The sequence below is a fragment of the Juglans microcarpa x Juglans regia genome, chromosome 4S, assembly GCF_004785595.1.
Source record: "Juglans microcarpa x Juglans regia isolate MS1-56 chromosome 4S, Jm3101_v1.0, whole genome shotgun sequence".
Classification (NCBI taxonomy): domain Eukaryota; kingdom Viridiplantae; phylum Streptophyta; class Magnoliopsida; order Fagales; family Juglandaceae; genus Juglans; species Juglans microcarpa x Juglans regia.
Window position 1 is genome coordinate 2346217 of NC_054601.1, and position 141904 is coordinate 2488120.

Sequence of the window (141904 nt, forward strand, 5' to 3'; positions counted from 1 at the left end):
TATGTTAGAATGGTGAAAATTAATGAGGAGAGATTGAATATGAAGTTCAATTAAGCAAAAGCGAAGAGATTCCACTTCCCCTTATACCTTGGTCAAACTTTGTCCTTTTAAGGCTCAACATTCAAGCATCACTCAAATATAAATATTTTTTAATTTTAAATATTCAACTTTTTAATATAATTATTATAACTTTTTTAAACTTTTAAACAAAACACAAAAAACAATTCAATTTTTTAAAATTCTAAAACAAAAATTATATCTAATAATACTTTAACTTTATAATATTTTATTTAATTTTTTCTCTCATTTTTTTAAAATCCCAAAAAATATCTCAACTTAAACTATTTCACTATTATTTACAAATTTTTCATTTCATATAATCTCAACATCCAAACGATACCTTTAGCCCTTTCGCTTCGTATATCTCCCCCCTCTCCTTTATCTCCAATTTTTAGGTTTATGTCATTTCACAACTCTATAAGAGGCTTCTCTTTATTTCTTTTGTATCTGACTCGCATTCTCTCAAGGAATGAGCCATGGTCTCAACATCTTTTTACACCAAAGACATGGCTTAATTGTTCTCTGTTTACTGTACTAGTTTTACATTGCATTCGGGTCTTCTAAGACTTATAATTGAAAAATGATAGACAATTATTTGCAAACAATTATAGATTAAAATAATATAATTTTTGAAATTTTAGTTTAACTTCTATTTTGATTTGATGGGTTTAAATATTTTAAAAATACTATATTATTAAAAATTATAAATGAACTAATTCGGTTGTAAGACTTTCACTGCTCTAGACAATTTAATGCAGTGTCTATCATTCTATGGCCCTTTGCTTCTTGAATTGTAACAAGGCAGCTTATAAAAATCCCTGACAAGTTGCGTTTTTGTTTTTGTTTTTTTTTTATGCAAAGAGAAATTATTTGAATAAAATTTATCTTAAAAATGTTTAAAAAATATTATTTTTAAATAAAACTCAATTACTTATTTATTTAAAATTTATGCCTAACATCATAATATTTTTTAAGGGTCTTGTAACTATCGGTCCGATCTGGGGACATGACATCTGGCCCCCCAATTCCCGTTCCTCCTCTGGGTGTTACGTGACACGGTTGCGCATTAGAGATCACTCCAAATATTTTTTTTTAAGCGATCACTCCAAATATTTAGTGCTTTAAATTGCTGACATGCGTATTTTTTTTTTTTTTTCTGAACGGTACATGCGTATTGATGGTATTTAAATGCGTCTAGTTTTCATCCTTTTGAGTGTAACAGGTTAATGGAAATGCCCGATAAATAATATTGATTTTGTTGTCGAGACATATAATAGTAACGATATATACATTTTAAAATGTGTAAATTTTATACACTTTATTTAAAAGAAAAGATAGAACCCATCATTAAAATATAAAGTTTTTTTATGTATATTTTCATATTTACCTATTTTTTTTAAAAGTAATATGTAAAATTTACAAGACTGTATAAATCATTTATCCATTTGATAATTCATTCTTTATCCCGTTAGACTGTCAGTGCCAATCTTGTTTGGATTCAGAACTCACCTCAACTCATTATTACAATTTTTATAAATTTTCACACAAAATATAATAAACAATTCAATTTTTTCAATTTTAAAATAATAATAATATTAAAAATAATATTTTATTCAATTTATCTAAAATATTTCAACTCATCTCTGAATCTAAACCGTCGAAGCGTCTTCTTTCTAAGGTTTCTCGCCAGTCTAGCAGACACCAAATCAGATTCAATCCAGCAAAACGTTGCAAGAACCACTTTGGATCGGTCGGGCTGTTGTATTGGCTTTAACAACCTCCAATGAATGGCTGCCACATTAGCAACTCTATTCCAAGGATTTTGAAAATTATCACACCCAATAATTATCATACCCGGTTCTGAAATATTTTCATCGTTCAAGCCTTCATTAGCCCTGCTATCGTTCAAGTAGCAAGAGTGTCGTCCATAGCCTTCATCGTCGAATTCCGCCGGTTGGGAGTTGTTTATCACCGTCGTTCGTCACTCTCTGTCCCGTGCCACCATCCCCTCAGCCACTAACATGATAATCTTCTAATTTTTATTTTTTCGTATGGGTCTGTAGACTTTGTTTTGAAGTTCACATCCCATTCGTAACTCAATAGATTCTATTTATACAAGATTGAAAATGTATAAATCAACAAGTCAAATATGTAGACGATGTAACGTTAAATTCTATTTTTTCCAAAAAATGCTTTTTTCTCACTGTTTTATGGATTTTGATAGGGTTTTTCAAATTCTGGATAATTGGTTTCGTTCGAACCTTTGTGGGTAAAAGTTGCCTTCTTTTCTACTTGTAAATCCCTTTTGTATGGGTCTGATTTAGACATAGAAATATAGGTTTGGGTTTCTTTTGATTTTTTTCCATTTTTCTCAGCAACCAAATAGAGTTGCTACAATAAAATTAAGCTTCTATTATAAAAATAAAAAGTTTTAGAATGGGCGAATTCATATGACACAAAGCCACAGAGCCACTCTGATTTATCTGAACCCATCAGCTTGCTTCATAGTCCATATTTCTTAAATGGCTCTTCCTTTTTCAAACCCTGTAAGCAATTATCTCTCTCTCTCTCTCTCTCCAACCAAATACACGAAAGAGATTGAATTTTCCTGAAAAGTGCAGATAAAGAGGATTTAGAAAAGGGACAGAAGAAAAAACATGTGAAGAAAAATAATAGCTTTGCATGCAGGATTGTGAGCATGGTAAGAAAGAAAGGTCTTTAATTTCTACCCAATTTAACATGGGAAACTAAGATGTGATGATAATGGATGGTGTCTGGTGTTATTTGAAATCGCAATGAAATTGGGGCCCAAGTTCTCAGAAACTGTGAAGGGAAAGCTACAGTTAGGGGCAAAAATAATTCAATAAGGGAGGGAGAATATATTCAGACAGATTTTAGGAATTAGAGAAAGACAGCAGATTTTGAAAGCTTCACAGTGCTACTTATCCAATTTCTTGATGTTCGGTCACATTGTAGTTCAGATGAAAAGCTTACGTGTCACTAATATATTAGAAGGCTGTATTTTGGTTGAGAACGGATGGACTGCTTATAAGATTTTCTCAAATGTTGCACAGATCAGGCTCTCATTTCCCTCGCATTTGCCGATAAGAAATGCCAGTTATTCAGCTAATTAGTTGTCCAAATGCTTTTGTACAAAGGTGAATATTGAAAATAAATTGTGTGAAACTGTTTTGGTCAGAGATAATTACCAAAACAGTAATGTTAGTTTGGATTTGAAAAGTGTTTCATTTTATTTTATTATTATAATTTTTTTAAATTTTCGTACAAAATATAATAAACAATTCAATTTTTTCAAATCTCAAAATAATAATAATATTAAAAAATAATATTCTAACAATATTTTTTTAATTTTCATCTTTTATATATCTCATTTCATCTCATTTTTTAATACAAACCAACTAGCAACTAATTTTGCATTATACAATTCTTGTTTATATGTTCCTGAAATTGTAATATACCACTACGTACAAGTACTAGTAATTGACTACAATTGAAATTGCGAGCACCATCTTCATCTACCAACTTTGACATCTTGGAACTTATTTGTCTAACAAATTATATGGAAGTTTAATGAATTGAGGGCTATACAGATTTGTTATTTATAAGAAAGCACATTATTTATTTTGAGATTTATTATAATTATTAAAAAAACTTAAAAAACAAAAATATTTTAATGTGATTGATGCATAAAATCAAAATATGTTAAATAATATTTTTAATGTGGATACGTCATAGCCTCCGTCATATATATAAACTAATATTAAAAAAATATATGTATTTTTTAACATTTTACTATTATAAACTTCACAATAACTGATATATTTATTACATATAAAATTGTCTAAGTAAATTACCAAAAACTATAACACATGCAATAAAATACTTAAGAGTTTCCATTCATATTCTTGGAAAAACTAGACAAGGTAGTGTCGAGAAATTAAACGATAGTCGTGAATTGTATAAATATTGTATAATTATTTTAAAAAAGAATAGATAAGACTTATTATTAAAAAATTAAATTTTTTTCATATTAATTATGTATTTATTATTTTTAATAAAATAAATACATGCTGTAAATATCATTTCTAGGATGTCGCTACTCGCTAGGAATGCTCGTGCGAATTATATGAGAATGGAGGTCACGTGACTCACGTCGCTCATCGCTGATCCTCTCAAACAATGTTTGTTTGACTCATGATATTGTTCGTACGTACGTTTGTGTTTTTTCACACACACAACGTATCGTAGCTGTCTGCAATAAGCAAAACGTCAAAATCTAAACCGATCAATTCAACTTACGTCGTGTTTTTTTGGAATGCCTTCGTTTTATTCGATTATCGAGAAATTACCTTTCTCTAATTAATTCTCAAACTTATTGGTACCGTTTGGATAATAAAAATATTTTATTTTATTTTATTATTATATATTTTTTTAAATTTTTATAATTTAATATTTTGAAATATTAAAATAATAAAAATATTTTAATAATAATTTATTTAATTTTTAATTTTTATTTTAACTTATCTCATCTCAATTCAACTCAACTCATTATTTAAATAATACTTAAATCATAGATAATTATGTAAAAATAAGGTAGCTAATGATAACAAATAAATAAATATATATCCCAATAACTTCTACATATTCTTATTGCTATATTTAGTTTTTAAAAATTATGACTATTTTCTTAAATAGGTAAAAGAGTTGTGCTACCGAGAATGTAGCACGAGGATGGATCCCAATAAAGTTGAATGTCTTTTTCTATTTCTATTTTTATTTTTTATATATATTTTTATATATTTAAATATTAAAAAAAAAATTCTATTCATCATTTATTTTCTCATCATTTTATAATATAATATTATATAATAGATTTATAAATAAAATATAATAAATAATCTCTAATTATCTAATATCATATAATGAGATAATAAAAAAATAATAAAAATAAAAATGATAAGTATCATTATCCTTTAAAAAATTAGAACCCAAGCATTTTCATGTATATAAAGCTTCCTTAGGAGTGAAAAAAAAAAAAACAAAGCAAGGCTAATGGGTGACCCACATAAATCCGGGTTTACGTGATCAGTACCATTTAATGAAAAGGGTCGGAAAGCCAACGGTATAAGAAGAAGTACACGTCAGTACGGCACGCGTGAATCCCCAACAGTAAACATGGCCATTCATGATTGGCTATATCTTTAAATTTAACCTTCTGACCGGAATACCGAAAGAAATGCGTAAAGAGTCTAAAGACCAAAAAAAAAAAAAAAAGTAAAAACGAAAATGGTTTCTCAACAGAAAAAGTAGAAACGAGAGGAAGAGAGAGAGAGAGAGAGTCTAGGAACAGAACAGTTCGATAGAGGGAGAGAGTCGCCGTAATTTTTCGATACATCTTCGGAAATCTCTGTGATCTCTGGTGGAAAGTGTGCGTTCGGTAGCCGGATTCTGATTTGATATTGAAATCGATTTTTTCTTTCTTCTTTTGGCGGTGAGCGGAGATGGTGAATTCAATGGTGGAACGAGCCACGAGCGACATGCTGATCGGTCCAGATTGGGCCATGAACATAGAGATCTGCGATACGCTTAATCACGATCCTGGGTACGAGTTGCACTGGATTCTAATACACCTCTCGTTTTTGCTAGATACTGCCTCTAGTGCTGTTATGTTTTGAAATTTCAATCATGCGATTTTGTTTTTGCACGTTTGTGAATTTTCGCAGCTTTATCTTTGAAGAAAAGAAAGAAAAACTGAATTCATTACTTTTTCCAAATTTTAAACGAGAACGGCACGTTGCTTTCGTGCCTCACAAATAGTCAGTTGAGATTTTATTTAAATTTTGGGCGTTTTCTAATTTTATTATGGAACAACATAGCCTTGCATAATCACTCAAATATCTTGGGCCATAATTAGGATCTAAAGTGTAAGCTGGACGATTTAGTGAGAATCTATGTGGCGGTTTAATGGACTTTTTTGCATAATTTGGGGATGAGCGCATTTGGTATACCTAGGCTGTAGTTTAATGCGCGCTCGAGTTTGACTTTTATACAGTTGAGTTTGTGTTACTAAGCTAAAGTTTGCAAACTTGGCCAATAAGGTCTAGCTTCAAAATAGTTGGGAATTCTTGACTGTATCTACCTGGAAATGAGTTGGGGGGGGGGGGGGGGGGAGAGAGAGAGATTATGTGGGTTCAAGCTCCAATTGATGCGTGTGTAACTTTACAAGAGAAAAAAAAAATCCGCACAGGCATGGTAATACCTATTCATTTGAATGTTTCGTTCCAACCCCCCCCCCCCCCCCCCCTTTTTTTTCATGTGATAAAAGGAAGCCTATACTTGGTTATTTGTGATCATATAACAGGCAGGTTCATTTCAAAGACTTGGATTCCATTTATTTGAATGATTTTTTAAGACTATTTTTTTATTTGGAAGGGGGTACTAGTTCGAGATAGGCTTGCTTGTGATAACTAAAGAACACCTCTGCCTAAACTTTATTGCATTGTTGGAAACATTGAGCCATAAGAACGTGGCATATAGGAATATATACAAGTCACAATTGTTGTTCTTCCACTGTTTGTTCGCCTGATGCATGTTGCATGATGGTATCTTATAATGAGGTCACCTCCTACTAATCATAGGACTACTAGGGGAGCCACATGAAGGGGTTTCTCATATATTGTAAATTTTCACACTACTGAACTTTTTAGAGGTAAATGGATTTATATAGGTTTCGATTCAATCTTTTTCATTCAGTTTTGCTAAATTTGGATTTTTGTTTGTTTGTAATACATGATCAGGCAATCGAAGGATGTTGTTAAAGGAATAAAGAAACGTATTGGCAGTAAGAATTCAAAAGTTCAACTTCTTGCCTTAACAGTAAGTCAACATAACTCATACAGACATGAACATGCATACGCATATATTAACTTGAAAAAACAAATGATTGATTCACAAAGAGACCTCACAAAAATAAAGCCACAAACTGATGTGACTCGTTGTGGTACGTCAAATTGTAAAGCTCTTTAGAGTAAAGTAGAACTAACATATCATATCTAACCATATCAAGTTTTGAGCTTTACTTTTGTGAAATTTATTTGTGAACCTAATACTTCTCATTTAAAAAATGTTATCTAAATGAGGTTGATTTTTGGGTCATCTTTCTACTGCCCCACAAACTGTCGAGTATAATATCAGTCATATGCCTAAATTTTATTACTGTTTCGTCTCCTTGTAGATTGATAACTCACTTGCACTAAATTTTATTCATTTGGATATTAAGGAATGCATGTATCCACATTACAATACTTCTCTTAACATCTTGTGCTTATTTTTGCTGTGAGGCAAATATTTGGTAGACGTTGCAGTCATACCACGTTCCCCATTGTTTTGGATTAGTTGTTAATGGAAATTGAGAAGGGGTATATATTCTTTTTTAGACTACATAGTTTGATGCTGTAAGCTGGCTTCTGGAGGTGGGAGAACCATTTTTAGCATGTAATGAAGAATGGCTATATCAGCCATGGAAGCTCTTCATGAACATTCAAGACAGTAGCACATTTTTATGTACACATTATGATGTACAGATGCATGTGATTCGATAGGATTGTTACGACCTTCAATCATCCCTCATTTATTCTGTCGAACCCAATTATGCTGAAAACCTTTTGTAAATTGGAACTTGCATTTCTATAACGCTCTTATGAATGTCACTCATTAATTTGGCTAGTATAGCATGCGTACCAAGTGCATTAATTGATCAAAGCATGGCCATGGGCTGCATTTTACATATCTAGACATATAAATTGATGGTTTTTGGGGAAATCTATATAGTTGGTATGGTGTGGCCATGCGGGGGTAAATCTTAAGTTAAGACCGGCTGATTAGACTGCTTTCTGTTTGTGTGTGCGCGTGCATGCGGGTGGGGTGGGTGGGTGTGGGTATGGGGTGTGTGTGTGTGTGTGGGGTGGGGGTGTGTGTGGGTGTAACATAAATTTCTTGAATCATTTCTCAGGATGAGAACTCAATTGTTGCTTCATCTATACGAGAAAATCCATTTCCCAGGGTTTTTTCTCCTATCGAAAATGTTATTGTTTGGGATATATGAGAAAGTAGTTGGCTTGGAAATATTGTTTACAGATTTTTTTTCAGTATTTCAAGTTTTAAGTATTGTGGCTTTCTATATCTTACAAGTTAGTATAGATTTATAACATAATTCTAGGATGATAGTGAAATATAATGGATTAGATGTCAGTGGAAGCACCGGAAGGTATGGGTTTTATCCAAGAGTGAATAAATCTGTTTTTCCTTTTTTTATTTTCTTTTCACCAATTGTCAAAGAGAGACAGGAAGATTTGTACGTGTGTATCTATCCTAAAACAAACTTGATGAGGCTGTCAAACTTTCCAGTGCTTTAGTTGATTTGATCTTTTGGACGTCTGCCTGAAATTCTATTTTGAAATCTCATCATTTTTAAGCTTCAGTGACATAATTGTTATATAGCTAGTCATATTTTTACAACCTTTTCTTACAGAGGACTAATTTGGTTATATTTTGGTCTGGTTGCTGTACTCTAGCTACTGGAGACAGTTGTAAAGAATTGTGGGGACATTGTTCATATGCATGTAGCAGAGAAGGATGTTCTTCATGAGATGGTGAAGATAGTAAAAAAGAAGGCAAGAATTTTTTTAGAATATTTTGGTTCCAAACCAATTTTGTATTTACTCTCATTTGACAAGTATGTTAAAAGTATATCTTTTGCATATTGTAGCCTGACTTTCATGTCAAAGAGAAGATATTGATCCTGATAGATACTTGGCAAGAAGCTTTTGGTGGACCGAGGGCAAGATATCCGCAGTATTATGCTGCATACCAAGAATTGCTGGTACGTTAACATAGAATTTTTTCTTGAAGTACTTCTCCTTTTGGAGAAGATACTTAGTATGAATGGTGAAATAAGAAGCACCTTTTATGCTTCATTAAATTAGCTTGACTTTGCCCTTTTCATTGCCATTACACTATTCTGGTGCTTCATAATTAGGCCATCTTCTCTGACATTCTTAGTGAAAACACTTATCTATTTCAGCGTGCCGGGGCAGTATTCCCTCAGAGATCTGAAAGGCCTGCATCTATATTCACACCTCCACAAACACATCCTTTGACATCATATCCTCAAAATATACGCAATCTTGACAATCAGCAAGAAACAGCTGAATCATCTGCAGAGTCTGAGTTTCCAACCTTGAGGTACGGTTTTAGCTCCTTTTCCAATGTCTTATTGGAAAAACCCCGGTAACCATTTTGTTCATCGACACATTCATTTGTCTGACTACTTTAGATGGTACTTGTTTTTAGTTGCCCATGATTGAATATGTAAATACATCTCATTGTGGGGTAGTTATCCTACTCATATAAGCATGCATTACCTGTACCAGTTTTCATTGCCATTCTTGATGAGGATGTCAGATTATATGCTTTTGTGGCTAATGCACATATCAAGGTTAATGCATGAAAAATTTGAGGAGAAAAAATGGTGGTTCCTGCTCCCTTCTTGAATTTGGTCTAGTTTTGGGTAAAAACTAGGATTCTTCTAGTTTAGGGAGAGGGAGTAAATTTTGAAATTGAATGATACTGATGTTTTAACTGTTGACTCTTATTTTCTTACTTATCAATTTTTTTTAAAAAAAAACTGTTTTGACTCTTGAAAGCATGCAGAGAAAGTTTCCTTGGATCAGAGGATTTGAGTAGTCAACGCTATTAGACTGATCATAGAATAATTCTTTCCAGTGTTGAGGGTTGCATATAATTTTTTAATTCATCCTTTTCTTGTCATTTTTACCGACTAATGATTCATATTTTTTTGTTTTTTAATTGAAATTGCTTTGGCTAGCCTGTCTGAAATTCAGAATGCACGCGGCATCATGGATGTCCTTGCCGAAATGCTGAGTGCAATAGAGCCTGGGAATAAAGAGGTATATTTGAAATGCGAAGAAATTTTAGAACTATGAATTAGTATTGTAGATGCTGAATACTTTTGTCAAGCAAACTAAATCTTCATCAAAAGCATGCTACTAGGAATTTTGGGCTGCAATCTATCTAATTTATACTGCCAATGCAAACTTTTGGTGTAAATGAATTCCAGGAAATAAAAAGAAATGCTTTCAATGGTTAGTATTTCAATTCTCGTTGCTTATAAAAAAAAGATACAATTGTCCTAGATCCATAAATCCTTGTCCCTGTTATTGTGAATGTTCCATTTCTAATCAGTCTATTTGCATACTGGATATAATCTTTGCTTCAATTTGCAGGGGCTTAGGCAGGAGGTTATTGTTGACTTGGTTGAACAGTGCCGTACATACAAGCAGAGAGTGGTGCATCTTGTTAACTCAACTTCGTAAGGCCTTAAATCTCTACGTACTCTTTGGTTATATTTGTAACCATTACAAAAGTTACCCTTTATTTTGTTTCTTTTTTCTTCTTGCTACCATGAAGTCATGCATATGTGTATTTTTGTTATTCCATCATGTTGGCATTCTGATGTGTCTGTCCCTTGGAGAGAAGGGGGGCAGGTTCAGAATGATGCAGATATATGCTTTGTCGTTGGAGTTTCCCCAGAAAAAAATGAAAATAATTATTTAAGTTTGCTTATGACTAGATTTGTTAAATCTGTAGTATTGGCACTTATGATGGGTAATGCCTTCACTTCTGAACCAGCCTGCTGGTTGAACTGTTTAGGCCGGTTAGTTCAGCTTTATTCCAGTTTCTTCTAACTGTTAAAACCTGTTTTTTAAAAAATATATCTTAATGTGATTTGTAAAATTCTTTCAGCATGCTCCCCCCCCCCCCCCCCCCCCCCCCCCCCCCCCCCCCCCCCCCCCCCCCCCCCCCCCAAAAAAAAAAAAAAAAATACACACATGCGTGCAAATGCACAAACATGCACCCATGTCGGTTGTGTGAGATGTGCGTGCTTATGTCCCGCCAGATCATCGTTGGACTTTTAGCACAACATTTTTTTTTTGAAAATTCCGTCCATTAGTGATCAAATCCCACAAGCCTGTGAATTTGGATTAAACATGGTTGTCATAATTGTAATTTTCTTTCTTTTTCAGGGATGAATCACTGCTGTGCCAAGGACTAGCACTTAATGATGACTTGCAGCGTGTACTGGCTAAGCATGAAGCAATTGCTTCAGGAACTTCTCTTCAAACAGAGAAACCAAAGCCTGAACCTGTTAGAGCACTTGTTGACTTTGGTGATCCTCTAGTTGATACTCATCCCGATGGGAGGTAATTGGGTTTTCTTGAACTAGTTCACATTCACTGCATTATCTAGGATGATGTGATAAATTCACTTTAGGTCATGCGATTATTTGACTGATCTAACGAAAATTAATTTTTTATCTCATCAATTAGAAAAAAGTTATAATAAGTAATTATGCAATTATATTTTCACTGCCTTTTTCCTTTTATTCAAGTCTGACACTGCTTGGTTTCCTTACTGTGCTTTTCATTTAACATTGAAGTTCTGAAGCTAGCATTTTCTAGATGCAAATCTTGTTCTGCCATATCAAAAAGACTTGGCATTGGGACATTTGCACTATATGTTCAAATAAAAATTGGGCAGATCTTTACTTTGAATAGAGTTTAAATGTAACAGAATTGAAGAAGCCCATTCTGGAACAAGATAATGACATTGTGATTTGTATTCAATGTCAATGAAACAATACATTAATGAGAAGCTCGTTTGGTAAATTTATTCAATTACTTTTCTATTCGTTATATAAACAGACTAAGACTTATCTTTCTTGAGAAATTGAGTAAAAAAAAGGTCCATTGTTTGAGGGTAGGAGTCCACTACGAAAAAAAAAAGCAGGCTGTAATCTACACACTCATTCATTTTTTTTTAAGTAAAACTCATCAGCCAAGTATCTGTGGAAGTTACATTCTTGGGACTGCTTGATTGAAATTTATGTCCATTGCACTTGGTACATTTATCTTGCCTTCAAGTTCCATCTCTTGAGGCCTCAATTTAAAAAAAAAAAAAATTCGAATAAAATCTAAAGATGCTTGAGAACGTGAATAGATTTTGAGTTGCGTGTGTTGCAAATACGTTCTTCCTGCATACCAAGTTAATTGATATTTGTTCAAATATTATAGGATTTCTGATGGAAACTTTTTTTTTTTCTAATTTAAATAATATAATTTGTTTTCTTCTTAATAGAAGACAATAGAATTTTAGTTGGCTTAGGACCAAATAGCATCTCCTTCTTCCTTTATATAAAAGGGTGGAGGTGAAGGTCAGATGTCCTGTTGAGAACGGTTGCATGAGTTTTATTTGTCCATGAAAGAAAATTTTTATACCTTCTGGTTATTTGAGCTGTAAGAGCAGGACTTTTTCTGCAGATCCACCTCGGGTACTAGTGCAGAGGTGCAGCCACTGAACCAGTTGTTGCTTCCTGCTCCTACTCCAACTAATGCTGCAGCTCCTTCAGCAAGAGTTGATCCCAAAATAGACCTGCTCAGTGGTGATGACTATAGCTCACCCAAGGCAGAAACTTCATTGGCTCTTGTTCCCGTGGGAGGACAGCAGCCAGCGAGTCCTATATCTCAGCAGAACGCCCTTGTTCTCTTTGACATGTTCTCAGAAACTAGCACTCCAAATTCTGTCAATACTCAATCTGCCCTTGCTGGACAAATCAATCCGTCAGCTCCGCAAATCGAACAGCAGCAGAGTTTTCAATCCCCTCAAGGTGGTTCTTACTCGAATGGAAGTGTCCCAAATGCTGGATCACCTCAGTATGAGCAATCAATTTACATGCAAGGTGCTGGTTCTGCCTGGAATGGTCAGATTACCCAGCAGCAGCAGCCACATTCGCCTGCCTATGGTGCAATTCTTACTTAGATCTATGTTTTTGCATGCTAGAAATGTGTAATGCTTTTGGAATATTTTTTCCACCAAATTCTCCTATCTTGAGGCAGAAGCACTTATGTTTGAAATTATCGATGCGTTTGTAATAAGCAGGATTCTTCTAGTTTATGTTTTGATTAAATAACTTGCAGTTATGTGCTGGGCTTTAGTTGTCTGCTTTTGTCATGTAATTGCATGAGATTGTGCGAGGGGCTCACAATTTTTACTTTTGAATAGGTGCTCAAAGCAGCGCATCATTACCACCTCCACCTTGGGAAGCTCAGCCTGTGGACAATGGTAGTCCGGTAGCAGGTGCTCAATACCCTCAACCAGCGCAAGTTACTCAAACGGTGGTTGCGCATGCACTAAGTGGTGCACATTCTCCTCTGGGACCTCAACCAATGGGGAAGGACCAGGTAGTAGGTATGTATATCCAGCCAATTACAAGCAGCCATTTGTCGGCAATCAATAGCCAGGTTGGTCAGAGCCAGCAGTTGGGTTGGCACTCTCAGCCAATCCAGGGAGGGCCGTATATGGGAATGCTTCCACAGCCAATGCAAAATGCCCAGATGGCATCAATGTATCCTCAACAAATATATGGGAACCAATTTGCAGGTTATGGCTATGGTCAGCCACAAGGGGTGCAATACCTAGAGCAGCGAATGTACGGATTATCTGTTAGTCATGATAACAATGGCTTGAGAAACTCCTACCAGGTTTCTACTTCATCTTATGTCCCACCTAACAAGCCTTCTAAGCCAGAGGATAAGCTCTTTGGGGATCTTGTTGACATGGCAAAAGTGAAATCAACGAAACCCACTCCTGGTAGAGCTGGTGGCATGTGAAGTCATGGCTGGTTTTGGTGCTGGCTTCTTATTCTTCTGTTGCTTGTTTTTTTTGTTTGCTAACTTGCTTTTTTTTTTTTCTCCATAATTTTTTAATATCTATAATCTCCAACTAGCAATGTTTTACACCTTGCAACCAAGCTACCAAAATTGACACATTGCATCCTCCAATCATCAGTTTTTTGTAAATTAGAGAACTCTTCATCCAAGTTTGACTGTTAAGATTTTATAGGGAGTGTTATTTGACAGTCAAAAATGGTTGAAGAATGCAATGTGACAGTTTAGTAGTTCAAGATGTGAAATGTAAAATACTTGCTAGTTGGAGAGTGAAAAGTGTATTTTCCCAATATATATATATATATATATATATATAAATATTTTTTTTTCGCCCGCATTTGTACATTCCTTGTAGAGACAGAAAAAAGAGGACAAAAGATCGATACCTCCCAGTGGATGAAGACGACGTTGATGACATTTCAATTTTTTTGTCCTCCAATTAGTTGGATGGTGGTTTTTTTTTTTTTTTTTTGAGTTGTGGCAAATTGTAATTATTAGACTGTGAGTGAAATTTGTCCGCAACTTTCAAGGCTAGGTTCTCTTCAAGAATTTTCCACCGTCATTGGGCTTATAGGGTCCTTCCTAACGAGGTGCATCAATTATGATTTATTTTTACACTCTATATTTATAATTTTTTTATAAGATATATAGGGTGAGATGGTAAATAATAATTAATTTTTTTCTCGCTAATTAACTATTGACTGTGGGTCTCAATCCTTAACGTACTTGGAGAAAATTTGAACTCTCTTTAAGATATTCATTAATAACTGTAAGGATAAGAGATGTGGAAGTATAGATTTAAATATATACCTAAATTCAATCACTGAATCCAAGACTTGTGATAATAACTAATCATGTATACTTATTGAATGTATTTATTTTTAAGTATATTTTGACCATTTAATTCAAGGAAACCAACTTAATTGACATCACAAACACCCCCAAAAGTAGCCCTTAGTACTTGCTATTTGCCCAAAAAGTACTACTTGTCAGCGGCCTGATCTGCATGTATATATACTAGGAAAAAGTTATTTTGCCTGTTGTTTAGAAAGTTGTTTTGTTTAGATTTATCGCTTGATAATTTATTTTTTTAAGAAAGTAATTTTAAAATTATATTTAGATGTTGAACTGAGTTGAGATGAAAGTTAAATAAAATATTATTATAATATTATTTTTTAATATTATTATTATTTTAAAATTTAAAAAAATTAAATTATTTATTATATTTTGTTTTGAAATTTAAAAAAATTTTAATAATTAGATAAAAATAAGTTTAGGTAAATTTAGATCCAAACTGGCCCAGTGTACTGGGGGTTTTTTTTTTTTTTTTTTCTTTTTTTTTTTTTTTTTTAGCACCGCTCTATATATCATCACTAGCATAATTATTGTTGGAAAATGAGTATGAGAAATGCCATGCATAGTATTACGATTTCTTAACCAGCCACTCGTAAGAGCATTAGTAGTGGTTTATGCATCTTCATATGTAAAATCATCATTTTTGAAAAATGATTTTGTATATGAAAAAAAACTTTCACATTGGTTTATGCATCTTTGAACTAAATAATAATAAAATATTATTATTTTTTTATTTTTTATTTGTTTCTTAAAATAATTTTTTTATTTATATTTTACAATTAACATCTTCTTTGTATTATCAACTTAATACAAATTTTATGTATCAAAATTATCTTAATATAAATTCTACAAAGTTGATTTTAATGGGTAGGAGAGAGAAAAAAAAAATAAAATAATATTTGAAGAATGAATAGTGGTTATTCAAATTTAAAGAATCACTATTTATAGCTATGCAAAAATTTAGAAATGCATAAGTCAATATAGATGAATTTAAAGGTATATTCTTTAAATTTAAAGATGAAGATAAAGATGAACAAGCCACTACCAATACTCTAAACGCATCAGTTTTCATTATTGTTTGTCACATGACCACTACGTACGACTATCGTCTCCACCATGATCTCTTGTATCACCATAATTATATTATTTGATAAAAAGTTACTTGGCGTTGGGATGCCAAAACAATCTCTAACTCATCTTATTTGATTATTATAATTTTTTTAAAATTTTTATATAAAATATAATAAATAATTCAATTTTTTAAAATTTTAAAATAATAATAATAATAATAATAATAATAAATAATATTTTAATAATATTTTATTTTATTTTTAATTTTTATCTTAATTCATCTCATTCCAATTCATTATCCAATTATTTCAATTCATTATCCAAACCATAACGGAAGCTTAACCATTTCACTTCTAAGTCTAATAACTTGCGAAAACGTCACAGTCACTAAAATTTCTTACAGGCGAATTAGGGGACAAATCCGCGTACCAAGCTTACGTGGTCTGCTGTTGTCAGAATAATTTTTAATTAAAAAAAGAAAAGGAAAACGCAATGGAAGAGAATTCATCTCCCCTAAGTCCGTTTCCCCTCCCTGTCGAAAATGAACAGAGACACAGAACTTCTTGTGCTCCACTTGAGCCCCCGGAGTTGCTTTAGTTTTCTCCACCAACTGCTTTTAAACCTGAGAATTCATGTTTGAAATGATCTAGCTAACTCCTCTTGATTCTGTTCTTTGTAGGGTTGTACCAATATAATCGTATATGTGAGATTTGCAAAGAATATAAACCTTGTCGATCATTGGAAGAAATTTACTGGTGGTTGGAACTGAACAGCATGACCACTACCCTGTAGAGCGTAATTAAGATGAAAATATAGAAAATTGTTAGAAAAATTCAATCAGCATCTTCTTCTTCTTTTCTTTTTCCTCATTTGGACGAAAAGTAAGTAGATTAGAACATATAAGAGAAAATACAAAAAAAGCTCACTCACTTTCTTGTATGGAGATTATAAAGCTCACTCGCTTTCTTGCATTTGGAGCCTTTTACCCGTCCTTTAATGTCCATGCCATGGCTTGCGGCATGGTACAATTCTGCTAACCGTATGAAGCTATAGATCTACAGATTATACAACAACAATGCTCTTTAACTCAAAAGCTATCGAATTATCTTTAGAAGAAAAAGTAATTTAAAGCTAAACAGGCAAAATAGTATGCCAACAAGAAAATAAAAGAATCAAACAACTTGAAAAATGTACGTTATCTCTGCACCTTCCACTCACAGTGGCAGTGGGAAAACTGGTTGCACCTTTTCTCACCGTCTTTCTCATCTGAATTGTATGAAGAAAGAAGACAAAGTTTAATCCCTTCTGAAAGTTGTGGGCAGATAAAATTAAGATGAATCAAGCGAGGAAGATGAGAATAACTAACCGCATCAGACATGAAAGCTCGATCCTGGTCATCGACTATTGGAGAGAGTGTGCCGTCATTGTCCAGAAACGAGAATGGAGGAGAATAAGGAGAGAGAGAGAACGAACACGGATAAGAGAAGAGAAGAGAAGAGATGGAAGATGTGAAACTCATAGTTCAGCTCACCACCCACGAAACAAACCGTTTTATTAAAATCCCTTCCTTTCATTTAAATTCCTTCCCACCCGCGTACTCAGCCAACCCTATCATAAAATAAAACGAACCGTTTTATTTAAACATCCACCTCGATAGTTGGTGCGCGATTCCTCCCCAAATCCGCTTGAATTCAGATTTTTCCTAAATATATACTGATTTCCGTTTCTATTCAACACTGATATACAACCGCAGTAGTACCCTTATGCCTTATTAATGTACCTGGCCAGCCATAATCAATATATATATATATATATATATCGATAATTTTGAGCGATGCCCATCACTGTCACATGATGGAGCACCAATGACATTGCAACCAATGGCTAGCTAGCCTAATGTTAGCTAGCTAGCACCAGCAAGCTCATGGCCATGATGATCATCGATATAAACATATATATATATATAGGAAATGTACTTTTGTGCTAACACCTCGTGCATTAAGTCTTATATTTGATAATTAGTAGTAATCCAAGCACAATCACTGTCGATTCACCAATTATATCTACGTACCACGCGTCCTGCCTTTAATCACTACGTACTTCCTTCACAAATCCAAGTCATGCTTTCCTGGCCAAACGAGTTTATTAAGTTAGGTATGGATGCATAGTGAGTGAAATGAGATGAATTGAGATGAAAATTAAAAGTTAAATAAAATATTATTAAAATATTATTTATTATTATTATTATTTTAGAATTTAAAAAATTTAAATTATTTATTATATTTTATGTATAAATTTATAAAAATTATAATAATAAAATGAAATGAATTGAGAGTGTTTCTCAATCTAAATTAATCAGCCTAGCTATGGATTGCTTGCACAAACCCGGCCGATATATATATATATATATATATATATATATATATATATATATTCAATGCAATACCTCCGTCAGAAGCCTTTTTTTCCATTGCAATACTTTATATATACCCTATGAACATGTTTTTTTACCCGACTATATTATTAAAGAAAATCATCCTCGAATAACTTGATATCCCATTAAATCTAAATTGAACTTGAATTATATATATGTTCGATCTAGAAAAGTAGATACAAACTCAAAATAGCTCACTTTTTCAAAGATTTATTTAAAATTAAATTGACAACATTAAAGTTTCACCATATTTCTAAAAGCAATTGATGAATGGAGGCCGGGCAGAAAACTATCGGATTTTTTGCACCTGCCAAAAAACTAGGACCAAAAAGTAGGTGGTTGAGGAGGGCCGGAAACAGAGAGTACTTCACGAACTCAACATGATATATATACACACATACTCCATTAATACAAGCTGGTATCATTCCTCGAAAGATTCCACTAGCTATATCAACCAGTGACGAACAAACACATGTATGTTCAAATGATAAGGGTCCAAAAGTCGTCTTAACCTCGATGGATCAGTTCCAAAAGCTACCCAATGTAGTAGCACTGCAACATGATGAGAAAAGGATTTTGTACAAACATCTAAAAAGCCTTGATCAATGACGCGGGCCCATGCATGTCAGATGTCCTATGATATATTATTTGAACCTGCAGCAATATATGTATGTGCCAGCCAAACACATGATGCTTGATTATGGTCACTAACTAGCTTATACATGCGCGTATGATGTACAGATTAGTTCGAAAGGTATACTATATATGTAATATTGCAGAACGTACTCATGTTTGGTTTAACTTAAGAGTAGACCTCATGTGACGTTCTTCTCTCTCTCTCTCTCTCTCTCTATAGAAGGTTAGGTCTTTGGGCATCGATCCAAATTCCAAATTTATAAAGAAAATGCTTATTTATATAAAATATTTACGATAAAAATGGCTATTTATATTGAGAATGATCGGTAGTATATCAGTATATCTTTTGCAATACTATTGCAGCACGCGCACTCTGTTTTCAGTATATATGTATGCCGACGTACGCTATATTGAGAATTGACTATTTATGTGTGTGTGTGTGACACACACATACATATATTATGTGCGTGAGCGCACGCTATTGTCATGTTATTGTATATTCATGTCTGTCTGTAAGCTTCCATACTTTTAAATTATTTGTGATGTTGCTTGAACGTCGACCCTCTTACTTTGCAAAGTGCGTCGGAAGCGGCAGGGGCACCGGCTACTCGATCGTTTCTTATAAATATGCAAACCAAATGGTAGCTAATAATTTCCATTTAAGCTATATATAGTTGCGTGCTAGCTAGAGTAGTACTTCATATATATTGTTTTTAGTACCTGAAACGATGCTGAGATATTCTTACCTAATGCACGTACAGCAAGTATCATATATAATCCATTGATCAACGCAGCAACACTAGGAAACATAGAAAACTAAATTAATGATATTCCATTTGAAAATTTGATAAGAAATTTTTAGTTCATGGAGGATCATATCCTATATATATATAGCCAAAAATTTTGATCGATGTGTGTGTGTGTGTGTGTGTGTATATATATATATATATATATATATAATGAGAAAAAAATTTATACAATTTTCCCTGGGGAATTATACACTTACAATTAAGATCAGTGATATTATATATTAGCTTCTCTCCCAATACATACCATAAGATAAGACATTTCATGACTTGACTCATGGCCGTACTTAATGAATGCATGCATGGGAGTACTCTAGTTCATTGTGAACTACGGCTTATATATAAGTAATTAGATCGATACTATATCACAGAGAAAATCAAGTTTCTATGACATTAGAAAGTTGAAATGGTTCATGCTCAAACGGTAAGCTGGACGGCCGGGGCAGATTCACAGATGGATCGGACGTGTGCATCTTGCATGCCTTGACTGTTTTAGCATGAACCTGAACCATTTCAACTTGATCAACACGCATGATTAATTAAGATGGGTCTCGGAAATTTAAAAGAAAAAGAAATTGATATAGTAGTACTGCTTCGATCAATCGACTTAGTTAGCAAGTGCGCATATGATCACTACAAGAAATAAGACTTTTGCGGCGATTTTTTGTCTGCTGGAAATAAATTGGCCGCAAAAAGCCTTTAATTGCAATGAATTTTACATCGTCGCAATTTTTTTACATCAAATTTTGAAATTGATCTTTTGCGGCGATTTTTTCACTTTTTATGAAGGACAAATTCGCCGCAAATACTAAATTCATATTTTGCAGCAATTTTTGGGGTAAGGCCAAGCCAACGTGGTGAATTTTTTCATAGCAATCCATCGTCAATGGTTCTTGTAGACAAGACTGGCAGTCTTCTCGCTATTTTCTCACCATTCACAGAGACAATGAAGACGGAAACAAAGATAGAAAGAAAAAGCAACTGAGATAAAGAATGAGCGTATATATTATATTATATATATGAGAAGTGCTACAATCACAAAGATATTATATAAAATAAATCCACAAACTGACGTAGCTTTATAGAATCCATTATATCTACTTTATAATAAAAGTAACTTTACAATTTGATATATTATATCAAACCACATCAATTTGTGGGATTCCTTATGTGACTAAAACATTTTCCTATATTATATATATATATACACATTGAATATTAGAGACAATTTATAATGGAAGAAATAGGGAGAGATCGATCAAGTTCAAGAGCCAAACATCATAGATTTTTATGAGAGAAAAAAGGCACCATTTTTCGCCAAATTTTTGGATAAGCCTCACATTTCATAACATATTTTACAACAATGTTTTATGATGAGGGTAATATTTCTATAAAATAATGTTACTTTTATATGTTATTTTACAAATATGTTTTAATTAGATAAGGGTAATATTTTTGTAAATGTAAAGAGATGGTTACTTTTATATGTTATTTTACAAAAATATTTCTCATTTAAAACATAAGTGTAGATTGTGAAAAATTGTTGTGTAAATCATTTTTGGTCGAAATTTATCTTGCCCATATCTCTATTAATGTACCATATATGGTTTGGTGCTAATCTAAATGCAGGGGAATTAGCCAAGTCCTTTGGACCAATTAGCAACACCTAATTAGTTTCTCATTAAGAAAAGTAAGGATCGAATCCCCCCTCTCATGTATAAAAAAAAAATATGGGAATTAAGCGCAATTGTAGCGGAAGATATGACAACAAAGCAAAAGTGCAATTTGATATTATTTCAAGGAAGTGATTAAACAAAAGTGAACCCACAAAATGATGTGGCTTGATGTGATATATCAGATTGTAAAGTTATTTTTATTATAAAGTAGATCTAATGGATTTCATAAAATCACATTAGTTTATAAATTCACTTTGTTTAATTTCTTTATGTCTGTAACAATTCTTTTATTTCTATAGAACAAATCAGCCATATTTTCTGGAAGTTTGCCAATTTTTTAATAAAATAATTTTGATTATTTTGTATAAAAAAATTAATTTGTAAGCCGATTAATTTGCATGTCATTACTTTTATTGATACCGGCCTTTATCTACCGTACTTTTGTCAATGTTAGTAATCATTCATTATTCTTGTCTAATACAATTATACAAACAACTTGATGGGACTATTTAAGGAAAAATATGCCAACACTTGTTTGTTTTTATATGTTGGGTTAATCTCACTAATTTGTTTTGTTGGCAATTAAGAATATTATTAATTTGGTTGCTATAAAGAAAAGAGATCGATGAGGCATATAAGTATTGGATATATTTACACACCTGATCGATCGATGTGGTTTATTTATTTTTAGATATCATAAGTCATATATTTCAAAAAATGGTATGTACATGTTATTTTTGATGTTATGTAAATTAATCCTATATATATATAAATAAATAAAAAATAAATAAATAGCAATTACGAGGAAAATTAAGAGGCAAAGAATCCAATAATGTGCTATAAATACTCAAATTATATATATATATTTTTATAAATATATATATATATATTTATATGTGGAGCCCAATTCATGCGAAAACAAATTGCATCCTTATTGACAACAAATAAGGATATTAATAAACCTCTAACAACTTAATTAAAAAGACACTACCCTAAAACAAACCTAAAAGACATGATTGTACTAAAATCTAAACCAACTCTCATCAATTAATACTGGCCTAATTTTCTAAGAAAATGATGGAAAAGACATAAATAAAATTTTTAAAAAAATAAAAGACTTAATCATAGGGTTTGATATTAATCCGTCGTCAATGAATCGCATATGGCTTGACGTCCATACACTTTCCAGGTATTTCATTAGGACGATAATCATTATTGTAAATCAAACAACAATACTCATGAAGTGTGTCGAAAGGTTTACCTGTCTCACAAGATATGCCTATGTGACGTGCCAGACTACAACAAGTCTTGCTTTTATCCTTGTTATCCCAACATTTTTCAACAGATTTCTCGGCAGCGTTGCCCTCCCCACAGCCTAACCATTGTCCCCAGAGACCACTAGCATCAGGCATCGGCAACGGTTCCGAAGGATCAACACGCAACGGTGTCTGTGGAGGAGGCGGGCTTGGCGGCAGAGAAGCTGGTGGATATTGTTGTCCTGGAGGGGCAATAAGTGGCTTGATAATTATACACTTTCCGAAGGGAACAACATGCGGGTCTTTATAATTCATACAACAAAACTCAGTGATGGTGTCCAAAGGCTTTCCCGTATCACAATAAATGCCTATATAACGTGTCACAATACAACTAGTACTGTTATTTGGGAAGTCCGAGTCTTTACGGGTGGAAGCCTCGACGGCGTTATCCTTCCCACAGCCTTTCTAGGTTCCCCAGAGACTAGTGGCATCCGGCATCGGCATCGGCAACGGTTCCGGTGGATAAACCTGCAAGCGTTGCCAAAGTGTCTGATCTCTTGATGAAGAAGAAGGAGGAGGAAGAGGAGGCCGCGGAGTTGGCGTTAGAGAAGGTGGACTTGAAAGCAGTACTGGAGGAGGAGTAATTGATGAAGAAGAAGGAGGAGGCGGGGTTGACCTTGGAGAAGGTGGACTTGGTGGCAGTACTGAAGGTGGATTTGGTGAAGTGTGCGGCTTCCCACATCTATTCTTAATCAACTGAAACGATTATCCTAGGTGTTCAAAGCTTCTCGATTTAGAAACACATGTACGATCGAAATCGTCAATAATCTTGCAACATTTTGGATCGACGGGGACTTGGGGATCAAAGTTCCTAGCAGCACATCCTAGAACAGAGTGATACTTAGAGATGCATCTCGCAACCCAGTTATCGTCCCTACATATCACTGCGAGTGGGCAAATCAGGAAGATCAATACTATGGCCGCGAATAGCACCAAACCGTTCTTCATGCTGCTGGCTGCTAAAGCTAAAACTATCAAGTTTTTTAATAGAATCAGAAAGAGGGATACTTCGGTGTTGTTAGATTGGTTTATAAGAAGATCAGAGGAGAAAGTTCAGTTGGACTGGATTTCCTTGATCCGCAGGACGTGGAAAGATCAGGTCATGTTTGTTGTCAAATAAAAAAAAAATAAAAAAAAAAAAAACTCTGGCAGATCATGTGAAGATGAAACAGTACTATTCCGATTGAACAAATATCTCTTGCAGATAACATTGAATCTAAGCCCAACTGATCCCAATTAGTTCAAAGTCCCAGGAGATAAAGTAGGAGTGATCAGTTCGTCTTTTATAACTAGCAGTTAATTATATTTGTATATAATTCCAATTAGATATCTAACAAAATTCCTATACAATGGAAAATGATACTTTCAAACAACCGTTTGAAGGAATAAATTGAGAAAATACAGCTTTTTTATGCCTTATTTTATGGGAGCGGTTTTTTTAATTAGTTGGACTAGGTTTCTGTAAACCGTACGTAGAAGATCATCAGATGTTTCTTGTCCACAATGTTGTCAAAAAACCAGGTTTATAGACTGATAATAAATGTATAGTACTTGTGATAGGCGTTTATAAAAACTAGGAAAATTTATTAGTTTTGTACATACAAAATATATTAACTTAAATTTTTATTTAAAAATATATTATTTTATATTTTAAAAAAAAAACATAATATTTGAATTTTCTCTTATACAGTTTTTTATATAATATTCAAATTCCTTATTTTTTTTTCATGTCAATCCTCAAATAATTCTTATATTTCTGTTTGTCTTTTTTATTTTTAGAAATTTGTTGCGATCGATCAAAAACAAGGATAATAATAAGTTTATAATTTATTAACGATAAAATTGGTCAGATTTAAAGGTGATAACCTTCATTTAAAAATCTCCTCTCTTTCACATGAGTTATCTTAAAATCCAAAGCGCTGACTGGCTTCACGCATGAGTTTGTTGTAATTAAACAGACTTCCTTCCTAATTAACTATAGAGTCCAATGCAGTGCAGAGTCCTATACATTCATGTCGACCATATCCGGAAAAATAAATATTAAACTAATCAAAGATTATACTCAGCATTAGATTAGAGACTAGAGAGAGAAAGAGAGATGACTCACGGTTTTTGAGAGCTCCATGATCGAGTCGTTTAAACAAACTCAAAGTCTAATGCACTATAGAACATATATCAGAACATCAACAAAAACAGTAAAATATTATATTATAATATGACCATAGTTAGAATATATTGATAATATTTTAGTGTGCATATATGGTAATATGACTTATTTTTTATTATATTTAATTTATTGTATAAATCTGCATTCAGTATCAATTAATATATATAGTTTACTTATTATATTTTCATGCATACTGCATTCGGTATTATAAGATTTTTCAAACGAAGGAATATTTATATTCATTTCATTTTTATCTTTTAGTACTTAAAATCCCAAACAAGATCTAGAAATGATAGAATATTTCTAAAAGAAATTCTCTTTTTCCCATTTCATTCCCTTTAATTCCCAAACAATCTATAAGAAAAATAATTAATATGGATCGATATTAAGTGATCAGCTAATTCCACATACGAAGTAATTTATATATATATATATATGCATGGTTAATGCTGCAATCCTTTGAATTTCTATATATATGCACTTATATAAAGATTTTTTTTTCTTTTTTTTTTCATCTTTGTTTTATTTAATAAATAAAATTCTTTGATACGTTATTTCTTTGATTATTAGTAGTAACAAGTTCATGATCATCTGCCGGGATGCCCATTTTAATTCTTAATTAATATAACTAAATATTCCAACGTTAAAATAAGTACAATCATCAACATTCAGCTTTCCTAGCTTTGCAATGGATCGATATATCGAGTTCGAGTTCGTTTCCTTCGACCATGCATATATATATGCATGCATGAGCTAGTGGGCACATAGAAAATGATCGAGTGGATTGATGAAGGCTATCGTGACCTTTAAATCTGACTCGTTTTGTTACTACATTAATTTGCCATAGAAGGTAGTGTGTAATGCTATATACAGTGGTAGAGTGTGCAAGTGTCACACAATTATTTTGAAAAAGAGTAAGATCTACTATTAAAAAATTAATTTTTTTTTATGTGAATCCAGTATTTACTCAATTTTTTAGAAGGGTTGTACGACGTTTACGTAGTCTACAACTGTAAATATCATTTATATATATATTGACTATATAATATATGTTAATTGAAGCATACGTAATTCCATCATGAACACGTACGTACGACCAGCATATGTATAGAGATGATCATAGAGTTTCTCCTCGCATAATATAATTAATCATCGTAAACGAATAGTTGATATACTTTGCACGTTTCCTGGTCTTTAAACATGTCTTCGATCCTGACATGATTTAAACGAAAATGGGGGATCATGTCTGGGTGAGGGGCGGCATTCGCAATAACGTGATGCGTGCTTGAGTTGTTTAACTCAACTTCATCCCAAGACACGAAGTTTCTAAATGATTAGCAAACAGTAATCTTTTGCATGCATTTGTTGACTTGAAGTACATCGATCATAGAAAAAATAACGTTATATATATATACACACATCAACTTTTTTTTAAAAAACTATTTCTGCGAAGTCTTGAATTATGATATTACAGTACTTAGCTTGACATCGATCCTCTCAGATATCCATATTAAGCAATATATATAACCTTGGAATTGAAATTTCTAGAGGCCTAGCGACAGGGACCTAGGGTCATGGAATCACATCCCTTAAAGAAATACATAGCTAGCATTTCTTTATAGGATGATCTTTTGTGTGTGTATGCATATATATATATATATAATATTATATATTATATGCCAGAACTATAAAGACTTATATGCATGACATGACGGGCCCTCTCCATTAGTACTGAAGAGTGAGGGTACGTACGTACCCGTAATTACAGCGGCCTTGAGATTTTAAATTTAAATTTGTGAGCTAGATAGATCGATTCGTGTATGTAGTACTACTCCTTATTATTTCATTTAATTAGGAAGTTCAATTATTCAACACAGAAACTGATCAATCATGGATATTACAGCGCTTACGGAAAATGAAAGTAGGTGAAGCCGGCGGACCCGACTCCTGATCAGTTAGCTGAACCCAAATGTGCACTATAAATATGCACACTAGCTGGTGCAAATGAATATATATATATATATTAAATATTTTTTAAACATTTTTAATTATTAAAAAAATAAAATAAAATATAAATTTACTAATAATCACTTCTTTAACTATTAAAAAAATAAAAATATATGAGTAGACATATTTAAAAGTTATACTTCAAAGTGATAGTATTATTTTACTTCAAGTAAAAACAAAAAAATTATGATCTGTGACCAAAAAAACGCAGACAGTTTTTATTATGGTAATAATAAAAATCCCGACATGATCCCAATTTAGTATTATTCAAATTAGGGTTAGGGTTAAACATTTTCTAATCTTAGATACCTCCTCGTTACTCACCAAAGAAACCTAGGGTTTAAACCATAGGAATATGCTACCACTCTCCTAAAATGAAATTGCAATCCACGCACCATTCACAACTCGTTTATGTGCAAGGGCACCAGCATCGTCAGCTAACTCTGCTTGACACGACAGACACAATAAAGAAACGACGGTCTTAACAGGGCGTGTAATTCACGCGTATGGGGAATATTTATGGTACCCAGTACTTTTAACCTTTTTTAGTTTTTATTTTTATTTTTAGGACACTGTTTTTGTTTTAAGTGTTCCTCTCTATAGAGTCTCTACTCTAGGGTTTCCTTTCCTGTCTCACAAACTATAATGGTTTGTGATAAGAACCGCACCTTCTTGCCACTTGTAGCTTCCTTATTGGGTTGCAAGTAGTCTTTCACTTTTCTTCTCTCTCTATAATTTTGCTTTTTTTTTTTTTTTTTTTTTTTCCTCTATTATGTTATGTATGTATGTCTACCTGTGACATGGCTCGGCATAGATGATTTTAATGCAAGAAACCTCATTCAAAGGGCAAAAGATAAAAACTCTCTCTCTCTCTCTCTATCCTTCTCTATCTCTCAAGATCAATCGGCAATCAAATCCTACCCAGCCAGCTTCGAACCCCATCCCGCAGCTGAGTCTTTCGTTTCCTTCAATTGCTTTATCTTTTAGTGCCATTTATTGGGTGCGCCGTGGAGATCAATCGGAGCAAGAAAATTATGGTATCGTCTTTGGTAGTCGTCAATTGAGTCAAAGGTGAGTTTGGTGGTTTAATTTGATCTCATCAATCATCTGGTTTGACATTCTATGTTTGTTTTGGGTTTGATCGGTACGAGTTTTAGCGGAGGTCCTGCTGGCTTGTCTAAGATATTTAGGTCATTTCACTGTGTTTGCTACGTTAAGTCCAGCTTTACTTCCTGTTTTCTTATCTGTGTTTTGTCTGGGGATGAATCTGAGGACTTTTGCGAGATTTTATATGTTATTTTGATTTTCTTATTTGTATAATAAGTTATGCTAACTGCCCAAAAAGAAAAGTTATGCTGACTGTTCCGTAGCTGATGAATGGTAAGCAATAAATAGCAAGAAGAATTGATTAGTACTTAGTTTTTGTTCATGGTTTTGGTGTTTGCATATGATTTGGAGAAACTAGAGGTGGGTTTGCGGGAAAAAGTTATGATTTGCAGCCTTTCTTGATGTGGGTGAGTTATGTCGATTGAAGTTTCATAAATAGGAAACCCTAATGTATTCTTTGTCATATGGGTATTGTTTTATGATTTACTTAATTTGAACCTTGTGTGAATGGGTTAAGTACTTCTTGATTTATTTAATCGTCTGAGAAGCATGAAATTATAGACTGCAAACATCTTTTATATGTTTGTTTTTATTGATAGGGAAACTAGGGTTTTTAATTTATTACCCGAATATATAGGTCATGTACTTATGTACTAGTACTATATAAAGGGTTATTATCTTATGTGCCAAAGAATCACTGTATATAGATAGTTTTTAGCTTTTTGCCATTCTATGTGCATCTTCACAATGAATTGATTTTTCGTCTTCGCTGTTGATTTCTTGGTGTACGTGCAAAACCCTAACATGCTAATTCTTTGGGACTTTACTCCAGATCTCGTGATGTACCTGTTTTATCGCTAAAATTACCTCTATATCAATGCAATTTCAGCATATGACATTGCTGCCGCCACGCAGTTATTATTATATATTGTTGTCAGTATCATGATATTATTTTCTATAGGAAATCGTGTATTTGCATACCGTGCGGTTCGCTTGCTTATAACATGGAGATCAGTGGTATTGAGGAGGAGAAGAATCCTTGTAAGAACAATTCTAATTTCGTCTCCAAGTCCGACGGATCTTTTATTCAGATTGACTCGATATCAGTAGATCTTGTCAGTGCGAAGGATCATAATAGTGATGCTGAAAAGTGTGAGCATTTTTCTATACGGTAAGCCTTGATTGTAATAATGCGATAATCTTTCTGACAGCTTCTTTTTAACTTCAATGGCTATCTCAAGCTTCAAGAGAACCAGATTTGGTTCGTTGTCTTGTTGGAGATAAAAGTAAATTGACTTTACGTCTGTACGTATTCACTTAACTAGAATATTCCCCAAAGTTTGACCAAGTAGCAGCTAGCTAGCTAGCATGGAAGTGTCATCAAGATGTTTGGTACATTACCATCTTTCTTTATCAATATATTTCTGTGAGGAGATTATTTGATTGGATATGTGATATAATTTGTTGACAAGTACCTTGAGAAACTTCGGTATGGCCTGTTTGTTCTATGTAAATGATGAATGCAGTTTGGCTCCTGGGTTCTCATTTAGGATCTGTTTTCCTTATGAAAAGTTACCATTTGAATGCAGTGGATATGTCTCCAAGGTTCGGAAAAAATATTGGAAGATATGTTGTCCGTTTTACCTAGAGGTTGATCGGAATGAGTCTGAGGAGCACACATCTTTTCTTCCCCCTTTAGATGCTCCCAAATTCAGATGGTGGCATTGCCAAAATTGTCTGAGGGAGTTTGCTGCAAAAGATTGTGGAACACTCTTTAATTGTTGTAGCACTCAATGTGGCTCCAGTAGCGGTTGTCTCCATGTGGGCAGTGCTGCAGTGACGTTTCTGCCAGGTTTTCAGAAAACTCCAAAACCAGTTCTCAGTGAAACATCGGCTGATGCCAACGCTTCTAGTAAATTGAACAATGACAACCGCCTTTTATTCTGTAATGATAAGAAAGAGAATAATGTTGAAGTTGCACAAAACACTTTGACAGGTACACTTCAATCCATCTTATTCTATCATACACCAGTTGGCGTTTGGCTGATTTCCTATGTCTTGTCCAGGCCGGCTTGACATTGACTCGGAACAAAATCATAATCAGGAACGTCTCCCCAAATTCGTAAGTGCAGCTACCGAAATTAATTCAAGCATGATACAAGAAAGGCATGCAAATGATGCAGGTAATTGCAGTACTATGAAGTGGTTTCCAGAGAAGCAACAGTTACTTTACATATTTATTGCAATAACAAGGCTTCTTCTTTCTGAAACAGTGACTCTCAAGTCAAAACGCAATGGATCTATAGAATTTGATGAGCCAGGCAGTGGGAGTCAAGGAGCTGCTGATGGGAACCTAAAGTGCAGAGTTAAGAATCCTGCTGAACATTATCTGACAGGAATGCAAACTTCTTCAGATGATCAACACACAGAGTTAACGAAAGCGCCCTGTCAGACGCTTGGGTACTTAGGCAGTATGGTTGATGTTGAACCTAATGCCGTGAATCCTCCTACGACCGGAAATCATTCTGATCAGGAATTGGATCATGAGTCTGATTATAAAGAATCTGAAAGTGTTGAAATTATGGTACTGGGCAATGATCTTCTGGACCATCGTTCAGATAAATCTTGTTATTTGCCTCGTAGAAAAAGTCGAAAGGTGCGTCTGCTGACTGAGTTGCTAGGTGAAAACGGTGATGCAAAGAATGATCCCATTGAGACAGATAATTCTCCATTCAATAGATCCAGGTCTGATGCATTTGGAGGATTAGATACACTTTTTGTTACTCGAGGTCAGGTGGCCATCCAAGGAAACGTTAAAAGGGATTCTAGTCAGACTAGGAAAAGGAAGCTGCCTCAGGATGAAGAGTGGAGACCTCCAGAAATGGCTTCTCCAAATAATTTGAAGAAAAAAGCTAAGGCATGGAAGAGAGATGCAGAAACAACTGATGCAATTGTGGGTAATGAATTTCAAGATGCAATTGCAGGAATAGATTTGAAAACTGATATGAAGAGCCATCGGAAGAAAGGTATGAATGATAGAAGTCCTACCACAGGCAAGAAGAAAAATAAAAAGATCCAAGTTGCTGATGCATGTTTTTCATTGGCACCAAAGCCAGTGAATGTGCAAAAAGAAATTCAGGAAAAATTTGAAATTTTAAGTGAGAGCAATGCTTCTGATAGTACTGTTTCTTTCAGATTTGATCACAATCCATTCAAAGGCAGAGGAATAGATCCCTTTCACGTTCCTGCTCTAAGAATGGAGAGAAAACGTAATATGTGCCAGAAAAGAAACAAGAATCCAAAAGCATATGGAGGCCAAGCTGCTCTCTCTCCATGGACCAAGGAGGTGCTGAAAAATGATACAATTACAAGGAAAAGTGTAGATATCATACAAACTGGATCAGCAACAAATCCGTTCCAATCAGCACAAGATTCATCCACTGGAAAAGGGTTGTGCCTTTCACTTGACAGCTTTTTGGATGTACAAGGACATGACAAAGAATTTATTTCTCAAGTTGAAGATGGGCGACCTTCCTTCTTGCCTTGGCAAGAGGTCAATCCCAAAGTAGACCAGCTTATGAGGGAAAATATAGAGATTACCAATTTTGAACATCCAAGGGTTCCATCTAAATCTCCACCAGCTGCCTTTTCCGGAAAATGTGTAACTGACGAAGTCAGTAGTAAGAAAACCACTTCTAGAATGCCTCTCCTGAATAACATACAAAATTGCCTCTCTCAGGTTGAGGATAGGAAGTGTTCCGGAACTCACCAAAGGGTATGTCTTTCATTCTTATCACTATCTGGTATGTCTTTCTGCAGAGTGTATAATATATGTAGACAAGAATACACACACACATAATTTTTTTAAGACATTGCATGTTATTGTTACCCAAACATTTGTTTTCCATAAAGCCGCATAAGCTTCTCCTTGTGAAAAAATGTTTCTCATCTTTCTGGTCTCTCTATTCATCTTAGTCTATATGACTGGTATAATGAATGATTCAGAGTATAGCTTGTATGTAGAAAGTTAATTTTCTTTTTCTTTTTCCAGATTTTTTCTGGTCCAAGCAACATTGACAACGCTTTAAAAGCTAATAAGCATCCAGTTGTTGAGGAAAAACATAGTGATAAAAAAGCTGGCAAGGTATCTGAGCAAGGACCCTTAGATGACATTCCCATGGAAGTTGTTGAGCTCATGGCAAAAAATCAGTATGAAAGGTGTCTTCTTGATGCCGAAAATAAGAAAGGATTCTTAGAAACCACCCCAAATACAAGAAATGCTCGGATGATGGGTTGTACTAACATATATGGCAATGGGGAGTCGAGACTACTACAGAAGGATAATACTCACAAGCAAAAATTCCAAGCTAGAAATGGAAGGAATGGCCTAATCGTCAAAGGCCAAAAGTTGGGACCCAGTAAACAAAAATCAGTTGATTACTCTTCTCATATTGATAGAAATAACCTGAATGTAAGTCACCTGCATCAAACTCAGACCCCTACAGTGTTCAGAACTTTTGTTCAGTCCCAGAAGGCAGAGCCGTCAAGTGGAGTCCAATTTTCTGCTACCGATTCCAGCAGGCACAGTAATGGTCAAAATTGCAACTGGAATGGGGGTACAATGGGACACGCGCCTTCTCATGAAATTTTGTTGGCCCTGGGAGGATATGACACACGCCAGACAGTTCGACAGAGTGAAGCAGCAGTTCATCTTTGGCCAACCATGGTTCCAAATCAAATGCCCTTTGGATATAGCATGCCTCGGAGTGGTTTATCTCAGTCTAACAATAAAGGTATGCTTTCAAAGTATTCTGATTCACTGCAGAAGGGAAATATAAATGTCAATCATGATCTTAAGTTTTTTAATCTAAACGCTACAAGCCTCGAGAAGCACAATATGAGACGTGGTTCAGAGACTTTCAGTAGGACTAATGCGGAGTACCCATTTGCTTTTAAACACAATGGGATTGAGCTTCCTCAAAGTTTGATGGGGCCGTCAGATCTGTATTCTAATGAAGCCATACCAGCAATGTATTTGCTCAGCCTCATGGATGCAGGGATGCAGTCAGGTCCTACATTCAATGTGGGTGGAACACCAAAGTTGCCTGCGAGGCCTTCCTTTCCTCATGATCGTAAGTCTAAGGAGTTTCAAAGGAAGGAAATCATTGGTTCATATAAGACCATGGATTCCATGAAACAACCATCATCCCATTATCATGGCAAAACTCACTTTTCAGAGAAGTCCCATGACTGTTTTCATTGCATTGCAACGGTTGGTGCGTCTGTATCTTCATTTCAACGCGACAAAGCTTCCCAAAGGGCTACTAATTTTACAGGTCAAGTTACATTGAAGTTTCAAGAGAAAGACAAGACAAGAAGCTCTAGTTCACCCACACAGGCCCGAGATAATAGATCAGAAAAATATGTATTCCCCACTGGTAGTTCAGGCACAAATCATGGAGCTATTCCTGTCCATAGGGTGCAGAAAAGGTTCCTTGGTGCACCTGATTCTTCTGTTTTAACCTTGCAGTATCACGGGGCATTGGACAATTCAACTCAACATCCAAAAAGCAGCTCTGTATCTGAATTATGTAGTGTTAATAGAAATCCTGCTGATTTTAGCATGCCAGGAGTTGGAAGTACATACATGATAAGAGGTGAAGAGCTTAAATTTGGAAAGGTGACGGATCCTTCACAAACTAGGTATGGCTTAATTCAGTTGAATGGCCGCAAGCGACGTAGGAATCTGAAGCGTGCCATTGTAAAAGAGCATGTACAACATTGTTTGTGACGGCCTGATCGGAGTTCCCGAATTTCATACCGCATGGTAGTACTTCAGAACCTGATCTCATTGTCTTCATTAGTTAAGATACTTCCCTTGATATATCTTTCACCTGAATTTACTGGTTGCGGTTGATTTTTTCCTATTCCAGCAGGTGAAGGCTTCAATTAATTTCCTGCTGGCGTGCTGCTGCAAATTGAGAATCAGCAGCAAATGCCAGTACTCGTATTTTCCATAGAAGCATACTTTTCGTAAAAGGTCATCTTTTTCATTTTCCATGTCCAAAGCTAAGCTGTGAAAGCCATGCTCCACTGTCAAAGCCGAGGCTACAAGGAAATTAATACATGGGATTTTTTTTTAATGTTTAATGGTCAACTATCTCAAGAATCATACATGGGATCTCATTTCTGACCTTCGCTGTATATGATACAGCTCTGTACATAACAAAAAGAAAATATCTGGTGTTGAACCAATGTGGTTACCAGTGCATTCGTATTGATTGAATTGGAAAAATTACAAGATGTCTTCTTCTAATATATACAAGAAGTTATGATAGATTGAATCTGTATAATATGTTGGGAAAACAAATTAATAGAGGATAGCTATTTATTTCCTATGATCTGCATATCAGACTCCAAATAAAGCAAGCGGCTCCTTTAGTTTTCTTGTAAGTCAAGAGCTTGTCCTTCTAAATAAAATAAAGTTAAAACTGTATATAGAGAACAACAATATGTAGCTCTGATTCACAATTTACACCTCCTAATTTTCTTCTAGCTGTCTCAATAGTACATGCTAATCGATGTCAATACATGAATACGCTTTACCATAACTCGTTAATGGTACAAGCAAATTGGGGCCTGCACATTCTAAGTTCATTAATTATATTGCATCAGAAGCTGCTTAATGTCGATGTCCTAGCTAGTCACAAGGTTGGTTTAAGTACAATTATCCTCAAAATTGCCCTTTTGATGGAAGAAGGGTCGACAGTACTGGTCCTTAATTTGTTTCCGTTCAACACGTGTCCCACAAGAAAATGAGGTGCTTGATATATAAGTTGACACGCATGTATCTAGATAAAGAGTAATTATTAGATATATATATATATATATATATATATATTCTATAAATATGAACACGTAATAGTACTACTTCATTTAATATAGGTGCTTGTTACATAATTAAATTAATGTTTATATAAATAATTTTAATTACATATCATCCTAGCTTCATCATCCATATTTCAAAAAAGAAATTTTAAATAGAATTCTTACACCACCCACATCTATCTAATCAACATGTGATTTTTTATTTTTACCCTTCTATCTTAATTAATGTTTAAATATGTGTACATTTAAATAGAATTACAAAAATAACAAATCACATGTTTATTAAGTGAAAGTACTATATGTTATAAGACTTTCGTATAAATTAACTCTATTCCAAAAATATTTAATAATAATATGATCGAAAAGTTTTAGAGTAATGATATACACACAACACATTTTCACAACAAATTTCACAACAATGTTATAAGATAAGGGTATTTTTATAAAATGATGTTACTTTTATAAGATGTTTTACAAAAATACCCCTCATTTAAAACATTGTTGTGTAAAGTGTTATGAAAAATATTGTTTGTAAATCATTTTCCTATTATATTTTGCTAGCTTTGTTGGTAAATGAATCAGTGGTATATATATTAATATACTCGAGCTGAGTTTCGGTAATTATTATATATATATATTATATTTATTTATATGCCTGTGTATTAATTAATTTAATATAAAGACGCTAACATGAATATTTGACAAACTAGCTGAGTGAAATGGCATAAATATTATTAGGATTTACGAAAAATCGATTGTAAAAGTACGTAAAATTTGACGATTAAATAAATGAAAGCTCTTTTAATAGTTATAACTTATGAACTCGCCTTCAAGGATCGACTCAAAATTAAGCTTAATTGATTGATCATGTAGTTTTGGGTGGCTATTAATTATTCAATTGATTATATGCTTCCCATCTACATAATATATATATATATATATATATATATTATAATATGTGTCATAATTAGTAGGAGCTAATTATTAATTCTAGCTGCATGCTTTCCTTTTTTTTATGTATATACTATTATGCACCAAATTAATTAAGCTTACTTAATTTCCCTTAAACACTGCATGCAACGTCGACGTACGCATGCATGCTAGGCTGCTAGTTAGCTGCATAATTTTCAGTGAATCAACGTTTTTCTCGAAACTCCATATATATATATATATATATATATGAGTAGTGCTACATGTATTTACAATTTTACTTACAAGGCTCATTTTGTTAGTTTTTTTTTTTAAATTTCAAATTTTGAATTTCAAATTTCATAATTTTTAGCATATTAATAACTGATATGTGGAAAAGTAAATTTTTTATAAGTTTTTTTTAAATACATTTAACATTTTCCTATACACATATAGGTTTTCGAAGAATATGCCCTTTTCGGAACAATGGTTCAATATTGCCCGCATATATATATATATAAATCATGCAAATTCGTTTCTTTTTTATCATTTTTTTTAGAAAAATGTTATTTTGTCCACTCAACTTATTTTCTCATTTTTACACCTCATGTATTTTAATTTTTTTAAATTATTTTTATTTAATAGTTAAGGAAGTGACTATTAGTATATTGATATATTTTTTAAAAATGTTTTAAAATTAAAAAAATTAAAATGTAATTTTGACCTAATGGTGATCAGTTGGAGCGCCGCTCATTTTTTTATAAATTTTTTCTAGGGGGCCGGCATACCAAAAAATTTAATATAAATTATGAACTGATCCGACTTTGATAGTACAATATAATAATGATCATATTCAAGAAATTGAAGATGGCGAATACCTACAAACTCTAGCTTCCTTATAAACAAGGCCTCGTTGGCAGAAATATCCTTTATCAGGGCTGCAATGTCGGTCTTCGGAACATATGCATTGTCCCTCCAAGGCACACCCGTCACCTTTTGCTTCCATCTCCTTCCCAAACACTATCTCATCGGACCATTCACTTGAGAACATGTTTTGCGGGTCCAACTGTTCTTTAGCAGCGATGAACTTGGGAAAATTAGGATACTTATGCTGCACATTTAAGAATGCCAGGTTCCTATTCTTAGCCCAATGTGGCTTAGCCCCATACTTAAAAAATGCCATTTGCTCCACTTCTTCCCATACATCTTGGTTCAGTCTTGGAGTTGAAGGCTCATTGGCACGATAATAGTTGAAATCGACCACCACAGAGTCCTCGGAATGACCAAGATATGCCCTGGAAGACTTTATGAAACGTATCAGAAACCCGTTATAGATATCCACCCACAGAAATTCTCTGGTTTTAGGTCTCTCAGTTTTTTCACATCACGGATGAAGTCTCCAAACTTTGGAGCAGGGAATATTGCTGTTGTCTCATAAAAGAAGAGGCCATTGATTCTTGGATCCCAAGCGCAGGCGGCCATGATATCTGCGGTTGGTGAATATAAACATGAACCTGAAGTTTGGATTTTGCCTTGACGACCAACTACCGGATAACCAGTGAAGATTAGGCCATTCCTCAATCCATTAGCGAGTAATTCCTTAGACCCCACTGTAGTTGCTGCTAGTGTGCATTTTCCTGTCACACTTCGTGCATTCTCCAATATTTTCTCTGCATTTTTACGCTAGCTAGCTGTGATCTTTAACTTTATACCAAGCATGCATACAACTAATTATATATTACTTTAGAAGTACTACAAATTTGTTTATTTTATATAAAAATCATGAAAAAGATCTTTGAAGTTATTATTCAGAATTAATAAAAAAAGGCATATATATGATCATGTCTTAAATAAGAAAGAGATAAATGCATGAAGCAAGTTATACAATATTTATTACCACCATGTAAATTTTTCGAGCAAAATCCGATATTTAATAAAATGTTGTAGGCCGGTTCAATTCTTGCGTTTATATTTCCTTTTCCTAAGGTCCTTAAATTTGAACAAGAACCTAAAGTCTTGATCCATGATACAGCTAGAACAGTACAATAGAATGTGAATTAAAGGAAAGATAAATATTGTTTACCTGTTGCTCTCATTGATTTGGAGATCAGAATTGAATTTGATTGAAATCCGATGAAGTCATAAACCCCATTTCCAGAGATGTTTAAGGGAACTCTGTCATCATATCTATACACAGCTTTATGCTTTGATGGATACCAAGTTATATCTGCGAATTCGTGTTTCTTTGCGTGGTCCACGTATACTTCTTCAAACCGATCGTCGTCTGTGAAATTATAGGCTATGCTTCTTTTGAATCCTCTCTCTAGAGATAATTTTACCTGTTATTCATTCTCAAATTAAGCTACATTTCAGTAACTTATAAATAGGGCCAAATTAAACATGATGAATGTACATATAATTAATTATTGCTTTTCATATTCTCATTAAATGTAAATATTTTATAAGGTACCTTGGAGATGACACCCAACAATCCCAAAGACACTTTAGCCGCATCAAAGAGTGGATCTTGTGGTTCCAATATTATAATTTTGGCATATCCTTCCGATGGTCTTGCCGGAACAACAAGTCTCAATCCGATAACATGATCATGAACAGCCCCTCCCTTTCCCCACCAAGAGCTCCCATGCGCCCCTGTGCTAATAAGCCCCGCAACGCTCACTCCCTCCCAATACGGCGCAGCCACCAAACTCAACCCAGCTTCTTCCACTCTATCTATCAGTTCACGTAATCCCACGCCGGCATCAACCGTGACAGCTAAATTCTCAGCGTCAACTTCGATGCTAGAATCATATTTTGCCGTACTTACTAGCAATGCCTCTTCGGATCCTGACGTAGTACTAATGGGGCAGGCCAGTTTTGGGATGGTATGCGAAAACTTGCTCACAACTTTCACCTTGATTTTGTTCCTGTTTGCATAGGCAACGGCCAAGCGGAGCTGTTCTTCGGTTGTTGGGTACGTGACGTTTGGGATGTGGCAGTCCTTTCGGTCTCCCCATGCACCGTAGGTGTTGTAGAGGGTGCAGCCAGAGGCAGAGCCGCCAGTAGTTCGGTTGCTGCATTGAACTGCTGGCGGCGGCGGCATGGCATGGATGTTTAGCAGGGTTGAAGTCCGTGCGAGAAGGTGGAGAAGTGCAGCAAGGAGCCGCAAAGGGAGGCGCATCTTGGCCGGCTTGGTCTTTTGTTTAATTTTTTCCAAGTAGTGCGATCGACGGAGCCTTTTTGTTAGGTAAGGGAATGTTGTATAGGGGGAATAACTATAAATTAAAAGGAGATTATTGGAAAACTATAATTTAAAGGCAATGCTTCGAAGGGAGACAACATATTTAAAAGCAAATATAATTATTACTTGGTTTGTACGTTAAAATTTGTTAGAATATTTGTTGCCAACCTTCTGTTTAGTTGGACAGCCTGACAAAGAAACATGATTAACAGCTGGCAAATGTTTAGCTGACGTGGATATTTATCAAAATAAATTATTAGATTATAAAATTTTATTTTATCTTTGAATTAATAGATCGAATCTCTTACGTACATTTTATTCCATTAGTTTATGAATTTTAATTTTGCAAAACTTTTTTGTGAAGCTAATTAACAATTTAAAACCGAATTAACATTCTTTCTTGATTTGTTGCATGGTTATTAACTAGAAACTATGAAGAAATCACGTGACTTTTATTTCATTGAAGGTTCAAACTTAATTAGAAACAAAAAATCATCTCAAAGATATATGAATATAAAATTAATTATATGTTCCTGAACTTGCATTCTTATAAACAGTTAATAACTTGTAAGCATCACAAATGCATGGTCTGTACGTAGTAAAATTCCGGATTCAAACTAAGATACTCTGGTTTTATAAATCATTACTTTAGGAGGGGGGAGAATGTAAATGTATCAGCCACGTGATTTCACCTAGTATAAGACCAAAGTTTCTGGGTTTGAATCTCGACCCTATACTCTCGATCTATTCAATTTAATTAAATGTTCCATATAAATAATTAAATCTAGCTACTTCCTTTCTTAGTTTAAGTTTTTGTCCGTTAATTAGCAATAAAGGATGATTAGGAAATAAGAATTAGTTGATAATTCCGAGAAACAAACAGTACATAAACAACAAAGATTTTTCCCAGCAACTTTCCACAGTCAGGAAAAACATGTATAGCCAGAAAAACAAAACAAACAGAAGAATATTTCAAAAGAAATAGCAGATTTGTTCATTCAAATGGGAGAAAATTACCCTCAAATTAAAGCCGCGAACGCATGGTGTATTATTATCTTTAAGGCACAGGCACGTCGAGCTTCAGCTCCCCGATGATTAAATTTCACCTCCTTTTTCTTCTTCTGATCTCCCTCGCCATTCTCTACGTACATTATTATATATCATGAGCGTTCAACTTTTACGTTATTGTTCATGGAAAAATTTAATCCTAAGAGATTCTGCACATTTATATAACCACTCATTCAATATAATTTATCAAAAAGTAAATTTTATTAAAAACAATATTAATTTAAATTTAAAATATAAAAATAACAACATTAATACACAAATTTACTTACACGCAGAAAAACTATCTTCGTATATATTCTCAACTCTGACATACGATCTCTCGATCCAAGAAAATAAAATTCTCATTTACTTTGGTGCATGCGTGGCGCCGTGGGTGGTTGAAACAAGTTACGTAGGGGTGGTTGAGCATTTAAAATTTAATACTATATATTATTGTTCTTCAATAATATTAATAAACAATCGATTATTAATATCTCTATCTGATATCCTAATCTATGCCTTAAAACTCGAACATTATAAATTTTAAAAACATCCGGACGTACTGTACGTTTAGTGCATTAATGATGTAGACAGATGTAGGAATGAAACTTCCTAGTCCTTTTATCGTCTTACATTCCGATAACACTCTTTGGAGTATTCTTTTTTTTTTTTTTTTCGGAGAAATCTTTGGAGTATTCTTGAACTATATATGTTGGAAGACTGATTTAACAAGTAATAATGTGGCTTAAACGCAACTGTAATGTCGACACTCTCTTAAGATATGACCAACTCGTTTGTTTCCCATTATTTACATTATTTTATTGCTTCCCGTTATCTACTTGGGCCTTGAATTTGATTTTATGGTCCCCTTAAATGTTAAAATATGGGACAACCACATTATCACAACAATTTCAACCCGTCTGTTTATATTTAGAGCTCTTCTACGTATAAGTAGATTCGCGAATCAATCATCAATATTGACTTAGACTATTTTGTTAAAAGAAACGCTTTGCAACAACACCGTTGTTGGTAGGGAAAAAAACAGCCCATCAACGGGCTGACTACATGTAACATGAAGGGTCTGTAATACAATAAAAGGAAAATCAGTTGATTACGTCATGTTACTACATGTAATAGCACAATTCACCGCTGGAAGGCACACTACACCGAATACGTTCTCCTCCCCAAAGAATCTAAATTTCTCTCCGAAATCTTCCCTTTAAAACTGGCCTACCGTTAATTTGTAAGGGCAGCTCCATTGTCAAGGCAACTTGCCCTTTCTTAACCATGTCAATGGAGTTTTCAACTCATAAGCGCATAAAAATTTTTCCTACCAACAAACACAATATCCAAAATTCGTATTTTCAAATGCCAACTAAAAACTAATCAGTTTCCGCACAACAACGCGCAATGAGATCCATGACCCAGACCCAGAAGCCCCAAAATCAACCACTGACCTGGAAATTGACCTCACCCAATGCCTCCAACATCGATTCCACCGTAGGCTTCTTTAAAGACAACAAAATAAAGAGAACCCACCCAGAAAAAAAAAAAAAAAAAAAAATCAATTAACCGATCACTAATTGGACCAACTCTTCCAATTCACAACCCCAACCGATTCTAATCTCATCCTTCTTCATTCACAAAAACCTGATGCACCGAAACCAAAACACCAAAACCTGATGATCGGAATGAGGGGAAAAGTTTGGGAGTTAATCACATACCATGCTAACGTGGCGAAATGAGATTGGAGGGTTGGTTATGGCTTGTCTCCAGACCGGCTAGTCTCCAAGTTTTCCCTTTTGTTAAATGTTCATTTTCAAATTCACACCGTTTCATTAAAGTCTACATTTCCACCTTAATATTGGTGTGCGTATTGGTGCGCAAATTTGCTTACAACCAGATTTTTCCTTTTATTAAACGTCTAAATTGGAAGATTCTGTAACTTGCCACAAAAACAACGTAATTATTCTCTTGCATTACTAGATTTACAACAAGGAAGGGCACTAAATTTGGACGATCCATCCAAAAAGAAGGAAAAAGATCATATGGTGGAATCCTGCAACCAAAAATGCCTTTCGAGGAGGAGGTGACCTCCTGACCTAATGTAAAACTAAAAGTAGCTTAACCGAAAAAAAAGCTGGGAAAAAGGCCAGACTAGAGGCCAAATCACCTCCATTTCTCTTGTAGTTCTTTCTTCTCCGACAAAACCCATGTCACAAAGATTGCCGCGATGAGGGCAACAATTGTTAAGAGAAGCAATGCATAGCTGAAATCTTCAGTGAGTGAATCGTACGTCCTTGAGGGTGCAATTCTAGTCAGAAAGAGATCCACTCCATGTGCAAAGGCAAGAGTAGTGGACTCCAACTTGGTAGGTATGGTAACAATGCCTCGCAGACCTTCCACTTTAAGAGCATGCGTCACATAGGACTGCACAAACAATGATGATATCAGTATGAGTAGGTTTTTACCAAAGAACTCTAAAAAAAGAAGCATGTAGTTAAACCTCATAGAGCACAAAATATATGCTATCAAGGGTTTCCCAAAGATTGAACTAGTTCAAATTGACAAGATCATTCTTGATGCAAGCCGGTCTGTGACAAAAATAAATAAAGAACCCCATTGTCTAGCTTTTGATATGGAGCCATACAACCTCCAGAAAGGCCAGCAAGCATGGATCCCTAAAACACAAAAGGAGCATGCTGGCTGTCCAATTAATGAATTTAACTATTTTGAAGTGCAATGCACCTTATCATGAGGCCAAGATAGTCTAAACATCACTGAATTTTTAAAGAGGGTCATTGCTATCTAGCAACGTTTAATAACTTCAATTGTATCTTTCCAACTCTCGAGCCAGATGCATTTACCATTTCCCCTAACCTGGATCTATATTGTCTGGCACCAATTATACATTTGGAGGTTGTATTCACAACCCCATATAGCTAGAATCCGGAAACTTAACAAAGCATCTGCCTAGCAAGAATGGATGGTCAAATTGTGCTATCTTCTAATTACTGAACCAATGAACTGTGATCTGAACTATACCCTTGAAATTACTGAAAATAAATGAATCAATTAGTGTCTTTACTCGACAAATTAGTATAAAAGAAATCTCTAGTAGTTGCCTCTCAACCAATCCAATCAGTAATCTTAACTTTTATCAATAACATTCTATACAGTAACAAGCCAACAAGCCAACAAGCAGTTTTAGGCTGGCCTGTAAATAGAGCCAGGTTCAAGTTGGGGAATAATCGACCCAAGCCCAACGTAATTCTACCCTTTTTATATGGCCAGGTTCAGAAAGTCACAGCAGCAATAATGGCAATAACGATATTTATATAACAGCAACAGCAACAACAGTAGTAAGGATAAGACGTTGATATATGGCCAACACCTGAGGAATGATGGGCAAGGAATCTGATAGAGGTATAATGCCTTCTTCTTTCTCAGCTTGTGTAGGGTTGACAGATCGACGAGGATCTAAATAACGCTTATCAAGAGCCAAAACCTGCAAGAGGAACAATATTCAGTACACAAACAAAAAGAAATAAGCTCCATCTCAAACATGTCTCTTCCTCTCTTGGCCACCCAGAAAATAAAAACAAACAAATCAAAATCTCACAGATAAGAACAGAGAAAGAACTGAGGATGTTCAAAGATTTGAACTGACCTGATCACCAATTGTACCAATAAGAAGTTGCTTTGAAGTTATACCCTTTGCCGTTGATGTCACTGCAAGTGCTTTCACAGATTGGGTGAAAAAATAAGACTGTGATTTTGTCATCACCTCTGGTCGAGAATACAAAGAAATTGGTGAAGTAAGATTATGCTTTCCAAAAAGAAGCTTCCAGACATCCTTGTTTTCCTGTGAATCATGTCCAAATAAAAAATATATAGCCGTTTAGAAATGAAAACTCATAGGACACTAAATTCAGGATTCAAGTTTACATGCATACCGCCCGAGACAGATCATAGATCTCAATGACTGACATCTCATATCTGTGTGCTCTAAGATTGAAGTAGTGGTAGACAACCCAGTTCTCACTAAGAACCTACAAAATGCATAAATACATGAAGGAACGCATTCCACATAAACTAAAAAATGGCTAAGTACAGTGAAGAACTTACTGCATGAACAGGACCCTGTGAACCATGATGAGTCATCCGATGCAATATACGACCAGTTACAGTATCGATCAGGTATACAACCAACCATGACTCCTCCGGGGTGGCCTTTCCAAATTCACCACTGGATTTTGGTGCAATAGTTGCCACAAAAAGTAAATTTTTGGATATATACTTATACATCACATCCTGGTCAGCAATAACCTTTGCTTGAGTATGAACCACCTAGAGAATGAATATTAAAAACAAGTTAACAATATTTAAAGCAAAAAAGCAACGGTAAATTCTCACAAAAACCTACAAAAGGAACTTCAAAGTTGGGGAGAGGGGGTGGGGGCTGAAGCCATAGCTCATCTGATTGGTTATAGAGTGGGATCTACTGATCACAGTGTTTTTAAAGTACTCTTTGATTACATTCCTACTATTTGATGCTGAAAACATAAGGATACGAATCACTTCAAGTCATGTCAGGCTTCTCACTATTGAGAGTGTATGCACAACAGTTATTTATATGTTCAATGGGACTCCAATAGTGTCTCAGAATGACAGACGAATGGTAGGAGTTCAGAAGTAACAATGAATTAGGCATAAGAGAATTCAGATAGTAGTAGATTATTCACAGAAAAAACAATGGTAAGACAAATTTGAATTTCATAAGATAATCACTCAAATTAAGATTCTTTGCAAACTTGAAGGTTATTTGTTGAATTAAGAAGCATTCTACATATCTAGATAACGAACAAAATAGATTCATCAAACACCATTAACAAAGTGCAAATCATGTACTAACAAGCTCATTGTGAAGTAACAATGACCATAAAAGACAGAAAAAGAACTGAAAGCCATCAACAAGAACTTTATCGGGAAAAAAAGTCAGAAAAGAGTACCTCATTCAATTTTCTCGTAGCAGTTGCAATGATCTTTTCTGACTCAGATGGAAATACAATTGACCATAAGTCCCAGGAGTTGAAGCAGTATTCATCCACTATGCCAATGCAATTGCTCCTCAAGGCATGCCCTCTTATAATGCCATTATCAGCCTCAACTGAGTACCAGTAAATGTTTGAAAACTCACGTTGGAAAATACCAATAGCCTCGGAAGTTCTTGGGTATAAATGTGCACACCGGTCAGCATCTATCAGAAGATGGAGACGCTGTTCAGTTGAATCAGTAAATGGCAGTGGAAAAACTTGTGCAACAGAGTGAGTGAGACCCAATGCGTTAAGCTCCTTTCCAGTGTAAGTATCAACAAAAGAAAGAACGCTCGGTGCATCCCAATGTGGTCCACACCGACCAGCAACAAGGACAGATGGATTCTCATCCATAGCATGGTGATGAGGCACCTGCCACTGATAAACACTAAGGCCAGTTGGATGCTTGCATGATCCTGATTTACGTAGAGAGGGAAGCAAGAGAGACCAGATGACCCGGCCATCTCCAGTGTGCAAGGCATAAAGTTTACCAGCTCTAGTAAGGACAATTAACAGTTTCCGAAAACCATTGTGGTCTCGGGTCATTTTGCTCTTCTCAAAACTTTTTAATCTCATATCTTGTATAACTGCTATATCCTCAGGGCTTGCAAGCATTAAAGTCCCCTTAAGCTTCAGGACGTGCCCCTTCAATAATAGAAACATCATATCAATAATAGATCTTCAGAAGGCTGGCAGTCAAGGGCAAATAATATCAACATTTTCATTCCAAATCCTAGGTGCAAAACTACAAAAGAGTAAAGCAACAAGGGGAAAATTTATTTGCAGATGAAAAGATGCATCCATTCAATCCAGAAAAAAATAGACTACAAATTTAGTCATGGAATACCAACAATATTATGTTTTTTACGTTTGATTCACTTTCTTAAATGTATTTTTCGGAGTTTAGAGAAGATTCATACCTTCAGCCACTCAAAGAGGTTCTGCTCCACTTTTGCAACTGATACACCTTTCTTTTCCACGGGTAGTTCTGATGTTGTTACATCTATAATTGAGGCTAGGCCTTCCTCCCTTGACCAGACAATCTCACCTTGTTGCAGTAACAACAGTGAATGATCTTCCATCACAATCAAGGCTCTAAACCCATGAGACCTGTCCGTGCGGATATACGTGTTTATGAAAACCTTTTGCACTAGCCCCCATTGATGGTCCATTGCTATGCGCTCCTTGAGAAAATCACTGTTCCAATCATGACTAAGCTTCACTGTGAGGAGAATCTTACCATCTACATGTTCAACTAGTGCAAAAGCTTGTTGACCTTCTGAAAATGATAGAGCGTCACTAACAGCTGCTGCATTGGCAATTTTGTCCACAACCTCCAATTTTCCTTCACCTTTCACTCTTATGAATACTAAATGTGTATTGAATTTTACAGCAAGTATTCCTGAGAGCTTTGAAGGTAATATGACAGGGATCCCAAAAGACTCCCCAACAAGATATGAAATATGTGTCTTCCTAAAGCTGATTTCTTCTTTCCGAAAGCTAATTGTTACTAAGTTTGACCTAGTGGCATCCAACGACACAAGCATGTCACTTGAAACTAATAATACTTCCCCATAAAAGCCATCGGGAAAGGCTGCACTCTTGTGCTTCAGCAACTCTCCACTTTTGGCATTAATCTGAAAAACATCAAACTGGGAGGAACCAACGAAACCTACAGCATAGATTACGTAGCTTTCAGGAGGCTGAATAATCTGTTGAACCTCTATGCTGCAAACATATTTAACCAATCTAACATCAATCAATTGGTGATATTGGGAAAAGAAATAACAACATTCGATACATCAAACTACAATATTTCAAACCTTTCAGCTGAAAAATCCTTGTCCCATAGAACCTCTCCATCAATGCTAGAAACAGCATGCAGAAACCCTTTACTGAAAACAAGAATCACATTGTCCTTGTCGACTTTCAAATTTATCTGCACAATACTACCTTAATTATCAATATATACACGATCAAATTTGTATCAGCATTGTATACCAGAAACCCCCCCCCCCAAAAAAAAAAGAGAGAGAAAGAGAGAGAGAGAAAAAGGAAAAAAAAATTCCAGTGCAGTATATGAATTTGTAACCAAGAAGATTGCTATGAAGAATGCATTGAAGATCACAAAGATAATGACAGGATAAGGGTGATTGAGTCAAATATAAGTTTAAGTTTGATACAAAGACTCAAAATAATCATTATTGTATTGACTAACCGGCACAGACAATAATGATTTCGAGGGATTTGAGCCCTGAAGAAAGGATTCCCACACCATCTGCCCATCAGGAAGGTTCCATGCTCTTAAAATACTTCCCTCGGAGGAAAGGGTAATAACATCTGAAAAAGTTAAATAGAACATCCATTGATCAAGTATCCTGTAGGTAAGTCCAAAGGAGGAGGAATATCATTTATGAAGTGATAAAAAAAAGAGAACCACTCCAAGCACAATAAAGCCACCAATCTTATTTTAAGATTCACCATCCAATTACTTACATAATAAAAAATCACAATTAAATCCACTAATATACACAAGTAAAGGAAAGCAATTAAAAAGCCACGTGTAACTGAGAGAAGAAACTGATGCTGATGAGCAGCCAATATTTACCATGTCTGCAATTTACTATATGTTTCTTTGAGGGAAGCAGATACAGGAGAACACAACAAACAAAGTAGTTAGGTTTATCAATTGATGGAGAGGATAATTAATATAGATAGTGCGTGTTATTCAAAGAAACATGGGTTAAGAAATTACTGAAGAACATAAAAAGAAAGTCTCACAGCATTATAATGTGAAATTTGTTGACGATCAAGTTACAATTTTTATATTGCAATTACTTGGTCATATAGTTTAAAGAAAAGAGTGAAATGGGCATTTATCTGGAAAGATAAAGAAAGGAGCAATTATAAATTGATCATTGTTACATTTTCCCAGTGCAATGTCAAGGGCATCCACCGCATCATTGGTCCCAAGAACATGTCTCCAAACTGCACAAAACCAACCATAAATTAATATTCCACAATTCCCCCAAAAGTCATTGAAAAACTATAATGAAAAAAAGAAAGAAAGTGATCCTATATCATCATTTTCAAGGCAAATTCATTGTATGATAATTAGAGCTGTGAAAGCCAAAATAGCACAAGCTCCGATACTAAAGTTCCACTTACAAATCTCTCCGTGCCGGAGATCAAGCGAGGCAACAACATTTTCTTCAGTAGACACCACAACACGTTTTCTCCCGGTCTTTTGAGTGTGGAAAACTGCGTGCTTTACTTTCCCTATATACCGCTGGTGCCTGTAATTTGCAATTATTTAGACCAGAAAAACTTATAGGACCCACTTTTTAATCCGAATGGAGGAAAGCCTTCAGAACCACACGAAGATAGATAAGCAAGGAAGCTTGGGATATTTTATAATAGATTAGGATTGAAGTTTGGCCCAATATTCGAAGTCCCAATAACATATAAACTTGACTACGAATTGGAGACATAACCGATAAATAAGCTAAATGGAATCAAGGCTCCGATTGTTCTCTGAAAAGTCTACAGATAAACAAAAATTGATCTCAAAGATCAATTAACATTACAAAGTAAGATGACTGGTTTAAGTTGTAAGTTTCGAGCACAAACAGAATGGAATCAAAATTATCATTTAAGTGGGTCAACAAAATTTGAGGAAAACAATACAATGAAATAACTTTGCTTTATTTAAAAAAAGGGGGTTGTGAGAGAAGACCTTCCCAAGGAGCTCACAGCCTCACAGTATTAAGTAACCAAAGAGAGCGGAATTGTACGTGAGTATGGAAATTTACCAGTCCATGAGGCCGACTTGATCTTCGTAAAGCGAAAAGCCATGCTCCACGGATGAAACCAAAAATAGAAGAAGAAGAAGAAAAACCCTAATTTCCATGCCTACGCTCATGGCGTCTCTCTCTCACTTTCTGATCCGTTGGAGTCAAGAAAAAGAGACAGATCTGAAGGGAGCTTGGCCGGCTTCTTCTTTTTCTTTTCCTTTTAATTTTTAAAGTAGAGCTAGACAGTGTTTGGGCCACCTAATCGGCCAATCGTATTCAAAGTCCAAGGAAAAAAAAACTCATGAGCCTCATATTTCATAAGCTCTTTTAAAATCTTATTTTTATTTAATTGTAAGTTATAAAAAAATTCTTCTAAAATAATTTTAAAAATCATATAGAAGGCCTTTTTAGGCGTTATGATCAATGTTTCCAAAATACTTCAGAAATAAAAATAAAAAGTAAAAAATTTACAAGCGACTAGGTTTTAGTTTGAATTGAAGAATACTTTTAATCCATCTCATCATTATAATTTTTACATAAAATATAATAAAAAATTCAAAACTTTTTAATCTCAAAATAATAATAATATTAAAAAATTAATTTCTTAACAATATTTTATTCAACTTTCATATTTCATCTTAACTCGTCTTATTTTAACTCACTATCCAAACTTAATCTAGGTTGTGTTTGTGTAGTGGAGTGACTTTACTATTATTTAATATTTTATCATTACTTTTCAACTAATTTTCACTATTATTTATTATTTTTTAATATTTTATTATTACTTTTTCACTATTTTTTTATTACTATTCACAAATCATTTAAAATCACTTCATTATCCAAACGTAGCCTTAAACAACTACTTGATTTTGTGACTTTTGTCCAAATGAACTATATTGGCTTGACTCTTGTGGAGTTTTGAAATCTTGATTAATTACCCCATTAAGCATATTAAGGCTTGGATTAAGAGTGCATCTCATCATTATAATTTTTATAAATTCCTACATAAAATGTAATAAACAATTCAATTTTTTCAAATCTCAAAATAATAGTAATATTAAAAAATAATATTTTAATAATATTTTATTTAACTTTCATCTTAACTCATCTCGTTTTAACTCATTATCCAAACTTAACCAAAAACTTACATTTGTTATAGATTCTCGTCAAAAGAGGTTTGAGTTTTTTTTTTTTTTAATTATTTTTCTGAAAAAATAGTCATTTTAGGAGATGTAACATGTAAATCTCATAACGTTTGATATTATTAAGTGTGTTGTAAAAAAACGTTATATAATTTCAAATTTTTCTAACAAAGATACAACCTTTTTTTTTAAAAAAAAAAAAAAAACAACTAACAAAGATAATTTTTCTGAATGAAGATACAACCATTGCTTCTGGAAAGTATCAAACAACCCATAAGTCTATGAGGGCCATATTTTATTCCCCGTCTTTCAGATTTCTCAGTACTGATGACTAATGCACGGTATCACATGTAAAGCTGCTTAAAGTGCCTCCTACTACGGAGTGCTACCTTTCCAAGAGCATCTACTAGAATTTATCTCTTGCTTACCAGCAATAGGTTGTGGAATGGATTATTTTTCATTAACATGAAAAATGATTTTGCCATACTATATAAAACAGAAAACGACGATTGTTAGCTAATGGTGTTAATTGCCTCTCAGCAGATATGTTCTGTTCTGTCGGGTTGTTTTAGGAATAGTGGAATACCTATCCTTCTCTCTCTCTCTCTCATGTCGATTGTCTGGATTGTAGGAAAGATCGTCAAGAACCATAAATCCTCTTTCCGGTGGTAATCTTGATTCTTGGCCTTGGCTAATTCATGTTTGGAGTGCCAATCTTAAATGGATGCCTGATACTGTTTCCACTTGATGTGATTGTGGACATTCTGCAGACAGATTGTGTTACTTCCCTTCATTTTGAAAGGGGTGAAAAGGATGATCTTTGCACAATTGTAGGAGTTATTCTATGTATGAGCTGATCCCTCTCTCGAAGTTCAGAATCTTATTTGAAACGTCATCTTACAAAACGTCGATATGTCCGAGTGGTTAAGGAGACAGACTCGAAATCTGTTGGGCTTTGCCTGCGCAGGTTCGAATCCTGCTGTCGACGTTTTTCTTATTCTACTTATCTTCTTCTTCTTTTTTCCCCTTATGTTTGTGTCGTCCAAAAGCTATAAAAATCTATAAAAATTTGAGACAAATGGGTTACGATCAATGACATGAACCTGATAATATCAACAGAAAATTTACACGAAATTTATTTTAATATTTCCAAAGAAATTATCCAAACTAGAATCATGGTTGATGATATTCAGGAAAGGAATGGATATCCCCTGAATACATTAATAATGTCACAAAACTAGCGCCGCAAAATGGCCTGAGACTGCCGTTATAGCCTATTGGTATGGCTGATTTTTTAGCAAAACGAATATAACGTCTGTAAATGTGACATGTTGTCTTCGGTAAAGATACCTTTTGGGTTTCTTCTTGGGGTATGTCGTTTTCCTAGTTTGCTCGCCACGTCTCCTCCACCTGTTGTTTGAAGGCTGCCACGCTCTCAACAGTGTGTATACGAAGTCGTACTCGCTGATAGTCTTCCCCCTTTCACTTCTCATTTTATTCGATCAAATTCGAGCTAATTTGCAATGGAAACAAAGGCGAATTTCTTCTATGAATCTCACCTTTTCACTCCGAACTCGGGGATTCCATCGATAATCCTTAAATCGAGTGTCAAGTTTTCTCAGTCTTCAAAACTCAGCTCGTTAGGGACCCAAGGGAGCTCTGCTAAGCCAGGGTTCCGGAAAAGTCAGTGCGTGCTTGCTTCAAATTCAATGTCGAGGGGCCTATCTTACGAGTCTTCTTCGACTGTTCAAGGAGATATACAGAAAGAGAGTTCCGGCTCTGTCAGTCCCGTCTACGTGCCGACGCCTCCGAATCGGGAGCTTCGAGCTCCTCACAGCGGGTAATTCGATTGTATCGAATTGAGTTCATTGGAATTTTGATTTCATCTGCACGGAATAAATTGCTTTTGGATTTTGTTTTCCTACGAATTTGTACTTCATTTAACCTTGGCTTGGCCGTGGGGGAAATGAAGGACTTGAAAAGATCTTGACTTTATACTCGTTTTCATGGTTGTTGTGTTTATGGTTCTCTAATGCAATATCATTAATAGCAGCTGGTCTTTTCAAGTTAATTAATAATGGTTCGTCTGCCTTGTACCTGTTAATTATTCACCCACTAATTGAATCAGGTACCATTTTGATGGAAGTACTAGGAAATTTTTTGAGGGTTGGTACTTCAAGGTCTCAATCCCTGAACGGAGGCAGAGTTTCTGTTTTATGTATTCTGTGGAGAACCCTGCTTTTCCAAAAAAACTAACAGCATTGGAAGTGGCACAGCGTGGACCCAGATTTACCGGAGTTGGGGCTCAAATTCTGGGCGCAAATGACAAGTATATTTGCCAATACTCAGAAGAATCTCAGTACTTTTGGGGAAGTAAGATTTTCTGCTGAATGCCATTGAACGATTTGCCTTATCTTAGAAAAGAACATCACAGCATCAAAGTAATCACGTTAAGTTTTATCCTGTCTCAGTCATTCTAGGCCGTTGCAGCCGTTTGTCGTCCCTTTGTGTTGATTGCTCTTTCAAATCAAGAAAGGAAAATGATAAACTTACTTTTTTACTCTGTTCCGAACAAGATTTAAAAATAAAATAAAAAAAGTTGCCTGAAAGTGCTTTTCTTCTCAGTTCATATTATCATGCATAAGCAAGATAGTAGGTTTGCAAGCAATTTGATAAAGGCTTTTTGCATTTTTCCTGATATTTGGAAATGACTTGGACATATTTTTATGTTTTTGTTAAAAAAATTTAATTCACATATATTATTGTCCCTTAACATCAGTATCTTTGATGGGTGAGCAATTCAGTCTGTTATAGGCGTTTGAGAGAACTATACTGTGTTGTGAAATTTAGAAAAACTGGTTGAGTTTACTTTAATGTTCACCCTCTATTAAGTGTCTTACATGTACCTTAACACAATTTGATACATGTATACGTTATTGTCTTGTTTTTACCTTTATTTTACCGTTTTGAAACTGCATAGAATAGTGTTAAGCCTTTCCATGTTGGCAAAAGGAAGATGTTAGATCACATTCTATTCTATCGTGTGTTGACTATGACTAACAATTTTCAATTCATAGGCAGACATGAACTAATACTAGGGAATACTTTTGTTGGCGAAAAAGAATCAAAGCCTCCATACAAGGAGGTCCCTCCTCAGGTTGATCTCCAACTTTGGATTATTGTTTGTGTATATATGTCTAGTTTCTACAAATTAATATATGCAGCCCATAAGAGATTTTTAATGGTTGTAATAGCTTCCGGCTATAATCAATGCCCCGTAGTTATCATCATTATTGATTTCCCCAATTAAATTTTGTGGGCCTGCCCAATTAAATTTCCATACGTGATAGTGGATTGTTTTCTCATGGCATTTTTTAAAGCAGTCCTTTTATTTCTTGGACTTGAATTATATATGCATAGTTGGCTCTCAAAGCATTTGACTGCGGGCGATTTCTTTTACTTAGTATTTATTTTTTATGGCCATTTTCTCGTGTTCAAGAAGTTGAGATCTTTACTATTGTAACTTGTAAATTGACCAGCAGGGGGATTGTATTATCTGTTATTATCATGTGCATGAGGTATCGATATCTAGTAACAGACAATTTTTGTGCTTAACCTGACTCATGTCACACAGGAATTCAATAAAAGAGTGTTAGAAGGTTTCCAAGTCAGCCCACTTTGGCATCAAGGTTTCATTTGTGATGATGGCAGGTAACACCTTTTCATGTCACGTATTGTAATATATGATGAATATGCTGTGTCTGAAATTCAGATGGTATAATAGGCTTCCTTTTTTGGACCTGGAAGTGAATAAAACTTTTCTTTTCTCCAACGTACCATTTTGTGAGTTTTTGAGTCAAAATTATGGGTTGAAACGTAAAATAACACCTCAAACCTGAAACTTTATCACTGTAAAAAAGTAACGACAAAGTCTCCAAACATTGGCTATTTAGTCATAGTCTGAAGTGGCTTGGCTTTTCAACAACAGGTCAAATTATGTGGATACTGTGAAGACTGCTCGTTGGGAGTACAGTACCCGCCCTATATATGGCTGGGGTAATGTTGGGTCCAAACAGAAGTCCACAGCAGGCTGGCTTGCAGCATTTCCTGTTTTTGAACCCCATTGGCAAATATGCATGGCAGGCGGACTGTCAACAGGTGTTAGCTTCTTCCACCCATTGACAATTATTATCTGGCTTTATAATTTGCATTTATGCTTTTGCTATGGCTTGTTGTTAGGTCTGATTTTTTTTTTTGTACGCATTTTGATGTTTGAACTACTGATTTTAGTTTACTACTTCGTTGCAATGCTTGGTTACGCCTACTAGTGTACTTCTTGCCTATAAACTAAATACTATTTAATACCCATCTGCTTAGACTATGAGTGCATACTTACTGATTAACTAATCAGAAATTATATTTTATTTTTCTGATAATCTAAGAGACCGACTGCATATCTTTTCCAGTACATGGCTTTATATTAGTAGCCATACCACACCTTCAACTGCCAATATTAGTAGCCATACCAAATATAACAGAAAGCTGAAAATTTTAAATCTTATGAGAAGTATTGAGAAATGTAGTTATCACGTAAATAAAACAATGGAAATGACTTGAGAAATTTTTTTTTGTAAGTATTGAATCCAGAAGGGAAATACATAGATGCTGATAAACCGAAGAGCCTGCTGGACAAAAGGAGCACAATTTGGATCCCTGGGCAGCTTTGTTAAATTTTTCTGAAATGAATTTTGTTATGCTGCAAACTAACATTATAGCTTCAATATCTTTGAAGTCCTATATTCAAGAAGGACAGGCTGACAACAGTTAAACCATTGGAACTGATGTCTAGCTTTAGCTGACTCTATCCTTTCTGTGATATCAAATTTTATTTTGCTACAATCATGTGCCTTTTACCCAGATTCTATTTGCTTCAAATCTAAATTGCTTTATAGAAATCTGCATATGTTATTTGGGACTCGGCCTCAGATTTTAGATTTGAATTTCAGGTTGGATAGAGTGGGATGGTGAAAGGTTTGAATTTCAAAATGCCCCTTCGTATTCCGAAAAGAATTGGGGTGGAGCATTCCCAAGAAAATGGTTTTGGGTAATTGTTTAACCTTTTATAGGAACATTGCCATGGTAAAAGTTAAAGTCTTGATATGTTCATTATTTCTTGCATTTGTGAGCTTTAGCCATTTTTCTCATAATGTAAATTTACTTGAAAGAAAGGGAACGGATAGTGTAGAATATTTATCCATACTACATCTTAACACAGAGGTTAGCTCATAGGCTCCTATTATGCTCTTGCATGGACATTTCGAGATTGTGGCTATTTTATTAGCACCAAATTTGGAGTATGTAGAGCTTCTTCAACTGTTCAGTATCTAGCAAGCAACACTTTATAGTTTCCTGATCATTGGACTGAAGTAAGGTTAGATCGTGCATAGTTCTTTAGCGGAGCTTCTTTATGAGATATTCATTGAATAGTAGTTTCAGATTACGCAAGCTTATTCTTCCTTTGGAGTACTTACACTGGTATCATTGATTCTGTGCTGCTCCCTATGGCACCTTATTGGTTGATATCTTACTGCAGGTTCAGTGTAATGTATTTGAAGGTGCTACTGGAGACGTTGCTCTCACTGCAGGTGGTGGGTTGAGGCAACTACCTGGACTGACAGAGAATTTTGAAAATGCTGCATTGGTACTTAGTTTAGGAATTCAATTCCTCTTTCAAAGTTGCTGTGTTTTCTCTTATATTCACTTCAATGTTTTTATGGATGACAAAGAAATTTTCTTGAAAATAATAAATGATGTCATACGGAGGTCCAAGGATACTGAAGGAGAGAGAAACGAGAAAGAAGTTTGGTTGTGGTCCTTTCTGTATGCCAGAATGCTATATGAGTCTACTTTGGTGAACCTTTATTTTAGTTGTTTCTTTATCCTTGAATTCACTCCAACTACGAACACATGCCTTGATATTGTCTTTTCACTGAAACACAGGATCCGGTCAAGTGCTTTGTCTCAAACAAGTAAAAACTCTCCTCTCCTTACATTGAAATTTCACAATACTGACTGGTGCAGGTTGGAGTCCACTATAATGGAATTTTCTATGAATTTGTGCCATGGAATGGCGTTGTTAACTGGGAAATTGCCCCTTGGGGTAACTGGTACATGGCTGCAGAGAATCGGACACATAAGGTAATTCTATATCTCTTAATTGATAATCTATTCTCAGGCCATCGGCGTTCTATTGTCACATCTCAGTTCCCACATCTACCTGTGAAGTCCCTATGATTTGGGACCTGTTTTCTATTTGCGCTGGGTCATTTTCTAGCTTTATGGCGTCAGTCAGGTGTGTCATTATCTAGCTTCATGGGGTGGGTCAGGTTTGAGGCCCAACACTCCTGTAGCTGAAAATGATATCGGGGCTATCACAGAAGTGATCAATAATAGATTGTATCATCTGAGCAGGTTGAATTGGAGGCAACAACAACAGACCCTGGTACTACACTGCGTGCTCCAACAGCAGAAGCTGGGCTTGCTCCAGCTTGTAAAGATTCTTGTTTTGGTGTCCTAAGATTACAACTTTGGGAAAAGAGATACGATGGCAGTAAGGGGAAGGTGTGTTTAATGAAAAATCGTTAAACCTTATTTCCTCCTCCTGTTTTTGTTGGCCTAATTTGTTAATTGGGGAACATTTTGAATGAGTTTTAACACTTCTGCCCTCTTTAATTTACAGATCATATTGAATGTTACAAGTAACATGGCGGCAGTTGAAGTTGGAGGGGGACCATGGTTCAACGCATGGAAGGGTGAGACCTCTACACCGGAGCTCCTTAGTCAAGTTATTGGGGTTCCAGTTGATGTGGAGGGGATCTTCAATTATGTTCCTTTCTTTAAACCGCCTGGTCTTTAGCACTAACTGCTAAATGCTCTGTTTTGGGGAAAAGATGCATTTCTTTAACTACAAGAGGAAGATGATTTAGCCGACAGATTTGACCATATTTTGATGTTGAGGGGAGAAAAGTTTCAAGTAATGATAGAGCTGTGGACTTGATTGTAAGCCAATGTGCAAAGCCTAGAAGCCCACCATCGCACTCCATATTTATGAACCACACAATTGGCATCTGATCCGATTGGCTAGACTTGTAAAAGGGGAACACAAATGATATCGTGCAGGCCATCCAGTCAGAGAAAAAAGATTGAAGGAAAGATGAAAAGAACACCCAAAAAACGTGTAATAAGATTCAAACAAAGAAAGTCTGAGATATCCATTTTATCAACATACATATCAAGTCGTAGCATAACATATAGACCACTACTATATGTTTCATGTTATAAAGCCGAGTTCTAGATCCCTTAAGCTTTTGTTCAAATTTAAGTTGTTCCATAAGATCAACGATATACACATATAGACCAATACTGTGCCGGATCGTCAGCTCCTATATCGGATCGGAGTTCCCGTTGATGTACTGGAGGCCAGGGATCGATTTTCAATTAGTGATCTGTTTTGGGTATAAAATGCATTTCTTTTGAATTACAGGAGGGGGGTGTGTGTATATAGAAAATGAAGTAGTACTAGCTAGTACTGGAAATTAAGAACTAGGAAAGGCCACTCTTTAGCTAGAAAATTAAAAAGTCTGATTTAGATCATGCATGACAAGTACGCATTTGTATCAATGCGAATCACAAATCCACATCTATATTACATGTGGATTTGAGATTTCAATGACGACAAAACTTCAATAATTGTGGACCGATGTGTTGAAGATGACGGGTCATGCATGGCAACGTTATGGCCAGGGGCATCCTTTTACGTACGTATATTTGAGATCAGGTTCACATCATCTTGCCGACATTACATTCTAATTTCTTTGCACGCGATCAATTTGCAAGATCATTGACAGATCTCAATTGGTGCAGTTTCATTTCAAGCCTAGAATTTGATTCGCAATTGTCCTAATCTTAGGACCATGTCCTTATATATGGACCATTTACACATACATATATATACTAGTATAGGAGCAACGTGCAAAAACACGTTTGCCTAATTTTATTTTTAAGAAATAATATGTTTTTTTATAAAAAAAATAGATTTCGGGTATAGATGTGTATAAGCTGGCATAGAGTTGTATCTACATATCAAATCGTATCATGAAAACACGTAATAGTACAATTAATTATTTAATAATAATTATGACCTGAAATATTACAATAATTATTCTGACAATATTATATATAGATCCTAGGCACATCTTCCGCCAACGTATCATTCTAAAATGTGAACGAAACCTTCATAAATTTTTCGTTGACTTTCAGATATAATTTTTAATAATAGATATATGATGGATATATATATATATATATATATATATATATATATATATATAGGCTTCCAAATATATGAATGATCTAGACTCTAGAGCTACCACTCCGGGTAATCTCGTCAAGGTTTTATGCATGAATATTAAATGAGGCAAATTTATTTAACCATGTCCGTACTAATTACCATCAAAATCATGAATGTGCTGTTGAATTAATTATTATAAGTACCACACGTGAAGCTAGGAGATTGAAGAAGATCAGGATTCATGGTTAATCAACCAGTAGTTGGAATCACCAACCGGTCCAAAGAAGGTCCATTTCTGTTGACCTTGCAATTTATTATTCCTCTCAGTGAGTAACTTTACAGATAATACAATATTATATACTGTTGTCAATAAATGGTAACTGTGATTACAGGAATATGATTGATTTGACAATGGTTGGAGGTTAAGAGAGCCAGCTGTCATGCACAATTGGGAAAATGATTTGTTTATGTGAGACTGATCTTTGGTGGTGACACGTTGTGCATTAACACTCTAATGCAGTTTTTTTTTGGGTGGGCCATGCTCCAATAATAATACAAGGTCCTCGTAGCCTTTATACAGTTCATGATCATGATCTGCATGTGCATGTCATGCATATTCAATGATTCATGCCATCTATGTCATTCCAAACGATTTTCCACATTACCATGGATGCATGTAATTATTTTCTATAAATTCTGCAGGTCTCGGACATAACTCTTCAAATCTCTATAACCCATTGCTACCCCCTCTCTCTCTGTCTCTTTCTCTCACTCTGATCTCTGCTAGCGTGTGCATGGTGTGTTTTAAAGAAAATATGGCAGCTTTGAAGATTTTTAGCGTAATGCTTTTTGCTTTCATTCTGCTTAATGCAGAAGAAACAAATGGTGCATTATCAGCAAGGACATGGAGCGATATTTATAAGGCTAACAGAAATGGACCTTATTTGGGGTTGGTGATTCCAAACCTATTTGAAATGAATCCTCTGCTTCAATCTTCAAGCTTCACGTCTACTAATTTAACAATAGAGTTTGATGGTAAGTATATATATAACTTAATTAATTTCCTCATTATTAAATACTTATACAAGCAAGATACTAATTTCTATATATATATATTCTCACTGATCTCTTTTTTCTTTCTTGACTTTGTGAGTTCATATTAATTAGGCAGGAGATTTCGGTTTGGAACTGTTGGCGAGAAGAAAGTGATCTTGGTCATGACAGGACTTGGCATGGTATATTTATCGATCCTAATTTTTTGAGTTTCTAATAATTATTTCCTTTAATTAGCTCCTGATCATCATGACTCATTTTCTTTCGACGAATCTATAAAATGTTCTCATCATTTTTATTTTTATTTTGCTTTTTGCATGCTTGGCGTCGGGGATGGATGGATCTTAATTTGCCGATGATCTAGATAAATGCAGGGATAACTACACAGCTTTTGTTGAGCCTTTTCAAGATAGAGGGAGTAGTGCATTACGGCATAGCTGGAAATGCGAACCCGTCCCTCAATATCGGAGATGTGACCATTCCTCAGTATTGGTCGCATGCCGGTCTTTGGAGTTGGCAGGTACGTACTAATATTACTCCTCGAGTCACTCATATTATTTTGGCCATGATCCAGCGGTACCTATCCGGCGATATAGTTGGGTAATCAATTGCGACAAACATTCGGTACGGTAAAAATAGTTGAGAAAGATCAAATCCGACAATATAATAGCTTATTTTCAGAGATTTTTTACGCTGGAAAAGATTGTTTTCTTGTAGGCGGCATGCATTGAAGAATAACTATATATAGAGAATCTTGATTCAACATTTGGCAAAGAGAAATACTCAAGCCACCACAAAGTGATTATGTACATAAAAGTAACCTCAAAAATTGATGTGGCTTGTCATATTCATGTAAAATTATTTATATTATAAAGCAGATTTTACGGATTATGTAAAATCACATCAATTTATAAGATTAATTTATGTAATCCTTTTGTGGCTGTAATACTCCTATTTGACATATGCATGCACGCGTCTCCTCACAAAAAATTTACTTAGAAAAAAATAAAATGTCAATATATATATATGAAAAATTCTATACATCATACCTATATATTACACACCATATTTTTTTTTTATTTTTTTCTCTTATCAAATGTATGGTATATGAATGATGAGTAGAAGAATTCTATAAACTTAAGGAGAATAAAAAAAATAGTGTATGGTGTGTGAGAATAATAAGTAACAAAGTTCTATATATATAAACTCAAATTCTGTTGTTTATGAGTTACTAGCTGACATTGTGCCCATATCATGTGGTACGCAGAGGTACGGGCAAGGGCCTGAAGATGAGCTAGCCCTGGAATCAAATGGAGACTACACAAGGAAATATGGGTACTTAAAATTTGCAAACTACACCGTAAATGTCACACATGGTAGCTCACACGACAACCTCTTGAACAATATTTGGTATCAACCCGAGGAAGTATTCCCCGTTGATGGGACTCCTGAGGAGAGGCAGCATGCCTTTTGGGTCGCCGTTGATTCCCACTACTTCAATATCTCCAAAAAGCTTGAGGCAAGGACGTTCCTCATTATCATCGATGATCAATTATAATTTAATTTAATTTCTTTTTTTGATTTCTCTTTCTTGTCTCTTTTAATTTTCACCCGTTAAAAGCTTAAATTGATATATAAAAAAAAAAAGATAAATTTAATCATTTAATTTTAGAATTCGGATGCTTGATTTTAATCTTTCAATTAATTGCATGCATATATATATATATATATACACACACACACACACTCATTGACTTGATAATCTTATTCATGTAACACATGTATGCATATTTTGTACGTTCAGGTTCTGAAACTAGAAGGTTGCATTAACTCAACAACATGTTTGTCGGAGACACCGAAAGTAACGACAGTGAAAAGAGGAACAAGTGCCAGCATATATCTGGACAATGCTGCATACCGGAGCTTCATATACAACAAATTCAAAGTAAGTCCGGTGGACATGGAAAGTGCGTCCGTGGCACTCATATGTCTTGAACAAAAGGTGCCTTTCATTATAATTAGGGCTCTCTCAGACTTGGCCGGTGGGGGCTCTGCCCAGTCAAATGAGGCCAGCACTTTTACCTCTCTTGCCGCAAATAATTCAGTGAAGGTAGTTGTGGAATTTATCAAACTGTTGTAACCTTAAATGTACCAGACCACCTGCCTCATCTCGTTGATCTTGTATTTTTCTTTCTTTCTCTCTTTTTTTTTTGAACAAAATGTGCCTTCCATTATTATTAGACCCAATCAAATGAGGCCGGTACCTTCACCTCTCTCAAATAAACTCAGTGAATCTTGTTGTAGAATTTATCCAGCTATTAATATCACTTTAAATGTGCCAACTCAACCAACTGCCCCATCTATATATGTTGTGTTTTGTGTTAGTGGATCCTCGACTGGCCTCGTTTATTTTCACAGATGAGATAAGATGAGTTGAAAAAAAAGTTAAAAGTTGAATAAAATATTATTAGAATATATTTTTTAATATTATTTTTATTTTGAGTTTTGAAAAAATTGAATTGTTTATTTTATTTTATATGAGAATTTGAAAAAGTTGCAATAATTAGATGAAATTAGATGAGATGAGTTGAAAAATTTCCTGAAAACAAACGAGATCATCGAGGTATCACACGACCATCAACCCCATCTATGATGATTTTTGCATTATTAGAACTTTAATAATTAGAGGTATATGTCGTACTTACATTATTATGAGCTTTTTATAATGGGCTAAGGCACTGAGCAGAATGGTTGTGAAATGAGTCTCATTTCACTATGTAAGGCATAACACATTTATTATTATTGAATGATAAATAATTGTCTAATAAAATATCATTCAATAATGATAAATAGATCACATCTTATAAAGTGAGATGAAAATAAAATAGTAATATGATATATATAGAATCTTCCTTTTTATAATGGGCTAACGCATTGCTGAGCTGAATGAAAGTTATTTCATAGCCAGTACTTTGTCTCAGACCACGTGCATCTTACCCACATTATGCCCCATTTAAGATCAGGTCCACAGCATCCTATGACATTACATTCTAATTTATTTGCACGTTATCAATTTGAAATATCGTTGACAGATCTCAATTGGTACAGTTTCATTTTAAACCTAGTATTTGATTCGCGCTTATCCTCATGATCTTAGGATCATGTCGGTATATATGGACTATTTACATACATACATACATACATACATACATGGAGCGCTAGCGTGTGTATATGTATGTGTATGTGTATGTATATATATATATATATATATATATGGAGCGCTAGCATGTGTGTATATATGTATATGTGTTTTATATGCATAAATGTTTTAAGATGTGTAAATCTTAAACATTATATTTAAAAAAAAATTGAATTATTCATGCAGTCAGAGAAGAAAGATTAAGAACACCCAAAACGTGCAATAAGATTCAAACAAATAAAGTTTGATCATCAATCCGCAACAGTTAAGAAATAGTGATCTCCAAAACAGGTTTACGATATCCATTGTATCTACATACATATCGAGTGTATCATAACATGTATGGATCGCCATATATAATCGGTTTGTTTTTTTTTTTTTTTCTTTTTGTTTTTCTTTTCTTTGGGAGCGTGTTGTACATGTTGGTGAACGTGCAATTATTTAATTACTTAAAGAAACGTGCCGTCAAATGTAACTACTCCTGTCGTTTTCCTCGTGTTTATATTAATAATGTTTGTTCCCATGAGAGTTCATGTGTACTTCTTTAATTAAACATTATTAACATGTTTCATGTTTTCTATATAAAATGCTAATCTCCAACCTTGGCCTTCAAATCACCATAAGTTCATAACCCTTGCTGCTCCCCCCCCCCCCCCCCCCCCCCCCCCCCCCCCCTCTTCTCTCTCTTTCTCTCTCTCTCTTCTGTGTGTGTGTGTGTGTATGGTGTGGTGTGTTTTTTGAATATATGGCAGCTAATTTGAAAATTTGTAGCGTAATTTTTTTAGCTGTCGTGGTGCTCAACGCGCAAGAAACAAATGGGGCATTATCAGCAAGGACATGGAGAAAGATCTATAACGCCAACAGGAATGGACCTTACTTGGGGCTGGTGATTCCAAACCTATTCGAAATGAATCCTCTTCTTCAATCGCCAAGCTTCACGTCCAGTAATTTAACATTAGATTTTGATGGTAAGTATATATATATATATATATATATATATATATATATATATATGAACATTGTGAAATAACTTTAAATATTGATCATTACAAGCTGCAAGATGTCTCTCTCCTGATTATTTCTGTTTTATATAGGGGTGTGTGTTGATAAATAATCTCACATTGTCTGTAGATAAAGTTTTAGACATGCTTATAAGAAATGAATAATCCTCTATTGTAGAATTGGTTTTATGATATAAGTAAGACCTATAAATTTCTTCATAGTATCAGAGTCTGCCACAGGACGAATGGAAGCTCCACACTATAATTTACTCCGTGACAATGACAAAAAAAAAAAAAAAATACTGGCCTGCATGTGAGGGAGGGTACTGTTAAGAAATAATCTCATATTGCTTGTGGACAAAGTCTTAGACATGTTTATAAGAAATGAACAATTCTCTTATAGAACCGGTTTAATGAGATGAGTTAGGCTTGCAAATTTCTTTAGTGGGCACTTACTACGCTCACTAGATCTTTCATTCCTTCTGTATGTTCGAAGGTAGGAGATTTCGGTTTGGAACGATTGGCGAAAAGAAAGTCATATTAACCATGACAGGACTTGGCGTGGTATTGTCCGTTTGAATTTCTTTTTAATTTGCTTTAGCTCTTCACCGATTTTCTTTCGACAAATCTATAATGTCCTCGTTTTTGTGGGATCTTTGCCTATCTAGATAAATGCGGGGATAACCACACAGCTTTTGTTGAGCCTTTTCAAGATAGAGGGAGTCGTGCATTGTGGCATTGCTGGAAATGCGAACCCATCCCTCAACATAGGTGATGTAACCATTCCTCGGTATTGGTCGCATACCGGTCTTTGGAGTTGGCAGGTACTAAAATTACTCAACATGTCATATTCATATTTTGGCAATCATTTAACGAAAATTCTCTTAAATTTTTTGTATGTTTATCTCTCTTCTACTTAAACTTCTTTTCTAACATGGGACTCGATTCCCCCATGAAAGGGGTCATTTATGCCCTCACAAAAGCTTTATTGGAAATAAAGAAGTAGATATATAATCGAAGTTTGTCGTTAAGGAGTTGGTAACAATGTGCCCGTATATATGGTGCAGAGGTACGGGCAAGGGCCTAACGATGAACTACCCCTCGAGTCAGATGGAGACTACCCAAAGAAAATTGCGTACATGAAGTTTGCAAATTATACTGTAAATGCCACTCATGTTGCCTCATATGACAACCTCCTGAACAACATTTGGTTCGAAGCTGAGGAAGTTTACCCCATTGATGGGACTCCTGAGGAGAGGCAGCATACCTTTTGGGTCGCCGTTGATCCCCACTACTTCAATATCTCCAAAAAGCTTGAGGCAAGTTGGTCACCCATCCCTTTTATTTTAATTAATTCCCTTCATTAATGTTATTTCTAGCTATTTAAATAATACAAGTGGTGAATTATTAGCCTTTTTAATTTTGACCACCATAGTCAAGATATAAGTATACATGTATTTATATATACTAGCAGTAGCTAACGTCCAAGGGACGTTTGCCAATTTTTTTTTTTTTTTACCTAGTGATTAAGGAAGTGTTTTTTAATGATGTTGTGAATTTTTAATTTTTTTAAAAAATGTTTATGATAATTAAAAAAATACATGAAAAAAAAGAAAAGAAAAATAAAAAAGTGAAATACATATTTATGACATATTTTCGGACTACTTTTTCGTTAGCTGTAGCAGTTCTCTTTAGTTAATTAAGAATATTATCATATTTAAATTATGTTAAAACTCTAATTATTTATATATTTATATTTTTTTAAAAATATTTAGCAAAATTTCATCTTTTATTTAATGATGAAAGATTAGTATTTTATAAATTAAATTTGATAATTTATTTATGATATGATATTTATATGTTAATTATCTATTTTAAATTAATTTAAATCAGTATTTAAATTTTTACCATTGGATCAAATTTGGAGAGTTATGATGAAGGGTTAGATTTAAATCCTAAAAAGTTTCCTTTTCGTCTCGCTTTCTCTTTCTCCCTCTCTCTTATTCCACTCAGCCACGTCTTCCCTCTCTCAACTTCTTTTTTTTTTTTTTTTTTACCTAGTGATTAAAGAAATGTTTTTTAAAGTGTTTTTTTAGAGTACTAAGCAAATCCCTAGAACCTTAAGTAAATTTTGAAGACGAAATTTATTTAAGGTGGGAAGAATGTAATACTCTGCTCCTTCTTTCTTACGTACGTTCCTTCTTTATGATGTAAGTAAATCCTGAGGGTAGAGATTATGTGAATTGTCTGCCCCTTCCATTTAGCGACTGCGAGCCTCGTCATGCGTGCCGAACCACGATGACTTGTTTCAAAAGATATTATGTGACTTCTAAGGCACGTCCAGTGTTTTAAATGTACTGAAAATATTTATAAAGAGTAATTCCAGTACTATTGAATTAAGTTTGAATTTAAATATGACAATTATAATATTCTTGAATAGCACCAAAAATATTATAATTGTTGGAAATCATTTCAGTTATTTAAAATATTATGAGATTTAAATTATGTTGAAAGCTTTAATTAATTAAATAATTTTATTCTTTTAAATATATGAAATAAGACTTCATCATTTATTGATGATGAAGAATATTATTTTATAAACTAAAGTTAGTTTAAATAATATTCTACCTTAATTTTTCTAAGTGCTTTTAATTAAGTTAATGTTTATGTATTTTCAAATAAGTGTTTAATCCCATACCGTTAGATCGTTTTGAGGATCCCAAGATGAAGGGATTGGATAAATATCCAGACCCCTCTCTTTCTCCCTCACTTTTCCCCAGCCCTCTCTCTCTCTTCCCTCTCTCCAGCGTACGTCGTACGCAGCCTCTACCGTAGCCGAACTGCTTAGTCGGCGCCGTCGTGCGTCGCAAGACCTCACCGCCGACACCACCAGCTCCGCCTCACTCCGGCGAGCCTCCCCACACCAGTCTCTCTCTCGCACGCTCTCTCTTCCTCTCTCCCTCGACAACGCATAGCCCAAACGGGCTTGATGCTACTGTGCCGCCATGCGCCGTCCTCTGGCGCCACTACCGCCACCAACAACCTTCCCTCTCACTGGTGAACCCTTCCCATGGAACCCAAGCTATGGGAAGCTCCCTCTCCCCCTCTGTCCCAAGCACGCACGAAACCTATTTATGGGTTTCGCACAGCTTCAAGACCATCCCCATGGGTTCTCCACACCCACGGCGGAGCTCCATCTCCTCTGGCCACCGCACCACCACCGGGACCTCCTTTGACCACTGACCACCTTTCGTAGCCATCCCCGCGTCCAGCCGAGCCACCATGCATGCTCACCTTCCCTCATGGTCGCCCACTTCCCCTTAGGCCACCTCCACCACCGTACGCCGCCACCCACGGCGTGTGACCACCCTCTCCGGCATCCTCAGGCCACCACTGACCCATCCCAACCATCCATGGCCCCGATCTATCACCTATGCTCCTTCACTCTCTCATGGCATCTCTCCCTTTCACACACGGCCAGTTTCCCCTCCACCACCGTGATTTGTGTGGTGATTTTTTTATTTTGTGATATTTTTGTGGTGATTTTGTGGTATTTTTTTTATTTTGTAGTATTTTTGTGATGATTTTGCTATGATTTTGTAGTGATTTTGCTGTGAATTTGCTTTGAGGATGCAAAGAGGGACACGGAGATATAGAGATTTTGCCGTGGTTTTGCTGTGTTCACCACTGTTCACGATTACTGTTCATGAACAGTAATTACTGTTCACGTCGTTATAGCCTCTTTTAAGTATAAGGAGATATATATGTATGTATTTTTCAGGTTCTAAAACTAGAAGGATGCATCAACTCGACAACATGTTTGTCGGAGATACCGAAAGTGACAACTGTGAAAAGAGGAACGAGTGCCAGCATTTTTCTGGACAATGCTGCTTATCGGAGCTTCGTATACAACAAATTCAAAGTAAGTCCAGTGGACATGGAAAGCGCGTCTGTGGCACTCATATGTCTTCAGCAAAAGGTGCCTTTCATTGCTATTAGGGCTCTCTCGGACTTGGCCGGTGGGGGCTTGGCCCAGTCCAATGAGGCCAACACCTTCACCTCGCTCGCCGCAAGTAATTCAGCTAAGGTTGTTGTGGAATTTATCAAGCTATTATCAGCTTAAATGTACCAAACTAATTAAATAAAACCATCCTACCCATCTCGTTGATGTTGTTATTATTATTATTATTATTGAACAAATGTGCCGTCCATTATTATTAGTCTTGGCCAGTGGGGGCTTTGCCCAATCAAATGAGGCCAGCAACTCAACCACCTGCTCCATCTATATATATTGTTTTTCAAAAATGCTATTTACACTCGGGAGGGGTACACGCCGCGTACCCGGGCCCTCCACGTGGATGCCAGAAGAAACGCTGCGTTTCAACTTGGATAATCCATTTCGTGCGAATGCTCCCTGTTTCAACTTGTGAAATCCCATCCTCCCCTTCGTGCGAACACTTCCCTTCGTCAAGTAGGCGACCTCTCAGCACACTGAATGAGAAATATCCCTTGCTTGAGCATTCTTGCCACCTTATCCCTCCGCACTCCCGTAAACTTGGGCTATTCCTCATTGTCCGTTGGAAAGAGGCCACGATGTCAAATTCTGGAAACTCCTCAAGCCCTTTCAAGTCTAAGAAATCGACCACGTGTGAAACCATTCTCCTAATTTGAAAATATCACAACCAAAAATTGACGCCACCTTAGCAATCGGTAACAATTTGTTATCTTTTAGCATCACGACATAGGCGCAAGTGCCGATTAGAATAGGGAACCAATCGCCTTGGCCGAATTTGTTCTCAGTAATCGTGGCAATCATTGTTTTGACGTCGTTGGATTTGGAACTAGACAGACCTAAGCTAAACGTCATGCTTTCGATTAGGGTTTGGGCCGTGTCGACTTTTGTTTCCTTGTAATTGTGAAGGGTGCCTGTACCTGGTGTGCCGACGCGAACGAAGGTGCCTTGGGGGCCATTGAGGCCACCGAGTTGGGCATCGAAGTTATCGAACTCCTGGACGAGGCCGCAAGCAGAACATACCAGTCTCTTCGTGATGTCGTCGCGAATGAGGGACTTGATGCGGCAATTGGTCCAACCACATGAGCCTCTGGGCATTGTGCATCCGTATTTGATTGTTGCAAAAACCTGGGATCTACCCAAAATTCTTTGATCGGGGGTTCCTTTCTATGTTCGAAACCCTCCTGTGAAGAAGAAGTGTAAAACTTTAAAAACGCTGCATTCCGAGGCCAGAATAATTTACCCAAAAACCAACGTATACCCAAAAATCCGATATATTTCATTTCTCACATTTTGTTTGTTTTGTTTTTTTAATATATCAGGTGATGTGGCATTATGCCACATCAGCTGATTCCCCTGCGTGTACCCATCCCGTGTGCCTGTAGAAGAACTGATTGTTTTTTGTGTTATTGGAACATTGAATAATTCGAGGTATCGTACGACCATCTGCCCCATATAACCCACTTTTTATGATTTTTGTATTATTGGAATTTTAATAATTGAGATATTGATCGTGAATTCTTTATAATGGGTTAATACACTGAGTAAAATGATTGTGAAATGAGTCTCAATATCTCATTCTATCTCATCTTACTATATAAGATGTGAAACATTTATTATTATTAATTGATGATAAAAAATTATTTAATAGTGATAAATGTGTCACGTTTTAAATAATAAAAAAACTTGAAATGATAGAATGATGTATAAAAATTTCTCTTTTATAATGGGCTAACGCGCAATACTAAATAGAATATGTGAAAATTATTTTATAACCAATTTGTCTCAAAACATGTGCATTTTACCCACATTATGCCCCATTTGCGGCAAGCATTTCTACTTTTCCTTCTCCTTCTTTCCCTATACGCTTTTATTTCTTTCAATATATACGGGGCAAGATGAAAAGAGAATGCACAGACTAAATTTACAATTCATGTTCATCTCTTACTGAAACTAAACAGACTGAATTAGTCATCCCCTCCATCTTAAACTACACATCTTTCTCCTTCACAACAACCATAAGCCTTACAACAGACAAGGAAATACACGAGATTAATAGAGCCCGAACCAGCAAGAAGCCAATAATAGTAATCATAGTGTGCCTTATTGATTTTGCTTGAAACCCAACTTTCACCTCCTCCTTTTTTAGTAACATCATCAACAGTGCTCATTACGAAACTAGCCACCAAATTTCCAACAGACATCCCCACTCCAAATAGCGTGGCAGCAATGCTAGACATGGTTTTAGGCGATTGTGAATTGTAGAACTCAGTTTGCCCAATTGCATTGAAAGCCTCGGCCAAGCCCGCAAAGACATAATGAGGGAGCAGCCACATTGATGACATGCTCACCACGGCCGGTCATCAGAAAATCCTTCCTCAATTGCAAGTTCCCGTCGAATGATCTCCACAACTGCAAGTGCAGCCACTGACATGCAAGAAAAAACAAGCCCAACTCCCATTCTCTGTTTCTCGCCTAGGCGAACTGGTTTTCCACTGATTTTCGACGCTAGAGGGGAGAACTACTCGATCATACAGAGCAATCCAAATAGTTAGAGATATAATTAGAAACATGCTTAAGGAGGCGGCAGGAATTTCAAAGTTAGGAGTTATGTGTCGATTCATGGAGGCTGCTTGGAGAACTGGAAAAGAGTTTTGACTGAAAATTGCAGACATCATGATTCCAGTTGACCATAATGGAATTATCCTGATTAGTACTTCGAGATCTTCTACTTGATTTACTGTACAAAGACTCCATGGCTCTGAAGCTCTTCCTTCTGGGGTTAGGTCTTGTAGAGGATTTCTAATGATGCATGCTTTGTTTAGAAACCTAGGCAGTCAATGAAGTAAAGGCAGGGTAAGATGATGCTCATACTAGTCAAGACAACTCTATGCTTACACAGAATGATACTGTTATGCCCAAATATTTTCAATAGCATTAATAACACTTTGAAGTGTGAATGAAGAAACTAAAATACTCATAAACAACGAACACACGTTTTATCACGTCCATTGAAATGAAACGATTGAAAAAGACAACCACGGAGCAAGCATGCATGGTTCATGCATCCAACTATTGTTTCCAACTCTCCAAACCAACTTAAAACAGTTGAAAACTTACCTCCAACTCTAACCCAGAAACAATTTCTAAAGAAAAAGGTGGCTCTATTCTATGGGGCTCAGAAAAAGGACTCCCACATCAGCTTGTAAGAAACTACACAATGAATTAAACCAGAAAGAATGGCCTTTGAAGCATGCTTGACAAACTATCTGCGCAATAATCGATGTGACAAGGAATTCTAGTCAAAGGAGAATCAAGATAAAATGGTAATTTGATGATACCTTAGTTTTTCACTCGGCACGAGGGGCATTGAGCTCTTTATTTGATGGTACATTTCAGCTGTGGCCTGAGATGATAATTTTAGGTGTCTATTTCTGTAAGAGGATACAAGAACTTGAGCCAACCCAGTAAGCAGACTTCTAGTAGCCTTCAACTTGAGATAGAATGGAGAAGCCAAGAAGAATGAAAGAGCAGAGAAGAACATGAGCAAGGCAGGAATTCCAAAACCCACGGTCCACCCCATGGTATCTTGAATGAGTCACCGGAATCAGTGCTGACACTGAGGTTGAAACATAGTGCCAGCTGAAAAAGCTCTCTAAGATGCCCGCATTTCTCATGTTGTCCCTCTTGTCTAATTGATCGGCACCAAATGCTAAGGAGGATGATCGTATGCCACCAGCTCCTATAGCCATGAGGCCAAAAGAAATATACAAGAGCAGAAGTTGGAAACTAGTCGGGAAGTTACAACTGCTGCTGCGTAGGGTGCATGGAATCTGTGCTTGTGGAGTCATGGTTGTTGTTAAGAGGTGACTTGAATCTAGTCGAAATAGTGTCCGTGTATGTTCGCTCGAGCGGAGGTTCTTCAGTTCGAGCGAAATGCAAGTCCGAGAGTTCGCTCAATATCGCTCGATATTCAGCTCAAGCGAAATGCAAGTTCGAGAGTTTGCTCGACATCGCTCAACATTCAGCTCGAGCGAAATGCAAGTCCGAGAGTTCGCTCGACATTGTTCGAATGTTCGCTTGAGCGAAATGGCAAATATCTACATTTGCTCGACACCCGATCGAGAGTTCGCTCGAGCCAATGTTCTCAGAAGTGAATTTACACTGTTTTCTATAAATATCAAACGGCGCCTCTTACTTTGAATTAATTTCATTTTGTGTATTTTACAAGAGTGATTTTAGAGAGAGTTGAGAGCCAAGTAAGATAACTTCTTTGTGAAAGAAGTTTTGTATTATTCTCTTGTACTCCATCTTTATTTATAGTGAAATCTCTGATACCGATCCCACTAGTAGACGTAGGCTCACTTTGAGCTGAACCACTTAAATCTTGATTTTTTTCTGTGTGTGATTGTCAATATTTTCTTTAGCTGATTCCCGCTGCTATACTTCAAGTTAGTCTTCGATATACCATTATTCCCTACGGTTGTTAACCACAAGAGAACCATTCCCTGATACATAGAAAAGTGAGAACTGTATTGGGTATAAGTTTCCTCATGTAATGTGAAAAACCAAAACCAAAAAGAAAAGAAAAAAAAAACAATTTCTCTTTAACGTGGGGTATCAACTTGTTTCTTGACGCTTCCGTGCAACCAATTTTAAACAGGAGAAAAGCTTCAACCCGAGAGAAGTACGGGCATGAAAGGTAAGAGTTTTATTAAAACTAATTATCTCGCAAACCTATATTCTAATGGATTTAGACTAGCTTAAATATTATTATTGAATCAATGAATCATGGTGAGACACGAATTCTTCCATATCTAGTCACAATAGGATACGAATATCTAGATTTCTTGCTGACCAGAAATATATAAATAGCATTGAGAGGTTAAAGATTCTCACCTACAATATTATTATGCCTCTAGCCATCAAGAGACACGTAGATGTAAAGTTATTTGAGTAATCATTCTCTCATAATTAGGGGTTTGGGTATCACATATTACAGTACTTTAATAAATTAAAAAGTATGTCTAATGTTTTTTCTTAAACGTGTTTTTTCAAATAATATGAAACGTAAATCAAATTTTAAAAAGATTGTCAATATGTGAAAATACTCATACAATTTCTAGATAATTATAACTTTAAAACTTTCAAAAATATAGTTATAGTCCTTAAACAAAATTAAATAATCATCATTTCTACGTCAGAAACAATTTTTTAATTTATTTCTAAATAAGTGTAACATGTTTGAAAATGGTTTAAATATATAGTTATCAAATAATAAATAACTTTTTAATTGTAAAACTTATTACAAGCCATAAACTCTAAAAATATAAATTATACTTCTCACTGAAATTCCAAACATGCACTAAAAGTAGGATCGGGCCGGGGTGCTTCAATCAGATTCTACTTCCTAATTTTTACACTGTAATGAATCTTGACCTGATTTTAATGCTTTATAAAAATAGCGGTACTACTCTGCCGCTGGGTGTTACTGCTAGTTGTAAAATTAATTTTTTTTTATTTTTTTATTCACATTTTTTTAATGTATTTAAATATTTTTTTTAAAAAAATACATCAATACATTTAAAATCAATTTTTTCATCATTCGGTTAAAATATATATATAAATATATACCGAGCGGTCAAACCAAACGGTATGGTTTAGGCGGCATAGTAGAGTTTTCCTTATAAAAAACTAGATTCTCTCTTGGTTTCGGGTGAAGGTCTAGTCACGAGTGCAGAAGCTAATACTAAACTGTTCAGCAGATCGAGAATTCAGAGGGGAAAAAAAAATATTCATGTTATTTCACTGTTGATGGCCAAACAATTTTTTTTTTTTTTATTATCTGTTTTTGACTTTTATTTTTATTTTTTGAAAAAATCCCGTTTTTGACTTTTAATACAATAGATCTGCTAATTAGAATTTATTATATATTGTATTAAATTTTTGTACGGCTGCACATTGTATCTTTATTTATCGTTTGAATAAAATTTCCTCTATCTTTATAGACGTAAATACGCTATCGAATTACATAAATCTTATATTTAGAGCGATTGATTCTACTTTTTTATTTTCTTTCTCTCTTCTCGTTCTTAACGATTATTTGCATATTAAAAAAAAAAAAAAAAACAATTTTGTTTTCCTTTATCTCGTGCATCGCTTATCCTCCCAAGTCCTAAACCATCATTTTCAATAACTATTCAATAAGAAATGAAAACAGGTTGTACCCAAAATGGAAAGCAAGCACATGGCAGGAACATTCACTAAAAATAAGGAATGTAAGCAAGCTTCATACTCAAAATGAATCTAATGCCTTGTAGTTTATTTTTACAACTTTTCTAAATTTTCAAACAAAATAAAATAAACAATTTAATTTTTTCAAATTTTAAAACAAAAATAATATTAAAAAAATATATTCTAACAATACTTTATTTAACTTTTAATTTTAATTACAACTCATCTTATTCATCTGCGAAAACAAATGAAGCCAGGGCAGAAGAGAGAAAAGATACTAATGACAGGTGGCTTATTTTGGGATAAAAACAGCCGACAGGGTAACAGAATTTGAATGTAACAGTGAAGGAGATAAACACTTATGGACAGAGGAGATCAAGCATATGTTGAATTGCTCTGCCAACGTAACATAATGCTGATTACATGCCCAAATTTGAATCAATGTCAAATTGAATTCTGGATTGTTTTTTCCCCTTTTTATTTGTCCGTCATAACAAGTGTTTTGGCGTGTATATTTCATTTATTTTATGTTTACAACAAGAGATGACAATAAAACATTTATATCTACTGCTACATTCATGAACAGAGTCATCTTTCAACAAATTGCGTAGGACGTGTTCTTTCCATCTGGCCGTTCTGGAGATAACAAGTTTGGCAGAAAGTGAGATTCTACAGACAAAAATTGTTATGATGATTCCATAAGGAGGTCGGAGGTATAGCATCTATCATAAAGCTTTGGTCACTCCAATTCCTTTAAAAAATCAATATTATCAACAAAGGCCTGCAGATGGAGGAGAAGGGAAAAAAAGGTAAGACAAAAAAAAAAAAAAAATATCAGATCATGTGGATCAATATATCAAACCAAAGACAAGAACAGGCCCGTAAAAGTGTAAAGCCATTAGTGCTTATGCAAAAAGGTAAATGTAATTTGATGCATAAACCTCTAGAAATGGTGCTCCAAACTCACTTATCAATGCAATGCAAGTACACCAGTAAGGATATCTTATACCCGTGCATGTGTCTATTTACCTGTAAGCTACGCATCGCTTTAAAATGTTGGTCAGAAATCTAGGTTGAGGAACGTAAAAAGTAAAAAAAAAAAGGGGGAACATGGTGGAAGCCAGATTTAATGTTTCTAATTTCATGAAAGCAAGTGCCAATTTGAGGAAGAATAGCACCTGGCCTTGGAGATTTCAGTTACCAAGACTTCAACTTTAAAGTGATACATGAAATTCCAAGTAAACCTTAAAATAGTGAGTTTCCACCTATTTTGATTTTGTGGCTGTTATTAAACTGTGTTTTCCTGCTCATGCGCACCACTCCTACGGACCCACGGTTACTGAGCTATATCACGTGTCATAGTTCTTGAGAGACATAGTTGAACCAGTTACCAAATTAAGAGTAACTGTTTCCCTATCGCTATTATTTATATCATATCAGATTATCTATATCATATTAGAATACATATTTTGTATCATAAGAAAAGATTGCCTTTTTTCTTTTTTGTCCACAAGGAATCAACTTATGCAAGAAAATATCAACAAGATGAATTCAAAATTCCATTTAAGCAAACTCCAAGAATATTGTGCACGAAGGCTTGAAGAGAAGTAATAACTCAATACAGTTTCTCATTCTGGATCTGCAAAATGGATCAAATCACAGCTAAAAGAGTAAGAGGCCATACCGATTTCCAACCATCAGGGTCCAAGCAAGTAGTAATCTTGGTGTTGATACCTGGCAATGGCCCAGGTTCACGTGTAATCTTTCCACCAAAGAGTTTGATTGCATCTGCACTCCTATAAACATCATCTGTGCCTAATGCAATCTGCCAAAATATAGAAATCAGCCAGTGTACATGATACCAAGAGTTTGCCTACCCAGGGCATTGGTATAATCATAACTAAACTTCAAATAGTAAAGTATATTGTAGGCAAGGGAAGAGAATTCACCTGTACGTAACCATTTCCTTTGTCGTACTCTGTCACCCCATAGTTATATGTTAGTTTAAGCACTACATTTCTATCTTCAGGACCATAACCCATGATGGCATTTGTATACTGGAAAAGGAGAACAAAAATTCAAGTAGACTAGCAATATACAGATGATATTAAGCTAAACATTTCAACCTGGATGGGAAAAAAATATGAGATGACTGAATCTTTGTGAGATTGTCAACAGTGTACCAAGGGTGTCTTTAGAGTATACCGAATCAATATAGCTATCCTTCTTTTGACACAGAAATGCAATCTCACAATCAATATTGAAATGGAGTGCTAGTCCAAGGTCCCAACTGAACAAGAAACCATCTTATCACCCTCCTTTTAAAAGAGCAGTCAATTATAAATGTTATTCACAAAAATGAAATTATATGCTCAGACAAGAAGACTATAGTTGCATGGGAAATTTAAAGGCTCCAAGACCACTTGTTTGAACAAGATAAGTCATGTGAAGTTATGAGAAGGGTGCCCTACACAGCTACTGCCTGACAAATACCCATTGGTCCATCAGTAACAGAGATTGTCTAAACATACTTTAGAGAGAGAGAGAGAGAGAGAGAGAGAGAGAGAGAGTCTTTAAATTCCAGACTTTGAGGTCATGTTGAAAGTATCCATGACATGCTTTGATCAAAACTTGTACAACGATTGTGTATTATTCTGCTGCCCAAAATATTATTCAGATTTATCATGATAAACACAATTATTTCACAGGCATGCAAAATATCCCTGGAGTTCTTTAGCAATGATGTGTGGAGTTACCTTGTACTTGGGGTTATCCCATTTGCTGAGAAGTTTCATGCCGAAAGCCTTCAAATTCAATAAGAGAAGTACATAAACTTCAGATCAGTTGGCATTATAACTGCCAGACACATCTTAAAAACCGTCTAAACCTCAATAAAGAAAGGCGTTCACCAACAGCATGGAAAACCACTCACCTTTTCATAGAAGTTCATGGACCGTTCAATATCACCAACTCGAAGCATCACCTGGCACAAGGGCTCGGAAGTTGGCCCCCTCTCCAAAAGCTCAAATTTATAACCATCACGATCTTGAATTGTAGCCACTATTGTAGTACCATCTGCAACAGGAGCAGGTTCCCTGATTACTTTCCCCCCCTTCACCTTTACAAGATCCACCGTTCTAGCAACCTTCTCCAAGATTCAGATGCAAACCAGAGTAAGTTCGTAAAATTCTTGCAATAGAGCATTTGTTGACAAGAGATATAAATGTAGATCGAATGCAAGTGACACCATTAAGGGCTCGTTTGTACACTTAGAATATCTCATAATTCTGTGAATAGTAGTGAAATGATTTGTGAATAGTAAAATAGTTTGAGTTAAGATGTTTTATTGGGTTTTGAGAAAGAAGAGAGAAAAAGTTGAATACAAATATTATAAAGTTAAAAAATTGTTTGAATATTATTTTTTAATATTATTTGTGTTTTAAGATTTGAAAAAGTTGTATTGTTTTTTGTGTTTTGTTGGAAGTTTGGGAAAGTTGTATTGGGTTTTGTGTTTATATAATAATTAGTTAATGATTAGATGAAAATTTGAAGATGTGAAATTGAAAAGTATTTTGTGTTTGAGTGATGTTTGGAAAGGAAATTATGAGAAGTTTTGAGAATATCTCATTACCCAAACAAGGCCTTAGTCTGAAGTGCACAGAAAATAAATAAATGATACACTTTTGATAACATGTCCTAACTTGAGAGGCATTAAATTCTTGAGTTCATCGTTTGCTGATCAACATATTTTGCTTGCAAGGGTCTTAAAAATAGATGCAAGTTTACAAGTATTTTTCGGAAAACACGTGTTGTTAGAATAAACCTGATTTCCAAAATAAAGATGACACAGATGATGGCCAATACAATTCCATAGCATTGCTTGATTAAGCACTATCTGTGGAATCCAGACCCTTTTATACATGAAATTGAAACGCAACACCACTATAGCCTGCATGAGACAAAAAGAATCTACATTTCATGACATAGGCACTTACATCCTCAACTGCAATACCAAAATGGCCAAATCCATTTCCAATGTCATACTTGTCAACTCCATAATCTGCCAACGTAGCAAAATTAAGAGAAAAAGGAATCAAACAGCAAGGAACTGCACTATATACGGGCGTGTTTTAATAAGGATGAAACATATGTGTATTGAAAAAATTAATAGAAAAGGATGACTTACTGTAGGTAAGTTCGACACCGAAATGGGAATCTTCGGGTCCATATCCAAGAAAAGCATTTGAAAATCTCTCCTCTGGTACATCACGTTTTCTTAACAACTTCATCCCTAAGCATTCAGTATAGAATCTGCATCTCAACAAGCCAAGTTATCCATATGAATTAAGCATTACTGAAACTGTATTTATTGTAACAAATAGACATACTTTATGGTCTTGTCCAAGTCCCCAACACAATAGACGACATGGAGCATCCTTCTGTTGTCATTTTTTACCCACTCCATCGCACCTTCCTCTAAAGCTGCGGCAGCCTTGCTTGTGTTTTCCTCTGCTTTCAACAACTGAGATGCTTTTACATCGAATAACTGTGCCTGGGGGAGAGCTGGTGAACCACTTACAGTCCATTAGTGCAGGGAAAGAAGAATACCCAATGAATATCGTCTTTCAAAATTATTAGTCTCAAAAGAAAGCGATTCATCATCTTCTCACTGAGAACCGAGAAGCTAAATCCCAAATAGGAAAAGAAAATCCGCTGCACTTCTTTCTTTTCCTGAATTTTCCCGGGAAGAAAAGGAAAAATCTACAACGAAGTTCCTTTTAAAGGCAAAAGGGTTTTTTTTATTGAAGGCTTTAGATTGAAAAGAAAATGTAGGTAGAACAGAAATAAGAGTTTAGCCTTGGCAGATTACCGGTACCGAGGTGAAAGAGGGTGAGTCTTCGAGAAGGGCTGTAAGAGGAATTGTGCACAGAGGGATACTTCAGAACGGGTGGCGAAGGGGGATGAGATGGCCTTAGCGTCGACAAATTTAGAGCAGCAGATAAGGAAGCCATTGCTACTCTTACTACCTCTCACACTCAAAACTCTGCGCGCCCCCTGTTCGTCGGTGTGTGGAGGAACAGAGGGCTGGAACAGCTGGATATAAATGATTATAAATTATTTTTAGTTTAAATAGACAAATTCTCGCTTAAATCTTTATAAAAAATTAGATCTGGTTTTAATTTTTTTTTAATAGTGCTTAATTTTTATAAATTACATATGTGAAATTTATTTATTTAAAATTTGTATATAACATTATTTTTATATATAATATATACTGTATACATATATATATGTATGAACTTAGGATATAAATGGATGGCAAGTTAAATATTTTATATTTTGAAAAAATAATTATTCTCATCAATTACTATTCATTATCTTGCACTCCACATTTTATAAAAAAAAAATTTGTCAAGTATCAGATATTGAGATAAATAATGACTGATGTATAGTAAAATTCATTTTGAAAATGAAATTAGTTTTGCTATCTTAAAATACCTTTTGGTACGTGATATTTTTATTTTTCTATTTTTTGCTATTTCTTTCTATAAATAAAGTTTAGTGAAAATAACGATTCACTTTTTTTGTTACATAACTTCTCACATTTAATAACGTAAACAAACAGTGCTTAAACAATATAAACAATAAAAGGTGACTTCCCCTTCTTCAAATGGGAAATGATAAAAGATCAAAGTCGTATTTGATAAGTAATATACAATTATACATATAAAGTAATTTGACATTGTAAAAAGATTCATATAAAAATTCAGAAAAATTATTTCAATATGACTTGATGTAATACATAGTATTTGGTTTACATTAAAGAAAGTATTAAAATTTGAAGTATGACGTAATGGCACATCACTATATGAGGTAGTTTTTTATGAATCTTTTTATGGACTAATTATTTTTCCTTCAACTATTTATTAAACAATAGGTGTTAACGTAGAAAGTATATCATTTTTTTAATGTACCATAACAAATTAAAACATATGATAATTATGTTTCTAAATAGATTTATCGAAAAAGGTACGCGAGAGCAAAAAATTGAGAAAAATAGGCCAACCTTATATAATTAACCACTACAATCATAGCACTTCATTAAAAGGAATTTTACTTTTATAAAATTGCCATTCATTTGAATTATTTCCATAGAATTGTAAAAAAATTATAAGTATAAATTTGATTATCTTTTATTTTTTAATTGCTAGAAACTATCAATTAATTGATAAATTAACATTCGTTCAAAATTTTTGGTTGAATTTAAAGGTATTATATAAAAAAATAGATGCATTAAATAAATCTTAAATATTTATTATTATCCTTACAAATATTTCAAACCACGTTAAACCAACAACTAGTATGGTAAAACACACTACAATGATCTCTGGCTTCCATTTCAGAACAGGAACTTTGAGTCATCTTTTTCCTAATGATTAAAGAAAAGGTGATTCTCGATTTTTCAATTATACGAAATTGGAATCTCAAGTTTTTTTAATTAAAAAAAATGATATTTACGAGTGTATAAACATTTTGCAATTTATTTTTAAAAAAATAAATAAATACAGAAATTATATAAAAAATTTAATTTTTTAAGCGATGTTTATACTTTATACACTCTACATACAACAGAATAATCTAAATCATTAAAAAATGAGTAGAATGGTGTCGTCCAAAATAATTTGGATTTGATTGGGGCATGCAATGCATATGCCAGGTGTCAAGATCTGACGGCGAAGGAACTGCGGATTCAACAGCGGCCAAAGGCTTGATCGCGCGTGTACTCATTGTCGGTCTTAAAGTCAATAATAATGGTCGCGTTTTCTGTAAAAATTCTAGTAAACCAGATCCCATTCATGTTGTCCGAACTTCGAAGTGTCAGCGTCAGCGCTTCAAAGAAGTATCAAAGCGACATCATTTCACTAAAAACCAGTAAACAGAAGGGCGTTAAAGCTCAAGAGCCAGGTGATTTCTCTGCAATCTCTATTTTGAAAGATGAAGGATGGGAAATCTTTGGTTGAAAAGTGATTCGTACTGCCCCCCTTTTTAGCTCTATGCAGGCCCTGTTGTTTGATTATAGCTAATGGGTACTTTTGTATACTGGGAAGGATGATGTTTTTATATCTGAACATTCTTTTTTTTTGCATGGCGAAGTATACAGGCTTAAAGATCCTGATTTTTTTTTATGACAATTAGGAATTATAGAGTATGTTGTTTGATTTTGAACTGTGGCATCTGACTTTATTAGTAATTGTTTCTATGAGTTAGAACACTGAGTGTAGGTAAGGGAAAAATGTGTAAAAGACGTTAAATTATTTTGTCTGCTAGTATAACACAAAAACCTCCATAAAACTAGACAATGGTAGAAATCTAAGTTGATGTTATTCATCATAATTTTTTCTGGCCTGCAAGCTCTTCATTGATATGAGATATAAACTTCGTGTTGTTTGCATATAAGTGAAAACTTCTTCTTCATAAATGTTTCCAATTTCTAATGCATGGAATTTTCGATTTTCTGAAATTAGCATTATTTTTTCTTCCCGCATGTCATTCATTGTCCATGTCTTTCTCTTAAGTGCAAAATAAATTAAGTTGTTTGTCAATTAGGAAAAGAGCTTGTTTTCCAGCTAAACCTTGGGGTTTGGGATAATTTGCAGGGTTGGTATGTGCAGTGAGAATCAGTCATTAATAAATACTGTGGTTTCTCATAATGGATCGACAAGTTTCATCTTTATGTCAGTTGAAAACAAGGAGACTGCCATGGCTTATGGGCATGCTATTTGCTGTTATTATAGTGTTCCAATATTTTCAGCCTCCAAGTGGTAATGTTCTGTGGTCTTTATATTCTGCTGGTAAGGCTTCAGCAGTTGGAAATAGTAGCTTCCAGATTGAAAATCCACCATCTAAACCTGAGATGATTGGTAACATGATACTTTGGAACAGTTCAAACTCCACTAGTACACATGTTATTAATGAGAGAACTACTAATATTGGAATGCCTGAAGTAACAGATAAGAACCCTAGGAACGGTGTTGTATCAGAGGAAAATGGAGGCCAAAACAAATATTTAGGATTAGATGAGAATAACGGTGCTAATAAGGGGCCTTCATCTGAGAATGTGGAAATGGTAAACAGAAACTCTACAATTTTTAATGGATCTGCACCAGAGGAGGCTAAAGAACCTAAGCAAAGCTTTTATCAAAAGAACAATACTGCAGATGGTCATTTTTCAGTAGGTAATGTTGGAAACAGAACTAATAGTTCTGTACCAGAGCACATTGGAAGCTCAGGTGATCGTTTTGCAACCACTTCACCTGCAATACCATCTACAAATTCATCGCCCGAGGCAGTTTCTCCCACCAGCATGGATACAGATCTTAGAACACCTTTTGTTGAGTCCAATTCATCTGAGAAAAATGGAAATACCACTTCTGAGAGCAATAAAAATTCTGGGCAATTGCAAAGTGGCCACACCCCATCAGGAAATAATTCTTCTAGGATCCCCAAGGTGACGGGGCATGATACACCAACCTCTGCGGTAGTTACAATATCTGAGATGAATGAGTTGTTGCTTCGAAGCCATGCTTCATACCAGTCAATGGTATGCGTTGAACTTTCGCTTAAAATTATGTTACAGGGTATTTTCTTTGTGTTTCCAGTCATTATATTAGGAGGGATTGGATTTTTTACGAACAAATTGCTTCAGCCTTTTTACTTATTTTTCTATTTTGTTTGTAGACACCAAAATGGTCTTCCAGCATTGACCAAGAATTGCTGTATGCAAAATCACTGATCAAGAATACAACCATCATAAAAAATGATCCAAAACTTTATGGTCCTCTCTACAGGAATGTTTCCATATTCAAAAGGCAAGCTAATCATGTATTTTGAATACCAAGTTATTTCTTATGATGATTTTACATAAAGACCTTTGTGTTTTAAGTGTTGTTTACCCGTCAAACTTTCTGTGATTAAAACATGAGTTTCTCCACATGAGCAGGCAACATTCAAGTTAGGGTCACCCCCTTCCCCCCTTCTCTTCTGATCTCCTCCCTGCTCTACCTTCACAAAGTGACCAGGCTGATAAAAGAATTGTTGGTTGTCCTTTTTTGGGGCTGTATGGACTTGGTGTGAGAGTGGTGGCTTAATGACTTTCTGTAGAATACTGATGAGATAAGTTTTAAGTTATGTTGCTGTTCATCATTATTTTTGAGAATTTATCTGAATTGTGTTGGCTTGGACAAACTGGGGATAAGAAGATTCACACAAAATAAATCAGGATGACGTGGTGCACTAGTCGGCATGGATGCTATTACTTGCTACAAAGATTTGTATCATTGGTCTGTCAAATTCTCTGGATGTTCTCCTTTTCCTTCTCTTGTTTTGCAAAATTTGAAATGTAAGACCTACCTCAATCGAGTCAATCCCACCTGTCATTACCACCCAAGTTCAGACCTTGGGGAGGTGTCTTGCTTGTTCCACATTCAGAAGAAAATCCTTGTTTACATGTCTCATATGTGTGATTCATTGTTACTGTATTTCTTTGTAAGATGAGCGCAAGCTGAATACCTGCAACCTTACACACAAACAGGGTCTTTAGTGATACGAGTCCATTGCAACTCCATTAATTTAGGTTTATCCACCAAAATTGCAGGAGCTATGAGTTAATGGAAGGCACCCTCAAAGTATATATTTATAGGGAAGGGAAAAAACCCATCTTCCACCAGCCACCACTCAAGGGAATATATGCATCCGAGGGATGGTTCATGAAGCTGTTGAAAGCTAACAAACAATTTGTGACAAAAAACCCTAGGAAGGCCCATCTGTTTTACTTACCCTTCAGCTCTAGAATGTTGGAGATAGCATTATATGTTCCTAATTCGCACAGCCATAAGAACCTTATACAGTATTTGAAGAACTACTTGGACATGATTGCCGCAAAGCATCCTTTCTGGAACAGAACTGGAGGAGCAGATCATTTTCTTGTTGCTTGCCATGACTGGGTATACTTTTCATCCTTGTTTTCAAATTATGTTCTGCAAATCACTTGGGTTATTTAGGGCTTAGTGAAAACTCAAATTATTCCCACTTTGTCTTACATAGGATTTAAATGAGTTGTTCTTTGTTAGTATTTCAGATGGCCTAAATGATTCTATTTGTAGCGTGTTAGGCATCACAGCCGTGAATTTGAAGTAATGGTAGTTTTTTCTTTGATAATTTTTGTTTTGATGAACTTATGAGCTATGGTCACTTTTCTTTCTTGTCCAGTACATAATTTATTTTTCTGATAAATAGTCTGCTGACTGGAGTATAATAAATTTGCTCATAACCATGTTCTAGAATATAGAACATAACTTGGAGTTCTTTTTGTGACAAATTGAATAATTCCATGTTTATTGTGCCATCCAAAAACTGAATTTCGGATCATTATACAATCCAGTCTCATTAGATTGATATATTGTTTTAACGAAAGATCAATTCCTCAGGCCCTAGATGAAACAAATAAACATATGGCTAAGTGCATAAGAGCCCTCTGCAATGCTGACATGGAAGGTTTTGTTCTTGGTAAGGATGTATCTCTTCCGGAAACATTAGTGCTCTCCCCTCAGAATCTAGTGAAGGCACTTGGAGGAAAACCTCCTTCCCAGACGTCAATCCTTGCTTTCTTTGCAGGAAGCATGCATGGTTATCTACGGCCAATCCTGTTAAAGCACTGGGAAAATAAAGATCCTGACATGAAAATCTTCAGCCGATTGCCTAAGGCCAAGGGCAATAAGAACTATATTCAATACATGAAGAGCAGCAAGTATTGTATATGTGCAAAAGGTTATGAGGTCAACAGTCCACGAGTGGTGGAGGCCATATTTTACGAGTGTGTTCCAGTGATCATATCTGACAATTTTGTTCCACCATTTTTTGAAGTTTTGAACTGGGAATCCTTTGCTGTTTTTGTCTTGGAGAGGGATATTCCAAATTTGAAGAGTATACTCCTTTCAATCCCAGCGAAGAGGTATCTTCAGCTGCAGATGGGAGTGAAAAAGGTACAACAGCATTTCCTTTGGCATGCTAAGCCTATAAAGTATGATATATTTCATATGATTCTACACTCCATTTGGTACAATAGACTTCACCAAATAAGTCGCTGATAACTAAGAAAGACAGCTGACCCCTTCTGGGTAAGTGGCAATGGAGTAGACATGTAGAATTATCAGAAATTCTTTTACGATGATACCTAGCACTTAGCACATTTTTTTATGCAAATAAATGTAGAGATTAGAGAACAATATTCGTTTATTAATTCCCCCCAACCCCCCAAAAAAAAATCCTTTTTCTTTTTAATGGACAATATTCTTTTGTTGCAACTCTCTGATGACAATTAGAATTTGGGTGGCTACCGGCTCTTCTTAAAAAAAAAAAAAAAATTCATATCTAATTTTCAAATTTTGGTGGCTCATTTAAAAAGAAAAAAAAAAAAAAAAGGGTCCTAAAAGAGGGCCTAAAGTTTTGTAGAAAACTTGCCATCATGTTATATATATCATTGTCAAAATTTCCTTGGTTCCCTGCAAATGATTTTTGCCAAACTCTCAAATTAAATCCTGCTAAAGCTGAGGAAGACCACTTCCTTAATATAGATTCTTACGACCATTGAATCCAAAAAAGAAAAAGAAAAGGTTTAATTGTGTAGCTCCACTAATCCTCTCTTTTTCCTTTTCCTTTCTCTAATATGCTTTTATCCTCATAAATTTATCCAGTTTCCCGATTTTGTACGTCTAGCTAGCCCTTCACGGTATGAACCATGTTAAACGTTGAAAAGCCAGAGTTTTGGACAAAACTTCGTGGATTGATATTTTCAAGTCAGTGATCCAGAATTGTTTGTCATTGCCGGTGAGATTGACGGGTTATTTGGACGGAACCACTCACTTGAAATTTACGTTTAGTGAAAGGGTGGTCCATGTCCGGCCCTGTTTAGACGTTGAGTTAAACTGAATTTTTTATGAATAGTAGTAAGTTGAGATAGTAGAATGAGTTTTGTGAGATCTACCTAAGATGAGTTTAGATATATTTATGAGAAGTTGAAAAAAATTATAGGTCTCGCATGTAAAAAGGTATTGAGTTAAAAAATATTGTGGATCTCACGTGTAAAGAAATTTTGAGTTGAGATGAATTTAATGATTTGATAATTGAACGTTTGGATGTTAAACTCAACTTAAAATTAGATTGAACTGAATTGAGTTAATCTCGCTGCTCTTTGGAGTTCAAACACAAGCGGACTTAAACGCTGTTCCTTGGTTTATTTCATGGCAAACCTTGTTATTATATTTTCAACGAGGGCTTTGAGCAATCCTATTCACTCCAATTCATAATTGAAAAAAAGAGAAGTATACTTTGCGTTAGAATTTTCAAAATTTATTATGTATGAATATATATTGAGAATATGGATATTTTAATAGCGTTTTAAATGATTTTGAAAGGGTGTAACGTGAGAAAGAAATAAAGAAGAGTGAGCATCTATAGCATGCTATTACTTACTTTAAAGGCCCTCCGCTGTATTGCCCTGCTCTTATAGCTGGGAGTGTCCTATAGTCTCATTTTAAAACGTTTTTTTAAATATTTAAAAAATATATAAATTTACCAATAACTACTTTCTTAAACATTAAAAAAAATTAAAATGTACTACCAGTCAAACTGAGGGGACAAACTAATATTTTTCTTTCTTTAAAAAGCATGTACATGCTTAGGTGTATACCAAAATAAATAAATGTGATCAAATCTATAATATTTTTGACAAATATCGCACAAGTCTTTTGTAAAAAAAAAAAATTATATTTAAAAAAAAAATCTATACTTTTCATGATGAGGTTCAGTTTTTTATAAAAGGATTATGCATATGCCTTATTTATTTAGAACTAGTACAAATAATATTTCTAATTTTAAAGATCTCAAATAAAAAAATAGACGACAGAAAATAAATCTTAGAGCATTAGCATTAGATTGGCCATTCTATTCTTTAAATTTTGACTAATATGTAACTTTTTCACTTTTAACTAATCATTCAAAACTTAAAGTCTACATAGTATTAGTCATCACACTCTCTATAATAAAAAATTATTATTATTTTTTATTATTTATATTTTTTTAATTAATTTATAATTTATTTTTATAATCTTCAATAACTTCTAACAATCATATTCATTTTCATTTTTACAATCTAACAATTTATAATATAATAATCTCATATGTATATAGATGATAAAATATCATATGGATAAAAATCTCATATCTATAATATAATAATCTTAAAAAATACTTTTAGATTTGCTATAATTTTTTTCATATTTGAAAAAAAGAATAGATTTATTGTAGCTTATAGTTTGGATGAAAATAATTTAACTAATTCAATGTGGAGCAAATATGGATGATATTTACTAAATTTAAAGATGAAAATATATTTGACTAATTCAATGCCAATGCTATATGAAAATTTATTATTTGCCGACTTTTCAAACGAATCACTTTGTATATATATCCCATCTCGAAATTCTTACTCTCTTAATAAACTATAAAAAATTGAAACATTATTAAACGCCATTATATCAAAGTACTGATAATGATTAATTACTAATATAGTTTCTAGAAACAAGGCGACTCATCACGACTTAAAACGCCATTAGTGTTGTTGCATTCTTGTTAGTTTTTCACCTTTTATGAAGAATGTCAGAGTGGACCACTGTCTCAGCCGCTCTGGCGGCCCTTGTCCTAAGTTCTGTCTAAGCATTTTTATAAAATCATTGGTATATAAAGTATAAATCAAAGACAATCACATTTTATCCCTCTAGATTCCTTGTATCGGTTTAACCAAAACCCATTGAACAGAGGACTGAGAAGAGCGTGGAAGTAAAACCAAATGTCAGGTACCTATCTTGAATTTCTTTCTCAAAGGGTAAATAACGCAAAGGGAAGAAGAAGATTCTGTTTGGTTTCCGAGAAAGCGTGGGGAAAAGGAAAAAAGAAAGCTTGGAGTCTAATCTTACAACTAGAACTCTTGAGGAATACCCAGTTGATAAATACATGCATTGGAGTTCACGTTGCTTTTTTAGTTGGAAATTAAGCTCTGGTGGATATTTGAAGATCCTGAATTGCCCTTTGTTTTGTTTTTCTTTCGGCGATTAGGAACCATAAGCGTGTTTGTTTGATTGTTGATATGTGGGAATTCATGCAAGTTGGATGTCAAAATGTTATGTTGTAAGGTAGTTGGCTGACTTGACTTGGTATTATGGCAGATGAGATCTTACTTCATAACCTGTTTGGGTGACGAGAAAAATAGATAAAAATAAAAACAAAGGTTAAATGTTTTCACTCTTTTGTTAGCTAAACCCAGTGGGGATTGCATGTTAGTGAAACTTCTTCCTCATTGGAGACGTTTCATAATTCTGAATGCAATGATGCTTCGAATTTTTAGTTTTCTCAAACTATGAGTGATTTTGTTAAGTTCGTACATACAATTCCTTTCCTTCTGTTAAGTTGTTTGGCAACTGGTTTTCTTTCAAATTAAACTTGGGGATTGTGAATACTGTGCAGTGTAGATTATGATTCATCCAAAGTCAGGCAGCAACTAACTCAGCAATTTCTCAGAATGGGCCAAAAACTTTTACGTTTGTGTCTGCTTGAAGCCAGGAGATTGATATGGCTCGCGGGCATGATGTTTGTGGTGATTTTCGCGTTCTACTATTTTGAATTTCCGTTTGGTTATGTTCTGTCATCTTCATCTTCATTTTCTGCTGGTAAGGTCTCACTAGTCCCCAACGGTCACTCCCATTCTGGAGATTCACCGTCTAAATCTGAGGTGGTTGGTAACATGACAATTTCAATTAGTTCAAACTCCCCAAGTACATTTTTCACTCATGAGAGAGCTAACTGGACCTCCCAAGGAAGGGACAGAAACCCAGAGAATGCTTCTGTGTCGGATAGAAATGAGAGTTCATCTATGAATTCATCACCAAATGCAACTTCTCCACCAGTCGTGAATAAAAATATTAGTACACCTATTGTCAATTCTAATATATCAACATTAGAGACTGAAAGAACAAAAACATTTGACATTAACGAAAACTCTAGGAAATCGCAAAAACACCTCACCCCGTCGGGCAATAATTCTTACCCGAACAGAGTTCCCAAGCTGAATAAAGGGCTTGAGATGCCAGACTCTTCAGCAGTTTCAATATCTGAGATGAATGGTTTACTGCTTCAGAATCGTGCTTCATACAAATCAATGGTATGTGTTAGCTACAGCTTTAAGTTGTGTTAAAAGGGGATTGACTCGTGTAGAGTAAATTGCTCCAGCCTTTTCCCTTATTTCATTTTGTTTGTAGGCACCAAGGTGGTCTGCAGAAGTTGACCGGGAACTGCTAAATGCAAAATCGCTGATTGAGAATGCACCCATCATAAAAAATGATCCAAATATTTATGCTCCTCTTTATAGGAATTTTTCCATATTCAAAAGGTAAGTTTGTCACAGCTATTGAATATTGGTTTTTTCTTTGTTGTAGCCATTAGGGTGCTGCCTAGTACTCAAAGGGTTCTGGCGGGTGGGGTCCTGTATCCGGGTTTGCTCTCTAGGGCTGGGTCCAAAGGACCTGCTCCATCTGCCAAATCCCCTTGATTCCTTCTATTCTCACATTGCTGAAGTAATTTTTTGTTACTTATTATAGGTGTATGAGTTGCGGAAAAGATTGCTAGAATATAGTAAAGTGCCATTTATTTATGGTCATGCATTTCTTGTGCACTCTGGAATCATTATGAAATTAGTGTAATCTTTCTTGATGTTAATCACTGTGTTGCAAATCTATGCCCTGTTGAGCTGACTTTGTAAGCTGGAGGATACGCATGATAGATCAGGATACAGTACTGTTGATTTGATTTGATTAACATAGATACCGATGGTACTTTGTATGGTGATAGGTTTTTACCAATGGAGGAGATTCCTATACAGGGGAACGTTTCTATGGGTGTCAAATGTCAAATTCTTCCTTCCTCTTCTTCTTCTTCTGTGATCCTTCCTACAAACTTTTGGCTTATCAAGGTTTTAATGTAGGCCTACTCTCAACCCCTCCCTGGTTGTTACCACCTAAAGCAAAGGCATTGAGCCTATGTTTTTCTAATTCCAAGTGGAAGGATGCCCTTGTTATCATGTATCTATTTGTAAATAATGCTTTCTTGGGGTGTGGAAGTAGCTTTTGCTTTTTGATCATTCATAGCCTTCCCTTTTCTATTGAAAAACCAATTGTGGAACTATATTTCCATCAATGATGTGTAGACTCTTTGTAGCTATAATCTATCATGCAAACAAATTATCTATTGTTGCTCAAGCAATTTTCCATCTGGATTTATTTATATAATTCAAATTTGCAGGAGCTATGAGTTAATGGAAGAAACTCTCAAAGTATACGTTTACAGGGAAGGAGAAAAACCTGTATTACACCAGCCACGACTCAATGGAATATATGCATCTGAGGGATGGTTCATGAAGCTGCTGGAAATTAACAAAAAATTTCTTACTAGAAACCCTAGGAAAGCCCATCTGTTTTACTTACCCTTCAGCTCACTAATGTTGGAGGAGACATTATATATAGCTAATTCACACAGCTTTGACAACCTCAAACAGTATTTGAAGAACTACTTGAACTTGATTACATCGAAATATCCTTTCTGGAACAGAACTGGAGGAGCAGATCATTTTCTTGTTGCTTGCCATGACTGGGTATGCTTTTCAAGCTTCTTTTCCACTTATGTTTCGTGAAGCTTAATTAATTTTGTGCATTTGGCATCTGAGCCACTAATTAATTTTGGTGCAAATGTATATGACCGTCATTTGTCATGACTATCGCCAGTTTTTTTCTTTTGTAATGTTTGATTATTAATATTTTTCTCCTTTAATGTTGTGTGAAGACACTGTTCTTGAGGATGGATTTGTAGTTTGCAAAAGCTTTGACAAAGAACTTCATTTTTTATGCGGAATTTAAACTTTTAGTTTTGGATCCTCACAAGTCACATTGTTCTGTTCTAATAAAAGTCTCTTCTTCAGGCCCCAACTGAAACAAACCAACTTATGGCTAATTGCATAAGAGCTCTCTGCAATGCTGATGTCAAAGGAGGTTTTGTTTTAGGGAAGGATGCGTCTCTTCCAGAAACATTAGTACGCTCGTTTCGGAGTCCACTCCGGGATCTTGGAGGCAAACCTCCTTCCCAGAGGTCAATTCTTGCTTTCTTTGCAGGAAGCATGCATGGATACGTACGGCCACTTCTATTACAGCACTGGGAAAACAAAGATCCTGACATGAAAATCTTTGGTCGAATGCCCAAGTCCAAGGGCAATAAGAACTATATCCGTCATATGAAGAACAGCAAGTATTGTATATGTGCAAAAGGTTATGAAGTCAACAGCCCACGCGTGGTAGAGGCCATATTTTATGAGTGTGTCCCAGTGATTATATCTGACAATTTTGTGCCCCCATTTTTTGAAGTTTTGAACTGGGATTCTTTTGCTGTTTTTATCTTGGAGAAGGATATTCCGAATTTGAAGAGTATACTCCTTTCGATCCCAGAGAAGAGGTATCTCGGGATGCAAATGGGGGTGAAAAAGGTACAAAAACATTTTCTTTGGCATGCCAAGCCTGAGAAGTATGATATCTTTCATCTGGTTCTCCACTCTGTTTGGTACAACAGACTTCATCAAATAAGCCCCAGATGAAAAAGAAACATTGCAGAGATATACATACTGTGTTTCTGTAGTCGGATTAAGAGAACCCGTGCTGGGAAAAGTAGAATATTGAGGAAAAGGAGAGTGGTTTTGGTGCAGAACAGTTGGTAAATTCGTCGATGTATATATCTTAGAACAAGAAAGTCAATTTGCTGAATATATACCTTTCTCACTCATCAGTACTACTTCTCTCCTTTGTCGAACGGCAGAAAATTCGGTGGTAATTTCCTAGTTCTTTCAAGTTTCCTTTGAACATCTCACATTTCTAATAAATTTATTTTCCAAGAGTAATGCTATATAGTTAAGAGTAATTCTACTCATCAGCTACTATTTACTCTCACACCTCACATCTACAATTTTTTTCATAAGGGGCATGGGTGTTTTTCATAGGGTGTAGGAGTGTTTTTCATAGGGTGTGAGATGTGGGATAATGAATAGTGTCTGATGAGAAAAAATTTTCTATAACTAATCCAAGGGTTATGAACAAGAGAAATGACAGTTGCAATCGTGAGTTTATAAGCGCTGCACAATCACTTTAAAAAAAGTGAATAAATATCGTACTCACAAGAAAAGAAAATTTAATTTTTTAATAGTGGACCTTACTTTTTTTCAAAATGACTGTAAGATACTTGCGCACTCTACGACTGTATACAGCACTACTCTTTCCGGTCATCTTTTTTGCAGTGATTGGAGTTTTGCATAAGCATGGGTATCATGTCAATTAATATTCCCTAATTAATAACAAAATGAAAAAGAAAGAAGAATGTAATCTAATGGTACTTTTTTTGTTTCCTTTTTGTAAAGGAATTTCAGCTAATTATGAAAATGAATAATGTGGGTAAAAATTCTTTTTTGTGTGTCAAAAGGGCCCAGGGTCGGAGTGCTGAAAATTGAAATATTGATCGTAATTTTCTTCTGTAATTTCTTGGTGTTGCATCCACAATATATATATATATATATATATATATATAAATGCTAAATGTAGTTTATAAGAAAAACTTATAAAAAACTTACAATTACACATGTCAGTTATTGATATGCTGAAAATCATGAAATTTGAATTTAAAAAAATTAATTGAATCTTATAAGTAAAAATGTAAGTACATGTAGCACTACTATATATATATATATATATGCTGAATATAACGTGGGTATAAAAATTGGAACTCTAACAATCACCTTCAAATAATTCAAAATGCATAACAACTTAAAAAAAAAAAAAAAAGAGAGAAGAAATAAGATATTATGAAATTTGAAAGGGAACTATAATGCTAATTTTTTGAGGTGGGTAAGAAGAATAATGAAAGGGTTAGACTTGTTTACAACTAATTTATAACTAAAAATAATAAAATATTTAAAAAATTAATAAAAATGTAATGTAAAAAATATTTTATAATTTTATAAAATAATTTTATTGTCTTAATTGTGAACGGGTAGTTAACCAGTTGGAAGTATCATTGTCCGGGTAAAATACTCTGTTAAAACCGTTAAAGAGCGACGGTAAAAGTCTTCATGGTTGTTCCCAAGTCCCAACTACCGTTCACGTGAAAAGTCGGTGTCTCATGTAAAACACAATATTTTACTGTTAGAAAAAAGTTAAGAAGCGGACATCTTCATGCAAAGATGATCCTGCTCTCTATTCTGACCGTCCGATGATAATCGGAATATTGCTCCTTTTTGGACTTGGATTTCAACTTTGTGTGTCACGAGGACAAAACAGGGCTTTCACAACTGATCAACGCCTACAGCTACAAGGTACAACGTAGCAAAACCTTTCCTTTTTTAATCCGTTGGAAACTCGGAAAACCTTACAAAGCAGTGTAACAGCATCGACCAGCAAATCTGACAGCTGAGGGGAAAAACAAAAGCAAAAACAAAAACCCAGCAAGTCTGACACTTTTCCTATTTTCTCTGTCTATCTTTTATTTTTTTTAATTAACTGTATATGTAAGTACCGATTGATTTTTCCCGAGTTAGATAGAGATTATTCCAGGGAGTCAGGGAGACAATAGAAAGCTGTTGAATTGATGAGAGGACTGAGCAATTAGAAGAGAAAGGAAGGAATTATCAGATCAATAGCTAAGCTTTACCTAATTTCAATATCAATGGCCACAGAAACAAAAAGCAGTGTGGTGAGGGTGAAGCCGAGCCATCAAGATGGTTCTTCGAAAGCAAAGGTTGATTCTTCTTCTGTCAACAAGAAGAAGATTGAGAGCTCAAACAAGCAGCCTGTTGATTCAAAGCAGAAATCCGTGACTACTGTTGTAAAAACTGAGGTACCCATCTTGAAAGTTCATTGCTTTTTGTGATTGAGATTTGTTTGATTGTGTTCTGTCTAGCGGACAATGATGTTGTTTCTCAATTGTGCCATCTGGGTATGTCGGTTTAAGGAATTTATTTGTATGTGGTCTTTATGCCTTTGAATTTGCCGTGGACGGGGAGGATTTGGATTTTGGAGTTTCGGGGTCGTTTGACTCGTGTTTTAACGATTTTTGGTGGATTTGGTTATATAGGTGTGGTTTTCTAAATCTGTGTAATTTGCAATGAACTGGGTTTTTTCGTGGGCGCCGGGTTTTGGAGGTAGTTCTCAATGGAGTCTGGTCCTGGTTATCTGAAAACCTCTCCTTCTCCCTATCAATTGCATTAATCTCATATTGAGTGCTACAAATTTTAATTAGTTTTGCTAAATGTGAAGGTAAAATCGAAAACAGCATCAGCATCAGCAAAAACAACAACAAAGACAACTACCAAAGTAAGAGAGAATAAAGTGTGCACTTTGCCTGGCTAGAAATATGATCCTCCTGAAGAGGTCCTGTGCCCATGGCAATGGATGGGGTGATCTGGATTTTGGAATTTCTGTGTCGTTTTCAGTGATTTTTGGTGGATTGGGTTATATACGGATGTGGTTTTTGTAAAATTTTCCATGGATTGGTTTTTTTTTTAAGGGGGGAGCTGTCATATGGATGTGGTCCTCAATGGGTTCTGGTCCTTGTTATCTGAAATCTCTCCTTCTCCCTATCAATTGGATAAATCTCATTGAGTGCTATAAATCTTAATAAGTTTTGCTCAATGTGAAGGTAAAATCAAAAACAGCATCAGCATCAGCAAAAACAACAAAAACTACTACCAGAGTAAGAGAGAAGAAAGTGTACACTTTGCCTGGCCAGAAATATGATCCTCCTGAAGAGGTTCTGTAACCATGAAAATTAGTCTCAGTTCTTTTCTAGGAAAATGCTTATGGTGATATAGCGCTACTTATACCTTGTGTGTTTTGCTGCTTTATATTGACAGAGAGAACCACTGAGGATTTTCTATGAGTCATTGTCGCAACAGATCCCCACAAGTGAGATGGCAGAATTCTGGTGAGCTTTCTGCCCATTCTTACAGCTCTTCTTCCTCATTTCAAACTGATGGAGCGTATGTGAAGCTCACTTGTAGAACCTTTTCATATGTTAAATATGGAACTTGCTTTAATTCTGTCCATTGCTCATTACTTAGACCATTGGAATTGGACTGTTCTTTCTGGTTCCTACTTGGGATTTTGTAAATTGTTTGCTTAGACCATTGGAAATTTGGACGTAGACCATACTCCAGGTTGAAGGATGGAGCCTAACCTTGCAGTAGGAAGGTGTTCGTTTTAATAAATTTCTGGTATGTGAAAGGTATGGTCGTTATTTAGAAATTTAAAATGAGATTCTTTGGGCCATTGATATGCTATTGTCGACAAAATCAATCTTGGATGAGTTATCGGATGTACTGAGGAGCCAAAACCAAATTTTGAGGTCATGTGATTGTTGGTTTGGCTATATTGCGACTAGGTCATTGCTCTTCGTTTTAATTGTGTGCCTCAGCTAGCTTCTTGTTTGAATTGATTGCATAAGTATTCTTTAATAACTACTTATATAAAAAAGAAGTATTCTTTAATAACTACTTATAAAAAAAGAAGTATTCTTTAACAACTAGCATGGCAACTTGACGCTTAATACGAAGGTGGCACAGTCAAAGAAAAAGTAATTTTTTTTTTTTTTTTTAAGAAGAGGACGGTACCCATATTTTATTGATAGCCCTCACTTTTGACGGAGGAAAAACGTGGTTACAATCAGACATTCGGGGGTTACAAATAAGCATAAAGACCAAAACCTAGGTATCAAAAACCAAAAGACCCAACCAAAAACTAAGAAAACCAAAAAATTACGAACCAAATACAAAAAATTACGAACCAAATAGAAAGAACAATCCTAAGAAACCAGCCTGCAAGAAAATGAACATATCACAAATATAAAAAAAATAACAAAGAAGCAAAAACCCAGTACCTCACTTTGATAACCTCAAATAAGGAAAACCAATTCTGTCCATACGAAGAAGGCTTCTTAACTGACTAGATAAAATATCCCTATCATCAATCCAGTCCATATTTAAACCTCCACACCCTGCTTAGCAAGAAAATCAGCCACAACATTACCTTCGCGATAGATATGAGTAATTTGGAAGAGTAAAGGCTTCTTACCTTCAACAAAGGCTTCTCAGTCACCGGGTACTGATCATGAAGAGGACCACCCTCATCCTAGTTCTCATACCAGAAAGAGATGTTTCCATCTCTCACTAACAACTTAGAATTGTTTAAGACATCCGACATACTATTAAAAATAGCCTTCCAAAACCGAGTACCCTTAGACGGATCCACAAGGGGTAAATGATTACCTCTAACATACTTGCCTCTAAAGAAATCCGCCCACAACGAATGCCCCGAAATCAATCTCCAAGCAAGCCTCATATTAAGAGCCCTTTGGATATCCCCAAAATCCCGAATACCCACCCCACCTTCTTCAATGGGTTTACAAATATTTTTCCAAGCCACCCATTTCCTCTTACCTTTACCCTCTAGAGCCTGAATCACCCCAAAAGAAAGAGCTCAACAGCCTATTCAACGCCATGAGAACCACTTTAGGGACATGTAAATTGATTATCAGAATAATTAACTAATTCTTTAGAAAATACACTAGTGTTCCATTAAGTACTCATTCTTTAGAAAATACAGAACAATTTCTGACTCTGGTCTTTATTCTGTGTCCTGCTTTACTACCTGGAAGTGTGGACTCTTGACCCTGGTTTAAGTGAATTCGTGTCAGATAGCACTTCAACGTTTTTTTTCAATAAGGTTTTCTAGTAACAGCAATTAAGGAGTTTTTGATTCAAGTCAATAGTTGCTTTTCTGCTTCACGTAGACCTAAATGATTGAAGTAGGTGTTTTTCCCGCGTGTTCAAGCTTTTCTTATAATGGCAAATTTTCTAGTTCTCAGCCATGGGAGTCAGTGTTCCTGTTAGTTTTCTTATTTTTTATCTCTCCTTTGGATCATTTTTTTTTCTTAAAAAAGAAATAATGGCAAATCACCATTGGATCGTTTCTTTTTTCTTTTTTTAAAAAGTTCAAAGGTTAATGGGCAATGACACCTCATCTTAATGGGATAAATAGTAGGATAATGGCATAGTTTGTAGGAATTTTCCACGTGTAAATTGTCCTCAATAAAGGAAGAAATTGTTGGTGCATGTCCCCTGGCTATAGACACTTCGCTTTATTCTCTATAATATGTTTGCTTAATCTGAGTTTTTCTCAGTATTGACCAGTCACAGCTGTAACTTCTTTCATTAATGAAATGAAGTCTATTTCCCATAAAAAAAAAAAAAAAAAAAAAAAAAACAATGTTTGTTGTTAGGAAACCAGATGGTGCTTCCATGTATATTGGCGGTACGCCTACTAGTTGGGTGCTCCAGACACTATGACCTGACTTGTCGACAAACTATAGACTCTAGATTCCAAAGCAACCTAAGCTTTCCTTTCTCATTAGTCCTTGAGCAATCCAACCCAATCTAAGCTTCATCTTATGTACACTACTACTTGTATGCATAAAACCATGGTGAGTGTTAGCACTATCAACAGTAAGTAGGATAGACAGACTTCTTCAGCTCCATGGTTTCTTAGTTATTTTTAATCATTGAACTGATTTACATTGCCAACTTCTCTCAGTCAGTTTCCTCCCTCCCTCTCCCCCCTGTCCCCACAGTGGGGTGCTTGGTAGTTGTTAACAGGTCCCTTACATTGTAAATCATATGATCAACGGGCACCTATTTGATCAAACTGAAACTTAGATTTGGTCCGGGCTGCAGGCAATGTGTTTAAGCCAGTGGCTATATAAGGTTTGGCCTTCACCATGACCCCAATGCCCCAAGTTAAGTTCGCCGTTGTATTAGTTCATATCCTCTAAGTTCCTTTTCACAGTATTCTCTGATTACATGGGTTCAATGTGTGAAAATAAAGTTTAGATGCACCAAATGCCCCTACATGTTACTAAAATGCCGAGATGAAAGTCTAGCATCTGTTGATTTATCATTTCCAACCCTATGGGTTAACGTCATTGATCGGCCTCGTTTGGTTATACAAATCATCTCATCTCATCATTACAATTTTTCCAAACTCCCACACAAAATACAATAAACAATTCAACTTTTTCAAATCATAAAACAAAAATAATATTAAAAAATTATATTCCAACAATATTTTATTCAACTTTTAATTTTCATCTCATCTCATCTCATATGTGTAACCAAACGATGCCAAATGGCAGAGTTGTCTTCCCAAAGCTAACTTTCTTCATTGCTTTTATATTTTTCACTAGCACCATTTGTATTTATTGTGACACATTGGATACCGTCATTTCTTCCATATGCACGTGAAACCTAACAGCCAACTACAAGCTGACTTCCAACTTCCAAGAGCATTCATCCCTTCCATTGAGGTGATCAATGTCAAGAATTGATTTTCAAGAGAAATAAATTCATGGGAAGGAGTTTCTTAAAGCTTTTGGAATATTTACTCAACTTACCTATAAAAAAAGAGTTACTCAACTTGGATACTCATCATGCATTGTAGATATGCGTAGCTACTATATAATATATATAGAGTACTTTTGTGATATCATTTGAATGGGATATGCAGTTAATGGCCCGTAGCCAAATGGCAGCACCTCTGGTCCTTAGGGACCATGGGGTCCATGGAAGGGAAAAAAAAAAAAAAAAGAGGAATGTGCTACCAGTAAAGTATCTCTCATGTGTTGTGTGCATGTTATTACTTGAAAATTATTCTATAATGTTGAAGATGCAATATTTACTACTGTACTTCTCCCAACTGTGTAAAATAATTAGTGCTGAGTTATGGAAAAAGTATAACATATTTTCAATTTCAGGATGATGGAGCATGGCTTGCTTTCCCCTGAAAGAGCTAAAAAGGCATATGAGAAGAAGCAGAGAAGGCAGAAACAACTTCGGATGGGAACTCCTATTAAATCTCTAAAACCACCAAGTAGACCTGAGAGTTCACAGAAGCAGCAGCAGGCATCAAAGAATGGCATTTTAAAAGCTAAGAAAAGAATAATTAATGACAGCGACGACGACGACGATTTCATTTTGAGTCCCAAGAGAAGGAAAGGGTAAGAAGAAAAGCAATTGCAGTAGTGTAATACTTGAATTTGCTTCGTTTAGATTCCTTTACGTTTTAACTGCAAAAAGCCAGATGTCTTGAAACACTCTAACAATTGATAGACCAAGACTTTCTTTACATTTTCTTAACTTGTGGGAATAATATGACCAAAAACAAATAATGAAACCGCTTCTATTTGGTTGTTCTCTACTTGACGATGTTCCAAATTTATATCATCTATCTTAGCACCGAAGATCTGAAATCGATCAGCTATTTCTGGGTTTTTTGCTCCAGAATTCTGCTTCTTCCATGTGTTACATCTTTTCTCTGTCACGTTCTCACAACGTGTAGCATGGGAAGCCAAAAATGGAGGGCGAAATTTCTACCCAAGAATCAACCGAACATGATTTCTTTTTTAATTTTTTTCCTTCCTTTTAGGGATCGAGGAAGCTGGAATCGTATAGGGGCTATGAATTCAGTTCAGTCCACGAAATGAAAAAGAAATTTACAGGCCGAAACACATCTACTTCATACATACATACATATATATGAATTCAGTTCAGTCCACGAAATGAAAAAGAAATTTACAGGCCGAAACACATCTACTTCATACATACATACATATATATATGTATGTATGTATGTGTCCGCCAACAGCTTAATTCATCATCATCATCATGATGCAGAGAGTTAATTTTGGTAAAAAAAAAAATGTGTTATCCTTCATGCACGACAATATTGCTTATATATGACTTAAATAAACGATGAAGGCCCATGATATACAGTGACCCTCCCCTTCCTCTTGATCAGTCTCTTCATATATAAATACACCCACGTGTACTGGACAATGAAGATGGCGATGTCAGATGGTTGTCAATGTTAGAGTGTACAGAAATGAAACAGAGTAGACACAACAGAAACGGAATTCTCCTCATTGTTTATTATGTAATATTATATCAGTATGAGTAGGGCTATTCTGCTGCCCACTCTTACCATCCAGTATTTTTTTTTTTTACATTTTTTTAATACATTTAAATATTTTTAAAAAATAAAAAAAATACATCAATACATTTAAAATCACTTTCTTAATCACTAAAAAAAAAAAAAATTTGACCAGCGGTCAAAGTTGAGAGGTAAAGTAGCTTTTTCCATATCAATATATATACACTGTAAAAGGAATCAAATAAGAAATAAAGTTTGTTATGGGCAACTGTAGACAATAACAAACCAATTGTCTACGATATTTACATAGAGTGCACATTATGTGCTTGAGGTAATGCTCAGCTCGTATATCATCTAAGGAATATCAAATCCATCTATTCTAATACGCCCCCTTGAGTTCAAGGGTGTGTCAACAACCTTGAGACTAGATTTAAAACGAAGAAACTTGTCAGCTACAAGGGGTTTGATAAGCACATCCGCAATTTGATCTTGAGAACTGATGAAGGAAACCTTTAATGTATTGGCAGCAACTCTATCCCTCACAAAGTGATAGTCAATATCCATATGTTTAGTTCTAGAATGATAAACTGGATTTGCTGAAAAGTAGGTGATCCCAAGATTATCACACCATAAAATTGGGGCCTGAGATAAAGGAATACCAAGTTCACGCAAAACAATTTGGAGCTATATCAATTCAGTTGTAGATGAGGCTACTGATTTGTATTCCGCCATTGTTGAAGATCCGGCCACGGTGGACTCTTTTTTTTAGCTCAAAGATATCAAATGTTGACCCAAGAAAATACAATAAGCTCCAGTAAAGTGACGATCATCTGGATAGCCACCCCAATCGGCATTGGAGTAGGCTTGGAGTGTGAGACTTGACTTTGAAGCAAAAAACAGTCCATGATTAATTGTAGTTTTCAAGTACCTCAGAATTCTTTTCACTGCACTTCAGTAAGAAAGTTTTGGTGCATGTAAGAATTGAAAAACCTTGTTCACTGCAAAAGCAATGTCCAGTCTCGTGATTGACATATATTGTAATCCACCCACAATACTCCTATATAATGTGATATCTTCAAAATTAGGGGTATCATGTTTAGACAGTTTTAAGGAGGCACACATTGGGGAAGACATGGGTTTTGCTTGGAGCATATTGCTACGGGTGAGAAGTTTTTTGAGGTATTTACGTTGGAACAACAGAATACCATCTTGAGTGTAGTCATCTTCAATACTAAGGAAAAAGGCAAGTCGGCCAAGATCCTTTACAGGGAAAGCAGTACCTAAATCATGTATTAAACTAGTGATAGCAGAGGATTTTGAAGATGTGATGACAATATCATCCACATAGACCAGTAAATAAATTTGAGTATAAAAATGATTTAGTATGAATAATGATGGATCAGCTTTAGAAGCAACAAAATCATAATCAAGTAACCAGGTACTTAGCTGGGCAAACCAAGCTCGTGGAGCTTGTTTGAGACCGTAAATTGTCTTCTGAAGTTTGCAGACATGGTGTGGCCGAGTGGAATCAACAAAACATTGAGGTTGCTGCATATAAACATCATCTGTTAGTAACCCATGCAAAAAGGCATTTTGTATATCAATTTGATGCATGAGCCACCCTCTGGAAACATCAATTGACAACACAAGCCAAACTGTCGATGGCTTTACAACTGGACTGAAAGTGTCTTGAAAATCAATTACAGGTTGCTGATGATACCCCTTTGCAACCAAACGGGCCTTTCTTCGTTCGAAGGAACCATCCGCATGAGTCTTGGTGTGAAAGACCCATCGACACCCTAATACATTTTGGTGAGGGGTAGGCGGAACCAACGTCCAGGTTGAATTTCGAAGAAGAGCTGTATGTTCCTCCTTCATGGCCTGTTGCCACTCATCAAATTTCGAAGCCTGAGAGAAACTTGAAGGTTCATCTAGAACCTGTGTAGAGACGGTGAGACAATGTCGAGTGGGCTGGAGAGGAATCAGAATTGAGGGAGAATTTCGTGGGCCATGTATGGGAGAAGGGGAAGAAATTTTCATTGAAGAGAACATCACGGGAAACATATAATTTGTGAGTTTTGAGATCCATGCATTTGTATCCTTTATGGGCTGGACTATACCTGAGAAAAACACGAGAGGTGGATCAAAAATTTAGCTTATGGGAATTGTAGGGACTTAAGTTGGGCCAACACTCAACCGAAAATTTTGAGGAATTTGTAGTCCGGTTCATAGTTGTAAACCTTAGAGTAAGGTGACTTGTTTTTAAGAGTAGGAGTGTGAAGTAAATTGATGAGATAAACCGCAGTTTCAAAAGCTTCGACCTAATAATTAAAGGGAAGAGAAGATTGGGATAAGAGTGCAAGCCCAATCTCAACTATATGTCAGTGTTTACGTTTGACTAACTCATTTTGTTGATGGGTGTGGAGCCATGAAAAATGATGTGTAATGCCAAGTTGTTTGCATATGGAGGTGAGAGGTTTGAATTCACCACCTCCATCGGTTTGTAAGGTAATTAACTTGGAATTAGACAAGCGTTCAACAAATGGCAAAAATGTGGAGAAGATGTGATGCACATCAGATTTTAATTTCATGGGAAAGAACGAAGTAAATCGAGTATAATAATCAACAAACGAGACATAGTATTTATAGCCATTTTTTGAAACATAGTGTGCCGGGCCCCATACATCAGCACAAAGTAATTCTAAAGGCCTAGTATAATGCTCCGACGAAGAAGAAAACGACAATTGATGACATTTTGCAAGGGGACAATCTAAACAATAGAAAATAGAATCTGTGGGGAAATAAGGCAAACATTTAGAGTGCAACACGTGAGAGACCAAGACTAGAGATGGATGCCCAAGCCGCCTATGCTAGTGAGCAACTGAAGTCCGTTCTCCAACATGGGCAGATGGGGAAAGTAGTGAAGACTTGGTGGTGGGAAAGGTGTATAGACCATCACGGGTGACTCCGGTGAGGAGGATTTTTTGTGTTGCCTTATTCTTCACAAGAAAATAGGTGGCATGAAATTCAAAGTAACAGTTGTTATCAGTGCAAAATTTGAGAACAAAGATAAGATTTTTTGTTATAGAAGGGACATAAAGTAGGTTTTGGAGAAAGGGAGAGGAATTGAAGGTAAGAGATGAATCACTGAAATGGTCTATTCGAATGCCGGCACCATCACCCACTCTAATAGTCTCACTACCTACATAAGGCTCAGAAGACATGTTCAAGTTAGAAAAATCATGAGTAAGATGATGAGTAGCAGCGGAATTGGGGTACCAACATATTCAGAGGTGGGGGTTTGAGCAATATAGTTTGCTGAGAAGACTTTAGGAGCTTCATGGCCAGTCTTCTGGCACACTTGATAGATTGGGCCTTGAGAGTTATATTGCTGAGATTGGGACTGTGGTGAAGAGTATTGACTAGAAATGGTGCAACCACCACGGTTATGAGAATAGCCACGACCTCGACCATATCCCTGACGTCCCCCACGGAAAGAACGTCATCCACGTTGGTCACAAGAAGCAGAGGTAAAATGTGCTGATGGTTCAACAAAAGTAATAGAGGGACGATTGTTGTGTGCAAGACGAGTTTCATGTATGAGAAGCAGTTGGTAAAGCTCATGAGATGAAATGGGGGTACCAAGTAGTAATGGAGGTTACGAAGGACTCATAAGAAGGACCAAGACCATTGAGAATGTAGGTGATGAGTTCCTTATCGGACAGAGAGGTCCCTGTTGCAGCAAGAGAATCTGCTAGTTGGCGCACCTTGCCAAAATAATCTGAAATGGTTTGTTCACCCTTGGAAAGATCTGTGAGCTGAAAACGCACTTGAAACTCTTTGGCTTGAGATTGGAAGGTGAACATAAAGGAAAGAGAGGTTCATAGGTGATGAGATGTAGTGGAAGAAAGAACATGGTTGAGTATAGATTTAGAGAGGGAGGAGAAAAGGATGCTGAGCACAAGTTGGTCCGTCTTGCACCAGTTGAGAAATTTAGGGTTGATTTTGGAGGTGCATCTGAGGAGTGGGGAAGAAACTCAGGCGGTGGAGGGGAAGAGCCATCGATGAAGGAAAAAAGATCCTGACCTCTAAGATATGCCGAGGTTTGGACTTTCCAGAGAATGTAGTTTTTAGTAGATAGTTTGGTAGTCACAATAAGAGAAAAAGAGGAAGTAATATGGGGATGGGAGGGAGACGAAGGTGGAGGAGGAGGCGGTGGAGGTGGTGGAGGATTTTCAGCCATGGATCGAGGACGATTAGTCTATTGCTCTTGATACCATGTTAGAGTGTATAGAAATGAAACAGAGTAGACACAATAGAATTGGAATTCTCCTCATTGTTTATTATGTGATATTATGTCAGTATATATACACTGTAAAATGAATCAAATAAGGAATAAAATTTTTATGGGCAACTGTAGACAATAACAAACCTATTGTCTATGGTATTTACACAGAGTGCACATCATGTGCTTGAGGTAATGCTCAGCTCATATATCATCTAAGGAACATCAAAACCATCTATTCTAATAGTCAATAGTTAATGCAATCTGATCAAAAGAATCATCCTGTCTTCTAATAGTTTATTAAATAAAAGCTAGGCCAGGGTCGAACTGGCCCTACATGCGATGCCCCCAGCTCACTTAAGTCCCACATTGGTTGTGAAAAGTATGATAGGTCAGGTACTGAATATTGAAATGAGAAAAGCTTCCAGCCGGATGGGTATAAAAATTATTTTCACACCAACCAATCAAATCGCGACATGTAGGCATCTCAAACTCCAGTCTCCTACACCCGACAACACCAGACCATCCTCTCTCTCTCCCCCTCTTAAACACGTTACTCTTCCCTCTCTGTTCTCAAACTCCATCACTTCCGTTCTCTCCCTCTCTCCCAGATGAAATTAAACTCTTTAGAGAAATAATAAAGATCATCCTTGGGTACAATTTTATAAGGAAATTCAAACCAAATTGAGCTCAAATCATAAAAGGTCACATTTCAGGAAAAATGGAAAAGAGTGTGAAAATCGTTTACATGTGGCCCGTTTACCCTTCTACTGGTCCCATCTCTCTCGGTAGGGTAGCACAAAGTGTCTGTCACACAGCAGTCTCCACCAGTTGAACAAAAATCATCCCAATCTACGAATAGAGATCCAAGGTCAAAAGGATACACACACAAGACAGCGACATTAGAGGTCCAGAGATAACAGAACAACCATAATCGAAGCCCGAGAGAGTGTCGAAAACCTAAAACCATCTTTTAACCTGCTTTGCAGCACATGCAGATCAAAATTGGGCATCTGATGGGAGAGAGGTAGGGAACGGAAGGGATGGAGTTTGAGAATAGAGAGGGAAGAGTAGCGTGTTTGAGAGGGGGAGAGGGAGAGCACGGTTTGGTGTTGCTGGGTGCATGAGGCTGGAGTTTGAGATGCCTATGTGTTGTGATTAGATTGGCTAGTGTGAAAATGATTTTTATACCCATCTAGCTGGAAGCTTTTCTCTATTGAAATATATGATCATCAATTCCTTTATTCGGCAGATCTAAGTTTTATAACGTTTCTAAGAAACCTCGAACATATATAGTCGACTAATCCTCTTGAAGTATACGTCCACATGTGATTTTAGCTTATCTTAAATAGATCATGAAACCTAACTTGTTTGGGATTGTTGATAGCTTTCAACGTGTAGGGATAGTACTACTCGGTCGATCAGTTAACTCCAGGTTGTGCTGAATGATGGAAGCTAGTGTGTGTTTTTCGCTCTTTCAAGCTGGTGGCAAGGTGCATGGTCGAAATTGTCCGATATATTTTGTCCAACTCAATTATATATAGAAACAATTTATTATTATTTTTTTCGAAAATACATATGTATGTATTGTACGTATATGATCAATATGATGATGATTGAGAAACACTTCCATTTACTACATCTAAAATATTTAGGGAAAATGAACCATCGTCCTTGCATATTGCAGGTACATGTAAGAAGGAAACTCATAACACGTCTCCTAAAACAGTATGTGTTTGAGGTACGTACCGTTGGAGGAGAGAAACATATATTCTATTCTATAGGGAAGAGATGTGAGACTATTTTGAAAAATTTTTGAACTAAATTGCTTCACAGGTGGCTGTTATTTGTGTCAATGCATACATGGGTATTTATAGGCTTGTAGATTCACCTAGCATTTACTCTAATATGTACATGAACTTCCCTAGTACACGAATACCCAAGTACATGAATACCCTAAAGAGAAAGTCTACTATGCCGCCCCACTTTGACTGCTCTATTTGACCGTTGGTCAAATTTTTTTATTTTTTTTACTTAGTGATTAAAGAAGTGATTTTAAATGTATTGGTGTATTTTTTTTATTTTTTAAAAATATTTAAATGTATTAAAAAATGTGAAAAAAAAAGGAAAAAAAAAAAACCAGCGATACGAGTGGGGTGGCATAGTAGCCCCACTCATACCCCAAATACATGAATTACTTCTTTCAAGATGAACCTTCACTCTAGTTCATGAATCTTCCAAAAGACAACTCTTCATCTAACATTTACTAAATTAAGTTTATTATTCAATACTTGCCTTTAAACTTAATTCTTGGTAACTCTGAGTAACATCCGCAACTTGTTAAAAGTATCATACTTGAGAGGCTTTGTAAAAATATATGCAACTTGATCATGGGTCTTCACAAATTTGACTTGTACTTCATTCTTGACAATGCATTCTCGAAAAAAATGAAATCTTGTATCAATATGCTTGCTTCTATCATGAAAGACCGGATTTTTTGCCATTGCAAGTGCTGACTTGTTATCAACAAAAATCTCTGTGGCTTCCTTTTGTGGCATGAGTAGCTCATTCAATAACCTTCTCAGCCAAATTGCATGACAAACACAAGATGTCGCATCAACATATTCAGCTTCGCATGTGGAAAGCGTCACAATTGGTTGCTTCTTAGAACTCCAAGTAAATGTCGTATTTCCCAAATAAAACACAAAACTGGTGGTGCTCTTCCGGTCATCCAAATCTCCGGCCCAATCACTATCACTATACCCCACAAGCTTAAATTCATTAGAAAATGAATAAAAAAGGTTGTAATCAATAGAACCTTTCAGATAACGTAAAATTCTCTTAGCCGCTTTGAAATGCATTGTGCTTGGTGACTCCATATATCGGCTAACAAGTCCAACTCCATAAAGCATATTGGGTTTTGTGCAAGTCAAGTATTTCAAACTTCCAACAAGACTCTTGAACATTGTGGGGTCTACATTCTCTCCGTCTTCATGCTTGATGAATTTCGTTCCACATTCAACCGGGGTGCTCACAGATTGACAATTTTTTATCTTAAACCTTTTGAGAATTTCCCTTGCAAAACCTTATTGAGAGATAAAAATTTTATCCTCCATTTGTTTGATCTCAATGCCAAGATAATAAGACATGAGATTAGTATCGGTTATTTCAAATTCTCTCGTCATAGCTTTCTTAAATTCTCCAAACATGCTCGAATTGTTTCCAGTAAAAATTAAATCATCAACATATACGCAAACAAGCAAAATGTCTCTATTTTCACACACCTTAGCATAGAGAGCATATTCATGCGGGCACTTGGTGAATCAATTCTCTTGAAAATATTTGTCAATTCGACTATTTTATGCTTTTGGTGCTTGTTTTAATCCGTACAAGGCTTTCTTTTACTTCAACACTTTATCATCTTGTCCTTGACCACATAACCTATAGGTTGCTCTACATAAACTTCTTCCTCAAGGATTCCATTCAGGAAAGCCGATTTGACATCCATTTGATAAATGCTCCACTTCTTTTCAGCTGCAAGAGAAATAATCATCCAGATCGTCTCTGATCATGCAACGGGGGCACAGACTTCTCTATAATCAATACTGGGACGTTGGCTATATCCCTTGACCACCAATCTCACATTGAATCTTTCTACTTCTCCTTTGGCATTCTTTTTTACTTTGAAAATTCACTTTACACTAATGGGCGTTTGTCCCTCTGGTAAATTCGCCAATTCCTAAGTATCATTCTTCTTGATTGATTTGATCTCCTCATCCATGGCAATTCTTCACATTTTCTCTCGTACTGCTTCTTCAAAACCTATTGATTCACAATCGGCAAAGTGACAAAAAAAGAGTTAGATCATCACTTAAATTCTCTGTTACCTCATAAAGATCTTGGAGACTTTTCATTCGGGATTACCTTTCACTAGAACTCCCTTCATAAGAAGATGATGAAAGATTACTAGGAATTCTTGGTGATTGAGGAGGAATCGTGAGTTCTTATACATCATTTCCTTGATCTTCATTTTCAGGGAAGGGAAAGAAATCATATCTTACATTTTCTTGATCACTCCAATCCCACAAACCCCTCTTTGTCAAATTCCACATCTCTACTAATGATCATCTTCTCAGTGCTTGGATTATAAAGTTTGTAGCCTTTGGATCTTTGATCATAACTAATGAAGATGTGCTTCTTGCTTTTATCATTAAGCTTGGATCTTTCTTGATCAGGCACATGCACATAACCAATACTTCCAAAAGCTCTCAAATGGGAAACACTTGAGGAGTTGGGGAGTTGAGTTCTCTACACTTTTTGTAGGACAATGGTTTGATAAGTAAACAACATTATCAACTGCTTCCGCTCAAAACTCTTTAGGCATCATTTTCGTCTTTAACATGCTTCGAGCCATATTGAGAATCGTTCTGTTCTTTCTTCCAACTACCCTGTTTTGTTGAGGTGATCTCAGAACCGTCAAAGCCCAACGAATCCCACGTGCTTCATAAAACATATTAAATTCATTAGATGTAAACTCACCCCTTCTATTTGATCTCAAAGTCTTAATCTCATAGCCACTTTGCTTTTCAACAAGTGCTTTAATTTTTTTAAAAGTACCAAATACTTCAGATTTTTCTTTCAAAAAATATACCCACATTTTTCTACTAAAGTCATCAATAAAGAGGAGAAAGTACCAATTTTTATTAAATGAAGAAGACTTGATCGGTCTACAAACATCGGAATGAACAAGTTGGAGCAGCTCACTTGCTCTTGTAAATGATTATTTTTGAAAGCTCTTCCGGAATTGTTTGCCAACAAGACACCCTTCGCAAAGTTGATCGGATTGATCAATAGGCAACAAGCCTTTCACCATCTCCTTTTGAGGCAACAACTTCAATCCACCAAAATTCACATGCCAAAGCCTCAAATACCAAAGCCAAAATGTATCTTTTAGACAAGGTTTTAGGCACTTAGCCACATCAATTTGAATATCAAGCAAAAGCATCCTATTTCTTGTCATGGACACTTTAACAATCAAATTCTTCTTCTCATCGCTTAGAAAAAGACGATGATTTTTCATTTCAATCTCATAGTCTTTTTCCAAGAGTTGCCCCAAACTCAAAATGTTGTTTTTTATACTTGGAACATAATAAACATTTGACATAAATTGATGGCTCCCATTTTTTAACCGAATTAGAATCGTACATCTCCCTTTAATGGGAACTTTTGACAAATCTCTGAAAGTGACATTCCCGCTCACCGATTCGTCAAGCTTCATGAGCTTTTTTTTTGTCTCCACACATATGATTGCTTGCAGCATTATCAAGATACCACAAATTCGTTTTGCTAGTTTCTTCTCCTTTGTAGGCTAGTAGCAAAGTGGGCTCTGCTTCCTCATTTTTAACGTGATTCGCCTTCTCTTCAGCATTACTAGCTGAACTCCACCACTTCGAAGCATAGTGATCATATTTTTGACAATTGTAACATTTGATTTTGGACTTGTCATATTGTCACTCATTCTGTCTTGAGTAATTTCCTCTACCACGACCTCTTCAGGATTGACCTCTCTCTTCATGGTTGGCGTTTTGATTGTTTTGTCTACCTCTTTCTCATCCTCATCCTCTTCTTCCTCTTCCTTGTCCATGTCTGCGTCATCTTCCTCGTTAACTTTTATCATGCTCTCATTCCTTCTTTTTTACAGAGAGCATTGTGGCGAGAACCTGTTCAATAGGTTCTTTCTTCTTCTTCTTGAGTCTCTCTTCATGAGTTTGGAGAGATCCCATGAGTTGATCAATGGTCATCGTCTCCAAGTCTTTCGACTTTTCGATAGCCACCACAATATAATCGAACTTTGAAAGCAACGAGCTAAGAATCTTCCAACCACCCAGACATCCTCCAGCTTTTCTCCATATCTCCTCTTTTGATTCACAATGGCCAACAATTTTGAAAAATAATCCACAATCGTCTCAGATTCTTGCATACGAAGGATTTCGAACTCACCTCGTAGCGTTTGGAGCCGCACCTTCTTCACTTTATCAACTCCTTGATAGGAGTTTTGTAAGATCTTTCATGCTTGCTTGGAAGTAGTGGCATTGGCCACTTTCTCAAACATTGCTTCATCTAAACATTGATGGATGAGCGTGAGAGCTTGTTGGTCCTTCTTCCACACCTTTGCATAGCCTCCTTTTGATTAAGACTCAACGAAGTTTAATCTCTAGGCTCCTCATAACCTTTTCTACGATCTTCCATGCATCTTGAGATCCAAGTAAAGCCTTAATTCGAATGTACCAGTTCTCATAATTCTCCTTTGTCAAATGCGGAAATTGAAACTGAAACGACGAGTTGGCCATCTTAAGGATATAGAAAATTATAGATTTGATACCAGTTTGCTGGAGGAGAGAAACATATATTCTATTCTAGAGGGAAGAGAGGAAAGACTATTTTGGAAATTCTTCTAATTGAATTGCTTCATAAGTGGCTATTATTTGTTCCAATGCATACATGGGTATTTATAGGCTTGTAGATTCACCTAACATTTACTCTAATACATGAACTTCCCTAGTGCATGAACACCTAAGTACATGAATACCCCAAATGCATGAATTACTTCTTTCAAGATGAACCTTCACTCTAGTTCAAGAATCTTCCAAAAGATAACTCTTCATCTAACATTTACTAAATTAAGTTTATTATTCAACACGTACACATGCATGCATGTAAGGAACTGGCTTGAAAACCAAACCAAGGCAGCATGTAAAGATTTTCATGACCTTTTATTTATTTATTTTTTATGGGAAAACAAATATCATTGATGAGAAAACATTACAAACTTTTATTAATTCATACGGCTTGAGAAATAAAATTTGGAACATAATCTCATCACAACTCAATGCTTTCTACATTCCTAGCATAGCGGGCAAGCCTATGAGCTGCCTAGCTCATTTCCAAGTTGATTGATATGTTGAACTTGGCAACCTATGAACAACTTCATCAGGTTCTTTGTTTCTTTTAGCAGGTTCCCTAGAATTGATGAAGATTCATCTGCATCTTGTAGCTCATTTACCATCCACAAACAATCACTTTCAAGAATAAGCTCAGTAATATCCATGTTGACACAAAGTTGAAGACTTCTAAACATTGCTAATAATTCAACAGATTCTAGATCATTAACCTCATTTTCCATTTTGCTGGCAGCCATAACTATTTCTCCTTTATCATCTCTGAGAATAGCACATATCCCTGCTTTGTGATGATCAAATAACATAGTTCCATCCACATTTAATTTTAGACAACCTTGTGGGGTGGTTTCTAGTAACAATAAGCATGTGTCTTTGGGCTTGAAAGAGTTTTAAGCACTTTATGGATCTTCTGCAAAGATAAGGCATGTTCAATCACTTGCCTCAGCTCTACACAAATTTTATCATGCACCATCTTATTTTTGCGATATTAGATGCCCCAAGCTATTAAGAAAAAAACTGCCAGGTCTTCCATGTTGTCCTTCACATTAACTCTCAGTGCAATATTCATCACATTCTAATTACTGTCTAGTTCTTCCAATCGAGGTAGATGCTTATTCCAGTGCTCTCATATGGTAGGACAATAAAATAGTGCATGTGATAGATCTTCTATGTTTTCTTGATAGAAGCAACACCTTTCTTTCAGAATTAACGTTTCTCCTCTTGAGATTATATACTGAGTAGGCAAGCCTTACTTGCATGCTCTCCAAGCAAAGACCTTGACTTTGTTAGATTTTCATGACCTTTTCTTGATTGTCCGACCAAGTACAGACTTATTGGGTGTTTTCAGATTAGGCCTCTCATTAGACAATTAAAGCCAAGTTTAAGATCCTACTTGGGCTAGTTTTTCTCAATTACATTATTTCAAACACAATTATACATGAGGGTGGGTCACACACACATATCCTACAAAATTAAATTCAGAAATTGACATAACTTCATACGATACGTTAGATCTACTTTACAATAAAAGTAACTTTACAATTTAACGTACTACATTAAACTACGTCAATTTGTAGGTTTACTTTTGTATGATCTTTTTGTCACTACAAGAAAAAGTGGTATTTGCAGCGATTTAAATTTACCAGCAAAAAATGATTTTTATTGTAGCAGATTTTTCTTTTCGGCGAAAGAGGAAAAACGCTAGAAATTTGACTTTTTGTCGCCGCAAAAAAACTCGTTGGGAATGGAACAACATCATGAAATTTTGAGGCGAGAAAATTTTAGCTGCAAATTTTTGCAGGGACTTTTTGTTGCCACAAAAAAACTCACTGGGAATGGAACAATATGATGAAATTTTGTGGCGAGAAAATTTTCACCAAAACTTATTGTAGCGATTATTAACCTTTTACGACGATACTTGGCTGTCGGGAAAACGTTTATTGCAAAGGTATATTTGCGGCGACAAATTGTTGCCGGAAAATGTCACGATTTCAGAATCCCACATTCTACTTTTTTCCCATCCCAAAAGTTTGTGTTTTCTTTCTTCCCTCTCTCTCCTTCCCTTCCAGCTGACTCCTCTCTTTCTCTCTCGTGAATTTCCCTTACTCACACAGCCTAGCCGTCGTCGCCACCGCTACCAACGGCACCACCCCTTAACGACGTTGCCGGCCTTTCCACCTTCAATTCCCCATCGCAGATCTCCTCCCTGAAGCAAGCCCGAGCCTCTCTCTCCTTTTCCCTCTGCTTCCCCTCCATGAGCTGCCTGCCTCCGCCAGCTGTGCCACCACGAGTGGCCCCCTTGCCGTCGAGTCACCGTGGGTCCTTTCCCCCTCAGCCCCTCGACCTCTCGCCGACGTTCTCTCTCTCTCTCTCCTTCCTGGATCTTAGCAGATCCAAGTACCCACGCCTAGTGTGGCGCCCTCGACCCCCACGTGTTATTTTTATGGAGTTCGTGACACCGAGATGATGACCACACGGATCACACACCCCAACAACCAGTGCTCACAGTGTGTACAACATGCAATAAATATACACAATAATATTCGCAGCGGAGAAAAATAAAAGGCCTTTCTTTATTAAATACCAGAATTGTTCAAAAACAGTAAAATATTTTTACAAGATTTATACAGTCATCCGACATAAATTAAAGACAAGAAATAACATAAGGGAACAAATCCCATAACGCCGATCAACGTCTCAACAACTCAAACCTCCGGCGGAGCTGATCCCTCGGGTTCAAACTCGGGCTCTGCGTCAAACTCCACCGCACTATAAAACGAAACCGTAGGGTAAAACACCACAATGAGATTATGACATCTCAGCAAGTAATTAACTAAAACAACATCCAAGAGATTTAAAATACATTAATATAATCACACGTCCCCATATGGACAGAATAACAACCCAACATTCAATTTTCCAAAAATACCCTTTTTATACTCACACCAAAAATCCCATTTTTGGTCCCGATCATAATTATTACAAAATTACGCATGCACCACGGTCTCCCCTATGGATCGTCCGCACACACTGGCTTTCTTCGTCACATCACGGGTAACGTCTGTACATGAGATTTCGTAACGAGCAATACCCAGTTCCGCGCCCAGCGTGTACATGGCCAAACATCTTCTAACCTCGCCAGCCAAAAGGTCATGGAATCGGTACGAGAGCTTTACCGTCTCGTCCGTTTCCGTTGTCGCCCTGCGACAACTCAGGGAAAATCACGTCAGTCTGTTACGCTCCCAAGTGACTAAAGGAGCTCCACCGAGATAATACCCCATCTCGGCTTGGGGTCGTGATAAACACGCACCCACATATTCAGTCACCAACGCAAACAGACCATGTGACATCACAACACATTTTTAATAAAAACCATAAATATACAGTTCAATCATTTAATAGGAATATACAATTAAAATAATTCATTTATAAAAATAATCATTTATTTACAATTTTACCATTTCACAATACAAGTCAAACCCCATCCTCCAAACCGGCCCAATTCCAACAATTACAACAGTTACAACCCAATGCTTTAACGGCCCATAGCCCAAATCCAACAGATCATTACAATCAACAGTTACAACAGAAATGACAGTTTACAAAATACAATTACAACAAATTTATTAATAAAACTGGGAAATTACATACACACGAAGATGAGTATTTCTGAAAGATCACTCAAAAGGGCGTTTGCTCAAGGTGGTGGCTCAGCGGCGGCACACGGCGGAGCTCACGGCAAAACAGTGTCAAAAAGGCCTCTCAATTCACGGATTGGGTCAATTTACAAGCGGATGGAAATTCAACTCACTACAACCCAACAATTTCTCCAAGAAACCGAGTGAAATTTCACAATTTTAGAATCGAATAAAGCTCGGCAAAACAACACAAGCTCACGGTTTCACTAACAAATATACAGAACAAATCTCAGACACCAAGAAATGAGGTAAACTTAAGCGAGAGAGAAGATGAGGATTTTCGGAACATTTAATTTGCTGAAGCCGTGGCCTTTAAATAGGCCAAGAGTGGCGGTTTGAAGCGCCGTGTGTCGCACGGGTAGAAGAAGAGAAAACGGTCGTGGAAGAGACGTGTGATGGTGCATGATGCAGAAAACACCGCAGCTCGACATGGGGAAAGCCATGGAAGAAGGATGTGGTGGCCGCGTGGAGCAACGGATTGACAGCAAGCTTTCGAAAACTCTAGTCGAACGACACCAAGAAGAAAAAGGAAGATGGAGGTGGCAGCTTGAGGCTAAAAAACATGACTAAGCTTCGAATGGCGTCGGCAGCTGCTGTGTGGAGGAAGAAGCTCGAAGGAAGAAGAAGATTTGCAGAAGAAACTAGAAGAAAAGAAGAAGAAAGGAGGAAGAAAAGCAGCACGGCGCAAGGAAGGAAGTGATGAAACCCTAAGGATTTCCTTTCAAAACGGCGCCATTTCTTTTAAGGGGAGGGCTGGGTTCTCCTATATGCACAGGCTGGGCTTCGGGCTGGGCTTCGGGTTGAAACAGAATACACTGGGCTGGGTCATAAAACCAAACGGGTTGGGCCTCTCCTCACACACAAACCAAACACAACAAATTAAAAAGCCCAAATTAAAAACACACCAAAATAAATTAAAACAAAATAACATAAATAAAACAAATAAAATAGCACAATTAAAATAACAAAAATAACACAATAACATATTTAAAATAACACATTTAATTAAAATATAAGGAATTAAAAACTCATAAAAAAATAGGGATCTCACACCTAGCGCTGCCGCCCACAGCCACCGTGAGTGCCACTAGAGGTGCTCCCTTAGCGTCAAATCACCGTGGGTGACCTTTCCCTCAGCCCTTTCACCCTCCCGTCGAAGATATCTCTCTCTCCCCTCGGATCTCGTTGGATAAACTCATTCCCCTCGTTCCCAAACAGGTATCCTCTCGTATGAATATTGTGAAAATGTTGTTACTTGTTTTTTATAAGCACTCATCATGTTTATCCAAGTCTAGAAAAGGTGCATATATCAAGGTGCGTATATCTAAGTGATCTGATCTTTGAATCATTATGCATAGTTTATTATATACCATGTGCATTAGTAGTGCTTTGTATATATGTGTGTGGAAAGAACAGTGAAGCTATTTGTTGTATTGCAAGCATTCTTTAGATGAACAAAGGCTTCATTGACAAGGGTGACTATGTTTCTATGTGGGATGGCTATTGCATTGCTTGGATCTCGTTGCCATGCCCCAAGTGTAATGCTGGCAAACTTTATTGCAACTCGGATAGAGTTGAGGTACTTGTGTGCTTTTAGAAGACCAATTTGCATTTGATTTCATCATTTGTAGTTGATATCAGTTTTCACTATTAAAATTTTAAAGCTTGAGCATTTCAGTCCTGACCTAAGATATTTTCTTCTGCCTTTTTACATTATTTGCTTTAGCTTCCACTGCTGTTTAATGGCATGGCCACAATTGAAACTCCATTTATCTTTCAATCTTTACAGTTGTTGGGATGGCTTGTAGTGGCTGCACCCTTTATCCTGGCAACCCTTTATGTAATTCTTCTTCCGTGCAGGCATTATTTGACGACCTTGCTTGGGCAGCATGGGTATGTACGTACAAACTTGATGAATTTGTTATTTAGTTCTATCCTGAAGGCAAATTTTCTATGAAAAAAACTAAGTAGGTTTGCTGGCAATATTTTAGTCTCAATGATTTTGGACATGATATCTATGTGTGTGTGTACACATTTCCTTACATGATGTATAGTTTATTGACACATAATGTTAGCCATGAAAATATTAAGTTTTGGTACAATTTAAGTTTGAATATATATTTTGAAAACCTTCTATGCTCTTAGAGTTTCATGTGCATGCAGCAAAACAAATTGTTTCTTTTTTACAAAGATTCAATGGTCAGAACAATCATCATTGATATTCATCTTTCTTTTAAATGAATTTCACTGTCTAGTAGTAATAATGCGTTACTACTAGATACATTTCATTATCTAGTAGTAATAATGCATTACTGCCACAATGCAGGTGCCATATATACCTGAGTGCCTCATTTAAAGTTGTTGTCGTCCTTGTACGACCTGCTGTAAGAATTGGAAGTCAATTATTTTCATAAAAGTACTTGAAACAATATTTGATGTATTTAATCTGTCTTAGTACAAAGTGGATCGGACTTTTTTCAACTACTCTCAACTCATCTCAACTCATTATTATAATTTTTTCAAATTACAACATAAAATATAATAAATAATTCAACTTTTTCAAATCTCAAAATAATAATAATATTAAAAAATAATATTCTAACAATATTTTATCATCTCAACTCAACTCAACTCAACTCACTTCAACATACAAACACACTTTAATGTATTATGTTCTAGCATCTTTTTTTTTTTTTTTTTTTCTAAGAGACCATTTCCGGCAGTTATTGTTTTTTTATCTTATTTGTGGCAACTTGAAATCGCCGCAAAGATACATTTACCGCGATTTTATAGCCGGAAATATTCAGATATTAAAGTTAGACACTTTTTGACTTTCTTTTCCGGCAAGATATGATCCTTTTTTTGGTGAAATAAATTGCCGAAAAAGGCTTATTATTTGCAGCTGCTCTCAAAATCGCTAGAAAAAATTTTACTAGAGCGGAGGACTGTAGTGGGTCTAAACCTGAAAGACATCCTTAGGTCGCTGGTTCGAATCCGGCAGGTCGGACTCTCTTTTGTTTTTTTTATTTAAATCTATGGACTGCCATGCATGGAACATGTTGCAGCGTTGCTACGTCATCTCATGTGATGCAGATCATGCGTAAACTGAACGAATAGGTGATCGTCTCTTATGAGTATTTAGTTTATTCAATCCTAAAATTCGTTTTGTTTCATCTAAAAATATGTCCCCTACATAATACAAATCAAGCTGTTGGTTCTTTCCCCATTTGTTCAGGAGTGAAAATTTATAATATTTTACACAACTATATTTGAAACGAGAAATATTTTTATAAAAAGTCTAAAAAAGTAATATCATTTTATAAAATGGTAGAGCGCTCGCTTTGCATGCGAGAGGTACAGGGTTCGATCCCCTGCATCTCCACTTGTTTTTGAAATTATTAGTGTACCTTTTGAAGCTAAAATGAATGTGTAGAAGGAAGGGACAAGAATGCACCAGGTGCCGGTTGGCTGTGCATCAAAGTACTTTGATTTATTATATATATATATATATATACTAGATAGGAAGCTTTTGCGCTTGCGGGCGAAACACTTTTTTTATAAAAATAATATGGTTTAAAAAAAATGATTAATAAATAATTTAATGAAAATAAAAAATAAATTTTAGCAAATATAAAACGTCATCATTTATGTTTTTTTTGATGTCTCGATTTAATTTAAGGGCAACTTCTTTTTAAAAGAGTGATCAAGGATAAATTGACATGACATATTTTATATATGCGGGTGGGTGTTCGACAATAATGATTCTAGATGATCAAGCTCTATAATAACAGCAATCCTTTGCCGACTCAAAATCGCCGGAAATTTTAGTGACATGTGACTAAGCATTTCTCTCTATATATATGTATGTATATATATATACACACGTACCCAACTATGCAATATTAAAAGTAATTAAATCTTGTATTAATACATGAGCTATGACGCGATATATATATATATATATATAGTACACACATTTTACTCTCATCGTTGTGTTGATGTGATACTGTTCATCGACTATCAAGTTCTTATTTTTAAAATAATAAATTCAAAATTTATGGACTTGCTAGCAATTAGCTTTCCGTTGCAAACTTCATCTTGACACCGTACGTACGTTATACATGCACATGTGACATATCCTAGTGTCATAGAAAAGAATTCCTTATTTTTATAAATGTTTGGAGGGGAAATTAAATAATGACATGCAGAGAAAGATCTTTAAATCGGTGATGGTTGTAACAGTGGCAAGCTCCTTGGATGGTTTCTATCTGCTATGACCCCAGAAGTTACAGAATGATATGACGAATCAAAATTGTGGCCATGGATTTCACTCATTTTGTTTTGTACGTCTGAAAGCGACAGAGGGATTCATGTAGAAGTTAACTCTTATAAATCTTATTGGACTTATAATTGATTATGGGTCCAAATTTACATTTCAACGTACAACAGCTCATTTTTTTGGTGCAATATCAACATCATCTACAAGTATAAGTAGTACTACTACAATATTATCTGTAAAATTGGAACGTGAGAAAGACATCCCGGCCGCGGGGGCTATTCGTTTGCTAGCTAGCTGAGATCACATCATGAACATGAATTACTAAAGAAAATTAACATGCTTGAGCTAATTAAGGTTGCCTAGCTAGCTAGTTAGAATATTGTGTTGATTAAGATAAAATTATCACTTGTTTCAAAAATTTAAATTGATGAGAAAATGTAGATTTAATTATTATATTTTGTTTTAATACTCCTAATTCTCACATGTGGATCGGACTCTTCCTGATCAATAAATGAGCTTAACACGTGAAATATTTAGTTAAATAGAAAGAGTGAGAGTCAAGGTTTGAACTTATCCCATGTAAAATCATCACTTATCTCAAAATATTATACTGATAAAAATATATATATAATCATTATATTTTGTCTTAATACAGGTTTTTTATTCCCTCGTGAGAAAAAGAATACCAGAAAGAATAATCAAGAAGTTGGCAAGGCATTTGATCGACTATTGCGAGAGACAGTTTTGATAATCTCTAACCTAATCACAAGAGTCATGCATGTCTAGAAACATAATTTCTTGTCATCTTGCTAACATATATAAATAGTACGTCCGTCGTTTATATTAATACGGTCAGTCATACGATCGATCGATCGCATGATCAATTGATATCACGTACGTACAATTGAACTTCCGTTGGAAGTCATGTGTTATTGTAAGATGTCACGCTCAAAAGTAGTACCACTGGATCTAGTGATCAATGCGTGACCGAAGCAAAACGATTGCATTTTGCAAGCCCATGTGAATGCATATACAAATTAATCATGTAGTTTTAAATTTCTTTAATATACACGTAGAGCTAGGTTCCCCTCATCAAGTCGTTTTTGAGAAGTGGGGTAAGTTCATTTATTAGCTGGATTAATGCACCATGCAGTCGTGGCGAGATCCCACGTACATTTGATCTCACCGGTACACCGTGGGTGCGACATAGCTCGTAATTATGTGGTTGGGACCCAGATGGGGCGGGAGGTGGGTGTTGGTCATGAGGTGCATGCATGGCTGAGTTGTTGAAATTAAGGAGTCGAGAACAATGCAACCGCTACCAGTCTACTCGATGATCTATGGAAACCAATGTATATATAAGCCAATCAGTCCAATATTGGGTATAGTACCCCAGCAATTTAAATAAACATCTATTTTTCAAACTGGCTAATTTATTATTATCATGAAATTATGGCATCGCCTAAACAGAAGAAGATTTATAGAGAGATATTGTGCAAAAATTGCTTCTCTCTCTATATATATATATGTACCTTTTTTATTTTGTTTTGTTTTGTTAATTCGTTATAAGATTTTATAATCATTCACGTCATGACATGATTTATGGCTAGTTTGGATCTCAAATCTCTCAACTTATCTTAACTCATCATTACAACTTTTTCAAATTCCAACACAAAATATAATAAATAATTCAACTTTTTCAAATTTTAAAATAATAATAATAATAATAAATAATATTCTAATAATATTTTATCATCTAAACTCAACTCAACTCAACTCAGTTCAACATCCAAACGCAGCCTTAATTTTCCGTATAATGACAACATTATCCTCCATCGGGTTAAGACATATGTCAAATCTTTCTAACCATGCAGATTTAATATTAATCCATAATATTATTAAAGTCATTGGTCACATTTGTCAATCACCAATCTTTTTTCTTCGTTTTAAGACTTGCCATGAAAGCTAGCTAGCTAGTATCATGCAGCCCCCACGTTATAAATCTCCACTAGCGCAATTTCAACATCCAAGTAGAGAAAAATCACTGTCATATATATATGGGATAAGCTAATTAATAACAATAATAAGGATTAATAAATGTTAATATGAAATATATTTTATCTTATTATTATTATCCCGTTACACTACAAGAAAAATAGGCTTTTGTGACCAATTTATTGTAACCAAAAGACTATTCGCAACTAATTTTAGTTGCAAATAATCATTTCGCTGGAATTAACTAGTTACAAAAATCCATTTTTCTTGTAGTGTTAGCATATACTTCGAGTAAATTAATTAGTATTGCGAAATAAAAGTTGTGAACAAGATATCATATATTTTTTTGTGAAATAAAGTTTGTACTCATTATGATAATTTTTATTAAAAATAATCTAATTTGAGTTTTACTTAAGTTACTATTAACGAGCATATATAATATATATCTATATATTTATATATAGATGATCAGGTCCAAGCTCAAGTTCAGCCTAGCTACATACTTCAACAAGGATTTAACTAGCTACCTCAGGTCCTCACTGGCAAAATGGTACTCTTCAAGATCAGCTCAGAGCCAAGGCGACTTTCGATTATGGGGAGATCTTTGAGATGTGATAATAAATTTAAGAACATTTTTAAATATAAGAGTAGTTCACACAAAATAAAGTAATTACATAATATAATTCGATAAATTTTAAAAATTGAATCATAATTTAATAGTAATATTATTATAATTTAGGGTAAAAGCATTAATTATGACAACTAATTGGGCGGTTTTATTGAGGAAATGGCGGGCCGGGTGAAATGGATGATCCATCGATCCATGCATCATGCATGTAGGATGTTTGGTCAAATACGTATAAGTAGCAATAATAGTATTGAAAGTTGAAGAAAAATAAATTAGAGAAGCATGAGTGTCTGTTCGGGTGAAATGTTGGGATATGGGGAGAGTAGGGCTGTGCAAATCTTCCAAAAATTTTGATTCCGGTTGACATCTACTTTGATTTTGATAGAGTCAAAAAATTCAGAGTTCAAAATTGTCGGAGAAGATTTTGATCGGAGTCGGAATCGATATAAGCTCCTACTTAATATCTGTAATATTGTAACGTAACTAGCATGGAGTTGAGTGGCCTAACCGTACAGGCACGGATTTGCAAAGATCCTGACTCATGCTTGCCCACCCCACCCCCCAGCGTGTGTGCGTACGCACGAGACTGTTTTGTAACATGACTTAAAACAACTCTGTTTAACCTCCTATATATATTCATCTCTTCCTTTCAAACCCAATGCCATTTTCTCTTCTTTCATTCTCTCACTTTCTCAATCGATAACTTTCTCTATTCCTAATTTTTGCGAGTTGTTTTATCTCATCCAACTCGCAAAGCATGACAAAGGCAGGGGTAGGACCGTAGGAGTGCATATACGAACTTTTCCAATGTGAGGTTGTTGGATGTTGACGAAAATTGTTAGATGTTGTTGATTGTTGTTTGGGATCTTTGGCTGTTGGGAAAGTAGTAAGAAAATTGGAAAAAAAAAATATCAAACTTCAAGTGAGCTTCGACACTTCAAAATTGATTCCAGCAACTCTGATCAGAGTCGGAGTTTAACTTGGCCTCTGACTTTGGTCAGAGTTAGAGCCCAGCCCTAATGAGGAGGATCGAGAGTTGTAATGATGCCTATTAGAGATGGCGTTTTGTGTTTGTTTTCTCACTTTAGAACCCGTTTGGATTGCAAAATCTTCTCATCTCATCTCAATATCTAAACACCACAAATATAAACATTCTTTAATTTCAAATTTTTAAAATTTTCATTTAATTATTACCTAATCATTACAATTTTCACAAACTTCTAAACAAAACACAAAAGATAATTCAACTTTTCAAATTTTAAAACAAAAATTATATTAAAAAATTATATTCTAAAAATATTTTAATTTTATAATATTTTAATTCAACTTTTTCTCTTTCATTTTCTGAAACTCCATAAAACATTCTAATTCAAATAATTTTATTACTATTTACAAATCATTTTATTATTATTTACAAGTTACCTGAATTCATCTACTATCCACACGAGGCCTTAAACCGGCCATGTTTGCAAATTCAGCCACGTGTGGTTTTTTTTTGTGCGTACCTTTTTTGTATGAGAAATAGACTTCATTTCATTCAATGAAATCGAAGTTACAGTTATGACTGATAAATACAGAAAAAATCCATATTACAAGTCAAACTACTCATCTGTTTGGGGCTTCCCTGCTCACAAATTTCTTTGTGACGGGTATTGTCTTAACTTCTATAAGCTTTCTAATAACAAAACTTTCTAAAATATGAGATTCTGTAAGAACAGAGATTTCAATCCCAATTTGTCTGAGAATATAATACTCTGTAAAAACAAAATAACCAACCTCCATTCTCTAAAGTAGGAGAGGGACAACCGCCCCCATCCTCCAAAGGAGGAGAGGGTTCTTCTGGTATGAACAACAAGTCCAATACCTATTTCTTTTTATTTTTACCTAACACAAGCAACAAAATAGAAAAACATAGGAAAATCAAAAACAGAAATACAACAAAATAGAAACTTGAAATACACTGAAAATAAAAAAAAAACAATGAGCAAGACATGCGCCACGCTAGAAGTGTGTCGGACCATCGATCCTGAAGCTAACAAGATCTTTGACCCCAGAAATGCCGTATGTGGCGGCAACATAGCCTTCTATGTGGTGGCGTGTGGAGGTCACGCGCGCACTTTGACCTGCGTGTGTGGATCACGAGTCGCTCCTTTTGGAAAACTTTCAATAGCCTAAAAAATCAGCGGCCTAGGAACCCCATGGTGGGGCACTTGGTGGTTGTTGGCTACCAAAAAACATCAAACGCCGCTTCTCCATACTTTTGATCATAAAAATAAAAATAAAACCATAACATTGACTAAAAAATTAAATATTTAGAGAAAATTGCATCTGGGAGGAGGGAGGGGCCGAAACTCCCATCCCCTATAAGGTGTTTTTCAATTGGATTTGTTATGAATAAGCAGTTTGGCGCATCAAACTGCATACCAACACTTACATAATTTTTTTTATTATAAAAATAAATAAAAAAATGTCTTATATTTAACATTAATACGTAATTTGATATACAAAATCGCTTGTAAAAAAAAAATTTCTTTTCGATTTGACTTTCTAGAGAGAAAGTAGAGGTTCTTCTCTCTGTAAATATTTAGGGCCGGCTCCAGTATTACTTGGCATCATTTTGATGCGTACCTTCATTCAGCCACGTGTGGTTGAGTGTCCTCGTTAACAACAAAATAACATCATTCCAATTCCAGAAAAGAATAAAGATGAAGAAACATCGATAAAAATAGAAAAAAATAAAAACATGTTTTTACCCGCGCATGCATTTTACAAATGTTTCTTATATATAATATAATATGCTGGAATTGGAAAAAGATGGAAAGTCATTTCAGGTGAGAAAGATATTATCAAAGATAAAAACAACAGCCATCCAATTCAAAAAATACAAATAAAGATGGACAAACATGGATAAAAATCGGAAAACTTCAAAACATATCTTTACTCAAAAGAGTTCTGATATTTTAGTGTTTTTATACTGTATATTATTTACGTAATATAATTTGATAATTTATTTTTTAAATCAAATTATAATATATAGATGATGTATGATGTAAAGATTTTTAAATATAATTATTCTTATTCAAAACATTTTAAAGTGATTCTTATGACCTCCAATGTCTCAATATATATATATATATAGAGAGGATTATATTAGCGGGTTGCCCAGCATATATCACTGGTCATACTTTTGGTTATAAATTTTTTATTTTTTTTCTTTTGATTTTCTTTTAGGTATTTTTTTTAACATTCTTAATCATTAAAAAAATAATAAAAAATATATACAATTTTACTAATAATTACTTTCTGAAAAAAAATAAAAATGCATTAGAGTTAAAATTGAACAATACGTTTAAGTGACTCCTCTGACATTTTCCATATATATATTATATTATATCATTCAATGAAACTTATTTTAAAAAAAGGTACAAGACAGGACAAAAATGGTAATCCGCTACTGGTAACAAGGAAGAATAAGAAAAAGATAAGGGATAAATGAACAGTGAAAAATAGGTAAAACTTGTAAAGATAAAAAAGTTGGGAAATTAATGGGGGTTGTGTGGTACCAGAGAAAGGGGACCCCATTCTTCCATAGGTCTTGCAAAGTGACCCATTTCGTTTGTGGACCCTTCTCTCTCTCTCTCTCTCTCTCTCTCTCGTCTTGAGTCCTTATAAGTGTTGTAAGTGAAGGATCAATGAGCCAAGCTCTCTTCATCTCTTTTCTGAGCATTAATTACTCTATTCGTTGATCGTTTAAATCTTTGTACAGAAGCCAAACTGGCCATTGCCATTGACTGTTTTCTTAAAAGCCTCCACTTCTAAACAAGTAGTTTCTTTTAGCTCACAGCAGAAAGCAATACTCAGCTGGTCCAATAAAAGAAGATAATTATTGATCACAGGGTGCCCAAAACAATGAGTAGTGAACCCCAGAACTCAGAAACTGAAAGCAGCTCAAACTCTTTCTGTTCCAACCCTCCATCCCCATCCTCACCCCGAAACTCCAAACCCCCATTGCCAGACTCCAGAAAAGACAAGCGAATGCGGGACTCCACCAAGAACGTCCCAGTATACCGCGGCGTTCGCATGAGAAATTGGGGCAAATGGGTCTCCGAAATCCGCGAGCCCCGCAAGAAATCCCGCATATGGCTGGGCACTTTCCCCACCCCGGAAATGGCCGCTAGAGCCCACGATGTCGCTGCGCTGAGCATCAAAGGAAAGTCTGCTATACTCAATTTCCCGGAGCTCGCCCACTCATTGCCTCGCCCCGTCTCTCTCGCTCCACGTGATGTGCAGGCCGCGGCGGCCAAAGCAGCCCAGATGGCTAACTTCGACTCGCCTCCACCGTCGTTGTCGTCGCTGGTTTCGGCGATGGACTTGTCGAAAGAGTCAGAGGAGTTGAGTGAGATCGTTGAGTTGCCGAGTTTGGGGACGAATTATGAGTCAGAGCGCTTGAGTAAGGAGTTTGTGTTAGTGGACTCGGTGGATTGGTGGGGGATGTACTCCCCGCCATGGCTGCAGAGCGTGGAGGATTGTGGGTATGCAGATGCTTTCGATCAATTGGCACTGCCGGAGAATGGATCAATAAATAGCTTTGAAGGGGTACTGCGGGAGTACAAGTACTAGCTCTGTTTTGCGAATGTGAGTGTCTATCCCATCTTTTTCTTTTTCTTTTTCTTTTCTCAGCTTTAAGCCCTTTAACTTTTTCAATGAAGGGTTAAAATCTCTTTCTTTTTTTCCATTTCTGCGTGTGTTTTTCTGTGTAAACCTCTTCCTCATCTAACTGTACAGTGTTAGTGTGAAAAGAAGAAAATGCATTAATTTCCTTGCCATGGTTGTTGCGAAGTGCTAAAAAGATGAAAGCTTCTCCTCTCTCTCTCTCTCTCTCACACACACACACACACTTCAAAGTTCATCTGAGCGAAGCTTGTCGTCGTTTTTGTACCAAAAAAGGAAAAATTCTGTGAAGATCGATCCTTTTGGAGTGAAGTTGACCATATTGTAGTGAATTGATTCTAACTAAAAAAACAAGAGGAAGTCCAGAACTAAACCCAGTAAAAGCGTCCGTACTTCTTAGCGTTCTATATCTCTCATTATTATATTTTTTTAAAATATTAAAATAATTATAATATTAAAAACTAATATTTTAATAATATAACTTTCCTCTTGTATCAACTCATTTTTCAAACGGTACCGGAGATACCTCGATTAATCCTTAGTTTGGAAAGTAATACAGGAGGCTTCCGACCAAACAAACGGGAGGGGGGCTTTAGCTTTTAATTGGCGGAAGGTGAGCGATGGTGAAAGACTGTGACTTGCAAAAATGACCCTCAAATAATTTCCCGAATGGGGTAGCTAGCCTAGTGAAATGAGATGACATTTAAAAATTGAATAAATTATTTATTATATTTTATATAAAAAATTAAAATAATTAAAATAATTAAATAAAATAAATTGAGATAAGATAGGATAACTTTTTTATCCAAAAGGGGCCGGCCACTGTACATGAATACCTTGCCATTGAAAAACAAGGCTGTCTCCGATGGGTTTGGGTTTTAAACCTGGTTTGGAGTTCACTGGCCATGATATTTCCAAAATTTTCCCTGGATGGACGTGAGACAAATCATAGAACTATGTAGCCACCCCACATGTCACTCTCTCTCTCTCTCTGTGTCTGGACTCTGGGTAACCATGCATGCAAGGAAGACCCTCGACGCTATCCCTCTCTCAAATAATTATGTCGTTGAAAGCTTCGCATTCTGGCTAATAATGATAAAGTGACTGACAATAACTAATAAATTTTACTGAAGAAAAAGATGAAAACAAGCGTCAGGAATTTTTATTGTTTCTCGTGTGATGTGATGAGGTGAAAAGTGTAACCTTCTTCTTTTTTTATTTTTTTAACCTTTTATCTAGTCTAAAGATGTCTATTTACCGCGAATTTGTTGTTAGAATTTCGATTTTTTGTTTTTCAGAATTTATATGCAGATTAAAGTCCAGTTTAATTTGCGAAAATATAGATTTAAATTCTCGATATGGAACAATAATGTCTTATTTTTACAGATAAGATTAATGAGTTAAGATAAAAATTAAAAGATGAATAAAATATTTTTAAAATATTTTATTTATATTATTTTTATTTTAAGATTTTAATAAAATTACTTGTTTATTTTATTTTATATAAAAATTTAAAATAATTATAATAATTAAATAAAATAAATTGAGAAATTTCAAAAAAAGAGGCTAGACTGTAAACGAATTATATATGCTAAAATAGTTAAAGTGGATCCCCAGATTAATTTAAGCCCCAAGGTTGGTAGAATAGTTGTCAAGTATATATATATATATTTAAAGAAAAAGTTATATATATATATATATATATATATATATTTATATATTTGTAACCACATATTCTTGACCAATGTCGAATGAACGGTCTTTTATGTTGACGAAAAAGTTTCACATGGATATCTATAAGACGAAAATGACTTGGGTATAAACTACTATTATAAACTTAAAAATAAAATTATTAAAGGAGGATATAAAAGTATTTGATGTATAAAAAAAATTATATTTATAAGTCAGTGTGGATAGCATACTTAAAGTGTTTCTAAGACATAATTAGATTTGAAAGATAAATTTTAAAATTTTACAAATCAAATCTTATTATTTAAGTGATTCAAATAATGTGCTCTACACATTAATGTAAAAATATAATAACTCAATGTAGAATAATGTAACTTGTAATTTTCGAGACGTGATGGTGCACTTGAAATTCAAGTTGAAGAGTAAAATTACAAAAATAATTCTTTTGAGAGGCAAAATATTAATTGTCTCACAACAAAATCATAAAAAGAAATGTGTTTTTTTGAAATTTTGGGGGTACAGCCAAAGGTTGGTTCCGCACCTGGACACAAGAAATATTTCAGTACTAATATAGTCAGGGGGTAGGATTAGGTTTTTAAAAACTAACTAACGAAGCATATTAATTATGGGCATTATATATATATATATATAGTAAAGGGTAGAATTAGATATATATTAAAAGCAAAATATTAAAGAAACCTATTTTGGGTCCTTGATTTAGTAATGATTTACGGTCTATTTGGATATAGAAATGAGATGAAGTTTTTAATTTTAATTAATAATCTCATTATTATTTACAAATTATTTCAACTCATCTCATTTCACTATCCGAACAGGTCTCAATGATTGATCATCTCGCAAGAATTTGCTTAATTAATAATTTTGATGGTTAATTTGATGGCGCCATCAGCACTTGTATAAAGTGCGCATGGACAATAATTGAGACCCACCTAAACACTTCGCATGGTTTTAATACGGCGAATAAATAATTTTGGGGCTTTCCTTGTTAAGGAATAAGGATAGTCCATGTTTGTGACAAATTAAGAGCGATTTCAACTATTTAATTATCAGATAATATAATTTGACAGTTCATTCTCTTGAAAATAAAAACTTTCTTTTAGACAAGTTCTGAGCTTTTTAGGTCTTCTAACTACGACGCAAGGCGATAGTTCAAATTTGGGATTTTTGTTTTGATCCTGTGAAATTATTATTTGTCCCGAAAATTTAAATTGATGGAAAAATATAGATTTAATCATTTATAATTATTTTAATATAGTATGCATCCTGGTCAGATTATATGATCTACTATTATTTGTTTTATCGTGTTATTAATTGTTTCCCTTAATTGATGCACTTAATTTTTGTAAGTGTGTAATGATAATTCTTAAATAAGGGCTTAAATTTGAAGAATTGATGATCTACATGATAAAACACTTGCTAATTAAATTGGAAATTTCTTCTACACATGATCATCATCATCATATATATATATATATATATATATATAGATCGTCATCGTGTCAAGTACTTTGGCAGTTGACAAACAAGCAAACGACGAAATTCTTACTCAAAAGGTAAAAGCATGAATGTGATCAATACAAGACCTAACGCTGATGAGAGTTCGTTAAAATTGTCCAATGCATGATTACAAAAACCTATTTCCATATTTGGGATCCGGAGTCCATATTTTAAGAAGAAAAAGACTAACCAAAATGATAATTAATAAAGAATGAAATAATGATTGATATGTAGTATGATAAAGACTTCGTAACTGTTCCAAGCTCTAGTTTATGTTTTTATTCTTATCTGCCAATGATTTAGACAAACTTTTTAATTAATTTATTTATTTCACGGTCGCGTTTAATGCTCATGTGGCTGTGATAAAGTTTGATTCTTTTAAGAAAAACCCTATTACCAATAAATTCTATAAATCAGATTTAATATTTAAATGATGTAAAGCGTTGCATTATTTACACTGACTTAGAATGGAATAACTCTTTCTTTTATCATATAACTCTTCTTTTACAGCAAGCTGCTGGATTGCCTCGTAAAATTATAAATTATTTAATGTGGATGTCCCCACAAAAATTAATCGGACGTAAGTTTCTATACCCCAGGTCGAGTATGGGCATTACGCCTATTTATTATCTGTTGTACCTCTGATAAGGATTTTCTGGTTAACAACAACCCCCCCCCCCCCTCGCCCCCGAGTTTTTCAGGAAAACCAACCGCTGGGCAAGAAGATGGTGTCAAACTTTAAAGCGACGAATAAAATATTATTATTTATTTTAGTATCTGAAAAATTGAATTTATTTTTATTTAATAATTACATAAAATGAGATGATATGAGATGAAATAAAATGTTATGTGAAAATAACCCAAGCCTATAGCTCAGAACCCGGTTTCGGAAAATATTTAATTAGATGTTGATCTTAACTGTGAAAAAATATGTTAAAAAAAATAAGAAAAGTGTGAAGTAAAAAATTAAAAATTGAACTTAAAAGTGTTACATCTATAAGTAAATTCTATAAAATTAAATTCATAAATTGACTTGATTTTATATAATACGTTAGATATATTTTATAATTTAACATATCACATCAAGATACTTTTATGAAATTTTTTTATGATTAAATCATTTACCTGTCCTACCTCTAAGCATTATATATAAATAATGGCGAAATATTGCAACCCCACGAGCTCAATTTATGGGTGTGTCCACAATAACAAATAATTTAAAAAAAAAAAAATTGAAAAGAGACAAACTAGACTTTTATATCTCTTTGGTTTTGGCTCAAATTTTTTTTCCCTTTCTGATCATGTTGTTTCAAAAGCCCTAGCCAAAGCCAAAATCACCATTTGAAACCAAAGCAATTTCCAAGTATGTGGAATGCATGAACACTATTTTTGTACATATATATCTCTTCTCTTCCATCAATCGGAAAGCCCACCATTATTTGTTCCAATGCTTTTTTTTGGTCATTTCGTCAGAGACAATTCAGCTTTCTGGCCATCCAAATAATTGAGAAATCTCAAGAGAAAACTTTCCAGCGAATCTTCTGTGGTTTCTAATGAGTATCAGGTAATATATATACAAACTTAATTTCTGTTCAATCTCAAGACTCACGCCAAAATGGGACATGACTTCAATCCTTGAAGCCCACATCCCTTGCACGCATCTCTCTGTTTATGAAACGCGGTTTCTCCACCTGTCTCTAGAGATTTATTTGTACGAGAGAAAATCTCTAAGACCCCATTACAGTAGTGATCAAGAGCCTTTTCGATGCTCTTCCAAAGCCAAAACAGTACCGTACCATCCATCATCCCTAACCCTATCCCCACCGCGCGTCTTTCACAGTTTTTTCTGTCTTGGCTTCTTTCGGATAATTTGATGTGTTAAGCAGAGTCTCCATCCTTTTCTTTTTGAGATTGGTGCTTAAATGACGTGTTTAATTTTTTTTACTTTAAATCAGGTCACCCAATGATCATCGAATCTTATCACATTAGTACGGAAACAGCCGCATCACATCAACTTCTTTTTTTCCTAGCTACGACAAGAAATTTCCTATCACCAAACAACACACAAAGAGTTGGGCTGCTAATGCACAATATAAAGATGCATGTATTGAAAACGCTAGGTGCACATCAAATATTCATTTTTAATTGGAAAACATTAGTACTTCCCACCTATAAAACTCACCCACAAAATCAATCGATTGGGTTGTTTTTTTTTTTTTTAACGAAAGTAGTTTTTAATAAATGTATGATTTTTTTTTATAATTTTTAAAAATATTTAAAGTGTTTAAAACAATATTTGACAAAAAGCACACAAAAAAAAGAACTTTTGCCATTCTCTATTCTCTGTGGGTGTAGCATCATCCTTTTAAATATGAAAAATTATTATTATTAATTACTATTCACTATCTCATACCTCACACCTTATAAAAAACATTTGTATACCTATGAAAGACACATTTACACCCTATGAAAAAAAAAAAGGTTATATGTATGGGATGTGAAAGTAAATAGTAACTGATGCGTAGAATTCATTTTTAAATATACACATCAGTGCAAATGTTTTTTTTCTTGTTTCTTTAAAGAATTTTTTAAACATTCTTAATCATTAAAAAATAAATAAAAATTCATTAATAGTCACAGCTTTCTTAATCATTAAAAAATTAAAAATTAAAAAATATAAATAGACACATTTAATAGACATATTTGAAAAAGATATAAATAGACACATTTGATAAACATATTTGAAGGTCATAGTAACATTTTCCTACATGTCTTACCAACAATTTTTTCTTTTTTGAAAAAAAAAAAGAAAAAAAAAAAGGAGGTATGACAAGCATAAGTAGTAAGTACTCCCTGACAGAATTTCAAAAGAAAAAAAAAAATACTCAATGACGTTTGTACATTAGGGATGGCAATATGTGACACGATCCGTTAATCCAACATAAACACGATATGATAAAAATGGGTTAGGACTTAGCCTTAATGAGTTCGGGTCAAAGCGGGTTGACCCATTATGTAAGAAAGTAAAAGTCTGGGAAGGAGGTGAAGTCCTCGAGAGAAATCTTATTTACGTAAAGAAGAAAATGCATTACATAAAGGGAAATATTCTCGCTGTTTAAATAGAGCTAAGTTACGTAATTGTCTAACAGAAAGGAGAGAGAGAGAATATACAATTGTCAGGTTGTTAGCCAACAGATTAAGAAATGCGGAGAGCAGTGGAGGGTCTGTGGAATGCAACGGACTGATTTGTTATCCATTTTCTGCATGCGGCTTGATTGCTTTACGAGTACGTGGATTTCCTTCATGCACGGTATCAGTTGCGTGCTCTGGTGCTTGGAGATGAACATCATGTTCCAATACCCTCCCCCCCCCCCCCCCGCCCCGCGCAAGATGGAGAATAGAGATTTACTATTCCCATCTTGGAGAGATGAGAGGAGATGACGTTGGATGATAGGGACTTGGTGAAAATGTCTGCCAATTGGGACTGCGTGGGAACATGATTTGTTTCAATGCTGTCGTCTTGAATTTTGTCGCGGATGAGATGGCAGTCGACTTATATGTGTTTAGTGCTCTCATGGAAGATTGGGTTGGTCGCAATGAGTAGTGCGGCTTGGTTATCACTGAGAATGAGTGCGGCTTGAGGATGCGGCACTTGAAGGTCAGAGAGGAGGTGACGTAACCAAGTGAGTTCTGAACAGGTAGTTGCCATGGCTTTGTATTCAGCCTCAGCAGATGATCAGGAGACGACGTTCTATTTTTTTTGATTTCCAGGATATTAAGGAGTCGCCTAGTAAGGTGTAGTAGCCGGTGACTGATCGTCTTGTGTCTGGGCAGGAAGCCCAATCGGAATCGCAGTAGCCCCTGAGTTGAAGTGGGGAAGAGGAAGAAAGTAGGATGCCTTGGCCGAGAGTGCCTTTCAGGTACTTCAGTATTTTGTGTGCAGCAGCAAGATGCACGGTCGATGATTGTGCAATGAATTGGCTGAGGATCTGGACTGGGTAGCTGATGTCTGGGCGTGTGATAGTGAGGTAAAGAAGGCGTCCGATTAGTTGTCGGTATGAGCTGGGGTCGTGTAGCGGAGAGCCAGAGTCTTTGCTGATTTTATGATTCTGATCCATGGGGACTTTGACTGGTTTGGTTTCGAGGTGCCCCGAGTCGGCTAGGATGTCGAGGGTGTACTTTCATTGACATATCTGAATCCCTTGTGATGATCTTGCCATTTCGATGCCGAGGAAGTATCACAGGGGTCTCAAGTCCTTGATTTTAAAGTGCTGGTTCAAGAAGTTTTTGACTTGTGCAATTGATTCAAGTGAAGAGCTTGCAAGTACTATGTCGTCCACGTAAACCAGCAGTGCGGTGAAGTGAATGCCGTCGGATTGAGTAAATAAACTATAATATGATTTTGATTGAGTGAATCCGAAAGTCAGAAGTGAGTTTGAGAATTTTGAGTACCATTGTCGTGAAGCTTGTTTGAGTCCATAGAGGCTCCAAAGTAATTTGCAGACCTATCCGGGTTTTCCTTTGTGGTAACTCGGGGGCATGCGCATGTAAATTTCTTCGTGTAGCTTGTCATGGAGGAATGCATTGTTGACGTCGAATTGCTAGAGGTGCCACCCACGGATTGCTGCTAGTGCTAGGAGAGTCCGCACGGTGACCATATTTGAGACTAGTGAAAATGTTTCATTGTAGTCGATTCCTTCTTGTTGTGTGTATCCTTTAGCGACTAATCTGGCCTTTTTCCTTTCAATGGTTCCATCGGAGTGATACTTGGTCTTGTATGTGTATTTGCAGTCGATGGCTTCTTTGTCGTGGGGCAAGTCGGTTACGATCCAAGTGTTGTTGAGTTGTAGAGCCTCAATTTCAGCTCTCAATGCTTCTTGCTAGCCAGGGTCTTTGATGGCTTGTTGGTATGTGTGTGGATCAATGTGTGAGGAAATGGAAGCAGAAAATGAAGTGAAGGTTGGAGATAATCTGTGATATGAGATGAAGTTTGTGAGAGGGAAGGATTTACCTGAGTTAGGACCTTGAGTCTTGGGCGATGCTGGAATGTGGGGGCTAGAGAAAACTTGGTGGCAGTGAAACTCTTGCAAGTATTGTGGTGCTCGTCGAGTCCTAGTTGATCGTCTGAGTGGTTGAACAGTGAGGGGGTTGGTTGGGGGATCGATGGTGCTGGGGTCATGGGGTGGGTCATTGGCGTTAGGTGGGGTATGGTGCATGATGGGGATCGAGATTGTTGGTGAGGACTATTCTGTTGTGGGTTGAAGGGGGTTGGTTGGAGGATCAATGGTGCTGATGGATAATGCCATTTTGGTGGAAGAAGTAAATTCATTAATAGTCACAGCTTTCTTAATCATTAAAAAAGTAAAAATTAAAAAATATAAATAGACACATTTAATAGACATATTTGAAGGTCATAGTAACATTTTCCTACATGTCTTACCAACAATTTTTTTTTTTTGAAAAAAAAAAAAGAAAAAAAGAGGAGGTATGACAAGCATAAGTAGTAAGTACTCCCTGACGAAATTTCAAAAGAAAAAAAAAATACTCAATGACATCTATACATTAGGGGGTGGCAATATGTGACACGATCCGTTAATCCAATACAAACACAATATGATCAAAATGGGTTAGGACTTAGTCTTAATGGGTTCGGGTCAAAATGGATTGACCCATTATGTAAGAAAGTAAAAGTCTAGGAAGGAGGTGAAGTCCTCGAGAGAAATCTTATTTATGTAAAGAAGAAAATGCATTACATAAAGGGAAATATTCTCGCTGTTTAAATAGAGCTAAGCTACGTAACTGTCTAACAAAAAGGAGAGAGAGAGAGAATATACAATTGTCAGGTTGTTAGCCAACAAATTAAGAAATGCGGAGAGCAGTGAAGGGTCCGTGGAATGCAACAGACTGATTTGTTATCCATTTTCTGCATGCAGCTTGATTGCTTTACTAGTACGTGGATTTCCTTCATGCGCGGTATCAGTTGCATGCTTTGGTGCATGGAGATGAACATTATGTTTCAATACATTAAGACACGATTGCTTAACGGGTTGATAATGGGTCAATCACCCTTATACCTAAAAATAAAATTGTTGGAATTTTAATTTCGATATTTTTATTGTTTGGATTGTAATTTTGGACTTGTAGTTAGTTTTATATTTTTTTATAGATATTGTGATTTTAACATTTATATAAAATTATGCTAAACTTAACTAGGTCAAACGGGTTAATTTCGGATCTATTCAACCCATTTACATAAACGGGTCAAAATGGGTTGACACGACACGACCCGTTATATTAAGGGGTCGTATTAAGGTTTAAGATTTTGATACGATAAGTTTAACGGGTCGGGTTAGGATTTACCTATATAGTATAATATACATATCTTAATACGAAAAGAACACGACCCGTTAACACGATTTGACACCCCTATTGTACATGTGTAACTTTCAGGTAGGATAATGCTAGGTTGCACATCAAATATGCACTCACATTAATGTAAATGATTTTTAAGCATTTTTTAAACATCCTTAATCATTAATAAAAATTTAAAAATATATATAAATTTACTAATAGACACTGCCTTAACCATTAAAAAATTTAAAATATATTAATAGACAAATTTAAAAGTCATACTAGTATTTTCCTTTGAGATAACTCTTTAAGGATTAATAATTTATTATTAGATCATAACCAAATAAATAGTGGTAAGGATGGTCCACTAATATAATTCAATGTAAAAAAAAAACTCCCACTAGGTCACTATAATTCGATCGCTAATATCAATCGAGTTTCCTGGAAGCTGCAATCGTGTTACTAGTTTTTATTAATAGCTTTAGTTTTATCAAAATATTTTTCTCGTACTTACTTTGAGTATATACATATATACATATATATATATATATCACTAAAATACTTACATGATATAATTTAATTTAGAAGATAAATTTTAAAATTTAAATCTTTCAAATAAAATGCTACCATTTAAATGGTATGAATAATATGTTCTACACATCGACTTAAAAATATAATAAATCACACATATATTCATACATATATATATATATATATATATATTCTAAACCGGACGCATGGTTTAGTTTAATTCGAATTTTGGAAATTCGAAATGTGGTATAATTACTAGATATTTAGGATTGATGTGGCTTGGAAGTCTATATATGATGTGGGCCCCAAAATCTTTATTTAATTTTTTTGTCCAATTAGTTGACTTGAGGACTTACTTTTGATGTGTTTTGGAGAAGGGTGCACTAACTTAATTAAGCTTAAGCTTAATTTTATTAAACTAATAAATTGTCATATATATATATATATATATATATATTTGAGTCGTATGAATAAAGAAATCAGGCTGTATGTCCGACTTTAATTATCAACATGGAAGCGATTAAATCATATATCCACTACATAATTGACCCACTAAACGAGCACTTAAGCACCAGTACAGGCCGTATCTACGTACTAATTATTGATTGCTTCCTATTAATTAAATGCTTAATTGTCCCCTGCATTCAGCCTCCAAGTTTACCAATATTTAATTATTTCACTCCCTATTCGGGAGCTATCTTGATTCGTGTTTCAACTTTCCTAGCGTATCATTCTCCACTGATCATAACATACTAATTATTAATTAAGCAGATAAACATACATGCACCTTTTTTCTTCCCACGGGTTCCTTAATTTTAAATGTGAGCAAGATGGGTTGTTAGCTTGCTACACTGACATATAAAACAATTATAAATAAGAAAATAATTTATAGTACAAGTTGAGTAAATTTTTTTTGGAAAAAAAGAAGACCCACTTAAATATCTGATCATGTGTTTACACATGACTATAGATTTGTATTTAATAATACTCAATTGTCTTGAACTTGTTGGATGGTGAAAAAAATAAAGAAAGATGATCAAGTTTTGCTCGAAATGCTCACAAGCACACATGATATTATTTATTATATATATATATATATAGACACAAGTATATACATATATATACATTGTCAGCAAGTATAAGATCCCGTGATTAATATTGAGATTGTAATTACAAAAATAAAGATAAATTGCAATTAATCTAAGGAGGAAAATTTGTGACAACAACGTAATTATTTGAGAATATATATTCTGTGCCAATTGTGCTGCTTTCTTTTAAGTGAGCCACGAGCTAGACAAAAGTTGACCTAGCTTAATATGATCCAATTGCATGTCTGGAGCATAATTGAATGATTGTATCTTAATAGATTGCATGCAATTTGGCTTGCATATGTGTGTGTGTGCATGTGTGTGTGGCAAGAAGATTCGAGTTTGCTAATAATTCTATGTAATATGCGAATTAAGATACCGTAGTACTCATGAGTAGTCTCTTACTAAATTGGATCGATTCAAATGGAATTTCAATTTGGTCGCCTACCAATGCTTTTTACTTTTTAACATGATCATCTCATTTCTCCATTAGGACCAGCCTCCAGCTTATAATCCTGGGAAAGCTGGTGGTTGGGAAGACTTGATGCAACATTTATTTCCAACGATCGAAACGTGGCATAGAGCGCTTCCGTCCAGGCAAATATGTTGTTGCAGAGGGACGTCCCAATTACTTTGATGCACGAACAACGAAGGTGACAGTGACGGGTCACAGTACTCTTGGTTAGTATAGGAGATCGACCATGCCGGTAGGGCTCTCTCTCTCTCTCTCTCTAGTTATTTTTGTCTGATCATACATCTATCTATCTATATATATGTATATATTTCTGTCTAACGTTCTACATAGATTTCTGATTTTATAATTTTGTGGCAAACTTGGGTGCAACGTCGACTTACAGCCGGGAGCCATTAAGGAAAAGGAAAAAAGAACGGAAAAAAATGCAGGAATCAGGAAGCTTCGGATGATGGATCAACCATGAGTTTCCTACAGTGCATAGATCAGTTATCAGTCCGCCGGCCCTCAGTAACTTATCATAGAAAATATTAGAAAGCATATATGCACGCAGCTTAAGTTCTGAATTGGTTTTCATGATATTTAAGCTAATTTTAATGTACGTTAATCTTTGTCGTGATTGGGGATGGAGGAACAAGCTGCCAGATTCTTTTATGGTTTAATTTTGACACGTGGCCTGACTGGCTGATGATGCTAATTATTACAGAACCACGCACATCTATGATCATTAGAAAGCATGCTTGCATGCATACAGCTAGCTGGTATGAGAAATTGTAACAAGCATGCACCCCCGCCCCCGGGTGACTCGCCAAAATGAATTAAAACTGACTATTTATGCAACTATTTATTATCAATTTCCCCTTTTTAATAATTATATGTCCTGCGATCAGGCTATAATAATAATAGTTATACTCTGATCACCATGCCAACTTGCAAAACGTGCAATATATCTAGCTTGAATGGCCGATATTATGTCGACCAAAGAGAAACAATCGAGAAATTATACAAAACCACCAAAATCCTGTAAATGATCTTGCATGGTCATGAACATTGGTCCTAAAAAATCGCTTTTTTTTTTTTTTTTTTTTTTTTTTTTCCTTTCTTCTAATTTCGAGTGTAGATAACTTCCGACCCTGCCGTACTTCTCATAACATTTATGACATTAGGATTCTTGATTATGATAGCTAGGGCAAAGGAGTGCCAGTTTCACGTACGTACGCGTCCTTATAGCTGTTATCCACTTGTACACACACATATATATACGCATACATATAAGCATTTGAATACCAGTCCTGACTAAAGAAAGTTGAACACAAGCTGCTTGACACAATGTCTCACAAAGCGTGAGAGCATATTGGAGAGCCTTTTACTATATAATTACCGTACAGATGTGTGAATGAAAAATAGAAATTATAATGTAACGTTACAAATGAGAAAGAATTGGAAAGTAGATGAGATTCAGTCCTTTGTTTCTATATTTGTATTTTAGCCGTTGGGTATCTTTGTTTCCATGTATAGCTTTGTAGCCGTTGGGTGAGTTGGGTCTGTGTATCACTGGGTTTCCATGTAAGGCTTAGTAGCCGTTGCGGTGATTTCCTGAATATCTTCAATAGTCCCCCGCAAACGGTGCGGAGATAGAAGGCCAAGTTTGGTGTGTAAAGAATAAAGTGCAGGACGTCCAAGAGGCTTGGTGAAAATATCGGCAAGTTGAGAAGAGGCCGGAATATGCCGGGTATGGAGAAGACCAAGAGCAACACGTTCTCTCACATAGTGATAATCAATCTCGATATGCTTGCTTCGAGCATGGAAAACGGGATTGGCAGTAATATGTAGGGCACTGAGATTATCACAAAACAAAATTGGTGCCGATGGAAGAGTAACACCAAGATCACGTAATAGAAATGAAATCCAAGTAATTTCTGCAGTGGTGCTCGCCATGGCTCGATATTCTGCTTCAGAGCTAGATCGTGATACGGTATTTTGTTTCTTGACAGACCAGGAAATGCAGTTACTACCTAGGAAAATGCAATAGCCTGCGGTGGAGCGACGAGTATCAGGACAACCTGCCCAATCTGCGTCAGAAAATGCATAGAGATTAAGTGTAGAATGTGAACTAAAATGAATACCAATGTCAAGAGTACCGTGCAAATAGCGAATGATACATTTTACCATTTTGTAATGAGCCATAGTGGGAGAGTGCAAAAATTGGGATACAAAATTAACACTAAAGGCTAAGTCAGGGCGAGTAAGGGTGAGATATTGAAGTGCTCCAACAATACTCCGATAGTGACTCGAATCTGGAAAAGGGACATCACTTGTGAGTCCTTTAGTTTTTGGCATCATAGGTGTGCCCATAGGTTTACAATCTTTCATCTAAGCACGATCCAAAATTTCAAGCGCATACTTAGCCTGAGATAGTGTAAGGCCATCTGAGTTGAGGGTTACCTGAATTCCCAAAAAATTATGCAAAAGACGAAGATCTTTCATTGCAAATTGTTCCCCAAGAGCATGAATGAAAGTAGTTAGGTGTGTGGGGTCGGAACCCGTGAGAATTATATCATCAACATAAAGTAGTAAATAAATTGTGCTTATAGAGGAATTAAAAATAAATAGTGAAGGGTCAGCGGAACTACAAGTAAAACCATAAGCAGTTAAAAAATTACTAAATTTATCAAACCAAGCATGAGGTGCTTGTTTTAACCCATATAATGCTTTATTTAATTTGCACACATGAGAAGAAAGAGTTGGATGGATAAAACCTGGAGGTTGTTCCATAAATACGTCATCTTGAAGGTCACCATGGAGAAAAGCATTCTTGACATCAAGTTGGCGAATGTCCCAATTATGGACAAAAGCAAGGCTGAGGACGATTCGTATGGTGCATGGTTTTATGACTGGAGAGAAAGTCTCTGTGTAGTTGACACCATCAATTTGGTGGAACCCCTTGGCAACAAGACGAGCTTTAAGTCTATCTAGGGTACCATCCGCCTTGATTTTTGTTTTGAATACCCACTTGCATCCAATGATATCCATTTGAGGTTGATGAGGAACAAGTGTCCATGTTTTGTTCTCATGAAGAGTTTGAATTTCTTCTTGCATTGCTTTGGTCCAACCTGCATGGTTAAGAGCGGAGCGGATTGTCTTGGGTTCCTTGGGGAGCTCGATTAGAGAATGATAGTGAGCATACTTGGGGTTAGGTTTGCAGATCCCAAGTTGAGATCGAGTTACCATGGTGGGATGATGAGGTTGTGAGGTAGGTGGATCACTATTTGGTGGAGTAGGGTTGGTTGTTTGAATGAGGGGTGATTCTTGCATAAGCGGCAAAGGCGGCAAAGGAATGTGGTCAATCTCAAGTAGTGTGGGGATAGACGGTGAAGGAGGTGCCTGCATAGAGGAAACACTAGAACCATCCAAAGGATTATAAGGTAAATTGTTAGTGGAACGCCAATCAATAAAGGTAGATAAAATTTGATTACCAGGGGAGGGAAAGTGAAGATTTCCAGGTTGTTTATAAGGAAATGAGGACTCGTCAAAAACAACATGTCGAGAAATGAAGGTTCGATGAGATGTAGGATGATAGCATTTATATAACCTTGATGTTTGTCACTGTAACCCATAAAAATACAAGGAAGGGTTTTGGGTTCAAACTTGTTTTGTTTAGTATCCCAAGTATAGGGATAGCATTTTGAGCCAAAAATCCTAAGGGATGTATAGTCTGGGTAGTGACCATAGAGAAGAAAAAAAGGAGATTGAAGTTCTAAAGTAGAAGAAGGGAGACAATTTATTAAGAAAACAGCAGTTGAAAAAGCTTCGACCCAAAAACGTTTAAGAACGCCACTTTGAAAAAGTAAAGTCTTACCAAGTTCACAAATTGTACGATGTTGTCGTTCTACCAAGCCATTTTGTTCGGGAGTGTGAGGACAAGAATATTGATGAAGAATTCCTTAGTTTTGAAAGTGCAAATTTAGTTGATAGTTAGTGAATTCGCCACCGCCATTAGTTTGAAAAACTTTAATTTTTTTATTGAATTGTCTTTCAACTAATTTTTCAAATAAGAGAAATGCATTAAAAAGTTCAGATTTCTTTCGTAAAGGAATAAACCACATATATTTGGTGAAGGCGTCAACAAAACAAGCATAA

At 35.4% G+C, this 141904-nt stretch overlaps 14 protein-coding genes, 1 non-coding gene and 1 pseudogene across 30 annotated transcripts; 11 read left to right on the forward strand and 5 right to left on the reverse strand.

Moving 5' to 3' along the window:
* Positions 1 to 5339: 5339 nt before the first annotated feature.
* Positions 5340 to 14485, forward strand: LOC121262776 (TOM1-like protein 9). 2 transcript variants are annotated; one of them, XM_041165376.1, is made up of 10 exons: positions 5341 to 5683; positions 6879 to 6957; positions 8655 to 8753; positions 8849 to 8962; positions 9164 to 9324; positions 9968 to 10049; positions 10386 to 10471; positions 11187 to 11363; positions 12480 to 12961; positions 13222 to 14485. In XM_041165376.1, exons 1-10 carry the CDS (start codon positions 5583 to 5585, stop codon positions 13827 to 13829), a joined length of 1989 nt encoding a protein of 662 aa, XP_041021310.1. In that variant the 5' UTR covers positions 5341 to 5582; the 3' UTR covers positions 13830 to 14485. The 2 variants fall into 2 exon arrangements, with proteins under 2 accessions (XP_041021311.1, XP_041021310.1); XM_041165377.1 differs by lacking the exon at positions 6879 to 6957 and having other exon boundaries at positions 5340 to 5683.
* Positions 14486 to 16288: 1803 nt separating this feature from the next.
* On the reverse strand, positions 16289 to 17331 carry LOC121263283 (probable trehalose-phosphate phosphatase E). Its single transcript, XM_041166083.1, has 4 exons — positions 17179 to 17331; positions 17007 to 17078; positions 16743 to 16867; positions 16289 to 16598 (listed from the first exon to the last, which is right to left on the reverse strand). Exons 1-4 carry the CDS (start codon positions 17329 to 17331, stop codon positions 16562 to 16564), a joined length of 387 nt encoding a protein of 128 aa, XP_041022017.1. The 3' UTR covers positions 16289 to 16561.
* A 10316-nt stretch (positions 17332 to 27647) lies between these two features.
* Positions 27648 to 34179, forward strand: LOC121262622 (protein EMBRYONIC FLOWER 1-like). Of its 4 annotated transcripts, none has more exons than XR_005940147.1 (8): positions 27648 to 27925; positions 28923 to 29132; positions 29551 to 29957; positions 30028 to 30144; positions 30235 to 31736; positions 32013 to 33788; positions 33895 to 34001; positions 34045 to 34179. XR_005940147.1 is itself a non-coding variant. In XM_041165174.1 (7 exons), exons 1-6 carry the CDS (start codon positions 27669 to 27671, stop codon positions 33750 to 33752), a joined length of 4233 nt encoding a protein of 1410 aa, XP_041021108.1. In that variant the 5' UTR covers positions 27648 to 27668; the 3' UTR covers positions 33753 to 33788; positions 33895 to 34179. The 4 variants fall into 4 exon arrangements, 2 of the variants coding, with proteins under 2 accessions (XP_041021108.1, XP_041021109.1); XR_005940148.1 differs by having other exon boundaries at positions 33898 to 34001; XM_041165174.1 differs by having other exon boundaries at positions 33895 to 34179.
* Positions 34180 to 36508: 2329 nt separating this feature from the next.
* Positions 36509 to 39181, reverse strand: LOC121262624 (L-gulonolactone oxidase 3-like). Its single transcript, XM_041165177.1, is given in 4 exon segments — positions 36509 to 37099; positions 37102 to 37428; positions 37842 to 38097; positions 38229 to 39181. Coding segments are annotated over 4 exon segments (1782 nt in total). The 5' UTR covers positions 38940 to 39181; the 3' UTR covers positions 36509 to 36611.
* A 2811-nt stretch (positions 39182 to 41992) lies between these two features.
* LOC121262623 (ER membrane protein complex subunit 1-like) lies at positions 41993 to 66639 on the reverse strand. Its single transcript, XM_041165176.1, has 14 exons — positions 66606 to 66639; positions 66433 to 66436; positions 48955 to 49073; positions 48311 to 48438; positions 48068 to 48130; positions 47361 to 47482; positions 46966 to 47081; positions 46063 to 46870; positions 45059 to 45787; positions 44175 to 44396; positions 44003 to 44098; positions 43717 to 43911; positions 43441 to 43554; positions 41993 to 42476 (listed from the first exon to the last, which is right to left on the reverse strand). Exons 3-14 carry the CDS (start codon positions 49062 to 49064, stop codon positions 42216 to 42218), a joined length of 2964 nt encoding a protein of 987 aa, XP_041021110.1. The 5' UTR covers positions 49065 to 49073; positions 66433 to 66436; positions 66606 to 66639; the 3' UTR covers positions 41993 to 42215.
* On the forward strand, positions 50669 to 61692 carry LOC121262627 (5'-methylthioadenosine/S-adenosylhomocysteine nucleosidase-like). 5 transcript variants are annotated; one of them, XM_041165183.1, is made up of 7 exons: positions 50669 to 50689; positions 57267 to 57271; positions 59189 to 59463; positions 59596 to 59663; positions 59846 to 60001; positions 60749 to 61000; positions 61286 to 61692. In XM_041165183.1, the coding sequence occupies exons 3-7, from the start codon at positions 59223 to 59225 to the stop codon at positions 61619 to 61621; spliced, it is 1053 nt and encodes a 350-aa protein (XP_041021117.1). In that variant the 5' UTR covers positions 50669 to 50689; positions 57267 to 57271; positions 59189 to 59222; the 3' UTR covers positions 61622 to 61692. The 5 variants fall into 5 exon arrangements, with proteins under 5 accessions (XP_041021117.1, XP_041021115.1, XP_041021114.1 ...); XM_041165181.1 differs by lacking the exon at positions 57267 to 57271 and having other exon boundaries at positions 50672 to 50686; positions 59176 to 59463; XM_041165180.1 differs by lacking the exon at positions 57267 to 57271 and having other exon boundaries at positions 50673 to 50687; positions 59173 to 59463.
* On the forward strand, positions 50985 to 51066 carry TRNAS-CGA. The gene has a single exon. It is a non-coding gene; the product is annotated as a tRNA-Ser (tRNA).
* On the forward strand, positions 51477 to 57141 carry LOC121262626 (tocopherol cyclase, chloroplastic). Its single transcript, XM_041165178.1, has 10 exons — positions 51477 to 51918; positions 52207 to 52451; positions 53156 to 53235; positions 53713 to 53789; positions 54067 to 54236; positions 55085 to 55182; positions 55672 to 55779; positions 56160 to 56276; positions 56550 to 56699; positions 56818 to 57141. The coding sequence occupies exons 1-10, from the start codon at positions 51602 to 51604 to the stop codon at positions 56992 to 56994; spliced, it is 1539 nt and encodes a 512-aa protein (XP_041021112.1). The 5' UTR covers positions 51477 to 51601; the 3' UTR covers positions 56995 to 57141.
* LOC121262628 (bark storage protein A-like) lies at positions 63341 to 67810 on the forward strand. The gene is made up of 5 exons (XM_041165185.1): positions 63341 to 63648; positions 64178 to 64245; positions 64350 to 64505; positions 64749 to 65000; positions 67463 to 67810. Exons 1-5 carry the CDS (start codon positions 63426 to 63428, stop codon positions 67802 to 67804), a joined length of 1041 nt encoding a protein of 346 aa, XP_041021119.1. The 5' UTR covers positions 63341 to 63425; the 3' UTR covers positions 67805 to 67810.
* Positions 67811 to 69592: 1782 nt separating this feature from the next.
* Positions 69593 to 72662, reverse strand: LOC121261968 (annotated as a pseudogene).
* A 1638-nt stretch (positions 72663 to 74300) lies between these two features.
* LOC121263618 (probable lactoylglutathione lyase, chloroplastic) lies at positions 74301 to 79028 on the reverse strand. The gene is made up of 9 exons (XM_041166603.1): positions 78798 to 79028; positions 78316 to 78490; positions 78114 to 78238; positions 77923 to 77987; positions 76860 to 77072; positions 76684 to 76731; positions 75877 to 75984; positions 75612 to 75752; positions 74301 to 74708 (listed from the first exon to the last, which is right to left on the reverse strand). The coding sequence occupies exons 1-9, from the start codon at positions 78937 to 78939 to the stop codon at positions 74667 to 74669; spliced, it is 1059 nt and encodes a 352-aa protein (XP_041022537.1). The 5' UTR covers positions 78940 to 79028; the 3' UTR covers positions 74301 to 74666.
* Positions 79029 to 80729: 1701 nt separating this feature from the next.
* On the forward strand, positions 80730 to 85193 carry LOC121262796 (probable glycosyltransferase At5g03795). 2 transcript variants are annotated; one of them, XM_041165398.1, is made up of 5 exons: positions 80730 to 80893; positions 81586 to 82529; positions 82667 to 82797; positions 83583 to 83931; positions 84415 to 85193. In XM_041165398.1, the coding sequence occupies exons 2-5, from the start codon at positions 81639 to 81641 to the stop codon at positions 85072 to 85074; spliced, it is 2031 nt and encodes a 676-aa protein (XP_041021332.1). In that variant the 5' UTR covers positions 80730 to 80893; positions 81586 to 81638; the 3' UTR covers positions 85075 to 85193. The 2 variants fall into 2 exon arrangements, with proteins under 2 accessions (XP_041021332.1, XP_041021333.1); XM_041165399.1 differs by lacking the exon at positions 80730 to 80893 and having other exon boundaries at positions 81562 to 82529.
* Positions 85194 to 87631: 2438 nt separating this feature from the next.
* On the forward strand, positions 87632 to 91976 carry LOC121262348 (probable glycosyltransferase At5g03795). 4 transcript variants are annotated; one of them, XM_041164790.1, is made up of 5 exons: positions 87632 to 88176; positions 88508 to 89201; positions 89299 to 89429; positions 90338 to 90686; positions 91011 to 91976. In XM_041164790.1, the coding sequence occupies exons 1-5, from the start codon at positions 88154 to 88156 to the stop codon at positions 91674 to 91676; spliced, it is 1863 nt and encodes a 620-aa protein (XP_041020724.1). In that variant the 5' UTR covers positions 87632 to 88153; the 3' UTR covers positions 91677 to 91976. The 4 variants fall into 4 exon arrangements, with proteins under 4 accessions (XP_041020724.1, XP_041020727.1, XP_041020726.1 ...); XM_041164793.1 differs by having other exon boundaries at positions 87633 to 88197; XM_041164792.1 differs by having other exon boundaries at positions 87633 to 87840.
* A 1195-nt stretch (positions 91977 to 93171) lies between these two features.
* On the forward strand, positions 93172 to 99369 carry LOC121262349. Of its 4 annotated transcripts, none has more exons than XM_041164795.1 (6): positions 93173 to 93573; positions 93667 to 93961; positions 94381 to 94437; positions 94763 to 94873; positions 94977 to 95047; positions 98927 to 99369. In XM_041164795.1, the coding sequence occupies exons 2-6, from the start codon at positions 93791 to 93793 to the stop codon at positions 99171 to 99173; spliced, it is 657 nt and encodes a 218-aa protein (XP_041020729.1). In that variant the 5' UTR covers positions 93173 to 93573; positions 93667 to 93790; the 3' UTR covers positions 99174 to 99369. The 4 variants fall into 4 exon arrangements, with proteins under 4 accessions (XP_041020731.1, XP_041020729.1, XP_041020728.1 ...); XM_041164794.1 differs by having other exon boundaries at positions 93174 to 93573; positions 93663 to 93961; XM_041164797.1 differs by lacking the exon at positions 94381 to 94437 and having other exon boundaries at positions 93172 to 93573.
* A 16517-nt stretch (positions 99370 to 115886) lies between these two features.
* On the forward strand, positions 115887 to 116956 carry LOC121262707. Its single transcript, XM_041165296.1, has 3 exons — positions 115887 to 116131; positions 116269 to 116435; positions 116869 to 116956. The coding sequence occupies exons 1-3, from the start codon at positions 116024 to 116026 to the stop codon at positions 116954 to 116956; spliced, it is 363 nt and encodes a 120-aa protein (XP_041021230.1). The 5' UTR covers positions 115887 to 116023.
* Positions 116957 to 125139: 8183 nt separating this feature from the next.
* On the forward strand, positions 125140 to 126263 carry LOC121263853 (dehydration-responsive element-binding protein 3-like). Its single transcript, XM_041166934.1, has one exon. It carries the CDS (start codon positions 125354 to 125356, stop codon positions 126062 to 126064), a length of 711 nt encoding a protein of 236 aa, XP_041022868.1. The 5' UTR covers positions 125140 to 125353; the 3' UTR covers positions 126065 to 126263.
* The last annotated feature ends 15641 nt before the right edge of the window (positions 126264 to 141904 follow it).

Excerpts from the sequence above, each read along its gene's own strand:
- LOC121262776 (XM_041165376.1), top strand. The coding sequence starts at position 5,583 with ATGGTGAATTCAATGGTGGAACGAGCCACGAGCGACATGCTGATCGGT. Across the intron at positions 5,684-6,878 it reads ACGCTTAATCACGATCCTGG|GCAATCGAAGGATGTTGTTA; the intron begins GTACGAGTTGCA and ends ATACATGATCAG. Across the intron at positions 6,958-8,654 it reads TTCAACTTCTTGCCTTAACA|CTACTGGAGACAGTTGTAAA; the intron begins GTAAGTCAACAT and ends GCTGTACTCTAG.
- LOC121263283 (XM_041166083.1), bottom strand. The coding sequence starts at position 17,331 with ATGAGTTTCACATCTTCCATCTCTTCTCTTCTCTTCTCTTATCCGTGT. Across the intron at positions 17,079-17,178 it reads GAGCTTTCATGTCTGATGCG|ATGAGAAAGACGGTGAGAAA; the intron begins GTTAGTTATTCT and ends CATACAATTCAG. Across the intron at positions 16,599-16,742 it reads TATAATCTCCATACAAGAAA|GGTAGTGGTCATGCTGTTCA; the intron begins GTGAGTGAGCTT and ends TACGCTCTACAG.
- LOC121262622 (XM_041165174.1), top strand. The coding sequence starts at position 27,669 with ATGATTTTAATGCAAGAAACCTCATTCAAAGGGCAAAAGATAAAAACT. Across the intron at positions 29,958-30,027 it reads TGCACAAAACACTTTGACAG|GCCGGCTTGACATTGACTCG; the intron begins GTACACTTCAAT and ends TGTCTTGTCCAG. Across the intron at positions 31,737-32,012 it reads GTTCCGGAACTCACCAAAGG|ATTTTTTCTGGTCCAAGCAA; the intron begins GTATGTCTTTCA and ends TTCTTTTTCCAG.
- LOC121262623 (XM_041165176.1), bottom strand. The coding sequence starts at position 49,064 with ATGAGCGTAGGCATGGAAATTAGGGTTTTTCTTCTTCTTCTTCTATTT. Across the intron at positions 48,131-48,310 it reads TCTCCGGCACGGAGAGATTT|TTTGGAGACATGTTCTTGGG; the intron begins GTAAGTGGAACT and ends GGTTTTGTGCAG. Across the intron at positions 43,912-44,002 it reads TCTATGATCTGTCTCGGGCG|GAAAACAAGGATGTCTGGAA; the intron begins GTATGCATGTAA and ends CATGATTCACAG.
- LOC121262626 (XM_041165178.1), top strand. The coding sequence starts at position 51,602 with ATGGAAACAAAGGCGAATTTCTTCTATGAATCTCACCTTTTCACTCCG. Across the intron at positions 53,236-53,712 it reads ACAAGGAGGTCCCTCCTCAG|GAATTCAATAAAAGAGTGTT; the intron begins GTTGATCTCCAA and ends CATGTCACACAG. Across the intron at positions 55,183-55,671 it reads TCCCAAGAAAATGGTTTTGG|GTTCAGTGTAATGTATTTGA; the intron begins GTAATTGTTTAA and ends ATCTTACTGCAG.
- LOC121262627 (XM_041165183.1), top strand. The coding sequence starts at position 59,223 with ATGGTGTGTTTTAAAGAAAATATGGCAGCTTTGAAGATTTTTAGCGTA. Across the intron at positions 59,464-59,595 it reads TTTAACAATAGAGTTTGATG|GCAGGAGATTTCGGTTTGGA; the intron begins GTAAGTATATAT and ends CATATTAATTAG. Across the intron at positions 60,002-60,748 it reads CCGGTCTTTGGAGTTGGCAG|AGGTACGGGCAAGGGCCTGA; the intron begins GTACGTACTAAT and ends TGTGGTACGCAG.
- LOC121262628 (XM_041165185.1), top strand. The coding sequence starts at position 63,426 with ATGGCAGCTAATTTGAAAATTTGTAGCGTAATTTTTTTAGCTGTCGTG. Across the intron at positions 63,649-64,177 it reads TTTAACATTAGATTTTGATG|GTAGGAGATTTCGGTTTGGA; the intron begins GTAAGTATATAT and ends GTATGTTCGAAG. Across the intron at positions 64,246-64,349 it reads CCATGACAGGACTTGGCGTG|ATAAATGCGGGGATAACCAC; the intron begins GTATTGTCCGTT and ends TTGCCTATCTAG.
- LOC121263618 (XM_041166603.1), bottom strand. The coding sequence starts at position 78,939 with ATGGCTTCCTTATCTGCTGCTCTAAATTTGTCGACGCTAAGGCCATCT. Across the intron at positions 78,491-78,797 it reads CCTCTTTCACCTCGGTACCG|CTCTCCCCCAGGCACAGTTA; the intron begins GTAATCTGCCAA and ends GTGGTTCACCAG. Across the intron at positions 75,985-76,683 it reads GGGATAACCCCAAGTACAAG|TATACAAATGCCATCATGGG; the intron begins GTAACTCCACAC and ends CTCCTTTTCCAG.
- LOC121262796 (XM_041165398.1), top strand. The coding sequence starts at position 81,639 with ATGGATCGACAAGTTTCATCTTTATGTCAGTTGAAAACAAGGAGACTG. Across the intron at positions 82,530-82,666 it reads ATGCTTCATACCAGTCAATG|ACACCAAAATGGTCTTCCAG; the intron begins GTATGCGTTGAA and ends TTTTGTTTGTAG. Across the intron at positions 82,798-83,582 it reads AATGTTTCCATATTCAAAAG|GAGCTATGAGTTAATGGAAG; the intron begins GCAAGCTAATCA and ends CCAAAATTGCAG.
- LOC121262348 (XM_041164790.1), top strand. The coding sequence starts at position 88,154 with ATGTCAAAATGTTATGTTGTAAG. Across the intron at positions 88,177-88,507 it reads TCAAAATGTTATGTTGTAAG|TGTAGATTATGATTCATCCA; the intron begins GTAGTTGGCTGA and ends AATACTGTGCAG. Across the intron at positions 89,202-89,298 it reads GTGCTTCATACAAATCAATG|GCACCAAGGTGGTCTGCAGA; the intron begins GTATGTGTTAGC and ends TTTTGTTTGTAG.
- LOC121262349 (XM_041164795.1), top strand. The coding sequence starts at position 93,791 with ATGGCCACAGAAACAAAAAGCAGTGTGGTGAGGGTGAAGCCGAGCCAT. Across the intron at positions 94,438-94,762 it reads CAACAAAGACAACTACCAAA|GTAAAATCAAAAACAGCATC; the intron begins GTAAGAGAGAAT and ends CTCAATGTGAAG. Across the intron at positions 95,048-98,926 it reads AGTGAGATGGCAGAATTCTG|GATGATGGAGCATGGCTTGC; the intron begins GTGAGCTTTCTG and ends TTTCAATTTCAG.
- LOC121262707 (XM_041165296.1), top strand. The coding sequence starts at position 116,024 with ATGTTTCTATGTGGGATGGCTATTGCATTGCTTGGATCTCGTTGCCAT. Across the intron at positions 116,132-116,268 it reads TAGAGTTGAGGTACTTGTGT|CTTCCACTGCTGTTTAATGG; the intron begins GCTTTTAGAAGA and ends TATTTGCTTTAG. Across the intron at positions 116,436-116,868 it reads ACCTTGCTTGGGCAGCATGG|GTGCCATATATACCTGAGTG; the intron begins GTATGTACGTAC and ends GCCACAATGCAG.
- LOC121263853 (XM_041166934.1), top strand. The coding sequence starts at position 125,354 with ATGAGTAGTGAACCCCAGAACTCAGAAACTGAAAGCAGCTCAAACTCT.